General features: G+C 42.4%; 3 protein-coding genes across 5 annotated transcripts; 1 reads left to right on the top strand and 2 right to left on the bottom strand.

Moving 5' to 3' along the window:
* Positions 1-37,334: 37,334 nt before the first annotated feature.
* On the bottom strand, positions 37,335-41,334 carry LOC118560198. Its single transcript, XM_036131024.1, has 5 exons — positions 39,987-41,334; positions 39,114-39,221; positions 38,717-38,803; positions 37,915-38,059; positions 37,335-37,691 (listed from the first exon to the last, which is right to left on the bottom strand). The coding sequence occupies exons 1-5, from the start codon at positions 40,036-40,038 to the stop codon at positions 37,436-37,438; spliced, it is 648 nt and encodes a 215-aa protein (XP_035986917.1). The 5' UTR covers positions 40,039-41,334; the 3' UTR covers positions 37,335-37,435.
* Positions 41,335-44,760: 3,426 nt separating this feature from the next.
* Positions 44,761-52,574, top strand: LOC118560197. The gene is made up of 13 exons (XM_036131023.1): positions 44,761-46,890; positions 46,971-47,119; positions 47,299-47,438; positions 47,743-49,323; positions 49,416-49,632; positions 50,083-50,226; positions 50,338-50,581; positions 50,665-50,803; positions 50,886-51,082; positions 51,241-51,371; positions 51,509-51,618; positions 51,688-52,004; positions 52,156-52,574. Exon 1 carries the CDS (start codon positions 45,074-45,076, stop codon positions 46,346-46,348), a length of 1,275 nt encoding a protein of 424 aa, XP_035986916.1. The 5' UTR covers positions 44,761-45,073; the 3' UTR covers positions 46,349-46,890; positions 46,971-47,119; positions 47,299-47,438; positions 47,743-49,323; positions 49,416-49,632; positions 50,083-50,226; positions 50,338-50,581; positions 50,665-50,803; positions 50,886-51,082; positions 51,241-51,371; positions 51,509-51,618; positions 51,688-52,004; positions 52,156-52,574.
* Positions 52,575-61,503: 8,929 nt separating this feature from the next.
* ak6 (adenylate kinase 6) lies at positions 61,504-131,274 on the bottom strand. 3 transcript variants are annotated; one of them, XM_036130982.1, is made up of 6 exons: positions 131,133-131,274; positions 129,799-129,891; positions 110,724-110,782; positions 81,769-81,914; positions 62,207-62,338; positions 61,705-61,823 (listed from the first exon to the last, which is right to left on the bottom strand). In XM_036130982.1, exons 1-5 carry the CDS (start codon positions 131,161-131,163, stop codon positions 62,248-62,250), a joined length of 420 nt encoding a protein of 139 aa, XP_035986875.1. In that variant the 5' UTR covers positions 131,164-131,274; the 3' UTR covers positions 61,705-61,823; positions 62,207-62,247. The 3 variants fall into 3 exon arrangements, with proteins under 3 accessions (XP_012711781.1, XP_035986874.1, XP_035986875.1); XM_012856327.2 differs by lacking the exon at positions 62,207-62,338 and having other exon boundaries at positions 61,504-61,823; positions 131,133-131,272; XM_036130981.1 differs by lacking the exons at positions 62,207-62,338; positions 129,799-129,891 and having other exon boundaries at positions 61,504-61,823; positions 131,133-131,272.
* Between the last annotated feature and the right edge of the window lie 12,905 nt (positions 131,275-144,179).

The following is a 144,179-nucleotide window of genomic DNA, read 5'->3' as shown; positions in this document are numbered from 1 at the left end:
TTAGGAAGGTCCTACCAACTTCTGCTTAGCTAGGGTTCTTCTGCCTTTATAGACAGAGAGGGCTGCAGCTGTCAGTGAGTCTCCATGACAATGCTGCTAGCCAGAGGCTCCTAGGAGGTCCATTGACTTAACATGGCACCTTTCAACGGCCGCTGCGGGGGCTGTGAAGACTGTAGGAACCTGAAACAGTCAATGCGGGGTCTACTCTTATATTATGTCTATGGTGGTACGTGTGTCAATCGAGCAACTTGTGGAACTCAGGCAAGATCACCCCAGTCTCTTTGATGTTGCCTCCCAGAGCTACCACGACCAAAATATTAGGGAGAAAGGTTGGGGGGAGAATGCCGCCCAATTACAGCTACCTGGTACATTTTTCTCTTGACTAGCAGCATAGTTCAGGCTAACTTTTATTGTAGTGGTTGGTGGTGTGGGGGTGGACGCGCACGTGTTTGTGTGTAGGGGTGGGCGATAAGAAGAAAATCTAATATCACAATATCTTTGTGCTATATCGCGATACACGATATATATCAGTATATATTTAAATAACCTTGAATAACAAATGTTTTTAGCCACATAGTGCCTAAAGTTGCATTGGTATATCTCATATACCAACGTGTCAAATGTTTTTGTTTAAAATTTTTTTTGCAAAATAAAAATTTAAAATGTTATATTTTAGCCATTTTTAACCACAGCTGCACATAGAAGCTTTTCACAAATTACAATATTGTCACATTAGAGCTCTTTCGTGATCAACACTTGACCTTAAAAAACAGAACATCCCAGCGGCCAAAAGGAACACCAAGGAAAAATCTGACACAAAATAAACCTGAAATAAATGGTGCTCTTTTGTGCTTAAGATATATAAATCTGTATAATAAAAATGTGAAAATCCCAAAAACAAAAGCTTGTATTGTAACTATAAAATCAACTGACCAGTCGCAGCTACATATTCAGAGCATCTCAAAAATATTTCCGTTGCTCTTTAGGTGCTGGGAAACGGTTTTTTTTCTGCCATATGGAATTTAGCAAAGGAAGACGCCAGTTTCAACAGTTTTACGGCTGGTTTAATTAAAGTTTCCTTCGGTGTCGGGTGTCGACACGCGGAGTTTACAAGAGTTGCACTGGATGACTTTTTAGGTGGAACAAATTTGTGCTACTGCTACCTTTTGTGGCAATGGTGTTACGGCATGTTTTGCAAATTACCGCATTTTGTTCGACATCCTTCTTGTGAAATTCAAACTACTGCTTGAAACGCCCACTGTTGCCAGGGTTTTCGCTGTCTCATCAACGTAAGTAATCGCACGGGTACGTTGTTGTGTATGCGTGTTTGCGCCAGAGCGCTTTCCGGCTTGGAGGCTGAAAGAATAATGTGTTCACAGAATGTGGGAGAAACTAAACTCACAGTGAATTAAATACAACGGCTTAATCTTGCTGTGAAAATTTGCACGTGATGGTCACGATAACGCCATTTTCAATATTGTGCCGAGGAAAACTCGAAATACATCGAGTAATTCGATATATCACCCACACCTATTTGTGTGTAGAGAGAAAGAGAATTAGTGGCAATATACGTCATGAAATACACTTGTTTCTTTTGTAGTGAATGAGGTTAAAACCTGTGTGGCATCACTCCGGACACAATATGGGAAACTACTTAAACCCAAGCCCAGCGGCAGTGGCCAGAAACCACTGACTGACTCCAGAGCAGAAGTGGATACATTTTTGAAGGGCCATGTCATCCACAGACATATAGAATCTACACCAAGAGTAAGTTCATATAACCACCGTATAAAGGGGATATCGGTGGGGACATGATGGACATAATGTTAAAATCAAAAGAAATGCACACCTAAATTGTGCATAGTCAAAAAACACCCTGAAGTTATTAACATGATACAAAGTAACAACATACCTGACAACCTACGCCTAGTGATAATTAAGTGTGAAATTATCTGACCTGAGTAACTGATCAAATTTTTTACTCCAGTGTAATCTTTATAATAAAAATATTTCACTAAAAGAGTAAATTATTTATTTCCAATTAAGGTACATTTATGTTTTCTAATGTGTTTTAAGATTTAAAAACTTGTTAAGGTAGGCTGTATGATGGGTAAACTTCAGAATAAAATTGTGTGGCACACATCATTGTCATGTGTATGGCTTTAATGGAATCAGAAAATTGTAAACATAAGTATTCAAATTTCCAACTTTTTTAAAAAACACCCCTAACTATGAATAGGTAGATGATATGAAGGGTGTTCGGTAACTACAATTTTATATAATTTTCGTTTCTATATAAAAAGAGAAAAAAAGCTCAAAATAGTCTTTTAACTTTGGTCCTTGACCTACGCCATGTCTTCTTGCCATGACATGCTTCCTGCAGGTGAGACAAAGTAATGACAAAGAACCTCCCGTTGTCTTTTTGCATTCATTGATGGGTTGCGTGCTGGGCCTGCTGAAATGGACTGAAGTGCCCCCTCCTTTCTCCATGCTCCTTCAATCAGCTGGTAGTTTGCATCCTCATAATCTACATAGCCAGGTGGTACGTAGGCCTCAGACTTCCACTGCCAGAGAAAGTTGGGAGACTAAGACATGTGAAGACAATGTGACTACCTTGTCTGGATACAGGCAAATAGTTGTTCTGAAAACCCTGAACTGATTCACCAGAATTCCAAAAGCATTCTCCACAACACACCATGCTCTGGTAAGACGGTAGTTGGAGACCCGCTGATTGTTGTTTAGGTTCAGAAAGGGATATGGTTTCATCAGATCTGGTTAGAGGAGATACACGTCATCAGCAATGAGCATGTAGGGCATCACATTATCAGTGCCTGGCAGGGTGTCATCGGGGGGCGTGGGGGAATTCAGTGTGTCTATGTCCATAGCATCTCTAAGGTCAGAATGAGCAAACACTCTTGCTTCAAACACCCTTCCCTGTGTCCCTGTGTTTGCAAACTGTCGACCCTATCCTACCGTTTGGATCAGTGCGGTCAGGTTGGCACAAGCGGTGGAATAAACAGTGTTGGTACCAATGAACAAAAAAATGGAAGGTCAAGCAGTTTTGAGGTCCTCAATTTCCACGTCCTTTTTATTTTCAACTCAAAAAAGTAGTGATGTTACGTGATGTGCGGAGGCTTAGAGGCGTGTGTCGAGTAATGGAGGGGGCGTTTCTGTAAAGCGCGTATCAAAGCTTGCTTCATTTAGGGGAGGAGCCGAAAACGATGATGTCCGAAGCCTCGCTGCCCGGCTGTACCACGTGACTGCTTCGGGAAGTGGCTCAGATTTTGCCAGATGACCGGTTCATTCAGAACCAGTCATGGCTGCACGCTGGATCATAAAACAGTTCTGCTAACCAGATGCAGTTTAAAATGCCACCTGGTCTGTTTATAAGTTTCATTTTTATTAATTCTGCATTTTTTAACTACATGCACCGTATTTCTGTGCCTCAGCGCTTGCTCCCCCCCCTCTTTTCCCTCGGAGCAGGTGCTTTTATCACCGTTAACCATTCAAAACGTGAATCACTACGTTTAATGTCCTCACATCGGTAGCAACGTGTGCCAGTTAAAGTCAATAGGACAGTTACTAGCTGTGTTTCATGCGCTTTTGTGTTTAACAACTTAGAATCAGTGGCGCTTCGGTGGGCGTGCTGCCTCGCGCTTTAATTCAGCTGCGCACTTTTAAAGGTCATTTTAAAGAACTTGTAAGATCAGGGGCTTCATCTCAAACCTGTCAGTACCCCTGTTCCCTTTGTAGGAGCCCTTTACAGTATTTAGTTATGCATTTTCCCCACTGTTTATCCGTTGCACGCAGCGCACCAACGGGGGTAAAATCCGCCCGCCGCACTGACGAGAGCAATAGAAATTTGTCTGGTCAGTGCGGCGACTGACTGAGAAACCTGTCGCTGTGAAAGGTGATGAGAATGTTATAAACTGTTACAGTCTAGAAGTGCATTGAGCTGAAAGGAGGGAGACATGAGCAGCTGGATCATGTGTAAAGACGCAGCGTGAACCTCTGTGTGCTTCAGTGTTGCTGCTGAGGGGAAATTGTTGACCATAATCCCGCCCGCCCCCAAAATTAGCACAATCTCACTCTTAATTTTTAATCAAAGTTGAAAGGTCTGATTATTACACACCATGCCATATCACATGACACTACTATTTTGGGAATAATTACACACAGAGAGAATACATTCAAACAATATTTTATAATACACATATGTGTATACATAATTTATGTAGACAAATGATTTCGTCCTACACCTTTTGTGAAGTCATTCCCAAGAGCCATAATAGACAAAAAAATCAATGCATCACACGTGTTAAGATACAGCTGGCTGTGATTATACACCTGGCCAGTAGGTGGTTTCGTGTGCACATGAAGCTCCAAGAAATGAACCCTTTCTCGAACCAGTTGGCTCAAGTGGTTCAATGCCTCATGAGGCTTCATCTCACCATCACTACAAAAAAGTCCAAAAAAAAAAAGTGCAAGTGCATTCAAAAGTGCATGGAAGTTAAGCAGTTAAAGTTTTAAGGGTTTTTACCTAGTAGCAGCAGAACTGTAGGTTACATTCCAAACTCCACTAAATCCAACTCTCTCATGAATGAACAAGATGGCATTTTAAAGGGGCCACACCCAACTAGGTAAAACCACTAGGGGTGTACAAACAGTTATTTTAAAACCAATGTATAATTCCTCTATAAAAAACCCACAAATAATTATGTAAAAATAAACCCACCAATTAAATAGACAAAATCCTAAATCAAACATAAATACAATAAATAATTTTCCAGCAATTCTAAAACCAATAAACAACTCCCCCCTGCCTCTTCACTTTTGGTCTGGCCCGGAAGGTTTCAAATAGGTGTCTGGTCTCTGGGGAATCCTTTTGCCAGACACCTGGACACAAAAAGGAGGTTAGAAAAAAACAAACACATTACACCACTCTAAAACCTTTTAAAACATACCACAAACACTACACACTGACACTTAAATGACATTACCAAAATCACATTCATAATTCTTATTTTTACAGGCCGGAGCCCTGGTGATGTGCAAATTAGTAAAGACTTTAAAGTGCAGTGTGCTATCAAAAGTGCTATGTGCATGTTCCAGTGTTTCAGGTAAGAGCTATGTGTCTACTTCACCAGTAACAAACCGGGTCTTTGTTAGACATACACAAACTTGTAGTTGGCGTCAACAACTGCCATAAGTATGATGGAAAACCTTGACTTTTAGTTGTAAAACTATGAAGCTAGAATAATCTCAATATTTACAAATACATATGTGATTCATACATGCACAGGACAAGATCCACACAAGCACAGGACGATTCACACACACACAGGTTTTAGCTGTAACACTCTTGTTAACCTGACAATTGCTGATTGTGTTACTAGTTTGCTGTTTAGCTGTGACACTGTTAACCTGACAATTGCTGGTTGTGTTTCTAGTTTGCTGTATTACCGTGACACTTTGTTAAACCTGACAAATGTTGGTTGTGTCACTAGTTTGATATTTTTGCTTTTGCACTTTTGGTTATTTTTCAGTGTTCCTGCTGTTTCCAGCAGCAACACTTCAGTTCTTGTGGCCTTAAGTCATTTTGGGGTTTCTTTTAGTATTAGATCATGTCCTGTCCTTCGATAGTGTTTTTATTTACCCCGTTTACACTATGCCTTTTTAACCGTGCCGAGACCAGTCCGAGCTCGGTAACCGAGATAACTATCGAGTGTAAATGAAATGCAAACTGAACTGAACCAAGCCAGACACAACCAGACCGTGCTAAATGCAGCCCAGTTCCATGGGTGGGCTCGGCCTGGTTTTTCTTTGGCCCAGTTCTCTAATAACAAAGAGCGGATGAGCAGACCGCGTCATCTCCGTGCGGTCAGCTGACATTTCAGCAGAGACGGTTTGTTCATCAGGGCGATTGAGCGACGCACTACCAAAGAGAGAAAGAGAGAGGAGGGAATTTATAAGTTAAACCAATCAATCTGCGTTAAATGTTACATTGAGTACGTCGCCTCCTGTGTCCCGCCTCTTTTTGGGCGATTTCAACATGGTTGAATATCGCCCTGATCTCTCTCATAGACATTCACGTTAAGAACGTTTTTTTTTTTCAATACGCAGGCTCTGCAATGCATTCTCTATAGAATGCGCCGACACTCTCCCGGGGGGGCGCGAGTAGGCTACAGGATGGGAGTGGAAAAAAACTGGGAAAAAAAAATTTGCACTTTTTTTTATCACTAAACTACTTTCATAAAAAGTTAAAGTTTTGTATATACATAACTCCTGAATAAAAATTAAAATGTGTTTGGACTGATTTAAAAAAAAAAGTTTTGAACAAATTTGATTGTTTTGTCGATAGTGAGCGCAAATGCAGGTGATAAGCGGTTTTCATCCGGGTTTTTCGCTCATGCGCGCCGGACTGGAAGGAAGCTGACGAGTTCTCGGCATATTTTTCTTCTTTAGATAACGTATCGCAAGATCGTTTTAAGAGTAAGTTGATGGTTGATGGTATCATATTGCCAGATTTATACAGCAAAAGCCTGAAGGGACGGAGGGAGTCTGTGAAATGCTGTCCAAGGCTTGTACGGCGACATAGCTAGTAGCTTAGCTGCCTTATAAACACGGCAGGCAATACACATGAGAGAGCATGGAACCATGAACCCACTGGATGGCTAAGAATTATTTTATATCGGGACATAGACACCAGCAATCCAAGCGACCCCATGAGGGATTAAGCGGTCAGAAAATGGATGGATGGACGTTCAGACATGTTTGTTTAACATCAGAAAGCGGACACACAGCAGACACACAGCGCTTCAGCAGAGAGGACGAGCCGCCCGGTAGGTTTAAACAAACATTGTTCACTAAGGATTATTTCGGTGTTTTTGTCCTATTAATCCTTTTCACAGACTCATGCCAGAGGGTTTGCATACATTGTACATGTATGTATATAAAAAAAAAAATCGCCGTAGTTAGCAGCTGTAGTGCAGACCGCGGTGAAGTTAGCTTGACATTGGACATTCAACCTCCGCGGAGTCAGCGGGATCTAGCTCACGGTTGATCCGGTTGAAGGACTCCGATTTCGGCTAGCGTGTCTCAGCTGCTCCCTTCTCCCATACGTGGTGGGACCGTCAATAAATCTGATTTGATTTTTGTTTCTCAAGAGTGCTCCGCTGACGCCGCGGAGCTTGAATGTCCATGTCAAGCCAACTTCACCGCGGTCTAATGCAGGCCAGAAAGTAGCACTACGTACTTGGCCGAATGATTAAAAGGTCCGAAAGAAATGGGATACATTCGTAAAAGAAACACAAAAGGACTGGATTGCCGGCAGTGACAAAAGTGTTTTATGCAATTCACACTTCACAAGCGAGGATTGTGAGGGGTACTTACAATGGAGCATGGGCTCTATGTGTTGGCCAGCGTTGGATATAGTCTCCTCAGGTTCACCTTGTTCAAACTCCGTTTCTTCGTATATATATTCCTTATCTGAGTCGCCGATGCTTGAGGGGGAGTTTGAAGATGTATCAGACATTTTTTTAATTAATTTTTTTGTACGTAGAGTAAGAGTTATTAATAAAATTGAACAAATCGGTAGCAAAAGACGTAGTATTTGCAGGCTGATGCACGGTACTAGTTCTGTTTGTGACGTCGCATTCCGGAACAACCCGAATGCAGAACGTTCGTGCTCTTTCGCTTATACAGCAAGTTTTATCAAAATTACTTCCAAACGGCGCACATAATTCACATATAATATACATTTCTTTACTCTGGTGACTATTTGAATGCATCTGGCAAAAAATACGTTCAGTCCAAGAGTTAGACTAGTAATGATAATAGGCCAACTGATGATAATAATAATGATAATAATAATAACAACAACAATAAAGCATGTAACCTCATAATTATATAGCAATAGCCTTGTAATAATGATAGGCATATACTACTCATAATAATAATAATAATAATAGTAATAATAATAATAATGCCTGCAAGCTCACATTAGAAGTCTGGTGCTACTGCCAATTATAGCAATAGCCTAGTAATGATGATAGGCCTACTGATGATGATAATAATAATAATAATAATAATAATAATAACAAAAAAAAGCATGTAACCTCACAATTATATAGCAATAGCCTAGTAATGGTGATAGGTCTATACTACTCATAATAATAATAATAATAATGCCTGCAAGCTCACATTAGAAGTCTGGTGCTACTGCCAATTATAACAATAGCCTAGAAATGATAATAGGCCTACCTACCGCTACTGATGATGGTAATAATAATAATGTGGGCCTAAAAATAATAGCCTAGGGCTATCTATCTATCTATCTATCTATCTATCTATCTATCTATCTATCTATCTATCTATCTATCTATCTATCTATCTATGCAAGGTAGAGCGGGGCGGGGCGGGGCGGGGGGATGGGGGATCTGGGCATGGGGCACTGGGGCCCCAACTGCAACGAACCAGCTTTGGGGGGGCCCAGCTTGCAAAAGGTTGAGAACCCCTGCTCTATAGCTTCCGGGAGTGCTTGCACTAACGTATTTACGTCATACAGTACGTACATCTGCTGGATTACTGTCAGGTGTGAGAAGAACAATGTCCGAGTATGAATACAGTTTGATATAAAAAAAAGTGTGAGAAATGTACTGGAGCATTTAAAACCACACCTACAGCAGCAATAGAAGTAGAAATGGGAGAAATGCCATTAGGTTTAAGAAGAACAAAACTAGAAATAAATTACTGGCTGAATTTAAAAGGTAATAACTCAGATCATCCAACTTGGGAAATTTTAAATCCATGTTGGGAAAAAGAAAAGAAACAAATGAGGAGCTTTGGATGGACAATTGAAAATAAAATAAAAGAATTTAAAATGAATGATTTAGAAATTACTCAAACAACACCAATATCAATTATACCACCATGGATTTTACCAGAAGCGACAGTAGATATGACAATAATGGAAAAGAAACAAGATAAATCCTACATTGTAGATAATTATTCAGTACAGTTACATCTAAACAAATATTATCAATATATTCAAATTTATACAGATGCATTAAAAATAAATGAAAAAATAGGAATAGCATTTGTAGTTCCAGAATTCAATATAAGAATGGGAAAAAGAATTACAGACGGATTATCAATATACACAGGAGAAATGTTGGCAATATTATTAGCTTTACAATGGGTAGAAGACATAAAAAACAGTCATTTGTTCAGATTCAAGTTCTGCATTATTAATATAATAAATCGGATAGTAGGATGGACATTTTATTAGAAATATTTCATACATTATTCAGAATACAAAACATGGGCTTAATAGTTATATTTGTGTGGGTTCCAGCGCATATTGGGGTAGAAGGAAATGAGAGGGCAGATAAATTGGCAAAGAGGGCGATTTAAAATCCTTTAAGTTTTATCATTAAAACAAGTAAATCTGAGGGAAAGAGTATAATTAAAGAAAAACTTATGGAAAAATGGAAAAAAAGGTGGGATGAAGAAAAAACAGGTAGATGGTTTTATAAAATTCAAAAGACAGTAGGAGAAAGAAGAAATGGAAGACGAAATAGAAAAGAGGAGAGGCACAGCCAAGGTGTTGAGGGAATCCGTTTTGGTTGCCTTAGGATTGTGTCTCTGCTATTTGCGGATGATGTGGTCCTATTGGCTTCATCAGGGCGTGATCTACAGCTCTCACTAGAGCGGTTTGTAGCAGAGTGCTAAGCGGCTGGGATGAAAATCAGTGCCTCCAAATCCGAGACCATGGTCTTGAACCGGAAAAGGGTAGAGTGCCTCCCCCGGGCTGGGGAGGATGTGCTGCCCCTAGTGGAGGAGTTCAAGTATCTTGGGGTCTTGTTCACGAATGAGGGGAAGATGGAGCGGGAGATTGACGGGCGGATTGGTGCGGCGTCTGCTGTGAAGCGGGCGCTGCACCGATCCATTGTTGTGAAGAGAGAGCTGAGCCAAAAGGCGAAGCTCTCGATTTACCGGTCGATGTACGTTCCTAACCTCATCTATGGTCATGAGCTTTGGGTCGTGATCGAAAGAACGAGATCCCGGATACAAGCGGCCAAAAAAAGTTTTCTACGTAGTGTGTCTGGGCTCCTCTCCCTTAGAGATAGGGTGAGGAGCTCAGTCATCCGGTAGAGCCGCTGCTCCTCCACGTCGAGAGGAACCAGTTGAGGTGGCTCGGGCATCTGGTTAGGATGCCTCCTGGACGCCTCCCTGGTGAGGTGTTCCGGTCACGTCCCACTGGGAGGAGGCCCAGGGGAAGACCCAGGACACGCTGGAGGGACTATGTCTCCCGGCCTACTGAAGCTGCTACCCCCGCGACCCGACCCCAGATAAGTGGAAGACGACGGACGGACGGATGGAGAAATGCATCTAGGACTAATTATTTTAATGAAAACTAATTATTAACTTGCCTCTCGCCCATTGACAGCTGGAGATAGGCACCAGCACCCCTTGTGACCACAACAGAGATAAGCGTGTTGGAAAATGGATGGATGGATGGATCATTGTTGACTTGTAGAGCATATTTAACAAACATTAAATAGTTTGAAAATAGATAGCAGTAACATCATTTTCCATTACAATTTACATTCAAGAAAACATCACGCAGCAGAGCAGTGAGGGTTGTGTAGGTTTTGTTATGAAAATATATAATCACTTATATGATAATAGTGTATTTTAAAGTTATACATAAATTAACCTTTAACACAGTAACCTGGGATGGGAGTTGGTTGCAGAATACAATGGGTACATTCAGACTTCAGTAAGAGTGCCAGCCGCAGCACAGAACGGGAAATTTATGAGAGCCTTGTGGACTAGATAGTGTTTTCAAAAACCCTTTATCAGGGCTTCAATGTTATTTCAGGAAACTCCCAAGAAACAGGCTAAGGCAATAGATTACATTTAACGGTCGAGTGTCAGAAAGCACATGTCTGAGGCAGACTGAATGTCTCCGCTAAGGGGGGTTAGTCCAGCTCTCTTTGGAGCCGTCTCTGTGTTAAAAGGCTTGTTCCGAGGGTAAATGCTGAGACACATTTTACAATGCATGGAAGATACTTCGGGGTAAGATTAGGCTATCCACGTCGTTGTTAAAACTTGTAAGTTGTCTCCCATTTGAAATTCCAAATTGTAATAAATATATGTTTTACTGTTTTGCCTTTGATTATTGTCTCCTCTCTTCCTCCCAAATCATCAAACCGGATGAATGAGACGGGCCGTGGTAACGTGCACGAGCCCTGAGTTTTAGCAGTTTCCATCACCATCCTAGTCAGTGTTGTGCTTCCAATCCTGTATTGGAAACTTAATGAAGGTCTCACCTGTTAAAGTAAAAAAGTGGTTTAAATAGCTGGGTGGATTTAGATCAGAGATCACCAACCTTTTTGAAACTGAGAGCTACTTCATTGGTGTTGTCATATGAAGGGCTACCAGTACTGACCTTTGAACTAGAAGAGTCCAAAGTAACCTTAACTTTATGTAAAATAAACCAATTTTTCATGCTTTGTTATAGATATTGTATTTTTTAAATCTATATAAATCCAAGTGCGAGTAAACGGGAAGAGTCATGGAATACAATTAAGTTTTAGATGCTGGTCACTCGTGGATTGGGCTTCCACTGCCTTTGATTATTGTCTCCTCTCTTCTTGCCAAATCATCGAACTGGATGAACGAGACTGGCCGTTGTAACATGAAGGAGCCCTGAGTTTTAGCACATGGTGCGCGTGACCTGGATTTGGCTGTAAGTAGAGGGACATTTTTAATTTGGCCACGTAGGAGGACTTGTCTGCAGAACCACAGGTCGACCCGAAAAAAGGTAAGGAGATCTTTATTGTCCATTGGCGAAATGTTAGATGTTTAGGCTAAATTAAGTGGTGCTGCGTATAAAGATACTCTCTTCTCAAAATATTAGAGGTTGAACAGAACGACTAGGATGAAAATAGAAGTTATGTTGAAACCGAGAAAGGATTGAATGGGATTTATGTTTAAGTCTACGTCAAAAAACGCAAAATAAAATAGAAATGATAAAATAGAAATAAAATAAAATAAAAAAGATAAAATACAAAGAAAAATAAAAAGTCTCGAGGTTTGGTCACCTCAACTCCAGACTGACTGGTTCTGGTGATTTTTAAGACTGAGATGGAACGCTTTCTCTGGAAAAGGAGACTTCCTACAGAAGCGCAGGGATAGAGACGGTCAAGATACGTTAACATCCTTAACACTAGTAGTCCCAGAGAATTTCAGTTTTCTTGCAAGCCCCCTTCCCCTCTTCAAGTTTGTGTATTCACTCTACCTCGTTAACTGTCCCTATTGTAATGCAAATAACCTGTGATGGGTCCTAGAGAACCGGTCATAACCATGCTTTCCAACAAGGCAAGGCAGAGCCTATTTATATTGTCCATTCACCAACAGACTCATTTATATTGTAAAGCTCACTATTTGAAAGAAAGAACAACTTAGAGAATAATTGTATTTTGTCTTGTCTCGCCTTTTTATGTCATTCAACATTTCAGCTGACAAACAGTATCACTTCAGTATTGGAGTAACATTTATTTCACCCAAGGAAAAGCACTATATATAAAGCTACAATTGTCTCATTTAGCAGTTTCCACAAACCCAAGGTGAGTCCTTCCTGCATTTGCGACAGGTATACTTTGTGCAGTGCACACAACGTTCAATGCTGTTGTTCCTGTTGCAGAGATTCCGCACCTGGCACTGTGTTGTTTTACCATGAGAATGTCTCTTCATCTCACGAGGCTGTCTGATCTTTTCTTCTTGTATTTCCTTTTCCTGCATAATCCTGTAACGAAGTTCATCTGCAAGTCGCAGAATGAACTTTCGTCGACTGTCTTTAGACCCTGTGCATTCCTTGTATAAAACATGCATGTTTCTTGCAGCCATGTCAAGTAGGTTGTAAAAAACAGCTACGGGCCATCTCCATGTTCCTGCACGCACTGAGTAAGTCCATAATTTCTGGTCCATAATGTCCACACCGCATTTCAAGTGGTTAGAGTCAATAACAGTGTTTGGTTTCTGTTTTTGAGTCTCCCCAATCTCCACTTTCTGATGCATGGTGCTCAGCAGAAAAACAGATTTCTTTTTTGTTGCATACACTGTCAGTAAGGCACTTCCAGATGTGAACAGCTGTGTAGAGTACAGCTGGCGTCCTGAAGTTTATTTTGCTGTTGCTGGTAGCTCCCGCCGAATTCTGCTCATGGTGCCAAGCAAAGTTGTGTTCCGCTGAAGGAGCCTGTTCGCCAGAGACAGAGACGTGAAGAAATTGTCCATAGTTACAGTCCTGCCCTGGTCCATAAATGGCTCCATCAGTTTCACAACGACGTTCTCAGACAGCCTTTCTCCTGTGGGGCGGTAGGGATCTTTTCCCAAATAGAGGATGGCATTACACATGTATTTTGTGCCCAGACCCACTGCAATCCAAAACTTAATTCCAAATTTATCGGGCTTGGATGCAATGTATTGCAGAAAGGGACAACAAACCTTTGATGGAAATAACTGCTCATCAACAGTAATATGTTGCCCTGGATTGTAGGACAACACACAGTGCTTTGATGTGTGAATTCCCAAAGTCTTTGGACCACAAATCCCGCATGGCGCAACATTCCCCTGTGCTGCCTTCATAAACAGAATTGCAATGAAAGCCATCAGCTCATACACACTCATTTTCCAGCCCTGTTCTGTTCTGCGACCCTGCTGGACTGTGCACAGGAAGCTTTGGAGGCGACTTGTAGTTTTCCGTCTTGAAAACTCAGTTGGCCCTCAGTTAGTGGTAGAATCGGTCCCCGGTTACACACCCAGGAACAACACATTTTTAGACAACACTCAACAACCACATACGTCACTTAATACTCCACCCATATCCCTCACCCCTTTGAAGTCATGTGAACCCTTTCTCGCTCAAGCAGCTCGCGAGAACTGGTCTCAGTCTGTTGAAGGGCTTCCCTCCCCGCTTAGTCCCCACCCGATTTCTCAAATGACGAAAGCGGGTGCTGAGGAGCACACGTTGAGGACTCAGGAACTTGGAGAAGGATCGCCCCCTCGGGGCAGTCCTTCTGCATCTTCAGAGGACACACAGCAAGCAGCAGACTTAATTCAGGTTGGTCATAATAAAACAGGAATTAGAACACCAGCAGCTTATTACTAAAATGGCGCTTAAAGGTGTTTGGCAGAAGGACGACTCTGCAGATTTGTTAGATGTGCCACTTGTGGAGCTCTCCCTGCATGGAGAAACCGGTGCTGAAGACTTTATGGTAGATAATAATGGGTCATATTATTCTACTGAAGAAGCTGAATTTGCAGAGGCAGAGAGCATCAAGGACACGTGGTGTGAGGAGAAATTCAAAGGACAGATTTCACAGTATTCATTCAATGACAACATGTTCTCAAGGTCCCACTAGAGTGCAGATGCCTTTATTACAAAATAATTTGGGGACAGAGAAGTATGTCCCTTACTCACTTGGTGATGTGCAAGCCCTAGTGGATAAATTGCCTAGTATTACAGCTGGTGGCAGACTCTGGTTGGCTGAGCTCGACGATTTAACTAAAGGCACAAAACTGGCTTTGGGTGATTTTAGAACCATTCTAGGATGTTGTGTTCCTGCTTCAACTGCAGACAACATTGAATATGAGGCTCAAACGTCCTGTCTCAGGGATGAAACTTCGTTTTTAGTAATTACTTCTTTGGGAAATGCAATTAGAGAACATTTTCCCTTAACCCCCGCAACAACATGCAATTTTAAAGACAAAAAAACACTCATTCCTGTCAGTCAAAATTAAATGTAGCAGACGGTGCTATCCCACGCAACACGGTAAAAAAGGCAAGGTGATACTCATGGTATATACATTGTATAATAAACATTCTTACAATTTGAACAGTGCGTGTGTATTAGTTAATAACCTACCTGCTGACAGGTGTCGACAGAAAAGCTGCAACTTCGACCTGAAGGCCTTTACGTGGTCAAACAGCTGAGTGATGCTCTCCTTTCCTTAAAGCTGAACATTCAGGATGTTGAGTAGTTCAGTGATGTCCACCATAAATGCCACATCAGTTATCCACATATCATCTAAGGGACTTGAGTGTCACTGCTCTTGTTTCTGTAAATATTTTTCTGTTATCAAATAACCTGCAGCTCAGCCACCTCACCTCTTCATGGTAAAGAACATCTGTTTATTCTGTATCAGCCTCCTCCAGAAGGACCCTAAATTGTCTGTGCGAGGGTGCTTTTGAGCAGATGCAGTTTATAATTGCAGTAACATTGCGCACAACGTTCCCCAAGCCAATTTATCTGGCACATAGTTGTTCATGGTGTAGGATGCAGTGGTATTGAAGCAATTTACCTCCACATTCAGCATCCTTCTTGGAAACAAGTGTGGCGAGGCCAGCTTTTCTCCCAACAATAGCAAGTGCTCGGTCAGTTATCTTGACCATTTTCTCCCTGCTCAGCCCATTTGTCTCCAGAACTCGTTCAACAGCTTCAAACAAATCCTGACTTTTTTTTGTGTCACACAGTGTCTCAAGTCCAGCCAGCTCCTGCTTAGTTTAAATGTTTTCACTTACTTGCTGAATAAAACCAGAAGCTGTGTGGAATCTAAAATATCAGGGCTTTCATCACACGCCAACGAGTAGGCAACAAATTCACAAGCTTGAGCCTTGAGTTTTTTTTTAATGTCCCAAGACATACCCTCAATGCGACGTGTCAGAGTGTTTCTTAAGAGACTAATTTGGGAGAAAGCTGTTACGGAAGATGTGCACATCAACGGCACAGCCGTAGACAGACACTCCACAACAAATTCACCTGTTGAAAATGATGTTCCAGTCTGGGCAATTAGAGCTGACATCTCCTAGCTGGCCTGTGTAGTGCTGTCCTGTGCAGCTGAAAGCCTTGTAAGAGTGCTTTGTTGAGAACCAAGTTTTGCCAGTAGGTCTTTGGTCATGTTTTTTCGTTCATCTCCTTTGTAATGTGAAAAAGCTGAATGCTTCGTTTTGTAGTGGCAACTTGGATATCGGTAAAAAAATATTGTTCCTCCTGAGATTCTTTGAAATGTCTTTTGTCTGTGTGCCATTTACGATGTCACTCCTTGTTTACTATGTTTGCTTTCTGCTGGAACAGCAGCCAGCAAATCTTTTTGTTCTAGGCACACAAAATGGGAGAAAGTTTACTCTCCGCTCGAACAGTAAAGGCTCATGGGACATGTCATAAATTGATAAAATAGAATTACTTATATTGTTGCAAAACAACATGTTTAAATCTCATCTAAATATTTGTTATAGTTTTTGTCAAGTGTTGTTTAGCTTAATGTGTAATATTTGAAAGATAAGATTTGCAACATGAGTGAAACGTACACGCTTTTTAGGTAACTATAAACACTGAAACAACATATCAAGCGTACGCATTGTGTACCAAATTAGTGGCGGAAAAGAAGTAGCGGGTGGACTTCCTTTGGATTTAATTTTTCATTACCAAACTGAAAGCATCGGCGAGCCAATTTTGGGCGCCTCTGCTCTAAACCCATATTGCCTTTCATTTATGATTTCAATCTTCTGTATATTCAATTCAATTCAATTCAATTTTATTTATATAGCGCCAAATCATGAAACATGTCATCTCAAGGCACTTTACAAAGTCAAGTTCAATCATATTATACAGATTGGGTCAGATTATACAGATTGGTCAAAAATGTCCTATATAAGGAAACCAGTTGATTGCATCAAAGTCCCGACAAGCAGCATTCACTCCTGGGGAACCGTAGAGCCACAGGAAGAGTCGTCTGCATTGTACATGGCTTTGCTGCAATCCCTCATACTGAGCAAGCATGAAGCGACAGTGGGAAGAAAAACCACCCATTAACGGGAAGGAAAAACCTCCGGCAGAACCGGGCTCAGTATGAACGGTCATCTGCCTCGACCGACTGGGGTTACAGAAGACAGAACAGAGACACAACAAGACAGACAAACAAGCACAGAAGCACACATTGATCTAGTAATCTGTTCTACATTAGATGGTAGTAGCGGGTGAGCCGTCTTCTCTGGATGATGTCACAGTTAACAGAACGCCAGACCAGGTGTACCTACTATGAAGATAAAAGAGAGAGAGCAAAAAGTTAAAAGCTGAAATGACGACAGTCATTTCAATGTAATACAATGCAAAACTGGAGAACAGTAGACTGAAGAACAGTAGAAATCAGTAGAGTGAGAAAATTAGACCCTGATGTCCTCCAGCAGCCTAGGCCTATCACAGCACAACTATAGAGATAGCTTAGGGTATGAGCCACTCTAACTATAAGCTTTGTCAAAAAGGAAAGTTTTAACATTAGTCTTAAAAATAGATAGGGTGTCTGCCTCACGGCATATATATTTTTCTAATCTGTTATGGAATAACTTATTAAAAATTTTGGAGATTTGTGGAAGAAGAGATGGCTTGCCTGCAGTTTGTGAAAAGGTTCTTGTCAACATTTTTATAAACAGGATTTACTTTATCCATTTTAATATTTTTTGTAACAATCTCATTGAAATGATAAATTACTTATGTTAGTGGTTTTGAAATGCTATGTATAACTGCTTTGGTTAGTGTCTGTTAAGGTTCTGGTTCTGGACCCGGCAATTCGATTGACACCAGAGCAAGAAATTAAGAGTAAGAGAAGTTCAAAGATTTTATTAAAGATTGGTGTAGCCAGTGCGGGAACCTTCTGACACTGGAACTGGAATCACTTGTTTGGGTCCAAGTGGCACAGAATCCACAAGGGGTTTTATGACATGGTCCAGAAGTGTTTCTGCTGGGAAGAATTAATCTCAATTGGCAGGGTGCAGGAGCATGGATCCAGAGACAGTCCAAGTTCATATACTTGCAGACAGACACAAGCAAAGGTTCCAGTGGGGAAATACAACAGGCTGAGTCCAGTCCAGGGTCCAGAAATCCAAAGACAGTCCAACAGGCAAAGGTAAAGGAGGGCTTGGCAGAGACACTGGAGAACCACTGGAGAGTCCGACAAGGGCGAGGCAAACAGGCAGAAATTGAAAAATACGAACAAGGTCACTCACTGAAAGGCTGGCTAGAAATCCTGTATGGTCTACTCACACAAGGGGTTTTGAGAATCTGGCACCAGAACTCAGGAGAAGGCAGGCTTAAGTAGCAACACACACAGGTGAAACCAAGCCAGTAATCAGGGCAGTAACAGGTGCAAGCAATCAGGCGATTCAGCTGGAACATTCCAGAAAGCTGAAAATGACTACAGCAGCCAACAATAGGAAAAGAATCACAGTGTTAGCTGTGAACATGATAGTACCTCTACCCTCCTCTCCACCAACCCCTCTGGGTTGATCAGGATGCGATCGGATGAGTCTTGTCGAAAATGAATCGCCCAGGGATCCAAGATCTCTCCTCAGGACAATAACCTTCCCAGTCAACCACATACTGGAAGCCATGACCTCTGCGCCTGGATCTCATAATGCAACTGACAGTATAAACAGGTTCTCCATCCAGAAGCCAGGTGGGTGGAGGGGTGCCAGAGGCATGCTCAAAACGTGACTGGACAAATGGCTTTACTCTGGAGACGTGAAATGTAGGGTGAATCTTCATATTACGAGGTAGCTGGAGATGGACAGAAACTGGATTAATGACTTTAGCGATCGGAAATGGACCAATAAACCTGGGAGCAAGCTTGTTGCAGTCAACTCTTAGAGGCAGATCCTTTGTAGAAAGCCAGACCTTCTGTCCAGGGAGATGCTGGGATCCTGTGGTGATTAGCAGACCTGACGTAACACTGAGAAATTTTAGACATTACACGTCTTGCCTTTCTCCAAGCTCGTTGACATGTTAGAGCAGCTGCATGTGTTCAAGGAACCCTAGCTTCTTTCCCCTGAATAGAAAAGACAGTCGGTTGATAACCAAACACCAGGTAGAAAGGGGACAACCCAATGGTACTGGAAAGCAATAAGTTCATGGCATGTTCTACCCACGGAATTTTCGGGGGTCCTGTCCACAAATGGCTTGAAGCTTAGTCTCAACCTCCTGGTTCTTTCTCTTTGATTTGCCATCAGTCTCGGAGTGAAAATCAGAAGACAAACTGATATTGATTCCTAACATAGAACAGAGTTCTTGCCAAAATTTGGAAATGAACCGAGGACCCCGATCTGACACAATGTCGACTGGGATGCCATAAAGGCGAAAAACCTCATGGACCAGAATCTCCCCTAATTCCTTGGATGAAGACAATTTATGAAAAGGGAGTAGATGAACCATCTTAGAGAACTGGTCAACTATAGTGAGAATTACTGTGTTCTCTGCAGATGCAGGCAGACCAGTGATGAAATCCATCAAAACGTGAGACCACGAGCATGAAGGAAAAGGCAGAGGATGCAGAAATCCTGAGGGAAGTCTTCTTGAGTGCCTCGAAGAATTACAGACAGTGCAGGTCGAAACATAATCCTTTATATCTTTAGCCATGGAACTCTACCAGTCCTGGGTAGAAACAACATTGGACGTCTTTTTCACTCTGGGGTGACAGGTCAGCAGAGAATTATGACAGATTAAGTACCTGAGTGACCAAGTGATCAGGCACAAACAACTCGTTAGGATACACCTCAGGGACAGGAAAGTTCTGGTGAGCATCCCAAACTTTCTGTTCCACCTCAGTTCTGGACACAGTCATGCAAACACTCTCAGGGAGAATGAATCCTCCAGTACCACCAAACTCCTCTTGTTTCTGGGTCTCCTCAATCCTGGACAGGGCATTCGGTTTAATATTCCTGGACCCGGGTCTGTAAGATAGAGAGAAACCGAATCTGGTAAAGAACATGGCCCACCTAGCTTGTCTTGGGTTTAATCTTCTGACAGTCTTGAGGTATTCTAGATTCTTATGATCTGTCCAAACAATAAAAGGATCTGTAATCCCCTTCCAACCAATGACGCCATTCTTCTAAAGCAAGCTTAACTGCCAGAAGTTCACGATCTCAACATCATAATTCTGTTCTGTAGCCAATAGGGACTTAGAAAAGAAAGCGCACGGGTGAACCTTTTTGTCCTCACCTCTGGCTGAGTATAGCCTCCACTCCAATGTTGGATGCATTGACCTCCACAATGAACTGTTTATTCGGATAAGGAGAGTTGAGAAAAGGAGCCGACGTGACCAGACTTGAGTCGCCTAAAAGACTGATCGGCAGCCTCAGCCAAACTTGGACTTGATGGAGGTAAGTGAATGGAGTGGAGCAGCAATCTGACTGTAATTAAGGTTCAAACGTCAGTAAAAATTGCCGAACTCCAGGAACCTGTGTAGCTGCTTGAGATCTGAAGGAGTGGGCCAGTTTAGGACAGCAGACACCACCTTTGCAGGATCCATGGAGATTTTGTTGGGAGAAATTACATAACCAAGAAAAATGGTGGAGGACTGATGAAATTCACACTTTTCTGCTTTGATGAATAAGATGTTCTAGAGAAGGTGAATGAGGACCGAACAAACATGTTGGTGAGTCTTGAGACCATTTGAGAAAATCAGAATATCATCCAGGTAGACATAAACAAAATAACCAATTATGTCACGTAGTAAATCGTTAACCAGGGCTTTGAAAACGGCAGGAGCATTGGTTAGTCCAAAGGGCATAACTAAATAATCATAATGTCCTGCTGGGGTGTTAAATGTCGTTTTCCACTCGTCTCACTCACGAATGCACACCAGATAAGCATTTCTTAGATCCAGTTTGGTGAAAATACTGGAACCCTGGATGGCATCGAATGCAGAATCCATCAGGGGTAGAGGATAACGATTCTTGATGGTGATTGAGTTTAAACCTTAATGAATAATCGATGCATGGACAGAGGGATCCATCCTTCTTGCTGAAAAAAAAGAAACCTGCCCCTGCAGGAGATGAGGAAGGTCAGATGATGCCTGCTCTTCTTCACATATTTATTCATGGCATCATGCACTGGAGCAGTCAATGGATAGAGATGTCCTCTGGGTGGCAAAATTCCTTGAAGTAAGTCAATTGGGCAATCATAAGGTGATGACGTTTGGTGTGGCCTTATACTTGTTAAACACCTCTTTAAGGTCCAAATACACTTCATCAACCTTGTAAAGATCTGGATAGTTCCCCTCCTCCATTGTCCTTGTGCTCGAAGGTACCCTCTGCCTTATTTAAACAAGTAGCCAAACATTCTTTGGACCAACCTCGAATCCCCTTAGATTTCCAATCGTTATGTGAATTGTGCCTCGTTGACAGAGTGGCTTCTAGGACGACAGGCAGATCAGGGGACTTGATTAGAGTTAAATTTAATTAATTTTTATTTATATAGCGCAAATTCATGAAACATAACATCTCAAGGCACTTTACAAAATCAATCAGATTATACAGATTGGTCAAAAAAAATTCCTATATAAGGGAACCAGATGATTGCATCAAAGTCCTGACAAGCAGCATTCACTCCCGAAGAAGTGTAGACCCAAAGGAGAGTTGTCTGCATTGTCCATGGCTTTGCAGCAATCCCTCATACTGAGCAAGCATGAAGTGACAGCGGAAAGAAAAACTCCCCATTAATGGGAAGGAAAAACCTTCAGCAGAACCGGGCTCAGTATGAACGATCATCTGCCTCGGCCGACTGGGGGTTAGAGAAGACAGAGCAGAGACACAACAAGACAGACAAAAAAGCACAGAAGCACACATTGATCCAGTAATCTGTTCTACATTAGATGGTAATAGCGGGTGATCTGTCTTCCCTGGATGATGTCACAGCTGACAGAACTCCAGACCAAATGTACCTACTATGAAGAAGAAAAAAAGAGAGAACAAAAAAGTTTAAAGCTGAAATGATGACAAGCAATGCAAAATTGAAGAACAGTAGAACTCAGAGTGAGAAAAATAGACCCTCATGTCCTCCAGTAGCCTAAGCCTATAGCAGCATAACTATTGAGGTAGCTCATGAGCCACTATAACTATAAGCTTTGTCAAAAAGGAAAGTTTTAAGATTGGTCTTAAAAGTAGACAGGGTGTCTGCCTTACGGACCAAAACTGGGAGTTGGTTCCACAGGACAGGAGCCTGATAGCTAAAGGATCTGCCTCCCATTCTACTTTTAGAGACCCTAGGAACCACCAGCAGACCTGCAGTCTTAGAGCGAAGTGCTCTGTTAGGAACATACGGGGTAATCAGAGCTCTGATATATGATGGAGCTTGATTATTAAGGCCTTTATACGTTAGAAGAAGAATTTTAAATTCTATTCTTGATTTAACAGGAAACCAATGAAGGGAAGCTGAAATTGGAGAAATATGATCCCTCTTGTTGATTTTCATCAGAACTCTTGTTGCAGCATTTTGGATCAGCTGAAGACTTTGAACTGCATTTTGTGGACTTCCTGATAGTAAAGAATTACAATAGTCCAGCCTTGAAGTAACAAATGCATGGACTAGTTTTTCAGCATCACTCCTGGACAGAATATTTCTAATTTTGGCGATATTCCGGAGGTGAAAAAAGGAAACTCTGGAAACCTGTTTAATATGGGATTTAAAAGACATGTCTTGGTAAAAAATAACACCAAGATTTATTACCAGAGGCCAAATTAATGCCATGCAGATTAAGTGATTGATTAAGAAGTTTATTTTTTGAGGACCCTGGTCCAAAGATTACAACTTCTGTCTTGTCAGAATTTAAATGCAGAAAATCTAAAGTCATCCAGCTTTTGATGTCGTCAAGACATGCCTGTAGTTGAAGTAATTGATTGGATTCATCAGGATTTATGGATAGATATAGCTGAGTATCATCAGTATAACAGTGGAAATTAATCCCATGCTGTCTGATAATTTTGCCAATCGGAAGCATATATGCAGTACAGAGAATTGGTCCAAGGACTGAACCTTGTGGTACTCCACATGTGACCCTAGAGTTAGATTTATTATTAACATGAACAAACTGGAATCTGTTCGACAGATAGGATTTAAACCAGCCTAATGCTTTCCCCTTAATCCCTACAGTATGCTCAAGTCTTTGTAGGAGAATATTGTGATCAACTATATCAAATGCAGCACTGAGATCTAACAGGACAAGTACAGGTCTACACAAGTCCACTATCTGATGCCATGAGAATATCATTAGTGACCTTCACCAGAGCTGTTTCAGTGCTATGATGAGCTCTGAAGCCTGAATGAAATTCCTCAAGTAAGTCATTACTTTGTAAATGTTCACATAATTGATTAGCAACTACTTTCTCAAGAATTTTAAATAGGAAAAGAAGATTAGATATAGGTCTGTAATTTATTAGCTCATCTTGATCAAGAGAAGGTTTCTTAAGTAAAGGTTTAATAACAGCTACTTTAAAAGCCTATTAAAGACCAGTCTTTTAAAGGGGGGACAGACTCTTTAAAGTTTAAAAGTCTTTAAAGTTTGATACAGCATTATCTGATAAAGATCTGCTATAATGGAACCCTCTTTTGGGCGTGGAGAACTCAGTTAGATTACACTCAAAGGTTATTAAAAATGATCAGATAGGACAGGGTTGTGAGGAAATACTGTTAATTCTTCACAATCAATCCCATATGTCAGCACAAGGTCTAAAGTACGGAACCAAGATTGCGTCGGTTTATGCACATTTTGAGCAAAATCAATTGAATCTAGGATAGTTTTAAAGGCTACACTAAGGTTATCACACTCTGTGTCAACATGAATGCTGAAATTCCCCACTATAATAACCTTGTCAGTATTTAACACCAAATCAGATAAGAAGTCTGACAACTGATCCAAAACCTGAGTGTAAGGGCCTAGTGGATGATACAAAACAACAAACAGAAGAGCTTTTATTGCTTTGCAGTTTGGATGAGGGAAACTGAGGGTTAAATGTTCAAAAGAACTGTAGTTATTAATTGGCCTGGGACTAATTAATAAATCAGACTGAAAGATGGTTGTCACTCCTCCTCCTCTTCACACAGATCTGGGAATGTGGAAATTCCTGGTACAATTGAATCTAGGATAGTTTTAAAGGCTACACTAAGGTTATCACACTCTGTGTCAACATGAATGTTGAAATTCCCCACTATAATAACCTTGCCAGTATTTAACACCAAATCAGATAAGAAGTCTGACAACTGATCCAAAAACTGAGTGTAAGGGCCTGGTGGACGATACAAAACAACAAACAGAAGAGCTTGTATTGCTTTGCAGTTTGGATGAGGGAAACTGAGGGTTAAATGTTCAAAAGAACTGTAGTTATTAATTGGCCTGGGACTAATTAATAAATCAGACTGAAAGATGGTTGTCACTCCTCCTCCTCTTCACACAGATCTGGGAATGTGGAAATTCCTGGTACAATTGAATCTAGGATAGTTTTAAAGGCTACACTAAGGTTATCACACTCTGTGTCAACATGAATGTTGAAATTCCCCACTATAATAACCTTGCCAGTATTTAACACCAAATCAGATAAGAAGTCTGACAACTGATCCAAAAACTGAGTGTAAGGGCCTGGTGGACGATACAAAACAACAAACAGAAGAGCTTGTATTGCTTTGCAGTTTGGATGAGGGAAACTGAGGGTTAAATGTTCAAAAGAACTGTAGTTATTAATTGGCCTGGGACTAATTAATAAATCAGACTGAAAGATGGTTGCCACTCTTCCCACAGATCTGGGAATTTGGAAATTTAAATAACTGGAGGGAGTTGACTCATTTATAGTAACGTAGTCCTCTTGTAGCCAGGTTTCTGTGAGACAAAATCAATCAATCTGATTATCATAAATTAATTAATTAACTAACAAAGTCTTTGGAGGGAGAGACCTTATATTTAATAGACCACATTTAATTGTTTTTTTTTTGGTTCAAAGTGAGCCTAACAAGACTCATGTGGGGCCCGTTCACCTAACGGCCCGTCTCGTTTCACCCGGTCAAGGATTTGGCACAAAGAGAAGAGGCAGTGAAATCAGAGGCAAAAGAACAGTTAAACATATATATATTACAATTTGGAATTCCAAAGTGGGACACACTTACAAGTTTTATCACAGCATCGGATACCTCAAGTTCTCTGCCTGTGTCCTAAGTGTGTCTCAAAGCTTACATGTTGTACCTTCCTTTTAAACTTACAGAGTCCAAGCGGGGGCCGGACCAACCTTTTTTTTCTAAGTTTCCTTGAGACATTGAGTCTGCTGAGAACATCTGTTTCCTAACCCTTTTACCGTTAAATGTAATCTATTTTCCTAGCTTGGTTCCTGGGAGTTAACTGAAACAATAGTAAAACCTTGGGACAAGCATTTTTAAAAGCGTTATCTGCTCACAAGACTGTCATATCTCCTCGCTGCATCCGTTCCTGGTACATGCTTACTGAAGTCTGAATTCATCCTTTGTTCTGCATACATCCTCATCTATTTAGGTTACTGGGTTAAAGTTAACATCTGTATTACTTTAAACTACACTATTATATATATGTGATTATATTTTCATAACAATTCCCCCTTTGTACTCTCAAAAAGAGAGTCCACAAAAAATGCAGGTACTGAATATAGAAGCATAAAACTAAGAATGTGAGAGACAGAAAAAACACCCCTGTGAATCTGGTAAACATACTGGGGCAAAACATTAGAAACAAAGCATGCAGAAATTAACTAAACAAAGCATGCAGAAATTAACCTTAGCAAGTCAAACAAATCAAAATCAACACAGTGAAATAAATCAGAAAAAATTAAATGAGTAACTCCGTCCGTCCGTCTTCTTCCGCTTATCCGGGGTCGGGTCGCGGGGGCAGCAGCTTCAGTAGGGAGGCCCAGACGTCCCTCTCCCCAGCCACTTGGGCCAGCTCCTCAGGAGGAATCCCAAGGCGTTCCCAGGCCAGCAGAGACATAGTCCCTCCAGCGTGTCCTGGGTCTTCCCCTGGGCCTCCTCCCGATGGGACGTGCCCGGAACACCTTACCAGGGAGGCGTCCAGGAGGCATCCTGACCAGATGCCCGAGCCACCTCAACTGGCTCCTCTCGACGTGGAGAGGCAGCGGCTCTACTCTGAATCCTCCCCGGATGACTGAGCTCCTCACCCTATATGAGTAACTCATAATCATGGTTTGGTAGTACTTTTACATTTTTATGCTGATTATGAGTAACTCATCATAGTATCACAAAATCAAACACATGCAAAACAGTATATATGCATGAAACAACACAAAATCAAACGGGATAATACCTGAAAAATCTCATTATATCACCCCATGATACTGAACCAACTCCAATCTTACATCCTTCAGAGGAGGCTCTGTCCCCATCTGTAACATCTAAGAATTGGGAGAAGACGAGGAAACTGTGCCCTTTTCAATAGTAGTGACAATAAATCGGCGAGAGTTCTCAAACAGGGGACACAGCAGCAGCCGCACGTAACCAGAATTGCCAAAAACACTGACAGAGAAAGCATCATAGAAATAATTAAGTTCTTCCATTTCCCCAGAGCCTGCGTCAGCCATTTATCCAAAGGATTGTCTATTCCTGATTGTTCATGCATCGTTTTACTCAGAGTCCTCAAACCTTCTAAAGCTTTAGTCACCAACCCATCCGGTGCTGTATTATTAGGAATGAACGTATAACACATGTCTCCAAACATGGCACAAACACCCCCTTTCTCCGCCAAAAGCGCCATCCTATTCTGAACAGCCATGAGAGAGGTAGGAGCTAATTGTTCCGCCAGAACCTCAACAGCATCTCTAGTCAGATTAGACAAACGTAACACATTGTAATGTATGTAATTAATCCTATCAACATTCTTATTAGGAGTAATCTAAAGGAATATGGATTCAAAACCTGCTGCAACCTGATCTGCCAACTTATATCTGTCGGGAACACCCCTGGGCACGCCGATCGAATCTATGTATGTAGGAGAATTACGTGCCAAATCAAAATCAGAACTACACTTAATTCTATGTAACAAGTGTTCCTGGTTTAACCCTGGTCCCATTAACAACAGTGGTGCCACCAACCTTACCGTAGCACAGACGCCCACAGAGCTGAAAGGAATCCGGACAAACAACTGTTTTCCGCCACAATAATAATACAATCCAGCTCTCGCCCATGAACCTATATCTTCCACAGGAAACACCCAATGACACCACTCAGGTGGAATTACTCCTACCCTGGACGTAACTTCCATCCTTCTCCCTGTGAAATTAAAACACACATACTGCTTAATGTGATTACCAAGAGTAAAGGGCCCAGGTATAGTGTCATTGTTTATAGGAGGAAAAAGATCATGATAGTATTCACACCCCACCGAACGGCCTTTCGTCAGTCCCAAAATACAATCATATCCTATAGGATCTTTAAAAGGAAATAAAGGTGCTGGTTCTGTTGTTAAAATTGGCCTAGCTGCTGCACATGCTACACAGCTCTCAGCCGTATATTGTCTGGCCGTCTGAGCCATCCAGGAAACCCACAAATTGCATCTCCTATCACCTGTAGAACACTTAAGAATGTTATAAGGGGTCAATTTATTATAATCTACATGAAGTCCTCCTGAAGAGTCCGTCCGTCCGTCTTCTTCCGCTTATCCGGGGTCGGGTCGCGGGGGTAGCAGCTTCAGTAGGGAGGCCCAGACGTCCCTCTCCCCGGCCACTTGGGCCAGCTCCTCAGGAGGGATCCCAAGGCGTTCCCAGGCCAGCCGGGAGACATAGTCCCTCCAGCGTGTCCTGGGTCTTCCCCTGGGCCTCCTCCCGGTGGGACGTGCCCGGAACACCTCACCAGGGGGTGAGGTGTTCCAGGCAGATCCAGGGGGCATCCTGACCAGATGCCCGAGCCACCTCAACTGGCTCCTCTCGACGTGGAGGAGCAGCAGCTCTACTCTGAGTCCTCCCCGGATGACTGAGCTCCTCACCCTATCTCTAAGGGAGATCCCAGACACACTACGGAGAAAACTCATTTCAGCCGCTTGTATCCGGGATCTCGTTCTTTCGGTCACGACCCAAAGCTCGTGACCATAGATGATAACCTGACGCCACCAGATAGATTTGCTTCGCATATCCATCCGGAAACCTTCCGTTGAAGTCATTTTGGTAAGGGGCGAAAATACTGGTTAGCTGATTGGCCTATGTTGGTGATAGACGGGCCAAATAAACCAATCAGATCAACGAAGCATATGACGTACTCGTCAACATGCTTCGTCGTCGCTCTGTTACGAGCGACGACGAAAACACAACCACAAGCCAAGCTACTCTTGCTGCTGCAGGTAAAGGCTCGTTAGCTCAGCAAAGAAATACTCTGTAATTCCGATAAAACTTGCTTGATAGCCACGCTAACGCTAGTTTCATCGGCTGAAGCCGCCATGTTCTTTAGACTGAACTGTCGCGCTTCTCGTTGCGTCACACCTCAACCCGCCTCAAAGCCAACGCTGATTGGACGTTCGTTTGGTGAACGGCTCCAAATTTTCTTTAACGGAGAGTAGCCAGACTGATCTGCGAGTGAAACCTTGAAAGCTCGCGAGATCAGGATGGTCTCACGAGGCTACATAGATGAGGGTAGGAACGTAGATCGACCGGTAAATCGAGAGCTTCGCCTTTTGGCTCAGCTCTCTCTTCACCACAACGGATCGGTACAGCGCCCGCTTCACAGCAGACGCTGCACCAATCAGCCTGTCGATCTCCCGCTCCATCTTCCCCTCATTCGTGAACAAGACCCCAAGATACTTGAACTCCTCCACTAGGGGCAGCACATCCTCCCCAACCCGGAGAAGGCACTCTACCCTTTTCCGGTTCAAGACCATGGTCTCGGATTTGGAGGCACTGATTTTCATCCCAGCCGCTTAGCACTCTGCTACAAACCGCTCTAGTGAGAGCTGTAGATCACGCCCTGATGAAGCCAATAGGACCACGTCATCCGCGAATAGCAGAGACGCAATCCTAAGGCCACCAAAACGGATCCCCTCAACACCTTGGCTGCGCCTAGAAATTCTGTCCATAAAAGTTATGAACAGAATCGGTGACAAAGGGCAACCTTGGCGGAGTCCAACTCTCACCGGAAATGAGTCCGACTTACTGCCGGCAATGCGGACCAGACTCTGACACCAGTCGTACAGAGACCTGACAGCCCTTATTAAAGGGCCCGGTACTCCATACTCCCGGAGTACCCCCACAGGATCCCTCGGGGGACACGGTCGAATGCCTTCTCCAGATCCACAAAGCACATGTAGACTGGTTGGGTCTGGTCCAATGTTCCACGGCCAGGACGAAAACCACACTGCTCTTCCTGAATCCGAGATTCGACTATCCGACGGACCCTCCTTTCCAGAACCCCTGAATAGACCTTACCAGGGAGGCTTAAGAGTGTGATTCCTCTGTAGTTGGAACACACCCTCCGGTCCCCCTTTTTAAATAGGGGGACCACCACCCCAGTCTGCCAATCCAGGGGAACTGCCCCCGATGTCCATGTAATGTTGCAGAGCCGCGTTAACCAACACAGCCCCACAACATCCAGAGCCCCCTGAAGAGGATAAGTCTTTCCCCCTTTCTGGTGAACGAATCTGTTCACCAGAAGTAGTCGCATTAGGTAGAGAAATTTTAATCAAACCAACGGGACCGTCATCCCGTGAACCTGCTCCAAGGACGAGATAAAATCCTGATGGACTAGAACTACAAGGTTTGGGCTTAGTAACTCCACTACTATATTCAGAATAAACCCCAGTGTATGCCCCAAAATAAGGATTAATGTTCAACCCAGAAATGGTCAGGATAATGGGAATAGCACCTTGTTCCACCTGATGAGGACCTCTAGTAATGGTTAATGCTTCTTGTAATAATTTATCAAACCCACCATGGCGAACCGAAACAGCCTTATTTCCGGTATGCCACCTCATATAAGCCCAGTGGTAACACCAACAAAAAGGAGGTTCTGGAATACCCTTCGGCGACACACAAGCATAAACATCAGAGTCCTGCCAGATTGATGGGTCGCCCCCACAATTTACCACTGAGCATAAATCGAATTCAAATACAACCCTTGTTCCTAAAGTGTAATGCAGTCCAATACCACGATGTTGAGTCAGACAATCATCTTTATCCTGAATGGCCCGCTCCTGACGCCTGATAGGATCAGCAGCACCTGCTTCTTGAATAACAATGCTGAAAACAAACATGCCCAACATAAGAATCAAAACCCATAAACCCAAAGTCAGCTTCCGCTGAATCAATCCAGTAGCCAATTTCTGCTCCATGTTTAACTTCATACAAAAACCGGAATATTCTATAATTTAAAAAATCAAATCTGTAGACCAGGGTACACTTACTCCCACACCTAAAAAAATGTTATGACAAAATATCAAACAAAAACAACCCTCTTTTAAGATCAAACAAATCCTAAAACTATTACCAACTTACCATGAAGGTCCTTCACCGGCAAATGTAATTACTGGTGTATGCCTCCACTACAGTCTGTAACTGAGAGAAATACTCCTTACTCTTCAGATTCTGCAAGTCACCTGCAGCTCCCGGTGGTCGATGTTGGTGCCCAGGAAAACTTCTTCTGGTCTCCAACTTGTAAGGAGTGTATCCTGTGGTGGAAATAACTGAAGACCTGATTGACATCAGAGCGAGAGGCAAGGCATCAACCCATGATAATTTTGTCTGTGCACAGATTTTAGCCAATTTATTTTTCAAGGTTTGATTCATCCTCTCAACCTTCCCTTGTGATTGAGGGTGATACACTGTGCCAAACCTGTGTGTGAGTCCTAATCTGGACTCTACTCGTTGCAGGTCCTGGTTTTTGAAGTGGGTTCCATTATCAGTCCTTATCTTTTCAGGGAACACGTACCTGGGAATGTTATGGTTAAAAAGGCATTTTATCACAGTTTTGCTGTCCTCTCTTTTAGCAGGCCAGGCCTCTCCTCACCCTGTAAAACCGTCCACACACACCAACAAATACTTGAAGCCTCAAACATGGGTCAACATGTCTGTGTAATCAAGAATAACTTCCTTCCCAGGGATTGTGATCAAAGGAAATTTTCCCTGCAAAGGTTTGAAAGTCTTCTTTGAGTTATATTGACCACACACTGTACAACTTTTTATAAAATGCTTGACCATGTTGTTATGCCAGTCAGACGTGACAAACTGCATTCCCATGAGGCAATGTGGTCAAAATGGCCCGCAACTCCCATCATGCAACACGGCCAAAAAATGGCCGCCGCCCCTAACAACGAAAGCGGAGAGATAACGTTACTAGGGGAAAGGTATTTATTCCGGTCACAGACCACAATCTTCCTTCTTCTTGGCGTTCTGCCAGTTCGAGAAGACACGTAGCTGTTATACTCCGTTGGGATTACCCCCACCCCCCTACGCCAGGTGCTCGATAACTCTTTGCTGGACCAAAGATTACTGGAGCAAAATGTTCCCTGTATTTGCCAATGCAGGAGGTCGACTTAAAAATAATTCCCTCTGATCAAAGACTGAGAGCGTTATCTCCCGGTGATCAAAAGAGGATCACGCTTTTGTTTGGCCAAACAGAGCGTCTGGAAGCTTGGAAAAGATAAGGAACTTTCTCATCCAGACCCCCCTACTGCAAACACCTGCGCTCGTCAAGACACCTTCAGGAGTGCTCCAGGACACCCGCAAGGCATCGTCATAGTAAAGAAAGATTCCCCTTTTTCTTTTCTTTTATTTCTTTTTCACCTGTAAGGTGTTTTAGGTGTGCCTGGGCAGACATAGATTTAGTTTAATTGCTGTTACTCCAAGACGGAGTTGTTTTTAACTGTTGAATATTTTCTGTTGTATACGCATGCATTTTGAAAGTGATTTTGGCTGTGTTGATTTGTGGTTCATAAGTGACTCCGCCGTGGGTCGCTTCTTCAACTCGATTTTCCCTCTTTACCCCTCTCTCCTCGTTTCCATCTTTGCTTGCTTCCCCGCTTATCAGCGGCAAAATCTCTTTGTTAGAACTTAGTTCGCGCTCTTCTCTTTAATCTCAACCCGCCCCCTCTCGGAGTGAGGTACCACCCCACATTAGCCTACGCGCTGGCTGCATCATTAGGACCTCCCCTCACGCATCACGCAAGGTTGTAGATCCTACGTCATCATAGTCGCCATCTTGGGAGGATGTCGGGTAACTGAACTGTAGTTAGCTCACCTGAACTAGCTTATGCAAAACATTAAAGAGTCCAGTGGGATTCTCAAAGCTGTTCTGTCTGTCAATGCTGCTACGTCAAATGCTGACGTCTTGAATGTGATGTTTAAACAACTGTGAGTTTAACTAAGATTTGCTACCTCTCAGTTTAATCCATTTTTGACCCTTATTTCCACATGTATCTTGCATGTTTAGTTTAGTAGCGAGTAGTGTCCCAGGTTGTTGAATCACAGAATTATTGTAACAGGGAATTGCCTATGGTTCAATAAAACAACAACTCTGGAAAAGTAATTATTTTTGTTCATTCCAATTCACAGTTGCATGGTTATTCAGAATTCAGAGCTACTCTTCTTTGGGAGTTAACATCTGATATTAACACAGAGACATTTTCATTGGATTGGTGATAAAGTGTAATGGTTTAAACTCTAATTGCAGTTATAAGTTGAGTTAATCCGTTGCTGGATGAATCTGATCAGTCAGAATCCGATCAGATAATTTGTTCCAGCACAACTGAGTTTATAACAGCTAATTAATAAATGCATTAGTAGTATAAATCCTTACAAGCTTATAGCCTAGCATTACCGCCATTTGAATCATATTTGTTATAGCTAATTTTTTAGTTTGAATGATTTATTATTTAAAATATAATACCAAATTATAATTAATAATAATTATTATATTCATTCAGCTTCTGGCATAACAATGTCCAACATAAATGGATGCCACCACTGCTTCAAGTTTTCCATAATTTGTCTGACACCGACATGTCCGACACCATGTGCTTCAGAAAAAAGCTCCTGTTTCAGTCCTGGAGGAAACACCAGTCTCCCATTTGGCCCCCTCCAACATCCTTCCTGCTCTGACGCTCCTCTGAGCTTCCACATATTCTTCTCCTCTGGGGCTGCTCTGCTCTGCAACTGTTTGGTCTTTGTCATGCTCAATTCTTCTCTCAGCTCCTCTTCCACAGTCACCATCATCATCTGAGGCACATATCCAGCGGCTGCAGCCTGATTCATAATGCAATGTCTCAATTACTGTTATCGTGTCCTCTGCACTTTATCACAGCAATTCTGGCCAGGAATAACAAGGCTTCGGCCAGTTCTCTCATCTCCATCTTGTGTTTTATTTCAATTCAATTCAATTTTATTTATATAGCGCCAAATCATGAAACATGTCATCTCAAGGCACTTTACAAAGTCAAGTTCAATCATATTATACAGATTGGGTCAGATTATACAGATTGGTCAAAAATGTCCTATATAAGGAAACCAGTTGATTGCATCAAAGTCCCGACAAGCAGCAGTCACTCCTGGGGAACCGTAGAGCCACAGGGAGAGTCGTCTGCATTGTACATGGCTTTGCTGCAATCCCTCATACTGAGCAAGCATGAAGCGACAGTGGGAAGAAAAACCACCCATTAACGGGAAGGAAAAACCTCCGGCAGAACCGGGCTCAGTATGAACGGTCATCTGCCTCGACCGACTGGGGTTACAGAAGACAGAACAGAGACACAACAAGACAGACAAACAAGCACAGAAGCACACATTGATCTAGTAATCTGTTCTACATTAGATGGTAGTAGCGGGTGAGCCGTCTTCTCTGGATGATGTCACAGTTAACAGAACGCCAGACCAGGTGTACCTACTATGAAGAAAAAGAGAGAGAGCAAAAAGTTAAAAGCTGAAATGACGACAGTCATTTCAATGTAATACAATGCAAAACTGGAGAACAGTAGACTGAAGAACAGTAGAAATCAGTAGAGTGAGAAAATTAGACCCTGATGTCCTCCAGCAGCCTAGGCCTATCACAGCACAACTATAGAGATAGCTCAGGGTATGAGCCACTCTAACTATAAGCTTTGTCAAAAAGGAAAGTTTTAACATTAGTCTTAAAAATAGATAGGGTGTCTGCCTCACGGACCAAAACTGGGAGTTGGTTCCACAGGAGAGGAGCCTGATAGCTAAAGGATCTGCCTCCCATTCTACTTTTAGAGACTCTAGGAACCAGCAGCAGACCTGCAGTCTGAGAGCGAAGTGCTCTGTTAGGAACATACGGGGTAATCAGAGCTCTGATATATGGTGGAGCTTGATTATTAAGGGCTTTATACGTTAGAAGGAGAATTTTAAATTCTATTCTTGATTTAACAGGAAGCCAATGAAGGGAAGCTAAAATTGGAGAAATATGATCCCTCTTGTTGATTTTCATCAGAACTCTTGCCGCAGCATTTTGAATCAGCTGAAGACTTCGAACTGCATTTTGTGGACTTCCTGATAGTAAAGAATTACAATAGTCCAGCCTTGAAGTAACAAATGCATGGACTAGTTTTTCAGCATCACTCCTGGACAGAATGTTTCTAATTTTGGCGATATTCCGGAGGTGAAAAAAGGAAACTCTGGAAACCTGTTTAATATGGGATTTAAATGACATGTCTTGGTCGAAAACAACACCAAGATTTTTAACTTTATTACCAGAGGCCAAGTTAATGCCATCCAGATTAAGGGATTGATTAAGAACTTTATTTTTTGAAGACTCTGGCCCAAAGATTACAACTTCTGTCTTGTCAGAATTTAAATGCAGGAGGAGGGGGGGGGACTTTTATCAGTCCCCCCCCCCCCCCCCCCCCGCTGTCAAAAATCCTGCTCTCAATCATTGACATAACTCCACATGAACTGCTCCTGCCGGATATGCTGAACCTGTATATACATTTACCTCTTGTCGTTCTGTCAGCTTAAAAGCCTCAATTACTGCTATTAGCTCTGCTCTCTGCGCTGACTGAGGTGCTTGTAACCTTTCTGCCTTCCTTGTTACAAATCCTGTGTCTGTTTGTTCCACTACAGCATATGCCGCTTTCAGTCCTTCACTTTCATGTCTGAAACAACACCCATCTGTGAACAATTGTCTCACCTGTGGGCCTTCAATAGGACTAGCTTCCAAGTCTGGTCTCACCGTTTCCATCCTAGAGACCAATTCCTCACATTGATGGAGTTCGGTTATGCCTTCATGTGTGAATGTGATGTTGGGTGCCTCCAAGATTTTGGACAGTCTGTGTCGTCTGAGTGCAGTCATAGTGAAGCTTTGTGAATTTACATAAGCCACTTCACTATGAGTTGTCAAAATAGTTAGAGTATGTCCCATGACTAAATGTGCAGTCTTTTAAATCAATCTGGCTATTCCTGCTGCATATTGTGTGCATTGGGGTGACGTTTTTCCATGTTGTCCAACATTACTGAAATATACATTAGTTCTTTCCGCTCTCCCTCTTTTTTCTGGAACAAAATGCCGTTAGGGGAAAGTTTTGTTGCAGAAACATCAAGAAAAAATGGTATAGAGTAGTCAGGAAGAGTCAATTCAGCAGCCAATGCAAGTCTTTGTTTAGGCAGAACAAATGCTTCTTCCGCTTCCTTAGTCCAAATCAAAACATTATTCAGTTTTCTCATACCTTGCGTCTTCACGAGGTCCCTCAAAGGTTGCGTCAGATCAGTGTACCCGGGAATGTAGTTACGACTGTAACCAGTTAATCCCAGAAAAGATAGCATGTCTTTCACGCGCAGCGGTTTAGGATGTGTTAAAATGCTCTGCTTATGACTGGAGGACATGCTGGTTGTTCCTGCAGAGATAACACGGCCTAGAAAGAAACCTGTTTCCTGGCAATTTATCCTTACTGACCTTGAACCCATGTTGATAAAGGTGTCTCAAAACTAGCTCCGTGGCCTGAGGACAGATCTCGGCAGTAGGTGAAGCCAACAACACGTACTAAATAAGGGTGGTGTTTCTTGGCAGAGGACATGTCTGTAAAACATCTTTCAAAACCTGATTAAAGATGCCTGGTGATAGGGCAAATTCAGAATCTGAATCAGATATACTCTAATAATCCCAGAGGGAAATTGCTGTTTCAGTACCATCACCATAGCATAAACATCACAAACATTTCAGGGGGGAGACGGTTCACTGATGCCGTGCTGCCAAGGACACTGTTACACAGTGTCCACAAGGCGCTGCCCTTGGATCTGTTGAAGGAAGATTACAACAACATGGGGGAAGTGGAGGGAGAAAAAAAGACAGATGCTTGCAAACCCTGTGGCAGTCAGGTGTAACTTAGCTGGCAACCTCTATAAGTAAATAAGAAAACATCTCTGCATTCTTTAGCCAAAGGAAGACAGAAAAATGCGTTTGCCAAGTCGATACATGTGTATCACTGATGAGAGGGCTCCCAACTGGAAATGGCCACATATGGGTTAGGTACAGAGATAGTAGGTGTTTTTAAAACAGAATTTATGGCTCCAAGATCACGTGCCATGTGATATTTACCAGTTTTTTCTTTTCCACTGGAAGAATGGGTGTGTTCCAGGCTGAGACAGAGAGTTCTAATACTCCAGCTGCCAAAAGGCCTGCAATGGTGTCCGCCATGCCTTCCTCTGCTTCAGGTTTATGTGGATACTGATTCACCCAAACAGCATACCCAGTCATCACAGCGTCTCAAGACGTCTCAAGATGTCTCAATAAGAAGAATCAAGACGTCTCAAGACATTGGTGCACATCAAGACATCTTAGGACATCTTAAGACAAAAATCTGAAGACATGCACCCATGTCTTAAGACATGCAATTGCAGGAAATGGGATGCTCTCAGACAGTATTTTGTGTCTTGAAGACATTAAGTGTCTTGAGATGTCTTAAGACATAGTTTTTTTGTCTTAAGACCTTCAAATCTTAAGATGGCTTAAGATTAATTTTAAGACAGACTGCAAGATGCCTTTGCAGCCTGTCTTAAAATTAAAACATTGTTAAGCTATCTTGTTTCAACAGGAGTTTTATGGTTATAATTTTGCGTACTTATTTTCATGTAAAATCTTATATAGTGTTATTATTTGCAAAACACGACTATGGTAAAAATGTTTTTTCTCCAGATTTCATATGATGCAGTAACTCCTGCAGGAGCAAATATACTAAAAAAGTATTAGTGAAGACTTAATGCTTAGGTTGTGGCATCTGGTTAAATGTATTACAATGCAAAAAAAAACACATTTAGCTGTAATATTGATAGTAGTACCATACTAAGCCCAGGTAGCAGGCCATACAGGCTTTCAATGGTACTGTACATTACCCAATACACTTTATAGCGCTTCACATTCACCCACTCACACACACACTGACACAGTAAAAATGGCAATAATAAGATTAATGATTTTTTTTTTTTTTTTTTGCAATTTCTGGGGGGGGGGGGGGGGGAAATCACACAACATAAAGACATGGCAATTTGTTTTAATGTATGATGCAGAAAAAATGCCAATAACTATGTGATAAAATGAACAATGTCAAACAAAGTACACACACAGTGCTCAAAACATGATTGATGACACTATGCACCCTCCATGTCCTGGACTGCCTTGGTAGCCTTAGCCTGTGTATCCTGTCCCTCCTTTAAGGCCTTAAGCCAGGCCTGCAGGTATACGTTCACAGTGTCTTTGCAGGACTCGTTCAACTCTCTCCCACTGCTAAGGACATGGGCGAAGGCAATTCTTGTACCCCTTGTCACCAGTCTGTCCACATCTGCCTCCGTACTCTCACATGTTAATGTCCTTGCCCGTCTCCGGAGTTCTACAAACATAGTGTACCTGCAATTAGAAAAACAAAAATGGAAATATATTAAGAGACCCTGAGTATGTGGGGGAACCACAAGACTTTGATAAATCTTTGTGATGACAGTACAGCAAGTCTCTTATCTGCATACAGAAGAGATATAGCAAAAGAGCATGACATGGTAAAGAAAGATGTAATGTGCAGAGCTTTGCAATTAGAACACCTATATACAAATACTACATTATTAACCTTTCGTACCTATAGTTAATGAACCATTTATTAATGGTTTTGATCTGCAGGCCTGTTACCAGCAGTTCGGTCTTGTCTTCTGTGGAGGGGTATCTTTTATGAAGAAAGAGAGCCTTGCTCTTCTCCAGTGCCCTCTTCTGTCCACCCTCATTGGCTGAAAAAAAAAACAAATAAACAACGATACAGAGGGTTTTAAACCAGGGCTTTGAACCAATTTTTTTCCCCAATCGGTTCGTTCCGAACAGAAACAGAATTATAACGTGTCCGGTTATGAGTTCCACCAATAAATTGACGTTCCCGAACCGGTTAGAACAAAAAAATACTGTTCCCGGAACGGTTAATTTCGTTCCTTTCGTTTTACAAATATAGCTATTGATATTGTGTTTGGAATGAGCGTTTTACTTAACGATGGATCGTAATTTACCTCTTATTTAAGATGTGTAGCTCTAGTGGAGACACCGCTCTCTCTCCATTCAGTCAGCGAATGTGTGATGTGATGTCACACAGGAAGTGAACCTCAGCCGTCATGGTAACGTACGCAGAATAAATAATTACTTTTTTTTTTTAGTTAATTAGGCAACAAAAACTTTGAGGAACGAAATAAACCGGTATTAACCGGGTACCATTATTTTTAAATAAGTGTTCCAGTTCCAGAACATAAAAAATAATAACGTTTCCGGTTTCGTTTCTGTTCCCTGTAAAATACAAAAAGTTCCTGGTTTTCGTTTTTGTTCCTTGAACCGGTTCAAAGCCCTGTTTTAAACACCATATACTCTAGAAGTCATACATTATTTTCCTTTTATTCTCTTACCTATCATCCTGTTCCTTGCATTGAGGTGGTAGGGGCATGTACATGCCAGACAGGGACAGCATGCCCCATCCTCTCGTCCGGCTGACCCTGATGCGATAAGTCGAAGACAAGAGTCTATACAGGAGCTATGACAGCTCTCCATTCCATTTTCTATATTAACATGCATTTCATAGTATTGCTTAAACCTCAACATATTTTTCAACCTCCTCCTCCAAGAATGACATGCCCAAATTTAAAAGGCTGCAGTTTCAAAAATACAGGGGCAGGCTGAATACTTTTTGTCATCTGTGACATAAAAACTGTTTGCTAAAGAGGTCAGAATCAAGATATGTGGGTCTGAAAATATTCATTTGAAAACACAATTTATTTTTATTACTCACTCAACGCTTTCACTCACCTCGAACAAATCTCCCTTTGTTGGTGCCAAATCTTGATAGGTTTGACACCAGGATTTGTCCCCTTGTCTCCCGCTGTCCTCTCCTCTCGTCCCCTCTGCTCCTGTCTTCTACTAAATTACAAAGAATTTCAGCTGGCATGGTCCATGCTTTACTTTTTTAAATGGTATTAAAGTATGCTCTGATTCATATAGACTGTTCTGGTTCAGAATCAGACATGCAAACATGTTTTTCCTACTTTTCAGTAGGAAAAACAAGCATTTACATCTCTTATGAAAAAGTAGCGAGTAAGCAAGTGATCTCTAGTGGTTCAGATGCAACATTTGACACATACATATTAAATGGTCTGTCCTGTCACTACAATATTCAATTCAATTCAATTAATTTTATTTATATAGGGCCAATTCAGGAAACATGTTATTAAGGCACTTTCGGGAGTAAAATTCAATCAGATTATACAGATTGGTAAAAAATGTCATATCTAAATGATGAGTATTGTATTTAAATAGCATTGCATAAAATGATTTGTTGAGCTCAGCCTGATGAAAACATTAACACGTTTTATTAACATAAAACTCAGTTAGCAATCACACACGCAGCTCAATGTTGTCCCTGTGTGATGTTCAGGGACAGGTCAGGACAATCTGAGGACAGCTCTGAGGTTGAAGTTTAATGTAATAATGCAGGTGAGCTACCTACATTCGTATGGACAATGTCAGCTGATCAGCTGTAGCCGCTACTCTCTGTCCTAAGGTTATTTGTAATGTTAGCTAACATGAAGTGCAGCCTACTGCTGACTCATAACTTAAAATTGTGTGTCGTTTTTTACAAACTGTGTACACAGTGACAGTTAGTTAGTTACAGATATCACAAACCTTGATTTTCTTCTTCACTGCTTGACTCGTTCCCATATCTTGGCAGCGGCATTTCCGTGATGTTCCTCGCCTCCCAGTCCCCGTGAATGCAACGGTTGACGCACGAGCTCCGGTGCGTTCGGTCCTGACTCAGTCCGTTTGCAACAGTGTAACAACGGTCAGTTAACTGACGGCGCGTGCCAACTCAGAGCGCTACATTAAAGCACACATCAGTGACAGTTGGCCGAGCGAGCAGCTGACGTTTTCTTGAATAAAATGCTGAGACTTCGCTCCAGAAACGAGGTCCGTCGTCCTCTAAGAGTCAGAGAAGACGCAGAAGGTAAGTTGCATCTATCTACAATTTTTGGTAAGGCAGGCGGCTTATACTGGATGTTTTAAGACTAGCAAGTGTTAGCATCTTGCCTTACAACAGACAGTAGCGTGATGGACTTGGGGGTCCAACACACACACCGCCACATTATTTTACTGCGGTAATGCCATCTGTGATTCAGAAGCCCCTCTGTGAAAAATGTAAAAGCTTCTTAAAAAGTACTTAACACCGTTTCTGCCAATATTTTGCACAGTCAGGAGGAAAATAACAGAGGTGACATTAAACGAGATGAGCGGAAAAAGACAGATTTAGCTTCTAAACAGGGGTGTCCACAGTAGGTCCTTTGATTGCGGGTGACCTGCATGTTTTAGATGTTTCCCTGCTTAAGCACATCTAAATCAGATGATTTTAGATTAACAAAACCCTGTTAATCAGCCACCAATGACAACATGGCGGTGCTGAAGCAGGAAAACATCTAAAACATGCAGGACACCAGCCCTGGAGGACTGGAGGTGGACACACCTGTTCTAAATGGTACTCTAACGGTAGACAACACAACACAGTTTTTCTAATCTTCAACTATTATAATTACTCTATTGCCAGAGATTTAAAAAAATCCTTAGCAGAAGTTTTTAGTGTTTTTGAAATATATAAATCAATTTTTACTTACATTTTGACCCGAGTAAATTACTTAATTACTTTGGAACCCCCCTCCCTTTAACTGAATAAAGAATTAAATGTAGAAGCAGAAAATCAGCCTGAATGGATTTTATGCTGAACATAAAAAAATGTGTAATAGTGTTATTCAGTGGGCAAAATATTCTGTGGATCATAGCATGTAAATTTTGATTATTATTGTTATATGGTGTGTGCGCACGTATAACATAACTATGATTAGCCAATCAATCAAGCAACAGTGTCACTGTAGCTGACGCAAAAAAAGGGTGTTTTATTTTGGTATTTATTTTGTGTGTTTACTAAGACTACAAGATTTGTCATGTGACTGACATCTATTGGTGAATTTGAGTACTGCGCCAAGAGCGGAACTGGTACGGAGCACATGTTCAAATAACAGACTTGCTGCATACAGACAGAAGACAAAGACGGCTAGCTGGACATTTTTTGATTCAAAACACGGATATATGGTTGGAAAACTTCTCCTAAGTGTTTGGTCAGAAGGCGCACATGGTATGTTTATGTATTTTATTCTGTAAGGTTTGTTTTGTTGTAAATGCTATTAAGCTAACACCTGTGTTTATAATGTTCATTCATTATAGTTTTTCACTGTGTTTGCTGGCAAAAAAGAAGATTTGCTGTGTGGCTAAGAAAAATAAAAGCTGGTCAAACATCAGTTGGAGCGTGGCTTTAATCTGAACCAGATGAAAAACCTTTGGGAGCGGTTACAGTGAAAAACGTAGCCAGCAGGAGTCAGCGGTTCCTGGAGCTCTCCACCCCGTGCTTCGATGACGGCAGCCCGCAAGAACTACAGCATTTCACTCTAGGTGAAATGAAGAAGACCGTGGCAACATTTTGGAACTTTGCAGTTATGCATTAAATGCCAAAGCATCAACCTGAGGATCAGATCAGACTGTATATTTGAGTTTGAGTTAAGAAAAAAAAAAAGAAAAAAAAAAGGTTTGAGTTAAGAAGAAAATTAAGAAAAAGTTATAAGTTAACTGTGTACTCTAGATATTTTAAGTTTTGTTAAGGGTGTTTGTTGCCTTTCTAAAGTGTGACATTTTAACCAACATCGAGGTTTAAGTTTCCTTTCATGTTTTAAAATATTTAATCCAGATTGTTGTTGGAAATGGAACAGAGTACATCAAACACTCGTGTCTTAGAGCAAATCCTTTTAGCTCTAGAAGTTGAAAAGGCACAATTAAAGGAGAGATTAGAAACAGAACTTGAAGAAGCAGACAGACAAGAAGTTGAGATACGCATTGGGGAAATTCAAGCAGACCTTGAAATACATAAAATAGGACTAGTTCAGCCAACATCTCAAGGCAAAACAGAAGTGAGACGCTCAGAGCGTCAAAGATACTTGACAGAAAAGATGCAGGTGTTTAAGCGAAGTGAAATATTAAGCAAAGAAAGGAAGTTTATGTCAACATATGTGAACTTTAAAGCAGAGATTCAACTCACTAGGTGAAAACTCAAAAAATAATGCTCCAAAGAAGAACTTGTAGAAATGATTAAGTCAGTGGAAAAATGGGAGTCAAACCTGCAAGAAAATTATGAGACTTTACGTGCACTGACTACACCATCTCAGGATATGAGAAGGAAAATGGATAGCTGCAATTCAGTTTCAACTGAAATGATTCTGCTTTTGAAAAGGCGTTATGCAGATATTGATAAGGAGTTTGATGAAGTAGCTGTGAAAGAATCACTCCTTCACTTACTTAAAAGAGAAGATGCAAAGTCCATCTATGGCTCAACTGTATCTAGAGCTGAAAAAAGTAGCCAACGCAGTTATAGTCAACAAGGAAGTGACTTATCTGCGAGGAAAGCTGAAGCAGCTGCGCGTTTGGCATCTAAACAAGCCGAAATAAGCAGAGAAATGGAAATATCTGCTCAGAGAAAGGAGATATTAGCTCAACAAGAGAGGTTAAAAATGTTGGAAAATCAAAGAGACCTTGAGGCCATAGAGGTTGAATATAAAGTGTATGCTGAAGAGGAATCAAAATTAAATGCTGAAATAGAAAATAGCAAAGTAAAGAGTACTTTGTCAGTCAGTCAGCTTCCCGAACAGCATGACAGTCTTCCATGCACGCAGGTACAGAAGAGTATAGTACTGCCTTCCTCTCAAGGTCAACCAAGCCAGGCCTCACAAAGTGTTTTAGTACCTCAGTTTGATACCAAAACAGTGCCAAGAGAATCTGAGGTCTCTCTTGTTCAAGCATTAAAGGAATCCCTTGCTGTGACTAGACTTCCAACACCAGAGCCATTTACATTTACTGGAGATCCTCTCAGATTTGTGGAGTGGAGCACCTGCTTTAAGACACTAATTGAAAACAGTTGTTCAGATTCGGCTCAAAGGCTGTTTTATTTGAAAAAATACATTGGTGGAGAAACACTTAGTATCTTGGAAGGAACATTCTACAGAAGCGATGAGGAAGCCTACAATCAGGCTTGGGATGCACTGAACAAACACTATGGCCATCCATTCGTGGTTCAAAGAGCCTTTCGGGGAAAACTGAACAGTTGGCCAAAGATTGGATCGAAGGAGTCACTTAAATTAAGAGAGTTTAGTGATTTCCTTATTTCATGTAAAAATGCTATGCCCATGTGCAAGGCCTCAAAGTTTTAGATGATTGTGAGGAAAATCAGAAGATACTAATGAAACTTCCTGATTGGACAACGACACGCTGGAACCGGCATGTCACAAAGATGTTGGATGAAGGAAAGGAATATCCAGGCTTTGCAGAGTTTGCAGACTTTGTGGCAGAAGAAGCGTGTATAGCCTGCAATCCAGTTTCTTCTCTGTTTGCCCTGAAAAACACTTTTGAAAAACCTGAAAAAGAACAAAAAAGTATGAAAGCCAGAGCTCTGGTAACATCAACAAATGTGTCTAAGAATGCACAATCCACAATTGCAACTGATGGCAACAAAAATTCAAAACTTAGCCTTTCATCATCTCAGAACAAAAAGCAAATTGAATGCATTTGCTGCAAACAAAATCATTTCATCTACAAGTGTGGAAAGTTTTCCTGAATGACTCTTGAAGAAAAGAAAAAGTTCATAAATAACAATATGTGCTTTGCTTGCCTTAGAGTTGGTCATATTTCTAAAAACTGCAGACAAAGAGTAACATGTAATGTGTGCAGAAGAAACCACCCTTCTCTTCATGAAGATCGTTCAGTGCACAAACCAGAAGTCCCACCACATGAAGAAAATGAGAGTGTCTCATTAAGTGTGAGGATGGGGAACAGTGATCGCACTTCAATGATTGTTCCAGTTTGGCTTTCATGTGCAAAAACAGAGAAACCAGAGATGTTAGTTTACGCTTTGCTAGACACGCAGAGCAGCAACACTTTTATTGACCAGGACATGTGTGAAAAAATGCAAGCAACCACAGAACCAGTTAAGTTAAAACTGACAACAATGACTGACAGAGGTTCAATCATGCAGAGTGAACGGGTTGATGGACTAAGAGGATACCATTCTCAAGAGTTTATTGAGTTGCCACCTACATATACTCGAGAATACATTCCTTTAGAGAAAAGCAGTATTCCAAACCGAGAAACAGCAAAGAAGTGGCCCCACCTACTCAGCATAGAAAATGAAATGCCAGATCTTTTGGAATGTCCTGTAGCTCTTCTCATTGGTTATGACTGCGCTAGAGCTCTAAAACTCAGGAATGTCATACCAGGAAAAGATTATGACCCCTATGCAATTAAAACAGACTTAGGTTGGAGTATCGTGGGATGTTCTAATCCCTCGACAAGTCCCATGAATGTAACTGGGATTTGCAATCACATCATAGTGAAAGAGCTACCATTGATCATACCTGCCTCAGTGATTAAAGCTCTTGAAACTGATTTTCTGGACACAAATTCTAAAGAAGGGAACATATCTCAAGAGGATATTCAGTTTCTAGAAATGTTGAAGGTTGACATTCACTATAATCAAAAGGGTCATTTGGAGATGCTTCTACCCTTCAGAGAACGTCCAAAACTTCCAAATAACAAACAGCTTGCGACAGTTCGACTAGGACATTTGAAAAGAAAAATGGATAAAAATCCAAAATACAAAGAGGATTACATAAAGTTCATGGAGAATGTCTTTAAAGATGGTGATGCAGAGGAAGCAGTTGACCTCCAAAGGGATGGTAACATGGTACATTCCGCACCACAGCGTGTATCATCCTAAAAAACCAGAAAAAATTAGAGTTGTTTTTGACTGCTCTGCTAAACATGAAGGCACCTCTTTAAATGATCACTTACTCACAGGCCCAGATATGATAAATGATTTAGCAGGAATATTGTGCAGATTTCGTGAGCACAAAATTGCAATTATGTGCGATGTGGAAAAAATGTTTCACCGCTTTCACGTAAGCCCAGAGGATCGAGATTTCCTAAGGTTCCTGTGGTGGAAAGATGGAAATACCAACACTGAACCCAAGGAATATCGCATGCGAGTGCACATCTTTGGTGCAGTGTCGTCTCCTGGATGTGCTAACTATGGCATGAAATACCTTGCAAGTGAGCACGAAAAAGAATATCCCTTAGCCTCCAGCTTTATTAACAAAAACTTCTATGTAGATGATGGGCTAATCAGTATTGATTCAGTCAACAAAGCAAAGCAGTTGGTCACTGAAGCGCAAGAAGTGTGTGCTAAAGCAAAATTGCGCTTACACAAATTTGTGTCCAACAACAAAGAAGTCCTGAGCGTTATTCCAGAAACAGAACGAGCCAGCAACCCAAATGATGTAAGTCTGAACTCCTCAGAGAAGCACTTACAAAGTGTTTTGGGAGTTAAATGGAACATTGAAGATGACATGTTTTCCTTCAATGTCACTCTCAAAGAAAGGCCTGCCACACGTCGAGGAATCCTAGCAACAGTCGCAAGTGTGTATGATCCGTTAGGTTTTCTTTCCCCTTACACTTTAACTGGAAAACAAATACTCCAGGAGATGTGCAAACGTGGTGTTGAATGGGACGAACCTATTCCATGTGCACAGAAGACAAAATGGGAAGCTTGGCTCAGAGAATGGGACAATCTCCAAAATGTTCAGATACCAGGATGTTTTGTTCCAGAAAACCTTGGTAAAGTCAGAAAGACTGAAATGCATCATTTTTCAGATGCTAGTAACAGTGGCTATGGACAGTGTTCATACATCAGGATTGTTACTAATGAACAAGTGCACTGTACGCTAGTCATGGGTAAAGCAAGAGTGGCTCCAACAAGAATAATTACAATCCCACGCCTTGAGCTCACTGCAGCATGTGTTTCTGCTACTGTAAGTAACTTCCTCAAGGAAGAGCTGGAGCTAAAAATTGATGGAGTTTTTCTGGACAGATTCAAAAGTGACGCTTGGATACATAAAAAATGACGCTCGACGCTTTCATGTATTTGTGGCGAATAGAGTACAGAAAGTAAGAGACGTTACGGATCCAGAACGATGACTTTATGTGGAAACTGATCAAAACCCAGCAGATACAATAAAATACAATGAGTCGGCACTAAAGGTTACATAAATGTAGATAAGTAATCTTTAAGATGTTAGGTCAGATAATTTATGTACCAGGTTTTTGAGAGAAAATTACAAGATTTAATTTTGTCCAATGCATGCTGAATGTAAATCTTTTGTAATTTTGGTGGCAGTGTAGCTGACGCAGAAAAAGGGAGTTTTATTTTGTTATTTGTTTATTTTGTGTGTTTACTAAGACTACAAGATTTGTCATGTGACTGACATCTATTGGTGAATTTGAGTACTGCGCCAAGAGCGGAACTGGTACGGAGCACATGTTCAAATAAGAGACTTGCTGCATACAGACAGAAGACAAAGACGGCTAGCTGGACATTTTTTGGATTCAAAACACGGACATATGGTTGGAAAACTTCTCCTAAGTGTTTGGTCAGAAGGAGCACACGGTATGTTTATTCTGTAAGGTTTGTTTTGTTGTAAATGCTATTAAGCTAACACCTGTGTTTATAATGTTCATTCATTATAGTTTTTCACTGTGTTTGCTGGCAAAAAAGAAGATTTGCTGTGTGGCTAAGAAAAATAAAAGCTGGTCAAACATCAGTTGGAGCGTGGCTTTAATCTGAACCAGACGAAAAACCTTTGGGAGCGGTTACTGTCAATGTAGGCTAATTTCATGTAAGTGAAATATTTAATTTTATTTGGTTTTCACTACTTATTAATTGTTTCTTTTAACAAGCTATTTAATTGTCTTGTGCTGCAGTGCATGAATTTATTAGGTTATTTTTCATCAGTCATCACCATTAATATTAGAAATTTTATTGATCACAGACTATTTTGCTTTTGTGCCTCTTAAGTTCACAATGAGTAGGACTCTGATGAAGGCAGTGAGCAGCATGACAACGAGCAAGACATGCCTCAGTCAGAAGAGGACATGAAAATAGACGCTGGGGAAGCTCCTGAGCCAGAGGACTTTGAAGATGCCGAAAATGAAATGGTAAGCTTATACCAGAACTAGATGTTACTTTATGTCTTTTCTGTCACCAACAGTCCAGTTGATATACTGTAATAATGCATTGGCATTTTCTGTATAAAGCACAGTAAATAGCAATGCATTACCACAATGTATCAATGTGTAAGACTGTACTTACAAACTTACTAGATGTTAAGAAAATAAAACAACAATACATAATTTCCACATTCATAACTGCTGGAACATTTATTACGGTATATTCAAATTATTAAGGTTTTTAAAGGGATATGTATATTTTTATGTGTTTGTTCAAACCTTGCATCTACAGGTGGATCCTTATCCATTCAGTTCTTTCACTGAGGCAGCCTTGAGCCTTTTCTTTGAAACATCTGGTATTTCAGAGAGTACCTTTTCTAGCTTACTAGAAATCCTGTCACATGACAGTTTCAGGAAAGAGGATGTACCACCAAATGTCAGTGTTTTCAAGGTAGGTAAAGCAAATTTTGGATACCGTGGCTCTGTAGCATCAACTTTCAATGTGCACTCACATAGGGTCATGTTAGCAAAGTTGCAAGTAAAGAAATAGGCCTTGGTATAAGATTCTGTGCTTATTTCATTTGACTGTTTTATCCCAATTCAGAGGATCAGGAAAAAGTTACCCAAGGTGCCCATTAGTGTACATGGTGATGATTCCCATTTCTACCATTTTGATATGGAGAAGACAGTGGACAACATCTTAAAACAGAATACACACATGGCCAAAATGACATTTGTGCCAGTGACAGACTGCCACAGGGATGCCTTCAATTCAAGGCTCTTTCATGAGAGCAAGCTTTTTTGCATACAGTCTGTAAAGACCAATGCGGGCAAGGTAAACTCTGACTTTTTTTTTTAAAGCACTCACCAAAAAAGATGCAGGTTATCATTTCATGTAGGTTTAATCACCTTTTTCAGGTATCTGCTCTCAACATCATCAAAGTCAACACAGACCGGAGAGGTCAACTTGCACGAGTGGAGTCAATTGCTTTTGATAGCTCTAAAAAGGACTTGGTCCTCAGGTGCAGACTGCTGTTCCGTGGTCTGGAAATGAGAAATCATCAGCAATATCACCATATAACACCAGTCAGAGACCAAATCTTTGTCTCCGATGCAGTTGAGTCCATTAGTTTAGATGCTGTGGTGAGAAAAATGCCAAATATTGAACAGTACACTGGTCACTACTTGAACAGCCTTCACTCTGCCACAGCTTTTGCAGAGCCAAGCAGCAGGTTCATCAGAGATGCATCAGCTCTCCCTGCTCATTGCAGTCAGGGACAGCAACACAGAGACCTCCCCACAGGTACAGTAGGATTTCTCATCGTCACTGGACATGAGAAATATGGATAAACATGTTAATTTAAAAGAGTGAAACTTCCAAAAGTTAAACATGAACATGTATGAATTAGCCTAATTCTTATTTTCTTCAAGGAGTTCCAGTGCTCCCATTGTACATCCATTTATATTTTGATGGGTTTGGGCTGTACAGGCGGAAGTACCATTCCACCAATGGGATGTACTTTTCCCTGGGTAATTTGCCCCGTTCTGATGGGGCAAAAAGGGTAAATATGGCCATCATAGGTCTTGGAGAACCAGGTAGCACAGTCACTACATTGAGATGCAAACATTTATTGTTTGAATTGTGTCATATAGGATTCTATTAAGTTTATTTTCTTTCCAAACCGGGAACATCATTTCAGCAGTCTATGGATGCCATTACGTCATACATAAAGAAACTGCAGGAAGGTTATTACGCAGACTGTCCTTTCTATGGGGGTGAGGTGTTTGTCTGTGGAGGAATTGGTGAAATCAATGCATACATGCCCCAGGCAAACCACTGTGCCAACTGTTTGTCGTCAACTGCAAACAAGAGGTTAGATTATTATTTTTACAAGCTATTAAGTTTTGTTGTGTATTGTGCAATATCTTGATCTTCCTAATCTTTTTTACTTTGACGTCTCTTAGATGTAGGATTTGTACAGTCGACAAGGCCGACCTCTCCAACCCACAGGCTGCCAGTGAAGCACCCCGCAGGACAAAGGCCAACACAGTTAACATTATAACAACCATGTCTGAAATGGGTGTTGTAGAGAGGAAACAACATGAAACAGAGACTGGGATCCTGTATAGCCTGAACAATCAGCTGTTCTCCAATGACATTGTCATTGAACCACACATTCAGGTAAATGTTTTGTATCTGTAGCAACAATGACACTCTGTGCAGCCATATCTGGACTGAACATTTCCTGCTCTGCCTTGCGTTAAAAGGAATTAAAATAGAAAGTGGGTATGAAACAATACAACAGGTGCTGGTGAAGATTCTCAGTCATCCAGGTCATGGTCATTCCAAAAAAGTAAAATACAAAACAACTGGACTTTTTTCCGAAGTTTGAAGACGTTTTGCTTCCTATCCAGGAAGCTTTCTCAACTCAAAAAGTCTGGAGTAATGTGGAGTCGCAAGCTTTGTTGGGTAGCAGTATAAAGCTTGTGACTCCACATTACTTCAGACTTTTTGAATTGAGAAAGCTTCCTGGATAGGAAGCAAAACGTCTTCAAACTTCGAAAAAAAGTCCAGTTGTTTTGTTTTTTACTTTTTTTGATATACAACAGGTGGGTTTGTAATTTGTTTCAGACAAGGATAGATCACTTCCATCTTGATGCTCTCGGTGTTGCAAGACTGCAAATAAGTCTGATTTGGGGCAACATGAAGGTACAAGTCCAAAAGTTTGTTAGTGATCTGATTGTTACCATCGACAGACCTCACTGGCTCAAACAGGTAACTATAGTTATTCAGGGAATGTTCTTTTTTTAAAATGGATCTATCCTTTATAACTTTTTTTTTGCTACGAAGCGATGAAATTCATCACACAACACATTGTTCTTTCAGATCCCAGATCTTCATCACTTGGCATGTGCCACTGGATGCGAGGTGCTACATCTTATTCAGATTTGGCCCTTGGCCCCTTTGGCCCCTTTGGCCCTGGTCCAGACGCAACAATTGCCGCCTTGTCACCAAAGCCAACAACTTGCTCAGTGGCTACTTGTCTTCAATCCGATCAGCAAGTCTGACTGATGAGGAGGCAAACCAACTCCAGGTCCAAATTAGTGACCATCACAGACTATTTGAGAGGGTAATTTTCATTTAATTATGTTCTGCCTTCAATACTACCATACGTTTATAGATTGAAAAACTTTTTGTTTACATCTTTTTAAGATTTGGAAGGCAGATGTGGCAAACCAGGCCAACATTCATTGTGGCTATCACATTGGGGAGCAAATTGATATGCTGGGCCACCCTATGATTGGTGACTGCAACCGCTTTGAGTGATACCACCAGAGGATCAAGGACTTGAGTAGGTAAATTTTCCATACATTTCATATACTAGGTCCTGAGGGTGTTTGAAGCTCAGTTTTGATATTTTTGTTGTACTTCAGTTATCGCTCACAAAAATGGTGTCAATATTGAAAAATCAATGGTGAAGAGGATTGCTGTGTTGGATACCCTTTGCACACTGTCAACTCCAAATGATGAAACAGCAGAAAATACATCTGTCCCCGGGCTTCCAGGCTACGCCCCGGTTTACAGGCCATCAGGATCAGCCACAGTGATATCTGCAGCTGACATGGGCTTGGTAGGGACATGGGCTTGGCAGGGAAATCTATGTTACAAAAATTATTAAAATTAAAATTATTAAAATTTATTTATTAAAATATTCTTGGATGTTCCATCAACGATGACTAAAAAAAGGTAAAAACATTATTTTATTTATTGTAATTAATTTCTTAACAGGGTTGCACATTGGAAACCAAATGCCAGAGCTATCCCACCTGAAAGTGTCAAAAATGATGCGCCAGCCAGACCTCATGGAGAGAATGGGGGATAGAGTCCTGACACAGGAAGAGATCTTCCTTGGCCCAAAGGTGTGACTCCTGTAGTTAATCTCAATCCAGTACAGGAAAATACATATTAATAAATATTAATTATACATTGTAAGGTACTGTAAGCACTGTCTTCTCGTATGGGAACATCATTAACATAATTTACTTTTATTCCCAAGGTTTGGATAATGGGAAAACATGTGATCAATGTCATTAACAACCCTCTCTCTGGGCAACCAGAGAGATGCATTAAACACCAAACTGCCACACTGTCCCCACAAAAATATAAGTACGTTATCAATGTTTATCATTTGTGTAATAGCAGTAGTAATGTACTGAATTCAGAATATTTTTTCAGCCAAATTCACAAAAGGATGGCGCAGAGCAGCAATAGTACCAGCAACACAACATACTGCATAGCATTTCCCAGAAGCTGTGCATCATTTTGTGTATTATACTCTTGGATATTTATCTAAATAAATGGAATACACCTTTTATAATATACCTTTTTAATGAATGCAAGTGTTTTAAAAATATTTAATCTCATTCACAGATTTGATGTAATGACTCTCAGAGTTGGCTCATTTGTGGAGATAGCCCCCTTCAACCGAACCCATGTGAATGACAGTGACAGGCAACCAGTGAAAATCACAACCATATGGGCTACAATCTCTGGTAAAGTAGTTACATCTTGAATATAATGTGTAAACAGGATTATAGAGAAACCAGGCAATGTAAACCTGATAGCATAATGCATAACACTAGGTTAAGTTACAGTTTTACTAGAGATCATTTTTGTATCCCATAGCACAATGTTTCTCCCCAGATATTCCACTGGTCCTGTTTGAGGGTACCACTTTCTTGCTGCAACGCACAGAAGACCCACTGACAGGCTGCAAACAGTATCAAGAAGGCGGAATTTTTTTTTTCCAACATCACCCATCACTGACACCCTCCTGTTCCTCCACCACAAATGCTTCTGGGAGCCAATTGAAAACCTTGGGATCGGGACAAAGTCTGCTGCCACCAATGGACAGTATTGTCAATTAGTTGAAAAAAAAAATCATTCACAATCCAAGGAACAAATTGTTTCTTAGAAATGCATATCTACACTCTTATACAGAGTAACCTTACCACACACACACACACACACACACACACACACACACACACACACATGCAGATAACTTGATGTCAAACCTAACCTTCTTAACATGTACAGTATGTGCAATAATTGCAATACATTGAACTGTATTTCCCTATGTTTTATTATTAAATACTCAGTGTGTCATATAGGGTTTGTCATTCTTTTATATAAACAAATAATTTGTAAACTATTATCAAGGAATAGTGGATTGTGATATTTTACTAAATTTTAGTTCTAAGACGTCTTCAGATATCTCAAGACATCTTCGTATTTCCAAGACATCTTGAGACATCTCAAGTCATCTCAAGACATCTTAAGACCATGTCTATAGACACGTCTTATAGACACGTCTTGACTTACCAAGACATCTCAGCAAATGTGTCTTGAGATGCGGCGATGGCTGGGTATGAGGAGAGTGAGTCGCAACCTGAAATGAAACAGGAGCACATGAAACTAATCCCACGTCCGTGGGACTGGTTGCCCGGAGTTGTGATGGAAGAGCCTCCAACATCTCTGCTGCTTTATGATGGTCAGTACGTTCCATGCCATGGTGTCGACTTAAAAGCTCATGTTTCAAAAGAACCTTGTCAGTTACATCACAGACAATTTGATAAGTATTAGTAGAGTTTGAAAACAACAAACCTGCAACGCTGGTAGGTGCCCAGTCAGGGGCCTGGAGGGAACGTTTAATCATACCTCCTAACTCTTTTGCCTGATGCTCAGCATGGAGAGAAAGAGAGATATGAGGAAATGCTTCATCTGACATCATATATCATTGCTGTTGTTCAGGAGTTAGCATCACTGCAACTGCCACACCCTCAGGGGCCACATATATGTTCTTAGATGTGACTGTCCATGTGTTACCTTCAAGTTCTGCTGCAAAAGATTATTGATACCAGTCTGTGTGGTTCCTGTCGTAGAACAGGGTGACGTGAGGCGGATCAGGTGGTGTCAGCTAGGAACTTAGGCTTTGAATCCAAGGCTGGAACACCGAGAGAACACCAGTTTCAGCAGGTTCTGTTAAGAGTCCCCAATAGATGTCAGCAAACTCTACCCCCACGGGTTGAACCAGATATTGTCCATCCTGGAAAGTGTGACCACATGCTAGGGAAGAACTGTCTGGAAAGGTAACAGCCAAACCTTGAGGTCCACAAAGCACTGCGGCTCCCAGTTTAACCAACAAGTCTCTTCCTAATAAATTGACAGGTGTAGAAGGAGACCATACGAATGAATAATGTATTTTCTGGTTACCCACTTTTACCGGAAGTGGTAAAGTCAATGGCAGATGCTGTTCCTTCCCTGAGAAACCCATTAGTGACACAGTCTTAGTCGACAGCACAGAGGCAGATGGCTGGTTGATAATAGTGGAATATGTAGCCCCAGTGTCGACTAAAAAGTTAATGTAGTCCTCTCCAACTTTCGCTGACAGCATGGGGTCTGCAGTGCTCACGCTGCTGGAGTTATTCTCAGGAGTGTGTCAAAATTGTCCATGTGAAAAGTTATCCCCCTGCTGGGGGTACTGACCTTGTGGAGGTGGGGCCATATTAGGGTTTAGCGACACTATGTTAGGCTGACCTGCCGGTGGAGCTACACAGTCTCTTTCCCAGTGTCCAGCATGTCCACAGTTGAAGCAAATGTCAACAGGTGTTCTCAAAGGTCTGCTATATCCACCTTGTCCTCTCAGACCACGGCCCCAACCTGCCCATCCAAGCTGATCTCCAAATCGCCACCTGAATCCACGTGCAGGACCAGCAACCCTGGAATTATATGGAGGATAAAAGAAAGAAGGGGGGATGCCTCCCCCTTATATTGGATTAAACTGAGGTGTCACCGTCGGGAATGGAGCCCCAGGAGATGCAACTGCTGAGACCATCACATGTTCAGTTTTTTCTGTTTTTCGTTTACTCATCTGCCATTTTGCGTCCAATAACTGCAATCTGATTAATTGATCATGAATGTCCTCTTTCTCTTGTTTTTTCTTTCTCTCCTCATGCTAAGCAACATGCAAATGATGCACTAAATGTTTTTCCCAGTGAGCATACTCACAACCAGGCACATCTCAGAATTTTGTTTCATCAGCTGTGACACTAAAGAAGGTACCCTTTTTAGGACTGCTTCTCTAAATAATTCACCCAAATTAGATTCAATTAAATTAAACTCAATTTTATTTATATAGCCAATTCATGAAACATGTCATCTCGAGGCACTTTACAAAGTCAAAATCAATCATATTATACAGATTGGTCAAAAATTTCCTATATAAGGGAACCAGTTGATTGCTTCAAAGTCCCGACAAGCAGCGTTCACTCCTGGAGAAGCGTAGAGCTACAGGGAGAGTCGTCTGCATTGTCCTTTGCAGCAATCCCTCATACTGAGCAAGCATGAAGCGACAGTGGAAAGAAAAACCACTCATTAGCTGGAAGGAAAAACCTCCTGCAGAACCGGGCTCAGTATGAACGGTCATCTGCCTCGACCGACTGGAGGTTACAGAAGACAGCTCTATCCCCTTTTGGATTTACACCTGTGTGTTTGATCCATTTCTCTTCAGCTTGAGTTATGTAGTCTTTTGGATGCTGTTGTGGGTCCCAATGAAACTTGGGAACCGCTGCTGGGGTGGACAAGAGAAAATCGTACAAAACATTGCCTTCGGCCATACAGCCGCAATGCTTTTGAATAGTGTACGTACGGATCGATACATACAATCACTTTGCGTGTGTCCGTTACGCGGTAGTGTACGTACGCGCGCAATACAAGCTCCTACATTTCGCCCGCTTGGTCCAAGTCGGTTCAAGTCGACGTTTCGTACGGGCGTGCCGCCTTCCGTGCACCATGTGATGGCGCTCTCTTCTCGATTTGGCGAATAGGGGGGGGGTCGGTGGGGGGGAGGGGGGGCGTGTACGAAAGGAAGGATAGCTGTACGTTACAATGGCTTATTAGCCCACCCAGGATAGCGCCACCATCGTGTCGGAAAGTGCACTGCACGAACACAACTACGGACAGGAGGAGAAAAGTGGGGAAGCTTTTGCTATTGGCCAAGACCGTGGCTTATTTAATTAAGCGTGTTTAGGAGGGGCCAAGGTGTACGGAAGGAGGGATGCTGTACGGGCCCGGTTCCATTGCTTTACAATGGCTTATAAACCCACCCAGCATAGCGCCACCAACGGTTTGGAAAGTACACTGCACGAACGCAACTACAGGCAGGAAGGGAAAAGTGTGGAAGCTTTTGCTATTGGCCGAGACCATGGCTTATTTAATTATGCCCATTTAGGAGGGGCCAAGGTGTAAAGAAGGAGGGATGGTGTACAGGCCTGTCCAACTATCAATAGCACCAGTGGTGGTGGGAAATGGTACTGCAGTATATGGCCAAGAGTGGAACTCTGGGCCCGTTATGTTTCTGGAGCTATGCCACCAGCCAAGCAATATTTGATTTGTGATAATTGAGGCCTTTGCAGCTCATGGATTTGGACCAACCTTAGAAATGCTCATTTCCTGGAAGTGCTCTACAACATGCCACTAACCACATCTTCTTATCTCATTGCTAAAAGGAAGTAGCTATAGGAAGGGGATACAGGTATGAGCTTTGTCCTGTTGGTAGATGCCTCAAAGGGGCTCCTGTATGCCGAGTTGGAGCTGGAACAGACAAACCGTGGAGCTGTGTGCCATCAAAGGTTGCACATTTTCACCTTTTGACCCCTACGGTGTCCACGTAGAACCACCCAGGGAGTTCAAAATCACAGGTTCTGCTCCTCATATGGTCACCTACAAAATATGTTAAAATCAGCCTCCTGTGAAAAAAAAAACAAAAGCTGATTGCCCCGAAAAAAATCAGCCAACTTCCTAAGGGCTCAAGACAGTACAGGACTGTCTCAGAAAATTAGAATATTGTGATAAAGTTCTTTATTTTCTGTAATGCAATTAAAAAACATGAAATGTCATACATTCTGGATTCATTACAAATCAACTGGAATATCGCAAGCCTTTTATTGTTTTAATATCGCTGATTATGGCTTACAGCTTAAGAAACCCAAATATCCTATCTCAAAATATTAGAATATTGTGAAAAAGTATACTAGTAGGCTATTCAACTAATCACTTGAATCGTCTAATTAACTCGAAACACCTGCAAGGGTTTCCTGAGCCTTGAAAAACACTCAGCTTGGTTCAGTAAACTAAATCACAAGTGTGGGGAAGACTGCTGATCTGACTGCTGTCCAGAAGACCATCATTGACACCCTCCATCAGGAGGGTAAGACACAAAAAGAAATTTCTCAAAGAGCAGGCTGTTCACAGAGTGCAGTTTCAAAGCACATTCACAAAAAGTGTGTTGGAAGGGGGGAATGTGGCAGGAAACGCTACACAACCAAGAGAGGTGACCGCAGCCTTAACAGCATTGTGAAGAAGAGCCGCTTCCAGAATTTGGGGGAGCTTCAAAGACAGTGGACTGAAGCTGGAGTCCAGGTATCAAAAGCCACTGTTCACAGACATGTCCGGGAAATGGGCTACAATAGCCGTACTCCCATGGTCAAGCCACTTCTGAACTCAAGACAACGGAAGAAGCGTCTGACTTGGGCGATGGAAAAGAAGCACTGGACAGTTGCAGAGTGGTCCAAAGTCCTCTTTTCAGACGAAAGCAAGTTTTGTATGTCATTTGGTAGTCAAGGCGCCAGAGTCTGGAGAAAGGCTGGAGAGGTGCAAAATCCAAGTTGCTTGAAATCCAGTGTGAAGTTCCCACAGTCAACGATTGTTTGGGGAGACATGTCAGCTGCTGGTGTTGGTCCACTGTGTTTCATCAAGTCCAGAGCTGTGTACCAAGAGATTTTAGAGCACTACATGCTTCCATCTGCTGAAAAGCTCTGTGGAGATTATGATTTCATTTTCCAGCATGATCTGGCACCTGCCCACAGTGCCAAAACCACCAGTAACTGGTGTACTGACCGTGGCATTACTGTCCTTGTTTGGCCTGCCAATTCCCCTGACCTGAACCCCATAGAGAATTTGTGGGGTATTGTGAAGAAGAAGCTGAAAGACACCAGACCCAACAATGCAAATGAGCTAAAGGCCGCTATTGAAGCATCCTGGGCATCCATAACACCTCAGCAATGCCACAGGCTGATTGCCTCCATGCCACGCCGCATTGATGCAGTAATCTGTGCAAAAGGATTCCCAACCAAGTACTGAGTGCATTAATGGACATTTTCAAATGTTTGATTTTGTTTTGCTGTTATAATTTTTTTTCCCTTGGTCTGAGGAAATATTCTAATATTTTGAGATAGGATTTTTGAGTTTTCTTCAGCTGTATGCCATTATCAGCGATATTAAAACAATAAAAGGCTTGCTATATTTCAGTTGATTTGTAATGAATCCAGAATGTATGACATTTCATGTTTTTTAATTGCATTACAGAAAATAAAGAACTTTATCACAATATTCTAATTTTCTGAGACAGTCCTGTATTTGAGTCTCAAAAGCTGAGGCAGAAAGGTTTATTTATGCACAGCGATACCAAAATTCAGATATGAGTTCTAGCTCACCCCTCAACCGCCGTCTGTGATTTTTGTGCCTCTGGGTGCTTGCGTCTAAGAATGGCGACCGTTTGAAATATGAAAAAGAGATGCACAAAACACACTGCTTCTAAGAAGCAGTGTGTTCGGCATAGGCGCAACGTAGCCTCACAAACTTGGTACCAAACGAAAGAGTAAATTGAGACGATCGAAACAAGCCCACTTGAGCCCATCTAGCTCTTTTTTTTGTCCGCCAGCAGCTGGTTTTTGACATTAATGAGGCCTTAATCAGGGCCTCCTAAAAAGAAGTGTTTTTTGCCACTGTTTGGAATGGCAGCGGTGCAGCCTCACAAACTTGGTACCAAATGAAAGAGTAAATGGAGACGATCGAAACAAGCCCACTGGAGCCCATCTAGCTTTCTTTTGTCTCCCTGCAGCTGTTTTTTTCAACTTAATGAGGCCTTAACTGGAGCCGCCTAGAAAGCAGTGTTTTGTGCCACTGTTCAGCATAGGAGCAACGTAGCCTAACAAACTTGGTACAAAATGAAAGAGTAAATTGAGACGAGAACAAGCCCACTCGAGCCCATCTAGCTCTTTCTTTTGTCTCCCAGCCGCTGTTTTTTTCACCTTGATGAGGAGGCCTCAATGGGGCCCCCTAGAAAGCAGTGTTCTGTGCCACTGTTCAGCATAGGAGCAATGTAGCCGTGGGCTGTACGGCCCTCCCCCGCCAACGTACGGGCCGCGACCCTACCCCCGGGCTCCACACTGTGGATGGAGCCCGCGCTGCAAGCTTTCTTTGGGGGGACGCCGCGCAGTAGCGGCGGCGGGCAGGGGTCCGCGCTGCACCCGGCCGGCCTGCCGCCGCGCTTACCTAGACATTGGGGCCATACGGGGCTGTACGGAATGGAGGGTCGCGTTACGCCCGCCCGCTCTGAAAATTTTGGTTTTGGCCCTAGGGGGGTTAAGTGTTTTCGATTTAATTGAGAGGAAAGTTTGCAACATGCACTTTACATGACAAATGTGCATTTATTGTTTTAATATGTGGATAGGTGCACAAGTTTAACTGTATTTTAAGAATGCTAAACAGTTAAAATGTGTTGCTGTTATTTAGGCTGTATGCCAACATAAAGGACACTTTTGAAGTGCACAAAAAATAATCTATTTTTGCTAACTTTTTTCATTTGTATTGTGGTGTTGCTCTGAGCACCATTGCTCTTCTTCCTAGGAAACCTTGCACACTTCCCCAGTCAGAGCAATGTTGAACTGGTGAAGCAGAGACTGTTTGAATATGCAGCACTTCTTCAGAACTTGGACCAGGAGTTTGAAAAACGGTTTGAGGACTTTTGGAAAAGTGGAATTGACATACAGCTTTTTCCCATCCCTTCAACATAAGTTTAGACTCAGTTCCTGATGACATTCAGATGGAGCTAATTGAGCATTAGTGCGATTCTGAGCTAAAGAACAAATTCATGTCATAACTCAAAGATTTCTACACATCTCAGCAGAAAAGTACCCAGGCATTCGGAAACAGGCATGGGTTATGTTCAGCTTGTTTGGCAGCACTTACATCTGTAAACAGACCTTTAGTATAATGAACCTTAACAAGTCCACTCCTAAAAACACTCATCCACACCTAACAAACATCCTCACCCTTTTGTCAGCTGCAGCCTGATATTGAGAGACTGATAAAAGCCAAAGACAAGCTCCATGTTTTTCACCAGTATCATATTATTTTTGCTGTTGAAGTGTTTTGGTGCTGTTGGACACTGTCTGTTGGTATTTGTTTTAAATACCAAATATGTTTGTTATATTTCATGTTTTCTGATGTTCCTCCAAAAGAAGGAAGGTTAGTAGTTCTATGCAAATAAAAGGACTTAACTTTAAGAAGCATTTGCATTTAGTTTATTATATTACTATATTTGGCCCAGGGTCCTCAAATAGATTTTAATCTTGGTCCTCTCACTGTCTGTAGCCCAAAACAAGATGTGTATCAAGCCATGCCTCTATCACTACACTTGTAGCACTTGGCACCCATTTCCCCTTTTTACCCCTTGGTTGACGTGAGCTTGTTTGCAAAGGATAAAAACACAGCAAAACAGCATCATCTTTCGGAGGAACATGTCAAGTTCACCTGGCGGTGGAATTTTATGGGCAGGGAGGGGGCAGATATTCACATGCACGTACGCGCCTGCATGGCCGGCCCAGTTATGTAAATGAGATATTGGAGAACACAGAGATAGTGTGTGACGGTTAACCATAGTCCATCTAATAAGATACATTTAGTTCTTCACAAAACTATTTTTTAGTTCTACCTAAAATAATGACATTTCTTTTATTGTTTCTATAATCTCTTCTCAAACAGTTGACATACTGGCAATGATTTTATTTTTATTTTGTTTTAATTTTATGAATAGGTTGTTTTTAACAAAACATTGTGCATACACATTGTATACAAAATAAACAATGTGTACAACATAAAGTTAAGTTACATTTTCAGGGTTAATATATTCATATATATATATTTCATTACATCACAGCTAGTGATTTCATTGCTTCCTCTGATTTAAAACTTTGCCATTACACTGTTACACTATATCAGATCTTATTTGCTGTAGACAACAAAGGCAGCATGGCTAAAAAACTCTTATCCACATGGATAACCAACAAGTCATGAAATGTGAGAAAGAGTAAATGGTGCTACTTACAAGTGCACACTCTCTTCTCTTTGGCCATTTTCGGTAATTCCGTAAGGTGGGCTGTGCTTATCTGTCATGTCATGCAAAGGATAGTGGGATTCCTTAGAGCCTTAGCACCGGTAAGGGACATCAAAAGGCTCCTATGCCAAAGAAGCTATGAGAGGAAACATAGAGGTTCCTTTTCCTACATCCTTCCTTATTGACTGCACTATTTGGACAGCACTTATGGAGACCACTGAGAGACTTCTGCTTTGGCTAGAGTGCTTACCCACAAGAGTTTTTCAAATGCTGCCTTAGACACACCCCTAAAGGGGATGATGTGTCCTAAGGTGACATCAGTAGAAAAAATGTGTCACCATGGTGACGTCATCTGTTTTGCTGCATGTGTTATTCTTGGGGTGTTTTGAGCTGGCTAAGGGTTGGCACACACCTTTAGCAAAATGTTTCCCAATTTAAACAACAAAACCATAAAATTACCCATGAAATAAAGATCAGCAGGCTTTTAAAATGCACATTAACATTCGTGAGTAGCTTTGTTTGAATCTGTGCATGTAGAGGGCAAAGCATTAGGCAGAACCTGATATGCGAACATTCAGGGGCAGCTGTGATTTATAAAGAGAAATTGCTCGCTGGTGTGCATGCCAGGTTTAATAAATGTGGATTTTTTTTGGTATACGCTATAATTGGCTTTTGGGCATATGCAAATTTTTTGTATAAATCCTATGCAATGTTTTATAAATGCGACCCCAGGACTGCATTTTAATTGTTTTAAAGCTGAACATCTTAAAAATGAAATTGATGTCCTTACAAAACAAGAGCAGATAAAAATGAGCTGTTGCTTACAGTTTGTTTACTATGGGTGAACATACATCTTAGTATTTGAACAGTCTACAAAATGAATGCTTATTTATTTTGCATACATTTATATTTAATCATCCAAAAAACTGTGTATTCCAGGTTTTAGTTATGGTCCTTCATCCACTGCTCAGTCCACTGAATTAGTTGCTCAAGGTTTTTCTCAAGGTCCTCCGGGGTGTTGCTTGGTAGCTGGTGGACAATCTCCTTAGAATAAGCTTCCATAGCCTCTTCATAAATTGTCTGGAAGATCTCACACTGCACATTGTCCTGTAGTTTCTTTCCTCTATAACCCCTGTAAATAAAAGAAAAGATGATAATATTAAGTGGATAAATTCCTTTTTAACATACAGAAGTAGATTGCCACCAATCTCCCAGTTTTAATAAAAATTCAGTACAGTTCTTCCACAGGTATCACACACTGCAATTACACTGTGGGGAGTGATATAACCTATAAGCAACACAGAGATATTTGCTCCAGAAAAAGATGGGGTTCTCTGTCCCACTCTATGAACCCAGTGTATGATTGTGAAGTGAAAAAAGGGATGCTGCAGGTTATACTTTCATTAGTTGATAAATGGATTAGTAACATGAACATTGAAAACACCTTGCAACTTGGCTGTCAAAGTCAACCTGTAAATGCATGTTCCTTTTAACGCATTTTTTAAAATCACATGCCTCCGTATATTGTGGCGCTTGTCTGCGCTGTAGTAAGTAAGTCAGACAGTGCCACTTTGTAATGCCTCTTGTCCACCTCTCCTACTCAGCATGCTCAGTGCAGCTGTGGTTGGCAGAGCCCCTCGGTAGCAGCTGAGAGAGAAACAGAAAGAACCTTTGGAGTTTTTTTTATTTTATTTCTGTAGACAAGAAAAGCATAATTTCACATGCAGTTATTAACTATGAAGTAACACTAAAAAATGAAAAACATGAAAAGTGATAAATCATCCCCAGGAAAACAGAACTTGTCCTTATTCACTATGTCTTGTTGTGTCTCTGCTCTGTCTTCTGTAACCCCCAGTTGGTCGAGGCAGATGACCGTTCATACTGAGCCCGGTTCTGCTGGAGGTTTTTCCTTCCCGTTAATGGGAAGTTTTTCTTTCCCCTGTCGCTTCATGCTTGCTTAGTATGAGGGATTGCTGCAAAGCCATGGACAACACAGACGACTCTCCCTGTGGCTCTACGCTTCTTCAATCAACTGGTTCCCTTATATAGGAATTGTTTTTGACCAATCTGTATAATTTGACCCAATCTGTATAATCTGATTGATTTTGACTTTGTAAAGTGCCTTGAGATGACATGTTTCATGAATTGGCACTATATAAATAAAATTTAATTGAATTGAATCATCATATGGGTCTTTTTAGGGATTTGCATCAAATACATGTCAAAACTATATAAAAAAACAAGTCTTATTGGAACAGCATGTTATAGAGTCCTAGTTCTGTTTCCTTGTAAACCGATGTATGGCAGCCTTGCTTCTATCAGGCAGTTTTGGCAACTAACAAAGCTCACCACCATCAGGGTGTGAATGTGTGTTTGAATGGGTGAATGACTGTAGTATAAAGTGCTCTGGGGTCGTCGGACTTGATAAAAGCGCTGTACAAGTACAAGCCATTTAGCATTCTACAGCACTGTGTGACAGTAGCTCCATATTTTTATTAAGTCTTCTTCCTTTACAGGGTATATACAGAAATTCTTAAGTTGAATTTTATACCTTTTTATAGTTACAATATTTTTAATACCAAGAAAATTTTGAGCTGAAACAGTAGTGACAACCTTTTGAATTTAAAGGTAGAGTCGTCAATTTTTCCGGAAATGCAACTAAGAAACTTAAGTCCATTTTTGAATAACTGCGCATGCACAAGACTATCCTACCTACTCTTCTGCTCCGTAGGGGGATCAAGTAAAAAAAAAATCTCCCAAATCCACTCTAGTCTTATTTCCTTCTATTAAAGCCTTCCTTTTCTTCTCAAACTTGTACATGGTTTGCTTCTTGCAACTCTCAGCCATTTTTAAAGCATTAAGTGAGAGTAGTGGAGCTACAATGCAAGGCTAACACCAAAGCTAAACACTAGGCAGCCACCGAGTGAGAACTAAGAAGAACCGTGCATGCACTTTGGTGTTATGTGAGCGAGTCAGAATGATTGGCATGTGGGACAACCAATAGATAAGAACTCAAGGGACTTGGGACACTCGGCGCACAGGCAGGATCATACATGAAGGCACTTGATTGGTTCTTTCCATTTGGACTGAATGACAGGATTGATCAGAGTTTTTAAAGTCCTGCAGCAGTCCTTTTTCTGAATACATAATATATTGACTACTGTTAGGATGGAAGGACCATTTCACCCATTAGAAAAAAAAAAGTATTTCTGAACAGGATTACCAACTATAGCTTTAAGTTAGGGTTAACTAAATTGATTACTGTATTTTTCTTATCCCCATATTAAGTGCAATTATGTTTACAATGCTTACAAATCATATACATATTACAATTACTGAAGTCCTTGGCTCCCCAGCGTTACCCAATGCAACCGATTTGTACATGAATGAGGTGGAGAGCAGAGCACTCAGTGCTTACAAGGGAATACCACCAACTCACTGTTTAAATACTTGGATGACATGGGTCAAAATCCAAACCGAAGATGGCACTCACCAATCACATCTACTCAGTGGACAGCAACATAAGGTTTACCAGAGAGGATGCCAAGTACAACAAAAGTTGCCTTTCTGAAAAGTCCGATACACACTCAGGAAGATGAGAGTTTCGAAACGGAGGTTTACCAGAAATGTGACACACTAATGTGTAATCACATTAAATGTTTGTGTTGGTTTAAGAGGAAAAAAAACAAACAGGAAATGTCACGTTAGGAATAACTATTTAAGTTGTAATTACACCCCCATGCCACAGGGGGCGCATTGCTCCGTGAGACAGTCTAGTGAGGTAAGATGCCTTTCTTCTCCAATATGGCAGAAGCGAGGCTTTGGGAAACATTCATATTCGTCTGTCTCATCATTTACCTGTGTTTTACAGGTCAGTACTAAGTTAAAAAACCAGGTGAATGGAGTTGTAATACACTTTTAAGATGCATAGCTAAATGGGAATGTATAAAGCACTCAAGTAACCCTGTATTTTGTTTCCTTTTAAACTATATAAAAAAAGATTGGGAAGAGAAGAAACTGGAGTAAGGGCTATGCTGCAGGCGCCATTTTGATTCGGTTTTATATTTATTTAAAGCTATTTACTCTGTTATACCAGCCCCACTTGGTATCCTGACATGTGTTCTATTGTTAATCTGCCATTGCTAGTGAGTAATGTGTGTGACGGGTTGTAAAGATACATGTTAAGAATGTTAAGTTAGGCCTGCCATCCATCCTTGGCGTTCCGATCCTCGGCTGCTGAACCTGGCTCTTGGGACGTGGAATGCCACCTCTCTGGTGGGGAAGGAGCCTGAGCTTGTGCGCGAGGTTGAGAGGTTCCGACTAGAGATAGTCGGACTCACCTCGACGCACCGCTCTGGCTCTGGAACCTGTCTCCTTGAGAGGGGCTGGACATTCTTCCACTCTGGAGTTGCCCATGGTGAGAGGCGCCGAGCTGGGGTGGGCATACTTGTTGCCCCCCATCTCAGTGACTGCACGTTGGGGTTTTCCCCGGTGAACGAGAGGGTGGCCTCCCTCCGCATCCGTGTGGGGGGACGGGTTCTTGGAAGGGGTACTGGAGAGTGCCCCTCCTGGGGACTCCCTCGTTTTGCTGGGGGACTTCAACGCTCACGTGGGCAATGACAGTGGGACCTGGAGGGGCGTGGTTGGGAGGAATGGCCCACCTGATCTGAACTCGAGTGGTGTTTTGTTGTTGGACTTCTGTGCTCGTCATGGATTGTCCATCACAAACACCATGTTCAAGCATAAGGGTGTCCATATGTGCTCTTGGCACCAGGACACCCTAGGTCGCAGTTCAATGATCGACTTTGTTGCCGTTTCATCTGATCTGCGGCTGTATGTCTTAGACACTCGGGTGAAGAGAGGGGCGGAGCTCTCCACCGACCACTACCTGGTGGTGAGTTGGCTCCGATGGCGGGGGAGGAAGCCGGTCCGACCGGGCAGGCCCAAACGTATTGTGAGGGTTTGCTGGGAACGTCTGGCAGAGTCCTCCAGACACCAGCGGTGAGGGAAGCCGTCAAGCTGAAGAAGGAGTCCTACCGGGCTTTTTTGGCCTGTGGGACTCCGGAAGCAGCTGATGTGTACCGGCAGTCGAAGCGGCAGGCGACTTGGCTGGTCGCCGAGGCAAAAACTCGGGCGTGGGAAGAGTTCGGAGAGGCCATGGAGAAAGACTTCCGTACAGCTTCGAAGCGATTCTGGTCCACTATCCGGCGTCTCAGGAGGGGGAAGCAGTGCAGTACCAACACTGTTTACAGTGGGGGTGGTGTGCTGCTGACCTCGACTCGGGACGTCGTGTTTCGGTGGGCGGAATACTTCGAAGACCTCCTTAATCCCACCAACACGTCTTCCATTGAGGAAGCAGAGCCTGAGGACTCAGGGTCAGGTTCTCCCATCTCTGGTGCTGAGGTTGCCGAGGTTGTTAAAAAGCTCCTCGTGGCAAGGCCCCGGGGGGTGGATGAGATTCGCCCTGAGTACCTTAAGGCTCTGGATGTTGTGGGGCTGTGTTGGTTAACGTTTCTCTGCAACATTGCGTGGACATCGGGGGCAGTTCCCCTGGATTGGCAGACTGGGGTGGTGGTTCCCCTATTTAAAAAGGGGGACCGGAGGGTGTGTTCCAACTACAGAGGGATCACACTCTTAAGCCTCCCTGGTAAGGTCTATTCAGGGGTTCTGGAAAGGAGGGTCCGTCGGATAGTCGAATCTCGTATTCAGGAGGAGCAGTGTGGCTTTCCATGCTATCTCTAAACTGTTTAATCAGACAGTTGCACATTAACCACTGGTGTCTTTTTGGGAATGATGCAGCTACTGTTTGGGAATGGTGCAGCTACAAGGATAAAGAGAGTATATCTTGGCTGAACTTGGAATGAAGGGAGTCAGTTGCGGGCACTGCCTCCTCATGCTGTAATTAGGCGCCTGCCTCCCATTCAAATGCATGGAGGCACCTATTACTATTCACAGGAAGGGGGGTAGAAGAGGGGGAGAGACATTCAGCAAAGGACCACGGGTCGGATTCGAACCCGGGTCGACCGCTTCGAGGACTAAGGCCTCTGTATATGGGTCGCGCTAACCGCTGCGCCACATGCGCGCCCACGTGTCTCTCTATTAATTAGGCGCCTGCCTTACATGTGCAAATGCATGGGCAGGGCCTATTACTATTCACCTCTAAACGGACTCTTTATCAGGCGCCTGCCTTGCATGTGCAATGAGGAGGCAGTGCTGTGCGAAGTTTTATATTATAATCCCCACAGTGTATATATCAAAATATGTGTGCTGATCCCATGAAGTATCTTTTTGTACCACCCGCCATTTTGAGTTACCATGGCAACGTTATAAATGAAGTATTTTCTCCCTATTTGAGGCACATCCCAGTACATGATTTTGACCAAACTGACAGAGTACAATCACCCGGTGATAGTGAACACAACCATGCTAGCGGCTAACGGTTAGCATGTTGCTAACCGGAAGTAGCTATAAGAAGCTTGTACAAACTCCTGCTTGACAGATTTGGTGAATTTTAGGATTTTCTCCCTTTTTAGGCACTTCTCAGTACAGGATTTCAACCAAACTAACAGGGTAACACCACCTGGTGATACTGAACACAACCATGCTAGCGGCTAACCGTTAGCATGTTGCTAACCAGAAGTAGCTTTAGGAAGGTCCTATCAATTTCTCCTTAGCCAGGGTTGTTCTGCCTTTACAGACAGAGAGAGGGCTGCAGCTGTCAGTGAGTCTCCATGACAACGCTGCTAGCAAGAGGCTCCTAGGAGGTCCATTGACTTAACATGGCACCTTTCGACGGCCGCTGCGGGGGCTGTGAAGACCGTAGGAACCTGAAATTCGCAGTGTTACTTCCTGTTGCTATTTCTGACGGTACGGTACGCACCAAGTGGCAGGCGCCTTGCTAAATTTCTTCAGAAATTTTTCTAGTTCTTTATTATTCTTCCTTCACGATTAATGCGGCCCGAACCATGGCGTGCACCCCCACAATATAGGCATCAAAACCTGTGGCTCGATCTCGAGATGTGTGCTACTACTTTTATTGGGGTTTCGAGTTACCATGGCAACAAAATTAGCGAAAAACCACCCCCAAAAAACCCCATAGGAATGAATGGAGTCGGGTAGAAAGAAAGCCTCAAAAAAGCCTCCAAATGACCATTTTCAACGCTGTACTGTGTCGTCATGCTTTCACCTACGAACACCGTTTAACTTCCAGTTTGTAGATATATCTTTGAACTACTCAGAAGTGAAAACGGGATGTGGATATCTGTTATCGTCTCCTCACAAGTACTCCTCAAAGCTCATGTCCAAAAATCTGCAAAATCATCGTTTACAATGAAAGTCAATGACGGAATTCTCCAACCGCTAGAGTGGCCCACTCTAGCTTTTTTAAAGATTTCAAAACTCCGAACAACTTGACCTTACTCGCTCAATTTTCACTCTACGTAGACAAATTATACATCAAAACGTAGGTATTTTTGTCAGGATTCGGGAAATGTAACCCTCATTGGTGTGGCCTTTATAGATTTTTCGCAAATCACCTCAGAGTGACACAAACCCGAAACCTCCCCCATTCATTTCCTATGGAGCGGTTTTGAAAAATGACGTCTGAAAATCCAAAACATCACATGTTTTCGCATCGTCACTACTCCTAAACCGTTTTATTTACAGGCATGAGACTTTCACACATGAATGTCCCAACCCTTCTGGCACTCAAGAAAAATGAATTTTGTGGATAACTGTTACTGTTTTTCCACAGGAACAATTTGTTCGGGAGTAGCGAATGTGCAAAATCCTGAAATCGCTTTGGAGCTGCATTTTCCCACATCATCCACTTTTTTACATCGTCGATGTGCCTACACCGATTTTTGTAAAAATATGAAAATGAGCTACATGGTCATGAAAAGCCTGCTGATACTCACAGTGAAAGAATTATTTTGATATCTCTTATACTTTTTTAGCCAGAGCGATTTGTTCGGGACCATTTTCAGAGGATTTCTGAAATTTCATAAAAATGTCCTTTAGATCATCATTTTTTACGCCTTTATTAAACTTTTTCCAGCAAAAACCGATAGCAAGTATTCTTCCCCTATCCGTTACGAAATAAACATAGAAAAAATTACGTCTCCACCATTTACGGTTCCGGAGAAATCGTGCGTTGTTCGAGGCAAAGTTCTCCATTATAATCCAATAGGCAGACTTGGACACCAAGTGTCTGCACTTTTTTAGACTGGCCCGCTGCAGCTGTGTCAGTGAGTTTCCATGACGACGGAACTCTGAGGGCCAGTGGGAGACGTTCCATTGAGATAGAATGGCAACTTTCGACGCCAGCTGCAGCGGCTGTGATTAATGTAGAAATCTGAAATTCGCACAGTCACTTCCTCTTAACATTTTAAAATTTTCATGTGACTTTCAGCCATGTGTCACTTTTCTGTACCATTTGGGATTTCACATGCTTTCCTATTGGGCCTTTGCTTCCAAGAGGACCTGTCATGATAACCAGACACGACCCAATTGGCCAATACAGCACCACCCACCTGTGGGAAATGGTGCTACACGTCATTTTGGTCAAATGTTGAGTTCTGGGCCCAGATGTGGTGAGGCTGAGTTGCTAAAGGAGGCCAATCTGACCCATGAACTTTGGTCACGTTTGGTGACATTAAGTATTGGCACCCCTATTTGAGGCACTTCCCAGTACAGGATTTGGACCAAACTGACAGAGTATATTCACCCGGTGATCCTGAACACAACCATGTTAGCGGCTAACGGTTAGCATGTTGCTAACCGAAAGTAGCTCTAGGAAGCTTGTACAAACTTCTGCTTGACAGATTTGGTGAATTTTAGGATTTTCTCCCTTTTTAGGCACTTCTCAGTACAGGATTTCAACCAAACTAACAGAGTAAAATCACCCATTGAAACTGAAAACAACCATGCTAGCGGCTAACCGTTAGCATGTTGCTAACCAGAAGTAGGTTTGGGAAGGTCCTATCAACTTCTGCTTAGCCAGGGTTTTTTTGCTTTTACAAACAGAGAGAGGGCTGCAGCTGTCAGTGAGTCTCCATGACAACGTTACTAGCAAGAGGCTCCTAGGAGGTCCATTGACTTAACATGGCACCTTTCGACGGCCGCCGCAGAGGCTGTGAAGGCCATAGGAAGCTGAAATTCACAGTGTTGCTTCCTATTGCTATTTCTGACGGTACGGTACGCACCAAGTGGCAGGCGCCTTGCTAAATTTCTTCAGAAATTTTTCTAGTTAGGCGCCTGCCTTGCATGTGCAATGAGGAGGCAGTGCTGTGCTTCGCACAGCACTGCCTCCCAATGCAAATGCATGGGCAGGGCCTATTACTATTCACCTCTAAAGGCGTCTCTTTATTAATATTCTTTTTTATTCTTCCGTCACGATTAATGCGGCCCGAACCATAGCGTGCACCCCCACAATATAGTTATCAAAACGTGCGGTTTGGTCGGGAATAGTGTGCTACTACTTTTATTGGGATTTCGAGTTACCATGGCAACAAAATTAGTGAAAAACCAACCCCCAAGAAACCCATAATAATCAATGGAGTCGGGTAGAAAGAAAGCCTCAAAAAACACTCAAAATGACCATTTTCAAAGCTGTACTGTGTCGCCATGCTTTCACCTACGAACACCGTTTAACTTCCAGTTTGTAGATATATCTGTGACCTACTCAGAAGTGAAAACGGGATGTGGATATCTTTTATCGTCTCTTCACAGTTACTCCTCAAAGCTCATGTCCGAAAATCAGCGAAATCATCGTTTACAATGAAAGTCAATGACGGAATTCTCCAACTGCTAGAGTGGCCCACTCTAGCTTTTTTAAAGATTTCAAAACTCCGAACAACTTGACCTTTCTCGCTCAATTTTCACTCTACGTAGACAAATTATACATCAAAACGTAGGTATTTTTGTCAGGATTCGGGAAATGTAACCCTCATTGGTGTGGCATTTATAGATTTTTCGCAAATCACCTCAGAGCGATACAAACCCGAAACCTCCCCCATTCATTTCCTATGGAGCGGTTTTGAAAAATGACGTCTGAAAATCCAAAACATCACATGTTTTCGCATCGTCGCTACTCCTAAACCGTTTTATGTACAGACATGAGACTTTCACACATGAATGTCCCAACCCTTCTGGCACTCACAAAAAAGGAATTTTGTGGATAACTGTTACGGTTTTCCCGCACGAACAATTTGTTCGGGAGTAGCGAATGTGCAAAATCCTGAAATCGCTTTGGAGCTGCATTTTCCCACATCATCCACTTTTTTACATCGTCGCTGTGCCTACACCGATTTTATTAAAAATATGAAAATGAGCTACATGGTCATCAAAAGCCTGCTGATACTCACAGTGAAAGAATTATTTTGATATCTCTTATGCTTTTTTAGCCAGAGCGATTTGTTCGGGATCATTTTCAGAGGATTTCTGAAATTTCATAAAAATGTCCTTTAGATCATAATTTTTTACGCCTTTATTAAACTTTTTCCAGCAAAAACCGATAGCAAGTCTTCTTCCCCTATCCTTTACGAAATAAACACAGAAAAAATTACGTCTCTACCATTTACGGTTCCGGAGAAATCGTGCGTTGTTCGAGGCAAAGTTCTCCATTATAATCCAATAGGCAGACTTGGACACCAAGTGTCTGCACTTTTTTAGACTGGCCCGCTGCAGCTGTGTCAGTGAGTTTCCATGACGACGGAACTCTGAGGGCCAGTGGGAGACGTTCCATTGAGATAGAATGGCAACTTTCGACGCCAGCTGCAGCGGCTGTGATTAATGTAGAAATCTGAAATTCGCACAGTCACTTCCTCTTAACATTTTCAAATTTTCATGTGACTTTCAGCCATGTGTCAGTTTACTGTCCCATTTTGGATTTTACATGCTTTCCTATTGGGTCTTTGCTTCCAACAGGACCTGGCATGATGCCTAGACACGACCCACTTGGCCAATACAGCACCACCCACATGTGGGAAATGGCACTACACACTATTTTGGTCAAATGTTGAGTTCTGGGCCCAGATGTGGTGAGGCTGAGTTGCTAAAGGAGGCCAATCTGACCAATGAACTTTGGTCACGTTTGGTGACATTAAGTATTGGCACCCCTATTTGAGGCACTTCCCAGTACAGGATTTGGACCAAACTGACAGAGTACAATCACCCGGTGATACTGAACACAACCATGTTAGCGGCTAACTGTTAGCATGTTGCTAACCGGAAGTAGCTCTAGAAAGGTCTCACCATCTTCTGCTTCACAGAGTCTGTTCTTACTTTAGAGAGAAAGCTCCACAAGATATTTGGGTAACGTGGCATAAAGCATCTCCAAGCTATCAGGTGTCAAACATCCAATGCTTTTCAATGGGGGACCAAACCCCTTATGGTCCCAATACTGCATGCCCATATATGGCACTACAGTATAGCTCAGATGGAAAGTGCAGGCTTTGCATGCAAAAGGTCGTGGGATCGAAACCCGGCGTGGCAGACTAAGATTTTTGTATTATAATCCCCACAGTGTGTATATCAAAACATATGTGCTGATCCCATGAAGTATTTTTTTGTACCACCCGCCATTTTCAGTTACCATGGCAACGTTATAAACGACGTTTTTTCTCCCTATTTAAGGCTCATCCCAGTACAGGATTTGGACCAAACTAACAGAGTACACTCACCCAGTCATACCAAACACAACCATGTTAGCGGCTAACGGTTAGCATGTTGCTAACTGGAAGTAGCTCTAGGAAGCCTGTACAAACTTCTGCTTGACAGATTTGGTGAATTTTAGCATTTTCTCCCTTTTTAGGCACTTCTCAGTACAGGATTTCAACCAAACTAACAGAGTAACATCACCCGGTGATACTGAACACAGCCATGCTAGCGGCTAACCGTTAGCATGTTGCTAACGGAAATAGCTTTAGGAAGGTCCTACCAACTGCTGCTTAGCCAGAGTTCTTCTGCCTTTACAGACAGAGAGAGGGCTGCAGCTGTCAGTGAGTCTCCATGACAACGCTGCTAGCAAGAGGCTCCTAGGAGGTCCATTGACTTAACATGGCACCTTTCAACGGCCGTTGCGGGGGCTGTGAAGACCGTAGGAAGCTGAAATTCGCAGTGTGGCTTCCTGTTGCTATTTCTGACGGTACGGTACGCACCAAGTGGCAGGCGCCTTGCTAAATTTCTTCAGAAATTTTTCTAGTTATTCTTTGTTTTTCTTCCTTCACGATTAATAGGGCCCGAACCCTAGCGTGCACCCCCACAATATCGGCATCAAAACCTGTGGCTCGTTCTCGAGATGTGTGCTACTACTTTTATTGGGATTTCGAGTTACCATGGCAACAAAATTAGAGAAACAACAAACACCAAAAAACCCATGATAATCAATGGAGTCAGGTAGAAAGAAAGCCTCAAAAAAGCCTCAAAATGACCATTTTCAAAGCTGTACTGTGTCGCCATGCTTTCACCTATGAACACCGTTTAACTTCCAGTTTGTAGATATATCTGTGACCTACTCAGAAGTAAAAACGGGATGTGGATATCTTTTATCGTCTCTTCACAGTTTCTCCTCAAAGCTCATGTCCAAAAATCAGCGAAATCATCGTTTACAATGAAAGTCAATGACGGAATTCTCCAACCGCTAGAGTGGCCCACTCTAGCTTTTTTAAAGATTTCAAAACTCCGAACAACTTGACCTTACTCGCACAATTTTCACTCTACGTAGACAAATTATACATCAAAACGTAGGTATTTTTGTCAGGATTCGGGAAATGTAACCCTCATTGGTGTGGCATTTATAGATTTTTCGCAAATCACCTCAGACCGACACAAACCCGAAACCTCCCCCATTCATTTCCTATGGAGCGGTTTTGAAAATTGACGTCTAAAAATCCAAAACATCACATGTTTTCGCATCGTCGCTACTTCTAAACCGTTTTATATACAGACATGAGACTTTCACACATGAATGTCCCAACCGTTCTGGCACTCACAAAAAAGGAATTTTGTGGATAACTGTTACGGTTTTTCCGCAGGAACAATTTGTTCGGGAGTAGCGAATGTGCAAAATCCTAAAAACGCTTTGGAGCTGCATTTTCCCACATCAACCACTTTTTTACATCGTCGCTGTGTCTACACCGATTTTTGTACAAACATAAAAATGAGCTTCATGGTCCTCAAAAGCCTGCTGATACTCATGGTGAAAGAATTATTTTGATATCTCTTATACTTTTTGAGCTACAGTGATTTGTTCGGAACCGTTTTAAGAGGATTTCTGAAAATCCATAAAAATCCGATTTAGATCATAATTTTTTACGCCTTTATTAAGTTTTTTCCAGCAAAAAACGATAGCTTTTCTTCTTCCCCTATCCGTTACGAACTAAACGCAGAAACAATTACGTCTCTACCATTTATAGATCAGGAGATATGAAGCGTTGTTCGGGGCAAAGTTCTCCATTATAATCCAATGGGACTTATTGTGAGCAAAGTCTCTGCACTTCAGGAGACTTGCCCGCTGCAGGTGTGTCAGTGAGTTTCCATGACGACGGAACTCTGAGGGCCAGAGGGAGAAGCTCCATTGAGATACAATGGCAACTTTCGACGCCCGCTGCAGCAGCTGTGATTAATGTAGGAATCTGAAATTTGCACAGTCACTTCCTCTTAACATTTTAAAATTTTCATGTGACTTTCAGTCATGTGTCACTTTTCTGTCCCATTTTGGATGTCACATGCTTTCCTATTGGGCCTTTGCTTCCAACAGGACCTGGCATGATAACCAGGCGCAACCCAATTGGCCAATACAGCACCACCCACATGTGGGAAATGGCACTACACACCGTTTTGGTCAAATGTTGAGTTCTGGGCCCAGATGTGGTGAGGTTGAGTTGCTAAAGGAGGCCAATCTGACCCATGAAGATTGGTCACGTTTGGTGACATTAAGTATTGGCACCCCTATTTGAGGCACTTCCCAGTCCAGGATTTGGACCAAACTGACAAAGTACAATCACCCGGTGGTACTGAACACAACCTTGTTAGCGGCTAACGGTTAGCATGTTGCTAACCGGAAGTAGCTCTAGGAAGGTCTCACCAACTTCTGCTTCACAGAGTCTGTTCTTCATTTAGAGAGAAAGCTCCACAAAAAATTTGGGCTACGTCGCATAAAGCATCTCCAAGCTATGAGGTGTCAAACATCCAATGCTTTTCAATGGAGGACCAAACCCCTTATGGTCTCAATACTGCGTGCCCATATATGGCGCTACTCTATAGCTCAGATGGAAAGTGCAGGCTTTGCATGCAGGAGGTCGTGGGATCGAAACCCGCCGTGGGAGACTAAGATTTTTGTGTTATAATCCCCACAGTGTGTATATTAAAACATGTATGCTGATCCCATGAAGTATTTTTTTGTACCACCCTCCATTTTGAGTTACCATGCGTCATTTTAAGTTACCATGGCAACGTTATAAACAACGTATTTTCTCCCTATTTGAGGCACTTCCCAGTACAGGATTTGGACCAAACTGACAGAGTACAATCACCCGGTCATACTGAACACAACCATGTTAGCGGCTAACCGTTAGCATGTTGCTAACCAGAAGTAGCTTTAGGAAGGTCCTACCAACTTCTGCTTAGCCAGGGTTGTTCTGCCTTTACAGACAGATAGGGCTGCAGCTGTCAGTGAGTCTCCATGACAACGCTGCTAACAAGGGGCTCCTAGGAGGTCCATTGACTTAACATGGCACCTTTCAACGGCCGTTGCGGGGGCTGTGAAGACCGTAGGAAGCTGAAATTCGCAGTGTGGCTTCCTGTTGCTATTTCTGACGGTACGGTACGCACCAAGTGGCAGGCGCCTTGCTAAATTTCTTCAGAAATTTTTCTAGTTATTCTTTATTTTTCTTACTTCACGATTAATGCGGCCCGAACATTAGCGAGCACCCCCACAATATAAGCATCAAAACCTGTGGCTCGATCTCGAGATGTGTGCTACTACTTTTATTGGGATTTCGAGTTACCATGGCAACATAATTAGCGAAAAACCACCCCCAAATAACCCTATAGGAATGAATGGAGTCGGGGAGAAAGAAAGCCTAAAAAAAGCTTCCAAATGACCATTTTCAACGCTGTACTGTGTCGTCATGCTTTCACCTACGAACACCGTTTAACTTCCAGTTTGTAGATATATCTGTGAACTACTCAGAAGTGAAAACGGGATGTGGATATCTTTTATCGTCTCTTCACAGTTACTCCTCAAAACTCATGTCCATAAATCAGCGAAATCATTGTTCACAATGAAAGTCAATGACGGAATTCTCCATGAAATTCGCAGTGTTACTTCCTGTTAGTATTTTTGACGGTACGGTACGCACCAAAAGGCAGGCGCCTTGCTAATTTTTTTCAGAAATTTCCTGGTTGGAAAATACATTTGACTGTATTAATAAATTGGCAGAAGCGAGGCTTTGGGAAACATTCATATTCGTCTGTCTTATCATTTCCCTGTGTTTTACAGGAACATTTAATCTGTTCTACACACTCAGATCTTGGGTCTTTTACAGAAACACACAATATCCGCATTTTGATTCACATCACCCACTGGAACACAAACTGTCTGTTGTTAGAACTTTGAGTAATCGGGGCAACAACATTCCCTGTGCCACAGAGGAGTAACAAAAAAGAACAAGCACTTCAGGAAATCACTGCAAACGTGTGGTTACTCATAATGGTCATTTGTCAAGTTGGCCAACAAAGCTGGCAGAAAAAACAACACTACGTTGAACTCAAATTAGAAAACAGAGACACAAAATCATACTCATTCTATATGTGTCAGGAGTATATGAAAAACTGAGGTGAATTTTCTCAGAATACAACATACCTGTAAATTTAAAACCTAACAACACTCTCAGACAAATACAGGTCAACCCCAAAGACAAAACACCCATATCACAGCTAAGTGGCGTGTGTATGCGGTTCAAAGCAGCAAGGACTGCACAGACTCCTACATCAAAGAAACTAAACAACTACAGAAACGCATGACACAACACCTAAGGACTTACAGCTCTAGGCAAGACTCAGCAGTCCACTTGCACTTCAAGAACAAATGACACACTTTTGACGAAAATGGTGTCCAGATTTTGGACAGGAAGAACACATGGTTTGAAGGTGCAAAGCCATGTTATTTGACTTTTTAAAATGTATATATCATTAGCTAACTGGTGTTGCATACAAGTTTTTTGATAGATTATCATGTCCTTGTGTATTAGTTGTTATTTTGATGTTTTAAGCTTTGTCTTTGCCCAATTTGTTAGTAAATAAAGCCTTTTGTGTTATATTAAAACGTAGAAGTACATACTGCGCATGCAAGATAAAATCTGGAAATGAAAACGCAAAAATATCCCAACTGATTTGGAATATTGGATCCTGGAGCCAGTGATGAAAAGACTTTAAAGCTCAAGGAAAAGTTGGTTCGGCTTGTTCTCATAACAATTTGTGTATTTTAATCTTTCCCACCATCTAAATTTTCCCCTGGGATGTTATGGCGGAAATCGCACAGAACTACTCCCCCCTGCTCCCTCCTCCCCTGCTAACATCCGTGGAGGCGTCAAGTTGGGCAGCGAAGTGATAAAGACTTTCCATCAAGGACATTTGCCTGCCGGACGGTGTTCATGGACATACAAAAACTCCACATAAGAGGGAAAAGGGACAAAGCGAAAGGGACAAAATGACAGCTGTGATTCAAAATGGCTGACTTCCTGTAGGGTTTGGACAATCACTCCATGAAACTTTTTTGTAGCTCCGGAGAAGTTACACATATGAACTAAATTTCATAATTTTCAGACAAAGAATGGCTTGGGCTGATTGTTTTAGTGATGATAGGGGGCACTGTGGAGGAAATGGGCCACACCTACCAAATATCGGGGTGGATTCTTGTGTGGGGCTGGACTAGGATTGATCACATTGATATTGGTGCAGATGAGCTAGAAGTTTGTTAAAGTTCTACATGCATGAAAATGAAAAATTCCCGCCAAAAAAGACGCTTGACCCAAAATGGCCGACTTCCTGTTGGGTTTAGGGCATACCTCCAACAAGCTTTTTTTTCTTGAATCCGGAAGAGCTACTATGTACCGAATTTCAATCTGTAAGACTTACCGGTTTCTCTACTTGACATGAAGGGGTGCTGTGAAGCTCTTTGGCTAAGCCCATTTTATATTCCATTAAAATACAAAAATTTCACGCGGGGGATAATTTTGGGTAAAGTTTTGAGAGTTTTATGTTTAGGCCTCCAAACAGGCGCTCTCTTTCGAAGGAGAGAAATAATAATAACAATAGAATTAAAATAGGCCTTTGTAGCGCTTTCACTGCTCGGGCCAAATTATAACTTTTAATAATATACATAATTAAATAGATAGAATTGCACAACACCAAGCAACAGCCTCTAACAACCCAGGACAGTGACGGATAGGTCATTGATTTGCATCTGAATTGGAATGTGCCTCGGAGGACGGGCTTCCATGTACTTTAAAACAGCAGCGCTCCAACTACTGGTTACTCAAGTGCGAGCCACAAGAATTGACAAAGACTCCGGTTGAAACATTTTGAGAAAAACTGAGTGAAAGTCCAGTTCCCCCAATTTTGGCATCGTCATCCACTTAAAAAAACAACAACACCATTGGTGGCAGCTTCTGTCCGGGTGCTGTGCAGTCCAGGACTCAGGTGAAATGTGTTCTCTCATGGCCGGTTGTTTTCAGCATGATGGAGGATTTACCTTTTTTGTTAACTGTCCTGGTGAGAGGCAGGTCAAACGTCAAAGGGACCGATGGAATCTTTGGCTATCTTTGTTTGAATAAATTGGTGGAAGTTTGTAACTTTTTCCTCATAGTCGGGAGGGAGTTCCTGACAAGAGTTGTCCATGCCCTGATGGACAGGCCCTTCCGTCACATGAATCTTGGACAACATGATGGTCCACCTCTAAAATCTTAAATTTTCTTTTCGGTGGTGATGGTTTTGGCTTTCAGTCAGATCTGCACCGTGGAAACACCTCATTCAAATACTTCAGGCTGCTGTCCCCAACGTCTCACCATCGATTCATTGATGCCAAGCTTACGTGCAGCATCTTTATTTCCTTCTTTCACAGCCAGACCGATGGCATTAAACTGGAAAGTTGCAACATATGTGTTTCACCGTGTATTTTCCATGACGATGGTGTGTGTGCTCAAAGCACAAAATGATGGACTTAAAGAATTTAGTCAGAGCGCTTGATTTGATTTTAACAATTTAATTGGTCCTCTGTGACCCTTCCAGTAATTTTATTGATCTGTTACAAAGAGACTAAGGTAAATGTTTTGGTGGCATAAAGCTTGTTAGCCTGTAAAAATCCACAAAATAGCCGCATCACAGTTTAAGCCGCTGGGTTCAAAGCATGTGAAAAAGTTGCAGCTTGTAGTCCGATAATTACGGTAAAACCTACAACTCCTTTGAACATTTAACCCTTAGTTTCCCTCATCCAAACTGCAAAGCAATAAAACCTCTTCTGTTTGTTGATTTGTAGTGTCCACCAGGACCTTAATCTCACTTTTTAAAATCAATTCAATTTTATTTATATAGCACTAATTCATGATACATGTCATCTCAAGGCACTTTACAAAGTCAAATTCAATCCAATCATACAGATAGCTCAAAAAGTTTCCTATCTAAGAAACCCAATAGACTGCATCAAGTTTTGACAAGCAGTATTCAGTCTTCATTAAAGAGCGAAGAGCTTCAGGGGACAGTCATCTGCATTGTCAATGGTTTTGCGGTAACAACTCCCGGTTTTGGTCTGTGAGGCAGACACCCTTTTTACATTTAAAACTAGGCTCAAAACCTTTCCTTTTTGACAAAGCTTATAGTCAGAGTGGCTTAGGTTACCATGAGCTATCTCTGTAGTTATGCTCCTATAGGCTTAGGCTGCTGGAGGACATCAGGGTCTGTTTTCTCACTATGCTGAGTTCCCCTACAGTTCTCCAATTTGCATTTTTTGTTATTTCATTTTTAACTTTTTGTTCTCTGTCATTTTTTTCTTCATAGTAGGTACACCTGGTCAGGCGTTCTGTTAGCTGTGTCTTGATCCGGGGGAGACAGATCATCCGCAATTACCATATAACATAGAAAGGATTCCTGGATCAATGTGTGCTTCTGTGCCTCTACTCTTTCTTCTCTAACCCCCAGTCGGTCTAGGGAGATGATCGTTCACACTCAGCCTGGTTCTGCTGAAGGTTTTCCTCCCTGTTTAAGGGGAGTTTTCCTCTCCACTGTTGCTTCATACATGCTCAGTATAAGGGATTACAGCAAAACAATCAACAATGTAGTCTGTCCACTGTTGCTACACCTTCTTTCAGAAGGAGTGAAGCTGCTTGTCAAGACTAAACACAATCTGCTGGGTTTACATAGGCTATGCTCACACTGCAGCTTGAAGTGACCCAATTTATATTTTTTTGCCCATATGTGACCTGGATCTGATCTTTTCATGGCAGTGAAAATGAACAACACAGATCATATTTTTTCAAATGCGACCCAGGCCACTTGGATATGTGGTCCTAATTCCGATACGTATCTGATCTTTTCAAATGCGACCTGTGTCTGTATGGCCATGTAGCATTTATCCGACCTGTTTGTCACTGATACTCGACAAACACCACTATTCTGCGTCCTGCTATGCATTATAATCCAAACACTGAGCACGCTTGCTACGTGTGACGTCATCGCGTCCTCAACAGCGCACGCGGGACTCTTAAATTGTATGAATTCAGTTCACACAGGAGATCACATACAAATTGCATTTATTTGGAAATGTGAACAACCATGCAAAAAATAAATAAATAAATAAATCAGATTTCACACAAAAAAAAAAAATCGGAATTGAGCATTAAGGCATGCCTTAATGAACGTAGCCTAAGATAGCAAACTTTTGACCAATCTGTCTGGAGCAGAGGTTTTCAATAGGTGAGGCGCGCCTCCCCTGGGGGGCGCCAAAAAGTCACTAATCCACTAAACCAAGCGCGCAGTGAGACAACTCTCAACGCTCAAAACCGGTCAGGCGCACGCTTAACTCTGAAAAACTCTTCTCAACCCACTGTCGCACTCAGTTCCATCTCTGCTCACGCGCACCTGCTCATTCCACGCTCAACACCAGCTGTGCGTTCGCTCAGCTGTTTTTGCGCTCGCGACTTCAAGTCTGTCCACTCCCCCAGCCAAACACAGACAGGGTTTTTTTTCCATCCAATCAGAGTATGGCTTGCAAATACTGCCTAAAATATTTAGGCTAAAATATTTAGACTAAAATATTAGAGTTACTAAGTGAGGTGTGAAAAATGTTTTTGTCTCTTTTCTTTCCAGCTTCTGGGAGGTGATGCAAAAGTTTATTCTGATCATAATCATCATCATTGTCATTATTATTTAAAGAGCACTTTAACAAAATGTGAAATACATCAGATAAGAGATGACAGCTCAATTTTAAAACTAAGCCCTCTGTCCGTGATGTTTCAGTAAAAGTAGCATGTAAAATGGAAATATTTGGATGGATATTTTATGAATAGGCCTTTTTTATGAATGTACTTTGTTAAAATACAAGTGTACAAAATACACCTGTATTGGATCTATCAGTTTTTGAAACACAGCATTCAAGGAACACAAAAGAAAGATGCATTTACTGCAGGGACCTGTGTGTGGTAGGTTTGTGGTTGGGGGGGGGGGCGTGGTTATCTTTACCTATTCCAAGGGGAGGCTCATATTCAATGAGTTTGAAAACCCCTGGTCTGGAGGATTTGATTGAAGTTGACTTTGTAAATTGCCTTGAGCTGACGTGTTGTGAATTGACACAATATAAATAAAATTGAATTGAAATTGAATTCTTGTTCTTTAAAGGTCTTATAAATCAATTAAGCCCAGAGTGTTTCAGGAGCAATTTCTGTCTGAAGTTAAAAATAAAATCCAAAACATGCTGAAAAAACAATAATCAAAACGAATGGCTTGCTTGACTGAGTCCCTAAAATGTTTAACAATTTTGAGCTTCAGTATAATGAGGTGAATATATAAAAAAAATGCTTTACCTGTCTTCAAGTCGGGAGTACAGCTGAGTGTTGTCTGTGCGAAGTACAATAACAATGTGGAACCATCGTTCAGGAAACAGGTCACAGCCATGATAATCAATGATCACTCCACCTTCTACCATCTTTTGATCCAGCTCGTCCACCACCTGTGGGATTCCAGGAACACAGATTATGTTCAGCATCTAGACTGCCAAATTCAACACATTTTAATTTGTTTACATGGAGTTCTTTGTTTAAATGGGTCTAATCTGTAAAGCGTCACAGAGTAACAATAACAGAGCGCAGAGAAATTTTATGATTGTTTCACAGCAGTTACCTTCAACAGGTAAACATGCCCAGGGCAACACATCTCGGCTCCCCGCAGCCCCACCTCCGGTTTCCCTGTTTCTGTCTGAATATGTGCTAAGGCCGCATCTTTAAAATGAACTGCACCTGTCTGAATCACATTGAAAAGTACTACAGCTCTGTGAGTGAACATAGTCAAGGAATCGCGTCTAACACCAATTTTACCAGCAGCAGCAGCGGAGGCTGGAGCGGTGTGGGCGTGTCATGCGCATCAGTGCTCTTCACCGGTTCAATCACAGCAGCATGGGCAGCACTGTTTGTAGGCAAAACTTTCGGCCTGAATTCTCTTTTTCCTCTGCTGATGTAAACCGCGTAGTCAGGAGAGAGAGAAAGAAATTTTTTAATTCTCGCCCGTTTTCTTCTGCCGGATCCGTTGCAATTCTCTCATCCAATTCCTCTCCCTCTCAATAGGTGAGGCGCCAAAGAGTCACAGGGGAGGCGCATGAAGACAGAGAAGAAGACAGCGCTGCTGCTATGTAGCGATATTCGTGCCTTCTGTTTGAGCGCGCAGGAACCAATCCAAGTGCACAGTGAAACAACTCTTAACGCTCAAAACCGGTCTGGCACGGTCTGAAAAACTCTTCTCAACCCACTGTCCTCGCGGTGAGTTCCATCTCTGCTCGCGTGCTACTTTGCTCGCGCACACCCGCTCATTCTACGCTCAACACCAGCTGTGCGCTCGCTCCGCTGTTAAAGCCAATCACAGACAGTTTTTTTCCCCATCCAATCAGAGTATGGCTTGCAAATACTGCATTCAGATGAATTAAATCAAAATGCTGCAGCCTTTGGCAGAAATTACTAAACATCACAGAGGGATTGAAGAAAAACAAATAAAAAGTGTAATATTTTAGCCTAAAATATTTAGGCTAAAGTATTTAAACTAAAATATTAGAGTTACTAAGTGAGGTGTGAAAAATGGTTTTGTCTCTTTTCTTTCCAGATTCTGGGAGGTGATGCAAAAGTTTATTCTGATCATAATCATCATGAATGTCATCATTATTTAAAGAGCACTTTAACACGAGGAAAAACAAAGTGCCAAACATCTGAAATACATCAGATAAGAGATAACAACTAATAAAATGCTTGTTTGTTAAAATAGCACTAGGTCTAAATTGTGTATAATTAGCCTAAAAAGTAGATTGGAATATGGAATATGTTGACGTCTGTTAAATTCAGGTTATCTTTTTTTATTATTATTTCAGTTGACGTCTCCGGTTGACGTGAGTTCAGTTTGACATTGGCATCTGTTTAGTTCAGTTTGTCTGCTGTTGAAAACAGCACTTTAATGTATCTAATGCTGATTATTCATTGAATCATTTGAATTTAAATATTTAAAATACTTTCACAGCAAAAATTATATGCGATTAATTTAGATTAATTAATTACAGAGTACGTAATTAATTAGATTAATTTATTTAATCGATTGACAGCCCTAGTTTATTTACATGTCTATTGTGTGGGGAATAAACAGTCAGACCACCATTACATTTTTCATCTCGCACACCCTCTAGTGGCAGCTCTAACAAATTACACCATGTGTAAAGAGCATAACAACTGTGGCCAGTTACTTGGTGGGTGTAAGCATCAAAGAATGGTGTCTGTTTTTGAGGGTCGCAAATCTGTCAATCACTTTGTTGTGACTCAGATGCTGAAGCACATATTTTTCAATTGACATGACTGCAAGACTGAAGTCTTTACTGACCCAGCCAGGAGCACAGCTGATGCAGTGGACTAAAGGATCTTTGATGTGAGCAGCTGTTTACAAGCACTGTTAGGGTAACTTGGACGGTTACCATTAAAAAATGAAACATGTCTGAACCAAGGAGGTTGTGAACTGACAACATATCTGAACATCAAGCCTCTATTTTCCAAGCAAGAACGTTTCTGGCCACCAGAACCTTGTTTTCAAGTCAATGCTGTAGTGTTCTGCAAATTCGTTCAAGTATGATTCACTCAAGTTCTCAGATTTAAGACTGGATGCTTTTCAGTAGCCCGACATCTACACTGCACAATCTTTGCTCAAACTCACAAACCATCCTATCCACACAGGGAAAGGCTATTCTTTTTTTTTCTATGTGTCTGAGTTGTTCAATTTAGTGCATAAACCTGTAGATGCCTCTAGCACAAAATCTTCCATTTTCCTCAGTGTATGCTTTGTCTTTGCATCTGGTTCAGAGATACTGTGTGTGTGGCAAAGGACTTTAGTTTTCTCAAACAGCTCTGTAGCAAATACGTCTGTGCAACTGCCCTTAAGTGTATCACATATTGCTTGTTTGTATATCATAGTTAGATTTAGACCTGTCAGGTCTAAAGTCTCTTTCTGGAGGAGCTTGTGGACTCCTTCACTTATAGAAAGAAGTGACTGGAACATCGGCAGTGCATATACTTATTATGAGAACTTATAGAGCTTCAGTCTGAAACCAAGAGCTACGGGGAGTTAATGGTGGAAAGGCGCTCCAAAATTGCAGACAGTAGTTGCGTTTCCATCAACGTTTTTAATGTGCATTTTGAAGTATCGTATTAGAAACGGTTGATGGAAATGGCAAGATTTGAATTAACTGACTAATTTTACAAAACATTTTTACGCTCTTTGGGGTGTTTGACTTCTTCAAAAAACAAAAAACAAACAAACAATAAAGCAGGGCTAGACGATTAATTGCATTTGCAATGAAATTGCACTTTTTTTAAACTTTATTTTTTTAAGTATTTTTATACATGACAAAACATAACATAACAAGAAAAAATGTAACATAAGTGAAAAAAAACATGGACAGTGACCATTATTCAGAACAGATCAGAGGTTGCCAAGGGAGGGGGGACTGCAGTACATCACAAAAAAAAACTGACAGATTATTGGATCACAGGGTACAAAATATGTAAATTTCCATGAAGAGTCTTACAAAGGAGGAATTTTTATCCAGAAGGACCAAGTTCAGCCGTAACGCACAGCACTAAACCCCAATTACCACCCAGAGTAATAAGTTAATAAAACTCAACTTACTTTTGAATTCCTATATGCAAACCATTACAACCAATATTTTTGAGTTTTGTTTTCCTGGAGTTATGGAGAAGGTAATCGTTTCTTCAACAGTGGCTAACCAGTCACATAGTGTCGGAGGGCTCCTACCAAGACACTTTCTTGTTATTGATTTCTTTCCAGCTATGAGTAATATTTTTAGAAGGTACTTATCCTCAGTACTGAGTTCGAAATCACACTTTCAAAAGACACAATTTCCAAATTGCAGAGGTGTGCAAGTTTTGGCTATGTAACAATTAATGGATAAGACATGTCCTTTAGATGTCAGTAATTTGTTTAAAGTGGGTTTCCTTCCACATGGAAACTTTTTTTATCAGAAGCTTTTAGGAATCTCACCATAGCATTAAGTAACGGTGAAACTGTTTAATACAAAGACTTGTTTGTTGAGTGCACTTTGCAACAATTGTCCAACTCAATTAAAAGCTATTCTCTTAAAAGCTATTTTGTTGAACAACATTCTGACTAATAAAAACGGTAACATTTCTTGATTTAAATAGTCCTTGTTTACAAACATGTTTCTCTACAGGCCATTTTTGTTGCAAATTAAATTGCAACCACAATTATGGTTGAAATATATCGCAATTTAGATTTTTGGCAAGCCCTACAGTAGATGCGATAAAGAGGGGATGGAAACACATTTGGCGAATCAGTTCTGACCTCATATGGACTGATCAGCTGTCTCTGCTGCCGCCGTCTTGTCAAATATTCCTATAACAGCAGAAGGCTGGGCTGGAAGCAACAATAGGTATGTGTGTATCAAAGAAGTGACGCAAGCATTTCTAAGTCACATCCGTTAAGAAAAAAAATCGGCATAATTATAGCCTCACTCCATTACTGATCTGTGGTTCATGCTAGTTAGCAACATTTAGTTCCTGTTTATTACAGCCAACATCAACGTATGATAACGTTATGCTATGCATTTCCTGGTTAATTCGCTACCAAGCAGAAAATTGGAAACAAGTCTGATGCACATTTTTCTCTTATTTTAAAAGTTTGCTCAGTATTTGCATGAGAATTGGATGGAAACACAGCCAATGTCTCAAGAATTGCACTAACTCTTGTCATAACTGACATGCCCCATGAGTGTTGGAAAATTGCACAAACTACACTTTTGTCAATCCAAGCCTTGTCTGAGCCTCCAAGAACTTATGATGATTCACTAGAAATGTGCTAAAAAAAAGTTTGAGTACAAACCCTCCAACAAGTTAAAAAGCCTCTGGGATGACCTTGCACGTGTGACACAACACCAGGTTAAGTACATGAGTACACAGTTTCAGGATGGAGCCTTCTAAAATGTGCTTGTACACCTCCAGTGGACCCGGTTATGACAGTTGCACCATCATATATGTGTGCCTTACTCTTAAGGTCTGACAGACCAATATTTTGAATCTACTGCTACAGTTCATTTGCAATGTGCTGGGCATCAAATGATTTTATCTCTGCAAGTGCAAGGAGACGTTCCTTCACTGTCCCCTCTGACACATACCTGACACAAACAGCTAACTGCTCTGATTTTTCATCCCTTGCCTCATCTGTCATAATGGAATAAATTTTGGACTGTCATTTTAGATACAACAACACTGGTGACATCCTGGGCACAACAGTCAATCGTCTCATTCTGGGATGTTGCTAAGATGTACTGAGCATTTGATAGAGGGTTATGTTTTTGAAGAAAGGGATACATTTCCTGCAAAAACTCCATACAAGCAAGAAAAATCCCACCGTTCACGCCGTCTCTAACTTCACCACGGCCACGAATGGGGAGTCCATGTCTTCCAAACATATAAGTAACTGTGACAACTCACCTGAGATACTCTGTTCTCTTTAGTATCACAATTGTAGATGAGATCATCTGTACAACGTTTCCCTAGGGGGAGTGCTGGCCTAGTGGTTAGAGCAGCGTGCTAACCACTGCCTGCACTCTGGGTCCCTGAGCAAGACCCTTAACCCCCGAATGCTCCCCGGGCGCCGCACATGGCAGCCCACTGCTCCCCTAGGGGATGGGTTAAAAGCAGAGAAACCACATTTTGTTGCTTTGTACTTGTGACAGTGCAATGACAATAAAGTTGAATTCTATTCTATTCTATTTGCTACATATAAGGTAGCTTTTTCATGCAGGAATACTGTCCTCAAGTGGTTGTGCTATCACATGGTTGCCAAAGATGACTAAAGAGTTCATATGGTCCTAGCAAGCACTACTGAACAAACTATCATGTTTGATGTTTTTATCAAACACTCTACATGGGAAGCTGAAAGCTGTACTGTGCTCCCAAATTTCAAAATTTAAGTCACAGATTACATTTTGGGCCTATATGTGACTAAAATGGTTGTATTTTCCTCTCTTTTTAAACATTATTTATTAGTTTTCAACAGCACATTGTCCAGAGCATTCAAGTTCCACACGACCCTGTTCACTCCAACACACAAAACCCCCACATAACAGAATAAAAAATCTCACAAATACAAAACAAACAAGCAAGCATATACAATATACAACGATAAGAGAAAATACAAAAATCTATTCACTCCACAGCCAACTACAACAACACAGCAGTGATTTGGTTTTAATGAGGTACTCATTCTGAATGTTTCCATGTATTGTAAAAATGGCTGCCATGTCATGTTGAAAAATTTAGAAGTTGAACCTACTAATGTACATTTCATCTTTTTTAAATGCAAAAACCTCATGAGCTCTGCAAGCCATTGTTCATGTGTAGGAGGGGCCTCCTGCTTTCACCTCAAAAGTATAAGACGTCTCGCAGTCAGTGTAGCAAAGCTACAAATTGCAGTTAGAGCGGAGAGGCCAAATTTAACATTGTATATTTCTGAAAGTATATTGAATATAGAAGTTCAATAGGTATCCAGTTTCAACAAAGCCTAGAAAGTGTGAATAAGGGAACCCGATTCTGTCCTGCATCGGGTACACCGGGGACACCTTTGATTTTATCAAGAATTGTTTCCTCAGGTAGTTTAGGAAATAAGGGATATCTATTCCTCACAAAATGCCGCAGTTGTAAATAACGGAATCAATGTGTACGTGGAATATTTAACTGTTTCATAAGCTGTGTAAATGATGCAAATGTCCCATCAATGAAAAGGTGTTTAACTTTACTTAATTCATTTCAGATTTTAAAAGCAGAATCAGACACAGAAGGTGGGAACATGTGATTTGAACAAATAGGAGCTTTGGTTGACATAGAATGTAGCCCAAATCTTTTCCTACACTGCACTTAGATTGTCAAAGAGTTATATAGCAGAGGGTTGCATTTATAGGTACATACTTCTAAAGGGAAAGCAGAGGTCAACAAAGCAGGTAGGAAATTTGGCAGAGCCAATCCGCCCTCTGGTATAGGTCTCTGCATTAAAGCATTTTGGGAGATTTATCATTCAACATAATTGTGTCTCGAATAATTTTTTTGGGATATAACATGGAATGCACTGAAATAAATAAAGGAACTTGGGTAATATGTTCATTTTTATAGAACTGACATGACCTATTAACGATAGTGGCAAATTATTTCATCTTTGAAGGTCTGACTTAGTTTTTTTAGGAAGTGGTACAAAATTATTTTTTAAGAGAGCTTTATATTTGTGAGCAACCTTGACACCCAGGTAAGTGACATAATCTAATTTAACTTGGAAAAGTCTGCAAATCCAATCTTGAATTCAATAAAATTCTATTTATATAGCACCACTTCACTCCAACACACAAACTCCCACATAAAACAGAAAAAATAAATAAATAAAATTATAAAAAAATAATTTGCCACTATGTAGCCATGAAGTGTGTGATTTACACAAAGTAATTCGGTTTTATGTAAATGTAACCTGTAACCTGAAAAAGTACCAAATTGTTTAAAAACAGTAAGTGCATGGGGAATAGAGCACAAATGATCAAACAGCAGGAGGTCATCAGTATATAAAGATACACTGCAAAAAGGCAACTAAAATAAGTCAAATTTTCTTGAAATTAGTGTTTTTGTCCTTGATTTGAGCAATTAAACAAGATTATCTGCCATTGGAATGAGTATTTTTACTCCTAAAATAAGATAATTAGATATATTCACTTGAAATAAGATGACGGAGATGAGTTTTTCCTATTTTAAGTGCAAAAATCGTATTCCATTGGCAGATCATCTTATTTACCTGCTCAAATCAAGTGCAAATACACAAATTTTAAGAAAATTAGACTTACCTTTAGTTCTCTTCTTGCAGTGTACTTGTGCTCCTGATCAGCTCTGTAGACACCCATAACATTATCTTCTGCTCTTAGCTTGATTGCTAACGGTTCAATTCCTAATGTAAATAGAAGAGGGGGACAGTAGGGGTGGGCGATAGATTGAATATACTCAATATATATCTCAAGTTTCCCTTCACGCGATGGCTAAAATTACTTTATTGCGACCATCGAGTGTAAATTTTCATGGCAAGATTGAGCCGCTGTATTTATTTCACTGTCAGTTTAGTTTTTCCCACATGCTGTGAACGCATCACTCGCTCCTCCTCCAAACCAGAAAGTGTTCTGGCGCACACACACACAACAACAAACCCATGCGCTTACTTATGTTGATGAGACAGCGAGAGCTATGGCGACAGCGGGAGTTTCAGGTAAATAAGAAAATGGGTCTGAAGAGAAACAGCACTGGGTCAATAATATGGCAGTGGTTATGCTTTCACAAGGAGGATGTTGAACAAAATGCGGTAATTTGCAAAACATGCCGTAACACCATTGCCACAAAAGGTAGCAGTAGCACAAATTTGTTCCACCTAAAAAGTAATCCAGTGCAACTCTTGTAAACTCTGCGTGTCGACACCCCCCACACACCGAAGGAAACTTTAATTCAACCAGCCGTAAAACAGTTGAAACTGGCGTCTTCTTTTGCTAAATCCCATACATGGCGGTGGGAAGTGGGGGTTCTGGGGGTGCTGCAGCACTGCCTAGTGGCGAGAGGCAGATTTTTATAAAATGTATTAAAACTACTTTGCACAATTTATACATTTCTTATAAATATTTTGGGAAATGATTTAGACTTTTTTTAAAACTATAATATTACGTGTATTTGGATTATAATTTAATTATTTTGAAGCCTAATTAACAACTTCTCGGACGTTACGTTGTCATGGCAACTTCAAGCAAGCTTTTGGCATAGACATCATATACGTAGACGCCCCATTGTACGCTGCCGGCCGCTAGGCCGACGTGCCTACAGGGCGGCCATCTTGGGTCAGACCACAGATCAGACAGCTGCTGTCAAAATGAATAGGAGACAGCTCAGATCTCATTTTAATCATATGTTCACAGTGATCGTGACCGTTCAGACAGATTACACATATTTATTCAGAACCAAAACTATTTAAACTGAAGTCAAACTGGATGAAAAATGTACACGCACTTACATATTTTGCAGTTACATATTAATCTAATATACACACAAATTATATACACATAAATCTCTCTCTCTTTCTTCCAATATATATATCGGTGTCTGTGTATATAGCCTATACATACAGTATACATACATATTATATATATATATATATATATATATATATATATATATATATATATATATATATATATATATTAGGGCTGGGCAAGTTAACGCGTTAATTTCGCGTTAACTCATTAGACTATTAACGGCGATATTTTCTTTAACGCATGTTAACGCATGTTGCTCACATGCTTTTATTTTGTGAAGGTCTGTTGCTGCGGTGTAAGGGTTTGAATCAGAACAGTAGGTGGCGATAATGCGCCAATAACCTCGCTGTCAGCCAAGCCTCGGATTCAGAGTAAGAAAGGTGCTGGGTGGAAAAAAACAAAGCTGACATGCGGAAGGTGGTGTTTCCCGCAGGAATAGCGTACCGCGCACGTGACGTCACCGTCTCAAGCGCAACGCCCCTTTTGCCGCTTAGGTAGGACATACAGGTAGAGAACGCCCGTAGCAACCAGCTATTACACGCGCAACAGAAACAGCGATATGACCGACTTTATAGCCGTTAAACTTTCCCAAGATGATGTCCCAGGCGCACGGATTACTGGCCGCACTGTCGAAGAACACACCAACCTTCAGCTCAAACGATGGCTTGAGTGTCGAGGGCTTAAAAAACCGGAAAACGGGCCGACTTGATCGAACGGTAAGCTTTGTTTTTTTTTTTTTCCTGCGCGGCGATCATGGCGTCCGTCCAGGGATCGGTATATGTTTAATGTTTGTCTTATTTGAAATGTTTTTGAGTAAGCTATCCTGGTAGCAGGGTATCATGTTAGCGCCTGCTACCATGATAGCCTATATGCTATCATGGTAGCCTATATGTTATCATGGTAGCAGGCGCTTCAATATTAACATGTCGGCCACCAAAATACTCTTACCTGTTCACTACTTGATGTCGCTGGAATTGGGTCAGGATGTTCTTCGGTTGGGCCCTTTCCTCCAACAAAATGCTTGCTACATATGTACTTGAATTTGGTAACTTTTTCCGGGTTGAACTGTTGTGTAGGCTGACCGCACCGGTGTACCCAGCGCACACATTTCTCCTTGGCAGTCTTGAAGAAAACATCCTTCATATGCGGCCGATCAGCGTACCTCGAGTCGCTGTTGCCCGTTCCATAGCAACAATGTTTAAAAACCATGGTCTTAGATTTAGAAAAAGCAGTCATTTACCGAGTAAAACCAAGGGTAACGCACGTCTCTTTTACAGCGAAACAGCGACGGACTATGCAAGCTTGCCCTACTGCGTACCACGTGATGTGACGTTACGTTTCTAAAAATAGCTCGCTCGCGGTACGCTATTTGCTTAGGCGAGGCGGTGAGTTGGCGAACGGAACAAGTTTTGTGCGGAGCGGAGTGGGTCTGCATCGACGCCGTCGGTGAAGTCGCTTCTCGTTTCAAAGTATCCATGTATTTTTGCCTGTTTTTCCCTGCCATTCACTATATGCACGCAAGAAAGCAACAACAAAAAACCGTGTGTCAACGTCAAATAAACGCAAGTAACGCAAGCATATCGAGTTAGCAAGCATTTCAGTTTAAAGTTCTTCCAGCATCGAATATGACAGAAACAAGTTAGTTGTAACCACTGCCAAGTTAAACTTTGGTATTGAACATAAAATGGTAATGCTGCTCCCTGCTGTTACCTCAGAAATTGCCTGTTTTTGGTAGATTTTTTCCCCGTAAAGAGAATTCCCTGTCAGTGGCAATAAGCTTTAATTTATTATTATTGCTATTTTTTGTTTTACATGTTTAAGTTGAGCTTTACACTAAATATGTGTTACTGATAAGTGCTACAAATGTTACAACACTTTTGTTCATATGGCAGCAGAACATTAAAATAAAAGTGCTCTTTACACTACTTTTGAATTCATTCTTGGAGTTTGTAAATACAATGCGATTAATCAGGGCGATTAATCGCGATTAAATATTTTAATCGTTGCCCAGCCCTAATATATATATATATATATATATAAATATGTATGTATGTATGTACATATGTATGTATGTATGTATATATGTATGCATGTATGTATATGTATACACTGTATATACTGTGTATATATAGGCTATAACAGACACCGATCTACAGACAACAGCACTGATCTACATAGTAGCAAAACTATATACAGACAAGTGAGAGCAGAGGTGCCCATAACAGCATTTAAAGATTATATAATACAAACCGCAATTATTATTAAAAAAATTAAAAAATATATTATTATATTAAAAAAAATCTGGGGGGAAAAAAATCAACAAAAAACCTAATAACGCATCTTAGAATCAAATACATTACAAAATCATAGCAAAAACTGTATAATACCCCCCCCCACACACACACACACACACACACACACACACAAACAAATCATGTCTATCCAGTAATTTAGTACCATTTTGTTTGTTTTTGGTGTTTAATGTACTCTTCTCTACTTCCATCCCTGCTACCCATTAGCACATATTGTGTTTATGCCGGAAAAACTGTAACTGTAAAGCATGAGGATGATCTATCATAAAATCTTACTTAAGGAAGGTAATTCCCCAGGATCTGGTTCTGGTTTTATTTGCGCACCCATTAGCGGAGTAAAAGTCGGGCTTCCTGGGACGTAGCTCTGGAAGTTTGCTTACTTTCAATACAAAATCGAAATTATTTATTAAGTTAGACAATAATTTAATTCAATCAATTGGTCCCATGTAGCCCCTAAAGGGGTGACATTTTCAGTCAGTTGATTTATCTTGAAATCAGGTGAGAATTCATCGGATTCAGAGTGTCTGAAAACATAAAGTACATTTTCCTGAACTGACGTGTATTCTGTCTGAGCGCAGCTTGGTCTGACCTAAGATGGCCGCTCTGTCGGCACGCCTCTCAACCGAGGACGCGGCGTCTACGTATTCATGTCTGTGGCTTTTGGTCGCTGAGTAAAGAGGTATCCCGCTCGCGGCAGCAGACTAGTAAATTTACATAGTCTAATGACAGAAACGAGGAGGAAATATGGCACAGAAACGCATTTCGGATTTTTTTTTAGAAAACCACCACCACCAGTGAAGAACACTAGTACCGCAACCACGACAGCGGAGAGCAGCCGGAGTGAGGAGACTGTCCGCCCGCCTCTGATGGCAGTTGCCCCAACAATGACCGCCCCAAGAAATTACGGCCGCCATCTTGGGGCGGTCGACCAGCTACCCTAAGCTGCTGGTTTAAGCTGAACAGACGGATGCCACAGCACTGTGCGGCGTATTTTTGTTTGAATCGACGGACAAGTGTCATCAGGGATCGAGGGATAACTTTTCACAATTAAGATGAACAGATATTTTTGATTAGAATATTCTTTTTCTGTATTGTTGTCCACCAACAAAATTCAAGCTTGCTCTGGGAGCAATTTCTCTATTTTTGTTATGTTTAGAATTTAGTTTATTTAGTTCATTTTTATTTATTTGCTTATTTGTTATATTAATATTTTTGTTTAAATTAAGTTGCTTAGAAAACAATTATTTGTCAGTAATTTGCTTAATTAGTTAACTGATTTGTTTGGGTCACTTTTAGTTTTGTTCACCTTTAACTCTTGAATTTTTTGGCTTTCATGGACAAGTAGTAACTACACTTGTTAATGTTTGGTGCTAGTGTTTTGCCAAAAGAGTTATTCCCAACAAAATAGACTAATTTCAGCCATCGACACTGTGGAATCTTTCCGCTTCCTGGGAACTATCATCTCCCAGGACCTAAAGTGGGAGCTGAGCATCAACTCCCACCACCAAACCAAAAGAGCCCAGCAGAGGATGTACTTCCTGCGGCAGCTGAAGAAATTCAACCTGCCAAGGACAATGATGGTGCAGTTCTACTCCTCCATTATTGAGTCCATCCTTACCTCCTCCATCACCATCTGGTACGCTGGTGCCACCGCTAAGGACAAGGGCAGACTGCAGTGTTTCATCAGGTCTGCAGAGAAGGTGATTGGCTGCAATCTTCCATCTCTCCAGGACCTGTACGCCTCCAGGACTCTGAGGCGTGCAGGGAAGATTGTGGCTGATCCCTCGCACCCCAGTCACAGACCATTTCAGACACTTCCCTCTGGCAGGAGGCTGCGGTCCATCAGGACCAAAACCTCACGCCACAAGAACAGTTTTTTCCCATCTGGAACCAGCCTTATGAACAAGGCCAAGAGCCACCTGTGAAACTGGACACGGTCTCTCTCCCCCGTTCAGGTCTACAAGCTAATGCGTTACATTAACGCACAGTTTACTGAATGTATATAGCTTCTGTATATATATCCATTTTATTCAATTTTATTTTATTTCATTGTATTCTTATTTTGTCTGCAGCATCAACATCAAGTCAAATTCCTTGTATGTGCAAACCTACTTGGCGATTAACCTTGATTCTGAATTTATATATATATATATATATATATATATATATATATATATATATATATATATATATATATATATATATATATAGATAGATAGATATAGATATTTAGCATATGTATATAATAATGATTGAACTTTATTGATCTCACAATGGAGAAATTCACTTCTGCATCTTAACCCATCCCCTTGGGGAGCAATCGGGGGTTAAGGGTCTTGCTCAGGGACCCAGAGTGGTAGTCGGTGGGAGTTGAACTCAGAACCTCTGGGCCCATTGTGTATAAATGTGTTTGTGTAATAAAAAAATGTATGAGTGGCTGTTTTTTGCAACATACATACATTTATCAGAATATTCTTTTACCTTTAACCCCACCAAGAATATTTACATGTACTGAGCCCTTAAAAAAAAGTGAAAATTTGTTTAATATTCAGCGAGTTATAGGTGATTCAAATTGATTCTGCGTCTCCTCTATTACACTAAGCAGAGCTGTTGACCTCCCGAAGATGGCGCCCCCAAATCTCGTTAGCGCCCATAGGCGAAAGCTGTCGATATGGGGTCTACTCTTTATATTATGTTTATGGGTGCACCTGCAGGCCCAGCCCCTGCACCCGAAACCCAACCCAGCGTGATTGGATTAGACAACCCCTTCCAGCCAACATCCAGCTTCAAATGCCAGCTTTTCAAATTGGCGTAAAGCCACTGAAAAATTTAACGAGCATGAAAGATCAGAGTTGCAAGTCAATACAAGTTGGCTGCTTTGGATGACGTCTCCATTAGACCATTGGTTGCATGCACTCAAGTGTATATGACAAAAAAGTAATGAATCTCAATCTATGTATTTATTGTATTTTAATTAGGCCTATAAGCTCATTGGTCTTTTGTCCAAAAAAATAAATAAATTCACAGCACCCCCTGTTCAAAATTACTTCCAGCGGCCCTGATCCCATATGACAGAAAAAAACCTTTCTTGTTTAAAATTTCCCAGCACCTAAAGAGCAATGGAAATATTTTTGAGATGCTCTTAATATGTAGCTGCGACTGGTCAGTTGATTTTATAGTCACAATACAAGGTTTTGTTTTTGGGATTGTCACATTTTTATTATACAAATTTGTATGTCTTAAGCACAAAAGAGCACCTTTTATTTCAGGTTTATTTTGTGTCAGATTTTTCCCTGGTGTCCCTTTTGGCCGCTGGGATATTCTGCTTTTTAAGGTCCAGTGTTGACCACGAAAGAGCTCTAATGTGACAATATTGTAATTTATGAAAAGCTTCTATGTGCAGCTGTGGTTACCAAAATGGCTAAAATAAAACATTTTAAACTGATTTTTATTTTGCAATAAATTTTTTTAACAAAAAAAATTTACACATTAATTTGAGATATACCAATGCAACTTTAGGCACTATGTGGCTAAAAACATTTGTTTTTCAAGGTTATTTGAACATATTGTGATATATATTGTGTATCGTGATATGGCCCAAAGATATCATGATATTAGATTTTCTTCATATCGTCCACCCCTAGGGAACAGAGGACACCCTTGTCTCATCTAGCTGTGGAGCAGGAAGTAACAAGAGTACAACGAATCTGTTCGAACACACACCATAGGTGAGGAGTAGGGTACCTGAACCCAAGACATAAATTTAGGGCCAAACCCAAATTTATTTAAAGTGTATAACAGATAATCCCACCCCACCCGGTCAAAAACCTTTTCAGCATTGGGTGGTAAGGTGATTTCAGGAGTTGTAGTCAACTCCATGTTGAAAAACCTACGCAAGCTGAAAAAAACATGCCTACCCTACAAATGGTTTCATCAGAAGAAATAATATGAGGTAAACATCGTTCTAGCCTGAGATCCAGGGTTTTCGACATTATTTTTAAGTCCACATTTAACAGCGAAAATAGGACAATATGATGAACACTCAAGTGGATATTTATTTGGCTTCAATAATAAAGAAAAAAATGTATTTCTTCTACAGTAATTTGTTACTCCATTTGGTCCCTAAATGTAGAATTTAAAATTGGAATCGACATCCTTTAAAAAAAAAAAGTGTCAAACAGCTCAGGAATCCTTGAAGTTTCTGATTCATAGAGGTCATGCCAAAATACTTTAAAACTCAAATTTGTTTCTTGTGGATTTATTGTGACCTGTCCAGACCGGGTTCTAATTTCAGGAATTAAATGAGGTGATTTGGATTTATGGCACTTATTTGCCAAAATCTTGGATGATTTCTCCCCATGCTCATACCACATTCTTCTAGACCACAGGTGTCAAACTCAAGGCCCGCGGGCCAAATCCGGCCCGTCAAGGTAAATAATCCGGCCCTCAAGAGCCAAAAATAATAAAGTAGAGGCATATATCCTTTGAAAGTGTATAAAATGGCTAAATCTGTGCTTCCTGTAAGTGTAACTCACCCCAATATCAACGTTTTTTGCAGATAAACTGTATAAACGGCCTAAGGTTGCTACTTTTATGTTACTGTGCATTTTTTATACTTCTATGTGAACTGGAATGAAATTATGAAATGAAAAGTATCGTCTACACACGTGCAACCGGCCCTTGTAATGACTTCATGACGCCAAAGTGGCCCTATATAGAAATGAGTTTGACACCCCTGTTCTAGACCATGGGTTAAAGCAAAAATATATTCAGTTTGACTGAAATATTTTTCGAGTCAGCCCATATATTCCCGGGGCCGTGGAAATAATTCCACATTAGTTACCTCACTTGCTTATTGTGCAAAGTCAACTTTAACCAAATCTGGTAGTTTTACAATATGCAATGACCATTCCTGTCTCTGTCCCACGTTTCAGCTTCAGAGCCTTGGTGTCATCCTAGACAACCTCCCATCCTCTCCTTCACTTTCCACATCCAGAACATCACCTGGTTAACTTTCATATTTGCAGCATCAAGTTCTTCCTTCACACTTTTGCCAAACTGGTCCACAGTCCACTCACCTCTCCACTTTACAGTTTCAGCTCCCTTGTCTCCCTGTCCTCCAGAAAACCTCCATAAACTACAACTAGTACAAAAGACAGCAGTTTGCATCATTACATCATCTACTTCACACCTCAACATTAACTCCACTGGCTCCCTGTCACATTCAGTATAAATTAATCCTATGAACATACAAGGTCAAGCACAACCTGGACAATGCAGGACACATAACCAACACTATGATGTCATACATTTTAGTTTAACACAAATTGCACATTACAATAATCAGTCTCTGCTTTGCCCGTTATTGCACAACAATTAATTATCACAACTCATGAGTTTATTAAAAAGGCATTATTTAACTTTTTTGAAGTTTAATAAAACTGTTAAATCCTAGCCCAGTGACTGGAGACCTGTTCAGGATGGACGAGCCCCCCCTCCCTGACCCTGTGTGACGACGAGGAAACGTGTCACTTCCTGTTTGCGGTAAGGCGTATTGTGTCACTTCCTGTTTTCACGGTGTGAGCGACATTCTGTTGCTCCAGACTCTCTCGCTTTTATCTTTAATCTCTTTGCTGTAACATCTGTTTTTAACACATAAGCACTTTTAAAACATTCTCTGTTGCTGCACATCGCGCTTGGGAACTACTCATGTTTCACACGGTTTGCTGTTTTGGCATGGTAAAAGGGCGTTAGCCAAGCTTTAGCCTAGCCTAGCTTTAGCTTTACAATGGCTTCTTCTCCTACTATTACTTCAGCTTCTCCGTCTCTGTCTAAGTCTCCCCCTATCTCCTGCTCTCTGTGTCAGATGTTTAGTTATTCCTCTGCCTCCTTCAGTGATAATGGTACTTGTAATAAATGTAGTGTTTTTGTAGCTTTGGAGGCGAAGGTGTCAGAATTGGAGACCTGGCTCCGTGCTATGAAAAAACCAGCTGATAGCCGCCAGCTAGCTCGGAGCCACATAGAGTTACTTTATGTAGTGGTCCTCCAGAAGCACCCGTGCAGTCGGGTAACCAGGCCGGCTGGGTGACGGTTCGTAAGAAGCATAGCTCTAGATTTCAACCCCAGGTCACCACCAACCCATCAGCGTTTCTAACAAGTTTGCCCCACTCAGCGACGCACCCGCTAAGAAGCCAACCCTGATTATTGGGAGCTCAATAGTCAGAAACGTGGCACTAGAGACACCAGGGACCATAGTTAAATGCCTGCCAGGGGCCAGAACGGACGACATAGAATCTTACCTGAAACTGCTGGCTAAGGATAAGCGTAAATACAGTAAGATTGTTATTCACGCTGGCGGTAATGACACCCGGTGACGCCGATCGGAGGTCACTAAAGTTGGTGTTGCTTCGGTGTGTAAGTTTGCTAAAACAATGTCAGACTCTGTAATTTTCTCTGGTCCCCTGCCTGATCTGACCAGTGATGACATGTTTAGCCGCATGTCATCATTCAACCGCTGGTTGTCTAGGTGGTGTCCTGAAAACGACATGGGCTACATTGATAACTGGCAAACTTTCTGGGGAAAACCTGGTCTGAAACTTAACAGATCAAAAACTGATCTAAACAGGAACAAATCATAAAAATCCAATAAAAATCAATACAGCTCACCTTGAACCAAAAAATAAAACACTTAAATGTGGTCTATTAAATATAAGGTCTCTCCCTCCAAAGACTTTGTTAGTTAATGAATTGATTTCTGATAATCAGATTGATTTATTTTGTCTCACAGAAACCAGGCTACAAGAGGATTATGTTAGTATAAATGAGTCAACTCCCTCCAATTATTTAAATTTCCACATTCCCAGATGTGTGGGAAGAGGAGGAGGAGTGGCAACCATCTTTCAGTCTGATGGGCTACATTGATAACTGGCAAACTTTCTGGGGAAAACCTGGTCTGAAACTTAACAGATCAAAAACTGATCTAAAAAGGAACAAATCATAAAAATCCAATAAAAATCAATACAGCTCACCTTGAACCAAAAAATAAAAACACTTAAATGTGGTCTATTAAATATAAGGTCTCTCCCTCCAAAGACTTTGTTAGTTAATGAATTGATTTCTGATAATCAGATTGATTTATTTTGTCTCACAGAAACCATGCTACAAGAGGATTATGTTAGTATAAATGAGTCAACTCCCTCCAATTATTCAAATTTCCACATTCCCAGATGTGTAAGAAGAGGAGGAGGAGTGGCAACCATCTTTCAGTCTGATTTATTAATTAGTTCCAGGCCAATTAATAACTACAGTTCTTTAGAACATTTAACCCTAAGTTTCCCTCATCCAAATTGCAAAGCAATAAAACCTCTTCTGTTTGTTGTTTTGTATCGTCCAAACACTGACAAGGTTATTATAGTGGGTGATTTGAACATTCATGTTGACACAGAATGTGATAACCTTAGTGTAGCCTTTAAAACTATCCTAGATTCAATTGGATTTGCTCAAAATGTGCATAAACCGACCATTCACAAATGGATGTGTTTGTCACGTGGTGACTTTGTCATTGCGTTCTGCATTAGACAATGTAGCTCCCTTGAAAAAGAAGGTGATTATTCACAGGAAGCTGGCTCCCTGGTTTAATTCAGAGCTGCGGTCCTTGAAGCAAAATGCTAGGAAATTGTAGAGAAAATGGCGCTCTACACACCAAGAGGAATCCTACCTAATCTGGAGGGACAGTCTATTGTTGTATAACAAGACCCTTCGCAGAGTTAGAGCAGCATATTTTTCATCATTAATTGAGGAGAAAAAAAAAAATATAGATTTCTCTTCAGTACAGTTGCCAAACTTACACAGAGTCATAGCTCTGTTGATCCATCCATTCCCTTAGCTCTTAGCAGTAATGATTTTATGGAATTCTTCATAAATAAAACTGATTCCATTAAATAAAAGAATTGCCATCCTCTCAAACATGATTACCTCGTCCTCAGTCCCAGCGTTGGAGGAATATTTAGAACCTGTGCAGTGTCTGAACTGTTTAGAAGCAGTAGAGCTTTCTGAGCTATCTAAAATTTTAGCTTAATCTAAACCTTCTACCTGCATGTTAGACCCAATCCCAACCAAGTTGTTTAAGAGGATATTCCCTTTGATCAGTGGTCCTATTTTAGACATGATTAATCTATCCTTAGTAAATGGATATGTACCACAGGCATTTAAAGTAGCTGTTATTAAACCTTTACTTAAGAAAACATCTCGTGATCAAGATGAGTTAGTAAATTACAGATCTATATCTAATCTTCTTTTCTTATCTAAAATTCTTGAGAAAGCAGTTGCTAATCAACTTTGTGAACATTTACAAAGTAATGACCTACTTGAGGAGTTTCAGTCAGGCTTCAGAGCTCATCATAGCACTGAAACAGCTTTGGTGAAGGTCACCAATGATATTCTCATGGCCTCAGATAATGGACTTGTGTCTATACTTGTCCTGTTAGATCTCAGTGCTGCATTTGACACAGCTGATCACAATATTCTCCTACAAAGACTTAAACATACTGTAGGGATTAAGGGGAAAGCATTAGGCTGGTTTAAATCTCATCTGTCGGACAGATTCCAGTTTGTTCATGTTAATAATAAATCTTCCTCAAACTCTAAGGTCACCTGTGGAGTACCACAGGGTTCAGTCCTTGGGCCAATTCTCTTTACTATATACTGTATATGCTTCCGATTGGCAAAATTATCAGACAGCTTGGGATTCATTTCCACTGTTATGCTGATGACACTCAGCTATATTTATCCATGAATCCTGATGAATCCAATCAGTTACTTCGACTGCAGTCATGTCTTGATGACATCAAAAGCTGGATGACTTTAAATTTCCTGCAGTTAAATTATGACAAGACAGAAGTTGTAATCTTTGGACAAGAGTACTCAAAAAATAAACTTAATCAATCACTTAATCTGCATGGCATTAACTTGGCCTCTGGTAATAAAGTTAAAAATCTTGGTGTTGTTTTCGACCAAGACATGTCATTTAAATCCCATATTAAACAGGTTTCCAGAGTTTCCTTTTTTCACCTCAGGAATATCACCAAAATTAGAAACATTCTGTCCAGGGGTGATGCTGAAAAACTAGTCCATATATTTGTTACTTCAAGGCTGGGCTATTGTAATTCTTTACTATCAGGAAGTCCACAAAATGCAGTACAAAGTCTTCAGCTGACCCTGTCATGGTTGAGTTTTGGTTTGGCTTTGTTTTTCTGTTACTTTCATTTTTTCATCTCTTTTGGGTTAGGTTTGACTTTATTTATTGTTAGTTTTCAGTCATCAGTTATTTTCTGTCAATTTTCACTTCACCCCCTCAGCAGTCAGTCACACCTGATAATCATTTACCAGTTAATTAGTCAGACCCTTGTTTCACCTGTTAGTGCTCTATTTAAACCTCCCTCTGTCTTCAGTTCAGCACTGGGCCGTCATCATTCCACACCTCTCCATGCCAGTCCCCGTTTTGCCTTGGAAGCTTTGTTTTGCTCCTGTTGTTAAGGTTAGTCCTGCCAGTCTCTCTAAAGACTGTTCGTTCACTGTTTGTTCCTGGAGAGGTTCTGCTCTGTGTCCTGGTGTCTCCAGAGAACTGCTAACTGGACTAGCCATCCTGGAAAGGTTCTGCTCTGTGTCCTGGTGTCTCCAGAGAACTGCTAACTGGACTAGCCATCCTGGAAAGGCTCTGCTCTGTGCCCTGGTGTCTCTCAAGTTCTGCTAACCTGACTAGCCGCCCTGGAGAAGCTCAGCTCTGTGCCCTGGTGTCTCTAAGTTCTGCTAACCTGACTAGCCGCCCTGGAGAAGCTCAGCTCTGTGCCCTGATGTCTCTCAAGTTCTGCTAACCTGACTAGCCGCCCTGGTGAAGCTCAGCTCTGTGCCCTGGTGTCTCCAATGAACTGCTAACCTGAGTGCTATGAGGCCTGCTAGCCGAGCAGCACCTAGCAAGTGTGGACTCTGTCTCCGGGCCGTCAGCTCCTGCCATCATCTACATCCCTGACTTTCTGCAGTCCTGAACCTCCGGTCTTCATCACTCACCACCCAGCATACTTCTTTCAATAAAGACTCAAACTTTTAGTTCCGTGTGTGCGTCCTGAGTTCATCGGTAAACAAAACCCTGACAGTACGGCCCAGTCAAAAGGTGAACTCAGGCGCCATGCGGGACTTACCTGCAGGAGTTGACGACCCGGACATCCTCGCATACGTGGAGATGTGCGAACGCCAGATGAGGGAGAGGTACGCCAAGATGGCTTCTGCCCGGGACCCTGCGCCACCGATCCGGGTCGACTCCACTTCCCCCGTGGTTCACGTGGGTGTTGTTGCGGCTATCCCGGAGCCCAGGGAGAGAGGCCGCCCAGCCTCTCGACGTCTCGGTCATCACCTCCATGACTCGCAGCTGGCCCCTCGAGTGAGGCTCATCGTTCCACCTAGCAGAGCCCCACGCATCAAGGAGAGCCAGCTGTGGGAGTTCTATTACGGTGACCGAGACGACCTTCTGCCCTGCTGGCCAGCTGCCACCCCCGAGATTGCCCCGGATTCCTCATCTGTCCCCTCCCGGCGAAGACAGCAAAACCACCGGCGCGGAGGGTCCGTCAAGGCTCAAGAGGAGGTCCAGGAGGATCAGCCTCCAACCTCGGCGTCCGCTGAAGCCTGTAGCCCGGCGCCGCTCTCTGAAGCCTGTAGCCCGGCGCCGCTCTCTGAAGCCTGTGGCCCGGCGCCGCTCTCTGAAGCCTGTAGCGCGCCGCCGCCCTCCGAAGCCTGTTGCCCGTCACTGCCCGAGGTAGCCGAGGAGTTGGTTCCGCCTCCACCTGAAGGCTCCGCTCTGCCGGCCGCCAAGAAAATAGATCCGCCGGCCGACGAGGATGAGCCCAAGGGCTCCGAGGGAGCCGCTTTGCCTCAGCCCGAGGCCTCCGAGGGAGCCGCTTTGCCTCAGCCCGAGGCCTCCGAGGGAGCCGCCTTGCCTCAGCCCGAGGCCTCCGAGGGAGCCGCCTTGCCTCAGCCCGAGGCCTCCGAGGGAGCCGCCTTGCCTCAGCCCGAGGCCTCCGAGGGAGCCGCTTTGCCTCAGCCCGAGGCCTCCGAGGGAGCCGCTTTGCCTCAGCCCGAGGCCTCCGAGGGAGCCGCTTTGCCTCAGCCCGAGGCCTCCGAGGGAGCCGCTTTGCCTCAGCCCGAGGCCTCCGAGGGAGCCGCTTTGCCTCAGCCCGAGGCCTCCGAGGGAGCCGCTTTGCCTCCGCCCAAGTCCCGTGAGGAGGTCCAGGAGGACCTGCCTCCGCCCAAGTCCCGTGAGGAGGTCCAGGAGGACCTGCCTCCGCCCAAGCCTCGTGAGGAGGTCCAGGAGGACCTGCCTCCGCCCAAGCCTCGTGAGGAGGTCCAGGAGGACCCGCCTCTGGCCTCGGTATCCGCCGAGACCTGTAGCTTGGCACCGCCTCCAACTGATCTGTTCGGCCAGAGCCGCAGATTGCGGACTCCGAGCCGCTCGACTCTGCCTCGTCGGGGCCGTCCACCACGCCACCCGCCTCTGACTTTTCTGTTCGGCCGGAGCCGCAGACTGCGGACTTCGAGCCGCTCGACTCTGCCTCGTCGGGGCCGTCCACCACGGCGCCCGCCTCTGACTTCTCTGTTTGGCCGGAGCCGCAGACTGCGGACTTCGAGCCGCTCGACTCTGCCTCGTCGGGGCCGTCCACCACGGCGCCCGTCTCTGACTTTCCTGTTCGGCCGGAGCCGCCGACCGCGGTCTCCGGGCCGCTTGACTTTGCCTCGTCGGGGCCGCCCTCCTCGAGGGTTTAGTCGGGCGATGCTGCTCCGCCGCCTGCCTCGTCCAGGACGACCTCCACGAAGACTTTCCTTTTTTGCTTAGCAGCCGTTTTTTTCCTGAGCCCTTAAGGCCAGTGCCTTGTTATTTTTTGGGCTCGATTTCAGTTTTGATTTACTTAGGATTTTTGGGGTTTTAGAGTTATTTAGGGGGTTCTTTGTTTTTCTTAGAGTACTTGAGTTTCTATTTTGTTTTTCCACCTCTGTTCTGGTGTTCCAGGTTTGCCTTTAGTCTTCCGGTTTTTGCTTTGGTTATTTGTTTGCTTTAGAATCCTAGTTTTTTGCCTTGTTCTCTCAGTTTTTGTTTTTGTTCTAGCTTTAGTTGTCTAGTGTTACATTAGTTTACCCGTTCCTGCCCTAGTTTCTTTGTTTTGGTTTTGCATTAGTTTTATAGTTTTTCTTGAATGTCTTGATCTTTTTCCTAGTTTTTTTGTTTTATTTTGATTTTCTAGTTTTTTGCTTCGGTTTTTCTTTTGTTATCCCTACCCTAGTTCTTCTGGTTTTGTTCTATAGGTTAGTTCATGCCTGGTTTTCTAGTTTTGGTTTAGATCTGTAGTTTCCCAGCGTTCTTTAGGTCCCAGCGCTTCTTAGTTTTGTTTTGGCCCCCTAGCTCTTAGTCCACTGGCGTGTTTGACGCTCTCCATTCTCCGGAATTTAGACGCACTTAGTTCCTGGTATTTTTGTTTCCTGGCGTGTTAGGACGCCCTCTGACCCCTGTAGATTTTGTGTTTTTACGGCGTGTTAGAACGCCCTTTGTCTCCTGCCGTTTTAGGACGCCCTCCGCTCTTGTTTCCTGGCGTATTAGGATGCCCTTTGTTCCTGTTTCCCTGGTGTTTAGATTCCTGGCGTTTAGACTTAGTGTTCCCGGCGTGTTAGGACGCCCCCAGACTCCTGGTGTTTAGGTTTCTTAGTTCCCTGGTGTTTAGATTTCTAGCGTTTAGATTTAGTGTTCCCGGCATGTTTAGACGCGGTCTGTTCTTGGTTCCCCGGCGTGTTTAGACGCCCTCTGTTTTCGGTTCCCCGGCGTATTAGGACGCCCTCTGTTTTCGGTTCCCCGGCGTGTTAGGACGCCTTCTGTTCTCGGTTCCCCGGCGTGTTAGGACGCCCTCTGTTCTCGGTTCCCCGGCGTGTTAGGGCGCCCTCCGTTCTTGTTCCTAGGCGTTTTAGATGTTCCTGCTTCCTTCACGTCCCGACGTTCTCTTCCCCAAGCCCCGGCATTTCCCCTCACGCCCCGGCGGGTTTCCCTTTGGCGCTGTCGTGCGCCCGTTCCTTCCCTTTGGCGCTGTCGTGCGCCCGTTCCTTCCCTTTGGCGCTGTCGTGCGCCCGTTTCTTGCCTCTGGCGCTGTCGTGCGCCCGTTTCTTGCCTCTGGCGTTGTCGTACACCTGTTCTTCCCTCTGGCGTTGTCGTACGCCTGTTCTTCCCTCTGGCGTTGTCGTACGCCTGTTCTTCCCTCTGGCGTTGTCGTACGCCTGTTCTTCCCTCTGGCGTTGTCGTACGCCTGTTCTTCCCTCTGGCGTTGTCGTACGCCTGTTCTTCCCTCTGGCGTTGTCGTACGCCTGTTCTTCCCTCTGGCGTTGTCGTACGCCTGTTCTTCCCTCTGGCGTTGTCGTACGCCTGTTCTTCCCTCTGGCGTTGTCGTACGCCTGTTCTTCCCTCTGGCGTTGTCGTACGCCTGTTCTTCCCTCTGGCGTTGTCGTACGCCTGTTCTTCCCTCTGGCGTTGTCGTACGCCTGTTCTGCCCGTTTTTGCCTTGTGGCGATGTTCGCCTGTCATGCCCGTTTTTGCCTTGTGGCGATGTTCGCCTGTCATGCCCGTTTTTGCCTTGTGGCGATGTTCGCCTGCCAACATCTGTTAGATGCCCTTTGTTTGGTTTACCAGGGGTTGTTAAAAACCCCCTTTTAGTTCGCCCTAGTGGGTAGTTTTGGTTTGATTTTAGCCCGCCATCCTGCCTTCCCTCCACCCCCCCTGGTTCGATCAGCTTGGTTATGACTCTTGCCCGCCATCCTGCCTTCCCTCCACCCACCCTGGTTCGGTCACTTTGTAGTTTGTTTTGTTTGATTTTAGGCCGTCCGGAGTCCGGCCTTGAGGGGGGGGGGGGGGGGTAATGTCATGGTTGAGTTTTGGTTTGGCTTTGTTTTTCTGTTACTTTCATTTTTTCATCTCTTTTGGGTTAGGTTTGACTTTATTTATTGTTAGTTTTCAGTCATCAGTTATTTTCTGTCAATTTTCACTTCACCTCCTCAGCAGTCAGTCACACCTGATAATCATTTACCAGTTAATTAGTCAGACCCTTGTTTCACCTGTTAGTGCTCTATTTAAACCTCCCTCTGTCTTCAGTTCAGCACTGGGCCGTCATCATTCCACACCTCTCCATGCCAGTCCCCGTTTTGCCTTGGAAGCTTTGTTTTGCTCCTGTTGTTAAGGTTAGTCCTGCCAGTCACTCTAAAGACTGTTCGTTCACTGTTTGTTCCTGGAGAGGTTCTGCTCTGTGTCCTGGTGTCTCCAGAGAACTGCTAACTGGACTAGCCATCCTGGAAAGGTTCTGCTCTGTGTCCTGGTGTCTCCAGAGAACTGCTAACTGGACTAGCCATCCTGGAAAGGCTCTGCTCTGTGCCCTGGTGTCTCTCAAGTTCTGCTAACCTGACTAGCCGCCCTGGAGAAGCTCAGCTCTACGCTTCTCCAGGAGTGAATGCTGCTTGTCGGGACTTTGAAGAAATCAACTGGTTCCCTTATATAGGAAAATTTTTGACCAATCTGTATAATATGATTGATTTTGACTTTGTAAAGTGCCTCGAGATGACATGTTTCATGAATTGTCGCTATATAAATAAAACTGAATAGAATTGAATTTCCCCATTAGATACGGCTTGACGTCACACCTGTAGGGAAAAGCCGGTTTAGAAAATCGATGAAGGATGGGATGTAACATTTTTTAAAAAGTTTAATAAAGCTGCTTAAAGTTTATCAGAAAAACACAACTTGCTTTTAAATATGAAAATTTTTAATTAGCAAAATGTTATTAATGTATTTCGTAAAGTTAAATATTGTTAAAAGTCATCTTGGCTGCAGTACTGTCTGGTAGGTGGTTTGGGGTTGGAGTAAAATGAGTCCATAGGTCCACAGACAGGACACTTTTTCAGCTGGTTCTAGTGCGACTTGCTTCTACAGTGTAGCTTCACATCACGCTCCACTCCGTGTCAAAATAAAAAACTTCATAACAGCTCTCTGAGAATCCGAGAATCACCTCTGGCCTCACCCAGTTTGAACCCACTCTCCAGTCCATGTTGTAGCTGCAGTTTATTTTTGGCTTCTTTAATTCAGAAAAGCGCAGGTGAAATTATTTATTTTATTTTTTTTACTTTTTCCAAATCGGACCCAGTCAAATGCAGGACACCGTTTCACATTCCGACGCTTCTCCAAAAACAAAGCGCGTCATGCCAAATTAGCCTGAGCTAGCGCTTTACTCTTCGAGTTTTAAATAAAACGTAACAGCGAATAACGAGGAGGTCCCTGGTCGTTCGCCGCGCGTTTATCAGCTACGTTGCGGGAAGCCAGTGAAGAAACGCTGAAAGGTGACATTTCCACAGGTGGAAATAATTAATTCATTAACTGCAGGAGCAGTGACAGACACGCTTACCGATGGAAGTTGTTGTCAGATGGTCAATCCGCTCCACTTCCTGACTTGCTGGTTTGCATAAACCCAAAGAAAATCTTTGACCACCACTACTTTCATTCATGCATCTGTGGCCAGTTTGAGACGCTCTTCCAAAAGTTATGATTGCACACCGATGAAACTCAGTCTGGTAGATGTCCACTTTGCAAAGACCCGCCCTACTCTCTTTCTGATTAGCTAATGTCCTGGCTCTGCCAGGTTTCATTGGTTGAGAGCAGCTTCAGTTTAAAACCTTGAATAAAAAGTGTAGACGGAAAAATTTGCGCTCATTTTCCAAATGATGGAAATCCGTTGCAGCGACGGAGAACTTTAACCCCTGTTCTAGACTTAAGAACCATATGTTCAGATTGTTGACTGAAAATTTAATTCCAAAAAAAAAGTAAAAAACAAAGCAACTGGACTTGTTTTCCGTAGTTGAAGACGTTTCACTTCCTCTCCCAGAAGCTTTCTCAATTCAAAAAGTCTGGAGTTCAGTGCAGTGAGGAATGTTTTGATCTTTATATTGGAGAAACCAAACAACCTCTCCACAGATGCATGGCTCAATACAGGAGAGCTACCTCCTCAAGACAAGACTCTGCTGTCCACTTACACCTTGAGGACAAAGGACACTCTTGAGGACCAAAATGTTCACATTTTGGACAAAGAAGAGAGATGGTTTGAAAGGGGTGTGAAGGAAGCCATCTAGGTTAAGAGAGAAAGACCAACCTTAAACAGAGGAGGAGGCCTTAGGAGGAGGAGGCCTTAGGTTCCAACTCTCAAAAACTTACAACACATAGGATTAATTCCGGCCAGTCGTTACCTTAACTCTCACCCTTCGGTGAGAGTTAAGGTAACAATCTGCTGTCTTAATGGCTTTAACGACCGCCCATTACCAAGGGGTGGACCTGTTTCGATTGAATTTGCATGTTATCTAAGCCATTGCAAGGCCTTTGTTGGGCAATGGTATAAAGCTTGTTACTCCACATTACTCCAGACTTTTAGACTTGAGAAAGCTTCTGGGAGAGGAAGCGACGTCTTCAACTACGGAAAACAAGTCCAGTTGCTTTGTTTTATACTTTTTTTGGAATGACCATGACCTGGATGACTGAGAATCTTCACCAGCATATGAAAATTAAATTGAATTCAGTTTGCAAAGATAATCTTTGTTTATACAAATCTGGAGATGGGGTTATGGAATGGTGTTTATCAAGCTGTGACATTAGATCCATCAGTTCAGTTAAACGTTTTACCTTTTGATTCTTAGTATGTCAGGAGTGCGATATAATGTGACTTTCAAGCTTTCCCAAACTACTAATGGCCATACCAGCTATACTGTTTGTTTTTTTTTTGTTTTTTTTTTCAGAAATGTGTTGTACAAAATCTGACAGGAGAGGATTAAGTCATCAACAATACACAACATGTTTATGTGGAAAACAGTTCTAAAATAAGCGGGCTATGATCAGCTATAACTATACCATCATATCATATCTAAGTCCTAATATTAGAAAGTGATTTTTTATCTACAAATAATCTATACATGAATTTGTTTGATGAACAGTAGAAAAAAAGGAATATTGTCGGGTGAATGTGTATAAATATCGCCACACATCTACAGCACCTTAATTTTGTAAAAATGATCGTAAAACTAAAGAAGACTTCGAGAGTCAAAAGTTTTTGGTCAAAGAAAGATCTAATACTGAGTCCATGACAGTATTCATATCTCCTCCGAGTATCAATTGATGAGTATCAATATTGGACAAGGGAGTGGATCAAATTGTTGAAGAATTTAGGGTTGTCAAATTTAGGGGCGTATATGTTTGCTAAAATAACAGAAGTATTAAAAAGAGACCTATTCACAATTATATAACGGCCATTTGGGATGGATGGATGGATGCATACATACAGTTTACAAATTAAGTATTACCCACAGATTTTTCAATATTTTTTTCCCACGCTAGACAGTCCAGTTTGCCAGACCATAGTGAGTAAAACTCATTGACTAGGGAAGTGAATAGTATTTCTAGAAAACAGTGTGCAATGGTACTTTTAAATAAGTAACATTCCAAACTTTTAAACAACATACAGCTTGATGTTGAAAGGCAACATGCTATTTTATAAGTTTGTTGTAGTTGTGTATTTTAAAAATTCTATTTGAGGTGTCGCCGTTTTCATTGTATTTATAACAATATACAAAGAAGTGTGCAGCTTTGGTCACTAGCTAAGATGTGTACAATTCATTTTTAAATTGGACAGAAATTGTTAATTTGCTTGTGTCCCGATTTGCATAAAACCAAGATGCCAATTCCCACCCAGGAAAACTGGATTTTAAAAGGGTAAAATAGAATTTCACTCACCCGGTCCTCGTCCAAAATAGGGCACTGGTACTCTTCGTCATAACCATCATAATAGTGGCCTGGGGAAAGATTTCAACATTTCTTCACTCATAATAATTGTTAAAAGATGGTGTTGACAACTGGTGTTTTTTTCAAAGCACCCATGCTAGACATTTTCAATTGGCCTTGTTTTAATGTGAATTATATCAATTCAGTGTATTTATATGGAACAAATTAACTAATGTTGTTTCAAGGCATGTCTCAAAACATTCAGTTCAATCATACAAACAGATTTCAAGTCAAGTACATACAAATTAATTTTAGTTATCAAACTGATTTTTCAAGTTCAGTTTACAATTCAAATTGGTTAGAAAGTTTTATATCCAAGGAAACCCAGCAGATTATATCACATCATTGACTTTAAGCTGTTGTAAGTTATTCAATCTTTATTAAATAGCTTTCAGTCTGTTAGGTATTGTCCAGTGAATATTAGCTCTATCAGTTGATTATTAGGATAACAGTTGAAAGGATGATTCCAGCAGTGGCATTCGTCTAACAGCAAACTTTATACACATATGGAATAAACAGATGACAACTTCTCTTCGAGCATAAGAATTTATAAACAGAAACAAATGCACATCCAAGGAGCACCATTATAGAATGTTGTTTATCTGAATTAACACTATATTTCAATCAAGAAATCGCTTACACTAGGCTAGTGAAACTTAAACTACTAAGCAAAATTAAGATTAAAGAGACCAAGGAACTATGTAACCCAGAAAAAAAAGTTGTACCATTTAATTTAAAAGCAGCAATCTAGAGCACTTTGATAAAATAATCAAGCAAAGTTACAGGCCAGTAGGAATGGTTACCTTTCACATTTAAACCAATAGGGTACTGATATCTAGGAATCGATACCGGTACTTATCGGTACCCATTTTCAGTACTTTTATGTTTATGTGGTAAATGTTAGTTTATTAATACAATCTCAAACATTTTTTATTTAACATTTATTTCTTAATATATAGATTTGTTTGGCTCTAGAAATGAACCTTATTAAATAATGTATGAATTTTAATACACTGCCTGAATACACAGAGCATAAAAGGAGAGTTATCAGAGGCACAGAGTGAAAGAGGTGAACACGGGCTTGAAGCTGTGTGTGAGAGAGAATTCTTTTAGTGCAAATGTTTCAGAGTAGAAGAAAAAAACTATATTAATATATTTTATTCAGCTTTGTAAATCAGGGTGGGATACATTTGCAATGAGGGAACAGAGAGGCTCTCCCCTTTGCATTTTTTGCTCTGACTACAGGTGAGTTTCATGATGAGGCAGCAGCTGCTATAACTCAGACTCTCAGGTATTTTGGTCCACTGTTCATTAGCAAAGTGCTTTAATTTGTTTGAGACATTTCGGTTTATTTTCTTGATTACCCTTTTCAACAATAGTTATAACACTGTCTTGTTTCACTACATTTTAATTTAGACATTTTTCTTGTATTATGATTATTTCTATAACAATTTTTTTCAGTTTTTAGTTATTTGAGTGAATGGAAGGATATTAAATTTGAGGATGACTGTACATAAATGGTTTCAAATTTGAAAGGCAAATGTACTTTGCCACAAAATAGTAGGTAAATAAGTTGGCTAACAAAGGACCATATGTGAATGCCCATCATTGACACTGATTTTGTACCTTCCACAGACTAACATTACTTCTTCGCTGTAAGCAGCAGGTCCTGTGACACATGACAGAGAAACTTAAAAACGCTAATGTTAACGTTCATTTGTTGAGTTAGATCTTATAATGATACCAGCTAGTGTAGTCACTAAAAGCTAATGTTAGCTTGAGTCAGTCACCGTTACCTTAAAGCCTCTTAAACCGGTCCCTTCAACATCTGCCTAAGTCCAAACAAATAAATCGCTGAGTCTTAACTGTTGTCTGCTCGCGAGTCAGTTCGCGACTCCTGCTCTGATCAGCAAAGTCCAATAAGGTAGCAGCATTCGCACTAATAGTTCAACGTTGTAGCTCTAGTAGGAACATGTCTTCTTAAAATCAAGGCTCCCTTCATCGGCGTGCATGCATTCTCAGCTCACTATCAGAGTCGTGCTTCGTGCCGCTCCCATGTAGTCGTAATGAAACTCTTTGTGGGATGCTACCCCCCTTTTTTTAATCAGATCTACACGATTCACGCAGGTGATCAATTTGGGATTTAAAGCAGCGAATTTTGCCAAAAAGTGAGTGATTTTCATGTCTGAAGAAGGACTCGTGAATCTTGGGTTCACTACAAAGCCATGTTAGAGAACCAAAGGTCATCTTAAAGAAGCCATGACAACAAATTAAATGTTTGAGGTTTTGGGCAGTGTTGTATAATAACAAAGTAAATATACTTCACTACTGTACTTAAGTATATTTTGGAGTACTTTATACTTTACTCCAGTATAAAAAATTTTGAGAACTTTCACTTTACTATATTTTTGAACCTAATTGCATACTTCTACTCTGATACATTTTCAATGTTTGGTTTAGTTACTTGTTACAAAAAAAAGCAAGAGAGAGAGAGGTACACAAGTGTTTTGACTGCAACAAAGATGGAACTTGCCTGGGCTTGTTCATCACCACCAATAGGATAATAAGCTGGTTCAGTAGTAAAGCAGGTTAAGTTAGCCTTGTGGTATAGGTAAAGCATCTAATAGCAGAGCCGGGAGTCCTAATTTTCTTAATTTAGTAAAGTTAGGGCCTAAACTTAGTTAAAAAACCTAATTTAGTTAATTTTCTTAACTAAATGATACCTGCAGGCACGCACGCTGACATTGGGGGAAAAACGGGTCAATTGTCCCAGGCCCAGGACAGATGGGGGCCCAAAACCTAACACTATATATATATATATATATATATATATATATATATATATATATATATATATATATATATATATATATATATATATATATATATATATATATATATATATATATATGGTGGTGTTGTCGCTGCAGTATTGATTGCAGCTTATTTCTGATCTTCCAATCATGGTCTGGGTGATGACCTATGCTGCCATTTTCATCAACACCACTGCAACCTTTGACCCCCAACCCCTGGCTGCCTGCCCAGACCGGAATCTCTGTGTAGAATGCCTCCTTTTTTATTTTTGCTTGCCGCTCCATTGCTAAGATTTTAATACAATTTTTATATCATATGACATTAATCCTGAGCCACTTTGTGTTCCCCTAGGGCCCCATTAGTTGTACTGAATATGACGTTGCAGTCTCCACGGTTAACTTTTTGTGGATACCTCAACATTCAATTCAATTTTTCAATTCAATTTTATTTATATAGCGCCAAATCATGAAACATGTCATCTCAAGGCACTTTACAAAGTCAAGTTCAATCATATTATACAGATTGGGTCAGATTATACAGATTGGTCAAAAATGTCCTATATAAGGAAACCAGTTGATTGCATCAAAGTCCCGACAAGCAGCAGTCACTCCTGGGGAACCGTAGAGCCACAGGGAGAGTCGTCTGCATTGTACATGGCTTTGCTGCAATCCCTCATACTGAGCAAGCATGAAGCGACAGTGGGAAGAAAAACCACCCATTAACGGGAAGGAAAAACCTCCGGCAGAACCGGGCTCAGTATGAACGGTCATCTGCCTCGACCGACTGGGGTTACAGAAGACAGAACAGAGACACAACAAGACAGACAAGCACAGAAGCACACATTGATCTAGTAATCTGTTCTACATTAGATGGTAGTAGCGGGTGAGCCGTCTTCTCTGGATGATGTCACAGTTAACAGAACGCCAGACCAGGTGTACCTACTATGAAGAAAAAGAGAGAGAGCAAAAAGTTAAAAGCTGAAATGACGACAGTCATTTCAATGTAATACAATGCAAAACTGGAGAACAGTAGACTGAAGAAAAGTAGAAATCAGTAGAGTGAGAAAATTAGACCCTGATGTCCTCCAGCAGCCTAGGCCTATCACAGCACAACTATAGAGATAGCTCAGGGTATGAGCCACTCTAACTATAAGCTTTGTCAAAAAGGAAAGTTTTAACATTAGTCTTAAAAATAGATAGGGTGTCTGCCTCACGGACCAAAACTGGGAGTTGGTTCCACAGGAGAGGAGCCTGATAGCTAAAGGATCTGCCTCCCATTCTACTTTTAGAGACTCTAGGAACCAGCAGCAGACCTGCAGTCTGAGAGCGAAGTGCTCTGTTAGGAACATACGGGGTAATCAGAGCTCTGATATATGGTGGAGCTTGATTATTAAGGGCTTTATACGTTAGAAGGAGAATTTTAAATTCTATTCTTGATTTAACAGGAAGCCAATGAAGGGAAGCTAAAATTGGAGAAATATGATCCCTCTTGTTGATTTTCATCAGAACTCTTGCCGCAGCATTTTGAATCAGCTGAAGACTTCGAACTGCATTTTGTGGACTTCCTGATAGTAAAGAATTACAATAGTCCAGCCTTGAAGTAACAAATGCATGGACTAGTTTTTCAGCATCACTCCTGGACAGAATGTTTCTAATTTTGGCGATATTCCGGAGGTGAAAAAAGGAAACTCTGGAAACCTGTTTAATATGGGATTTAAATGACATGTCTTGGTCGAAAACAACACCAAGATTTTTAACTTTATTACCAGAGGCCAAGTTAATGCCATCCAGATTAAGGGATTGATTAAGAACTTTATTTTTTGAAGACTCTGGCCCAAAGATTACAACTTCTGTCTTGTCAGAATTTAAATGCAGGAAATTTAAAGTCATCCAGCTTTTGATGTCATCAAGACATGACTGCAGTCGAAGTAACTGATTGGATTCATCAGGATTTATGGATAAATATAGCTGAGTGTCATCAGCATAACAGTGGAAATTAATCCCATGCTGTCTGATAATTTTGCCAATCGGAAGCATATATATAGTAAATAGAATTGGTCCAAGGACTGAACCCTGTGGTACTCCACAAGTGACCCTAGAGTTTGAGGAAGATTTATTATTAACATGAACAAACTGGAATCTGTCCGACAGATAAGATTTAAACCAGCCTAATGCTTTTCCCTTAATCCCTACAGTATGCTCAAGTCTTTGTAGGAGAATATTGTGATCAACTGTATCAAATGCAGCACTGAGATCTAACAGGACAAGTATAGACACAAGTCTATTATCTGAGGCCATGAGAATATCATTAGTGACCTTCACCAGAGCTGTTTCAGTGCTATGATGAGCTCTGAAGCCTGACTGAAACTCCTCAAGTAGGTCATTACTTTGTAAATGTTCACATAGTTGATTAGCAACTACTTTCTCAAGAATTTTAGATAAGAAAAGAAGATTAGATATAGGTCTGTAATTTACTAACTCATCTTGATCAAGAGATGGTTTCTTAAGTAAAGGTTTAATAACAGCTACTTTAAAAGCCTGTGGTACATATCCATTTACCAAGGATACATTAATCATGTCTAAAATAGGACCACTGATCAGAGGGAATACCTCCTTAAACAACTTGGTTGGGATTGGGTCTAACATACAGGTAGAAGGTTTAGATGAAGCTAAAATTTTAGATAGCTCAGAAAGCTCTACTGCTTTTAAACAGTTCAGACACTGCACATGGCCCCCTGTGCTTCAGATGTTTGCCAGTAAAGTCAGCCCATGAGAATGTATGATCTGCATTCTGTCCGCCTGAATCCCATTTTCCACCTTACGTTCACCCCCAAACACCGAAAACTCTGGTGACTCAGTATAAGAGAATCTGGTCATCAGCCTTGAATGACGACGATGTTAACCTTGACATATATCAGTCAGATGGAGGCTCATACGTCCCCATCATCCGGCAACTGTGGGAATGCCTGGATGGTGAGTGTTTGACTACCTTGCACTTATTGAATGGGAAAATTATTGGAATTGGTCCCCCTTTGTCGCTGGTTCGCCCACCTTTGCCCGACATGTATATAGACAAAGGGTGCCGAACATCACCTGTAGCTGCAAAGGATGTGGTCGAAAACAGCTGCCAGATAGACCCTGATCCGGAGCTGCAGGAGGTTCTAGATGAAATCAGGGATGGCCTTCAACCAGCTCTGTCGCCACATACTTCACCTCCTGCCCCAGGGATAGACCCGACTCCATCACCACCTCATCTAGAGTCCATGAACACTGCGCAGATGCCCTGCGATGCCATTCCAGGACCCTGGTTGGGAAATAACCCCACATATTGGAGCAGAATATGTGGTTGTTGACGCTCGGACACTTCCGGGTCCCTCCCCACCATCAGTACCCTCTGATGATGTCCTGGACCTCAGCTACCTTGATGAGGATGGACTGTTCTAATGGATCATGACAGGACATTGCTATGGAATCTGGCCGACCTCAAGAAGGGGGTGTCAAGTTACCACAGGGTGTTGTGTGGTAGTAATTTGGAGATTAAATTTATTATGAGGAATAGATAACAAAAAAGATCTGAAATTGTATGGTTGATTAATTGTTTTTGTTTTACTTTTATTAAAGGCTCGAGCACTGATGTATTAAACTAAATGAAATAATTTAAGTATGATTGTTCTTAATAAAGTAAATGTGTTAGACTGAAAAGGTGAAGTAAATGTGTTAGACAGGCTGGAAAGGAGAAGCATGCTTGAACATGTTCAGTGAAGGCTGTTAAAGAAGGGCTGTAAATGACTTGAATGGAAACCGAACGAGGAACAGCCTGTTGACTGCAGCTGGCTGCACCCTATTCCATCATCAACAGGGACTCTGGTTGGAGGTAACAGTCTTCCAACTCACACAATGGTTTCAAAAACACATAAAAAGAAGATAGTTTAGGTGCTCAGTTCTCATCACGGAAGACACGTTACACGGAGCAAAATAAAGGAGATTCAAGAAAGATTCAAGAAGGAAAAATCAAGAAAGAAGATTCAAAAAAAGACAAAAGTAAGAAGATCGACTGGTCAAAGAAGGACTACGGAACCCCTTGTCTCTGAGAAACAGCGAGGCTGAGCCCAATGCTCCTCCTCCGTGTCTCTTTTACAATTCGGGGCCAGTGATCCACTGATTCTGCTGGAAGTGCCACTGTGGGTTTGAACTGGTTCATGAAAACAATCTGAATGTTCCATAGATGGCAGTCTCACCCACCGGATGCAAGAGCTGAAGCTGGAACAACTTATCGAGCCAAGAGATGAATCTCAGCCAATCTTGTCAGGACGGACACTAAAGCTGTAAGCCATTGTGAGAAGGAGGTCATCGGCACATTTGAGCGTTGACATTAAGAGGAAAGTTCTTCATTTGATCAACCCCTTCACCCAAAAAACATCGTCACCTTGGGATTCCATCTGCGGTATGGGTCAATCTGGTCCCCTTAATTCAAATGCCTATCTGAACATTTTAGTAATCAGCCTTAGAGTTAGGAAGTAAGTTAAATTTTAATTTGTGATTTCTGTATTTGCTTGATTAACTGTTCCCTGCTAAAATGTACTGATTAAAGAAGCATATAAAATTCTATTAGAAGTCATGTCGGTCTTTTGTCCACAAAATGAAAAGAACAATCATAGGGTCGCTTTGGTGGTTTCTTCAAATCTTAAGCTTTTAACCACAGGCATGGAATATCTCATTCTTCGGCTGGGGGTGAAGGAAGTAGGGTGCCTCGTATCCGCAGCTCTTGTTCACGGTCGATGATTAAAACACTCCTGCTCCACCTAAACCTTTCTTTTAAGCGCGTTATTATTACTGGACAAACGATCCCGGTCTTCCTCCAAGTCATAATGTCGAGTAATTTGAGACGAAGTAGCTGCATCAGTCGCTTTTCAGCTAGTTACCCCGTGACAGGAAGTGAGCGGCCAGAAATCTCGCACAAAAAAACGTCAACTCGCTGGCTCTGTATTTCCGTTGAAAATAAAGTGGATAGACTAAATGTTTTTTTTTTTTTTTTTTTCCAAAATAGACTTGATCGGAACAGAAGCTCTCAGGAAAAAAAAATCCTCTAAGCTCATTGTCAGGGACCAAGCAGTAAGGCACAAGGACAAAGGTATATAAAAAATTAATTTTCCAAATGTAGAGAAAGGGCCCAACAAAAATGAGATCAACCAAAACAAACGTAACTAAGTCTCACAAACAAAAACTGACCTGCTCACAATGAACACACTGGGGAATTTATACACAAAGGCTAGCCTACAACAAACGAGAAGGGGAGGTGCAAATTGGAAAGACATCACTTATTCCTGAAATTTATGGCCATTAGAATTAATTTAGTCAAAGGTATCATAGCAGTGTGACTTTACCGAGGTGAACCTCCGCAATGGAAAAGTTGGATCAGTGTTAATAAATAGCAACAAGGATGACCTGGTATCCGTGGAGGCTGATGCTGTTCAAGCCAAAGCAAGTCCAACGTTCACTCTGCTGGATCCTGACTACATTAATCAGCACTACCGAGACGGCCGGAGCGCTCTGATGCTGCGGCTCCAGGGGAAGTCCTTCAGTCATGCAGCAGCGACTTATGGAAGGTAGGCTAATGAATCGTCTAATCACAACGAGGCAACAGCTAGGATGTTTTGAATCAGATTGCTGGTCAGTTAATTTTACAAAGATAGCAGTGCTAAATGTTTAGGATTTAACTGGTGTTATAACAGGATATCAAAACATTCTGCCCACTTCATAATGTTTAGGCTTGAAATTTAAAATTTTAATGGATAGTTTAAGTTGTCACTATAAACTATTCATATGTTTATATAAATATGACACCAAGGACTGTAACATAAATAAAAAGTAACCGTTTCTTTAACTTTGTTAAAAGGTGCAGTTTGCTGTGGCCAAAGGTCTGACTGGATTTTCCTGCACAGATGAGAAGTGCCGTCCCCAAAAGGCTGAATGATGGATGTGTCCTGCACCACAAAGAATTAAATGGCCTACAAATATGCTATAAGTGAAATGTTTAAACTTAACAATGTTTTACCGTTTTAAAACTTAAATGTAATTACATTTAGTGTAAACAAATTGAATAAAGTCAATAAATAAATAAAATATCTTCTTGCCAGTTTATGTACATAAGATACACTTTAGTTCTTTACATGTGCTTAGTCAACATCCACTTGATCAGAATATGAATAAATGCAAATTACATAAGCAACTGAAATAGATTGCAAACTTTTATAATACACATTTTGGCTGGACACAATTTTTGTATAAGTAAACATTTAAATAGTCTGGAAAAAGATCCTGATTAGTTATATTTTACTGTAAAGCAGAGGAATTATAATACCCAACAATGTGTTTTGAATTTCTGCTTTTAGATATTCTTTATTTAGCACCTTGAGGTTTTACATTTTGGAATTACTTTTCATTTTTAATAACTTTTAAGTATTGTATGTCCATATTTCCAGACTATTTAAATGTTTACTTATACAAAAATTGTGTCCAGCCAAAATGTGTATTATAAAAGTTTGCAATCTATTTCAGTTGCTTATGTAATTTGCATTTATTCATATTCTGATCAAGTGGATGTTGACTAAGCACATGTAAAGAACTAAAGTGTATCTTATGTACATAAACTGGCAAGAAGATATTTTATTTATTTATTGACTTTATTCAATTTGTTTACACTAAATGTAATTACATTTAAGTTTTAAAACGGTAAAACATTGTTAAGTTTAAACATTTCACTTATAGCATATTTGTAGGCCATTTAATTCTTTGTGGTGCAGGACACATCCATCATTCAGCCTTTTGGGGACGGCACTTCTCATCTGTGCAGGAAAATCCAGTCAGACCTTTGGCCACAGCAAACTGCACCTTTTAACAAAGTTAAAGAAACGGTTACTTTTTATTTATGTTACAGTCCTTGGTGTCATATTTATATAAACATATGAATAGTTTATAGTGACAACTTAAACTATCCATTAAAATTTTAAATTTCAAGCCTAAACATTATGAAGTGGGCAGAATGTTTTGATATCCTGTTATAACACCAGTTAAATCCTAAACATTTAGCACTGCTATCTTTGTAAAATTAACTGACCAGCAATCTGATTCAAAACATCCTAGCTGTTGCCTCGTTGTGATTAGACGATTCATTAGCCTACCTTCCATAAGTCGCTGCTGCATGACTGAAGGACTTCCCCTGGAGCCGCAGCATCAGAGCGCTCCGGCCGTCTCGGTAGTGCTGATTAATGTAGTCAGGATCCAGCAGAGTGAACGTTGGACTTGCTTTGGCTTGAACAGCATCAGCCTCCACGGATACCAGGTCATCCTTGTTGCTATTTATTAACACTGATCCAACTTTTCCATTGCGGAGGTTCACCTCGGTAAAGTCACACTGCAGAGCCGTCTGCACCAAGTGACGACAAAACAGGTTAAAATGTCCTCGTTCGTTATATAAGGCCACTTCTTCGTGTCATCCACTCAGTCATGAATAGTTTGCACTCGCAGCACTAACCCGTTTCCAAAGGAAGTACAGGAACGCTAGTATCATGTGCTTCACGGAGACGTGGTTAGATGGATCTGTCCCGGACTGAGTGGTCTCTCAGGACAGCTTTAAACTCATCCGCGCGTACAGAACTTTGGCGGAGAGCGGAAAAAGGAGAGGAGTGGGGCTGGCGGTGTTTGTGAATGAGAGGTGGTGTAACGCGGCTCATGTTCACGTGAAGCAGCAGATATGCTGCTCAGATGTTGAAATTTTTGCAGTGAGTTTAAAACCTTATTACTTGCCGCGAGAGTGCGGCTACGTGATCGTGCTCTGTGTTTATATACCTCCCTCCACGGACGCCACCGCCGCATGTGAACGGATCCACATCCCGGTAAACAATCTGCAAACACAGCACCCCCACGCTCTCCTGCTGATAACAGGGGATTTCAACCATGCCTCCCTTCGTTCCACCCTCCCCAACAAGGGACAATAAAATGCTGGACCTTTTTTATGCCAATGTTAAGGACACCTACACTTCCGCCCCCCTCCCCCCACTCGGACGCTCGGATCACAACCTCGTCTACCTGCTCCCCCATTACATTCCACTGGTGAGGAGGACAACAGCGCAAAAGAAGTCAGTGAAAGTTTGGTCAGACGAGGCCAGTGAGAGACTGAGGGATTCAGTCTCTCACTGAGTCTGACTGAATTGCTACATGAAGTTCTGTGTGGAGAGCATTGTGCCTACACGACGGCTACGATGCTTTCCAAACCACCCCCCCTGGGTGACCCCTGAGCTCAAAGTCCTCCTGAATCAAAAGAAAAGGGCTTTCTACACAGGGGACAGAGAGGAGCAGCGTAGAGCTCAGCGGGAGCTCCAGTGGAGGATCAGGGCAGCAAAGAAGGATTACGGGAAGAAGATGGAGGAGCAGCTGGCGCAGAACAACGTCAGAGATGTGTGGAGAGGTTTGAAGAACATCTCCGGCTTCGGGCAGAGGACCAGCAGGGCTGCAGACGGTGACACCAAGTTTGCAGATGAGTTGAACAGGTTATTCACCCGTTTTGACTCCCCTCATACTGGCCCCCTTCCTGTCCCCAACTCTCCACACATGTCCAAACCCCAGCACTCCAGAGATCTACCCTCCCCCCCACCACTACCCTCACCAACCCCTGACCCATCCACACCTTCGGTCCTGCCTTCCTCCCCCCTCACAGTCACACAAATGCAGGTGAGAGGGCAGCTGACGAGGCTGAAACAGAGGAAAGCCTCAGGACCAGACGGCATCCCCCCCCCAGGCTGCTGAGGACCTGTGCAGATGAGCTCTGTGAGGTCCTCAGCTACATCTACAACCTGAGCCTCAGCCTAGGGTTGGTCCCCACCCTGTGGAAGACCTCCTGTGTGGTCCGGTTCCCAAAACGCCGCACGCCAGGGAACCGGCCCACTTCAGACCAGTCACCCTGACATCCCACCTGATGAAGACCATGAAGAGCCTCATCTTTGCACACCTGCGCACCGTGGTGAGCCCCACTCTGGACCCGCTGCAGTTTGCCTACCAGCCCAACATCGGAGTAGAGGATGCCATCATCTACCTGCTGCAGCGGGCGCTCACCCACCTGGAGACCACCGGGAGCGCTGTTAGAGTCATGTTCTTTTACTTCTCCAGCACCAACACCATCAGACCGGTGCTGCTGAGAGGGAAGCTGGAGGATGCTGGGGTGGACAAACATCTAGCTGACTGGACAATCGACTACCTTATTGACAGCCCTCAGTCAGAGGTGGCACTCTGCAGCACCGGGGGCCCCCAGGGCATCGTTCTGTCTGCATTTCTTTTCACCCTCTACACCTCGGACTTTACTTACAACACGGACAGCTGCCACCTTCAGAAGTTCTCTGATGACTCGGCCATTGTGGGCTGTGTGTCTGAGGGGAACGAGCTGGAGTACCGGTCGGTCATCATGAACTTTGTGGACTGGTGTGAGAAGAACCATCTGTGTTTAAACACCAGTAAGACCAAGGAGATGGTGATCGACATCAGGAGAAGACCCCCACCTCACTTACCTGTGAACATCCAGGGGCAGGACGTAGAAACTGTGGAGAGTTTCAAATACCTGGATGTTCACGTCAACAATAAGCCAGAGGAAAAAATATGGTCGATAAAAGTTCAATAGAGAGTTTTCCTTCCTTCCTTCCTTTCAGCCTATCATATTAGTTGATGCTACAGTCACTACTTCCTCTCGACCAATCGTAATCGCGGACCCAGGCACTCCGTCACAAAGCGCCACTCTCTCAAACCACAACACAGAGCATGTGAATATAATCGCAGCAAGTAGCGGCGGAGGAAACGGTCCCAAAACGGGGTTTTACTAGTTCGCCAGTCTGAGAGAAATAAACCACAGTGATTTGTAAAACTTGCAAGGAACCGGTAAAAACAAAGTCTGGTAACGCAACCAATTTGTTTCATCACGTAAGCCGCTCACACCCGCAACAGTGCGAGCTGTGTCAGCCCCGCGCTGCTGCACGTCTTCGTAGGAATCTTCTGGAAGTTCTTCCAAAACAAAGCAGGTATAGCAGCTAAACTGGGCTCCCTTCTTTGTGATAAAATGAAAAAGCGTCCAAGCAGCATAAGGATATCACGCATGCAGTAACATGCTTCATAGTGATGGATATGTCTGCAGTTGAAAAACCTGGCTTCAAACAATTACTCCCCACTCTTGTTCCGCAATATAAAGTTCCGGGACGCAGGTTTTTCTCTAACAGCGCTCCCTAAATTGTGCAATTAATACAGGGAATCAGTGCAAAATGAGCTGCAATCCGTGTCCTTACACGCCACAATCTCGGACCTCAGCCCTGCGTCAGCCTCAATTATGAAACCTGAGAAGTAACTAGTGTACTATTCCCACCTAAATAGGCTATTTATTTATTTGGTATATTTATTTTGGTCATTTTACTGGTCACTTTAGTTTACTCTTTGTCATTATTTAATAACATAACTCAGGTCTCTTAAGTTATTTTTCTTTAAAAAATTCTGTTATGGTTAAAAAAGTTGGTTAAATAAAGATTTAATTGGAATTCTGTGTTTGTGTTCTTTATTAAAATTAAATAATTTAGCAATATCATAATATGTCCAGGCAGAGCTGCACAAAAAATATGGTTTAAAATTTTTTCAATAATTATCGATATCGATCAAGATGCATTTTTTTTATTGCTTTTTTTCTATATCGTCCATTCCTAGCACAGAGTGCGTACAGAACGAAATTTCGTTTGCATACAGCTTGAAATTTAGATTACAGGATAGGATAAAGTTACAGGATAAAGTGCAGCAGTGATTTAACAGTACAACAATTGAAATGTAAACAATGCAGGACAAAGAGACAGTGTACAATCCCAGTGTACAGGTGAGTATTTCTTAAAAACCGTGCAGAACTGATTTGTGCAAGAATGCATTTTAGAGACAGAGTTCGGCAGCATCTGTAATGCTAGATAAGGATGCAATGATGCAAATGTGCAAATATGCGAATCTTTTGCAGAAACTGCTGGACCTGCAGCAGATGCTGCGGAACCTCTTCCCAGAGGGCAGCAGGGAGAACAGTCCATGGTGGGGTTGTGAGGGGTCTCTGATGATGTTACGGGCTCGGGACACGCAGCACTGAGATGAAATGTCCTTAATGGAGGGAAGAGGAGCCCCAATGATCTCTTCTGTTGTCCTCACCACTCTCCTCACGTTCTTACAGTCGGAGGCACTGCAGCCTCCACACCACACAGAGAGAAAGCTGGTCAGAATGCTCTCTATTGGGCGACTGTGGCATGATGGGTTGAGTAGTTGTCTGGCAACCAGAAGGTTGTGGGTTCGATTCCAGCTTCCCTTGCCACATGTCGATGTGCCCTTGGGCAAGGCACTTAACCTTGCCTGGTAGTTGCCTACCAAGCTGCGTCTCTGTGTATAAATGTGTGCGCGTTAGTGAGAGCGACTGGGTGAATGTGGCTATAGTGTACAGCGCTTTGGGTGGTCAGTATGACTGGAAAAGTGGTATATAAGTTCAGTCCATTTACCATTTATCTATGGTGCTTCTGTAGAAGGTCGTGAGGATGGGCGGGGGCAGGTGGGCTCTCCTCATCCTCCGCTGGAAGTGCCCTCTTCACCAGTTGGTGTTCACAGACCAGCTGAGGTTGTCCGTGATGCCCCCAGGGCATTGGCACCAGCAATTTGGTGTATTCCATAGCTGATGTTGATGAGCAGTGGAGCGTGGTTAGGTTCTTCCTGAAGTCGACGATGATCTCCCTCGTCTTCTCCACGTTCAGGATCAGGATCAGGCTCTCCCACCAGCTCTCTGTGGTCCCGGTCGTTGTCGTCTCTGATCAGGCCCACCACAGTTGTGTCGTCAGCAATGTGATTGGTGGTGAACCTGGGGACGCAGTCATTAGTCATCAGGCTCGGGACGCAGCCCTACGGGGAGCCCGTGCTGAGGGTGATGACATCAGAGGTGTTCTGTCTGACCCGGACTGACTGAGGTCTGTTGGTGAGGGAGTCTAGCAGCCAGTTGCGAAGAGGTGTGCTGAAGCCCAAATGTTCCAGTTTTCCCACCAGGTGCTGTGGTGATGATGGTGTTAAACGCTGAACTGAAGTCCAGGAACAGCATCCGCACGTGCGTGTTCTTCTCCTCCAAGTGTGCCAGGCTCAGGTGAAGAGCAGAGGAGATGGCGTCCTCAGTGGAGCGGTTTCGCCGGTAGGCAAACTGGAACGGGTCGAGTGTTGGGGGGAGGCTGGAGACGATGTGTTCTTTTACCAACCTTTCAAAGCACTTCATCATGATGGGAGTCAGTGCAACAGGCCAGTAGTCGTTGAAACCGGTGACTTGAGGTTTCTTTGGCACCGGAATGATGGAGGCAGACTTAAAGCATGCTGGCACTGTGGCTTGGTCCAGCGAGATGTTAAAAAAGTCTGTGAGAACACCAGCCAGCTGACCTGCACACTCCTTGAGCACCCGCTCAGGTATGTTGTCCGGGCATGGGGCCCTCTGCGGGTTGATCTCCTTAGAGTCTTCCACATGTCGGCTGTGTCAAGGCAGAGCACCTCCTCTTCCTGATGGGGAGCAGCTTTCACTGCTGGAGTGCTGTTTAGTGCCTCAAACCTCCCAAGGAAGTTGTTTAGTCCATTAAGAAAGTCAGCATCAACTTCACCCACCGGAGGGGGGGGCGTGTTGTATTCAGTGATCGCCCGTATGCCTTTCCACATGCTCCTGGTGTTGCTGGCGTCATGGAAAAGCTCCTGGGTTTTCTGACTGTGTTTCCGCTTCGCCAACCTGATGGCACGGTTCAAGTTGGCTCTCGCTGTCCTCAGAGCCTCCTTGTCACCAGACTTGAAGGCTGAGTTCCGAGCTTTTAGCGCTTGACGGACCTCCACAGTAATCTAGGGTCGTTGGTTGGCTCGGGTGATGATGGTCTTAGTGGTGCTGACGTCCTCGATGCATTTGTTTATGTAGGCTGACACAGTCATGGCGTACTCATCAATGTCAATCTTGTCCTCATAGGTTGCTGCAGCTTTGAACATGTTCCAGTCAGAGCACTCAAAACAGTCCTGGAGTGCCTCCATTGCTCCATCAGTCCACACTCTCACCTGCCTTACTGTAGGTTTAGCTCTGATCAGCAGGGTCCTGTATGCAGGAAATAGCATAACAGAGATGTGGTCTGAAGAGCTGAGGTGGGGGCGGGAGGCTGCTCTGAATGCACCTTTTATGTTTGTGTAAACCAGGTCTAGAGTGTTCTCTCCCCAAGTTGCAAAATCCACATTGGTAGAAATGAGGGAGAACAGTTTCAGTTTCAACAGTTCATATTTGCCTGGTTAAAATCCCCACCAATAATGAAAACCCCCTCTGTGTGTGCAGATTCCATCTCAGAGATAGTCCGATAGAGGACACTCATAGCCTCTTTTGTGTTTGCGCTGGGAGGCACGTAAACCACTGTGATAACAACAACAGTAAACTCTCAAGGCAGATAAAAAGGTCTGCAGCTAATAATCATAAGCTCGATGTCCGGAGAGCAAAAACTTGTGATTATTCTAGCATTTTTACACCAGTTATTATTGATGTAAACGCAGAGTCCACCTCCTCGGGTCTTACCGCTGAGCTCTTTGTTTCTGTCGGCACGGAAAGTAGCTAGCCCCTCCAGGCTAACGGTGTTGTCCGGGATTGACGAGGTAAGCCATGTCTCCGTCAGGATGAGAGCGAAGCAGTCCCTGAACTCCCTCTTTGCAGAGAGCTCGAGTTGTAAATGGTCTATTTTGTTGTCCAGTGAGCGGATGTTGGACAGCAAGATGGATGGGAGCAGCGATCTGAATGGGTTAGCCTTTAGCTTAGCTGCTAAACCTCCACGGCAGCCGCGTTTCTTCGGCCGGCTGCACCACTTCCACTTTGCTCACCACCGGCGTGAGCTGCTCGTCGATTACGCCGCCTCACAGGCCTCCGGGACTGGTACCCGTAGTACTCCGAAACTGCGTAAACAATCGAGCGTAGAAGTGGTTTAAAAATTTTGTATTTTAAGGTCGTCACAAAAATCTAAAGAAAAATGCCTCAACGGTGCCACCTAGAAATTTTCAAAGGACCCTCTGCTATTCGCTTACTTCATCGTAGAGACATGAAATTTGGTACAGTTGTAGAGCTCAACAAGACGCTCAGAATTTACAATTAATGTCATAGTGCAAGTATCACAGGAAGTTGGACATTTTAGATTGAAGTTCTGATTTTGACCCCATTTTTGATGTTTACAGCATTGGTATTTGATCGAACTCCTCCGAGGGATTTTTAGCGAGTGGCTTGAAACTCAGTCAGTCTGATCATAAGGCATGGCCAATTAAGTTATCAAAACGGTAAGTTTTTGAGCATGCTGAAGGGGCGTTAGCAAAGGTCAAAGTTCACCTATTCGCCAGAAAAAATAAAAGTGTTATATCTCCAACACAGAAACACACAGAGGCACCAAACTTTCCATGATTGATCATCATCAGGTCTTCTACAATATCCAATGGTCAAATGATGACATAAGTAAGGCCGCGCCCCCTGACAACAGGAAGTGTCATGTTTTGCTGTAAACGGTCGCTATGTTACCCCTCTGAGCTAATCAACATGAAACTGTGTCCAGAGACAGAAGAGATATTGGTGTGTTGTGGATTCCAGCCCCAAGTGGATTCGATTGAGCAATGCATTGTAAACTGCATTGTACATGGCTTTGCAGCAATCCCTCATACTGAGCAAGCATGATGTGACAGCAGAAAGAAAAACTCCCCATTAACGGGAAGGAAAAATCTCCAGCAGAACCGGGCTCAGTATGAACGGTCATCTGCCTTGACCGACTGGGGGTTACAAAAGACAGAGAAGAGACACAACAAGACAGACAAAAAAGCACAGAAGCACACATTGATCCAGTAATCTGTTCTACATTAGATGGTAGTAGCGGGTGATTTGTCTTCCCTGGATGATGCTAAAGTAACACTTTAGCAATATTCCAATTGCTAAAGTGTTACTTTTACATTATTACTTTTGGGTGTGTATCCACCAATTTAACTGTTAAACTTTCATAAAAGCTGTCTTAATGCAAGAAATGAAACCCTTAACCACATGAAATAACAATTAACTTTAAATAACTAAAAAGGTTTTGTTAACTTTTCACATGAAGCTGGATTAACAGCTAGTATGATACCTTTGCTTAAGTTAGTATACTAATGTTTAAACCAGGGGTGTCAAATATACGGCCCACGTGCCGTATCCGGCCTGCCGAATGCTTTATTCCGGCCCGGTGGCCAAATGCATTATCATTATTCAACGGCTGCATCTCCTCGCTGCATTGACCAATCTGCACCAAATTTTTTGTGAGTCGTGGGGGAGCGCTGCCCAACGCGTTCCTGTGTATCGCCTGGTGGATGGGCGGGAAAAATGCGTGACAGCTTCTGCGGTGGCTGACAGCCGGCGGTGCGCGAACCCCAGCGGTGGCCAATAGGCCAGAGATGCACTTGGCTGCGAGGGCCGATCGACGCCGCTTGCGGCTTTAATTTTCTCTTTTTCTTTGATCCACTGTACAGATGAAGATTCACTGTATATAACTGATGCACCTTTCCTAATTTTGCACCTTCTCTAATGAGCCGATGTGGCAAGTGAATTTCTCCAATGTGAGATCAAAAAAAGCCTATCTTATCTTATCTCTTGAGGCTGTGGCACTGACCTGCCACTTTGATCGCTCTGCAATTTTTGACAATGTTGCCGCAACAGTTTATCATTTCAGTCAACCTAGTGTTATTTGGCCGAGGGAAGCGCTGAAACAGAAGTGCCGCACAAAAAAACGGAAGTTGGACCCATAGTTACTTCCGCGTTCGAAAATAAGGTGGATACAGTCTGGAACAAATAAAACGTAAAATGTATGCGTAAAGACATGCATGGCTATCATTATTGCACTGAAAGCACAGAAATGTGCTTCAATGTAAACTCAAAAAGATATTATTTTGGAACCAGGTGTACTGGATCATAAGCTATGGCTTCTTTTGGAAATATATTTTTAGAACATAATGCCCAGCAGAATAATGCTTTCCTTAAGTGCCTTATTGAGCAGTGCTCAAAATAAGGTAAATGGAAACAAAGTTTTCATTTTGCAGATCAACCTATGGATACAGGTCTCTCCCTCTTGCATAATATTGGTAACAATGCAATTCTTCTCTGTTGTGGATTTTACCTTCATGCGCCAGTTCACCTATGTTGACATACAACAACCCTGTCCGTGTAGCCAACTCCTTTCCCAAAGTTGTCTTTCCTACACCAGGTGTTCCTGTTGGATATACAAACAAAAACATCTCCAATATATTAAAAATATTATTCAGAGCAAACATACTTAAGTATAGTATAAAATATATCACTCCATACAAGTACACATAAAAAAATAATTTTGTTATTTAAGTTTCACAAAGTAAAACCATACTATACAGCTTCATTACATAGAGTGAATATACACATGCATACATAAATATACATATACACATACATATATACACACACACACATATATTCTGCGCAACATTCGCACATTTTGCATCATTGCATCTCCATTTAGCATTACAAATGCTACCAAACTCTTAGTTTCTAAATGCATTCTTGCACAAATGCCCTTTGCACAATCAATTCTGTACATACAAATGGTTTTAAAATTACTAACCTGTACACTGTGACTTACTCCTGCATTGTTTACATTTCAATTGTTTACTTTTACATCACTGCTGCACCTTATACTGTAATTTTAATTTACTGTAATTTACAAGCTGCATTCTTGTACAAATTCCCTTTGCATAATCAATTCTGCACATACAAATGGTTATGAAAATACTCACCTGTACACTGTGACTTTTCTCCTGCATTGTTTACATTTCAATTGTTTACTTTAAATCACTGCTGCACCTTATACAGTAATTTAAATTTACTGCAATTTACAAGCTGTATGCAACGAAATTTCGTTCAAAATGACAAATAAAGTTGTCTAAGTCTAAGTCACACACACATATATATATACACATAACCATATTTATTTAGTTTATTGTTTGAGCTTTCACGGTTGCCGTAGAACCATTGTGGCGAGAGCACGGCGCGGCGGGACTGGGCAATAGATTTTACACAGTTATTATGTGCCTGGCCATAAAACCGAAGACTGCTCTGTCTGGTCCTAACCCTAACGTATTAGGGTTTCTCTAAATATATAATAGCCATTGCTTGGTTTTTTTGTTGCTTAGTGGCCATTCACTAACCAACATTCCCATATGTTACGGATGAGAAATGTTAAATCTTAATAATCCTAGTCTCATACATTTTAGAAAGGGTTCACGCAATGGAACCACGTCTTTTTCAGTTAACATTTCATGACATATTTGCTTTTCCACTTTGCGATGTATCCATCCAATGTGAGTAGACCACTATTTACACTTATTCAATCATATACCGAATTACTTTCATCCAGCGTGGTTACATCACAAACATGTTTCCTTGTTAATAATTTACACATTAAATTTAGTGGCACCCTACCTGTTAGCAGTATATTTGGTCGTTTAGTCATTCTTGTCGAGCGTCAGTTTCTGAAACGTGTTATGGGTTCGCCCCCTACTCCTTGTTTAGTACCATCAATAGCTTCTTCCGGCATGTGCCGCGACCGTCTTTTTCTTCTTCGTCTCATTTTTTCTTCTTCTTGCTTTTAATGGCGGTTGGGAAACAACGATGTGGTGGATTACTGCCGCGAACCAGTAAGGAGTGTGGATCAGGACAGACACGCAAAAAACGATATCTTTTTAACCAAACCTGTAACCATTAAATAACGACACATAATCTTTTAACTTGAATTATAAGTACTAAAATATTTATAAGATTATACAGTTCTCTTTCCTGTTCAAGATTACAATTCTGTTGTTTGTCTCTGACATTTCCTACAGATATTTTTGTCTCTCTGCTGAGTTCTACTGTTCTTCAATTTTGCATTGCTTGTCGTCATTTGAGCTTTTAACTTTTTGTTCTCTCTCTTTTTTCTTCATAGTAGCCGTACGTTCACCTCGTCTGGTGTTCTATTAGCTGTGACATCATCCAGGGAAGACAGATCACCCGCTATTACCATCTAATGTAGAGCAGATTACTGGATCAATGTGTGCTTCTGTGTGTAGCGAACGCAGTTACATAAGCATTTTTTTGTGTTTTTTTTTTTGTGAATATGAATATGTTTTACTTTTAATATCTATTTCATATTTGTGTATTTTTGATTAATACGTACATACTTCGGGGAAATATTGTAATAATGTCAGATGGAGACGTCACTGATTGGGTCATCACTTTCTCGCGTAATGTCTTTGATGTAAAATTCTGAGTTTTGTTTATACTCAGTCGGCGTGTGCAAGAGTAAAGGCAAGAGACTGAAATATAGAAGAAATGGACTTGTAAGGACTTCTAGCAACTCCTAACCTTCTGGTTGGAGGGGCATACGGTATGGACAATTGAGAGAATTTATGTTTGTTTAATAAGTTTCAGCTGATAATTCATATAAGGGAACATGACGGTTTCACTGATGAATATTTTCCACCGTGTATTTTGCAGTGTTCACGGTGGTCTTGAGCGTATGACGAAAAATCCTGTAATAAAACATTTGGAACCATCAGTTGGATAATAGGCAAGGCAAGGCAAGGCAGGGCAAATTTATTTATATAGCACAATTCAGTACAAGACCATACAAAGTGCTTTACATGATTAAGATATAGCAAAATAATAAAATGTAGATAGAAAATAGAATAAAAGCAAGTAGGGATAGATGGTGGGAACAAAAAAGAACATTAAAAACAGTAAAACTGTTTAACTAGAACAGTCAAAGGCAATTTTAAACAGATGTGTTTTTAATCTTGATTTAAAAGAACTCAGGCTTTCCGCACTTTTACAGTTTTCTGGAAGTTTGTTCCAGATAAGCGGAGCAAAGGAACTAAATGCTGCTTCTCCATGTTTGGTTCTGGTTCTAGGTATGCAGAGTAGGCTGGAGCCAGAAGACCTTAATGGTCTGGAGGGTTGATACACTGATAACAAGTCTGTGATGTATTTAGGTGCTAAGCCATTCAGGGATTTATAGACTAACAGAAGTATTTTAAAGTCTATTCTCTGAGATACAGGGAGCCAGTGTAAGGACTTTAGAACTGGGGTGATGTGCTCTACTTTCTTAGTCTTAGTGAGGACGCGGGCAGCAGCGTTCTGGATCAGCTGCAGCTGTCTGATCCACTTTTTAGGAAGACCTATGAAAACACCGTTGCAGTAATCAATTCGACTAAAAATAAACGCATGGATTAGTTTTTCCAGATCCTGCTGAGACATCAGTCCTTTAATCCTGGAAATGTTCCTCAGGTGATAGAAAGCCAACCTTGTAACTGTCTTTAGATGCTTTTGGAGGTTCAGGTCTGAGTCCATCACTACTCCCAGATTTCGGGCCTGATTAGTGGTTTTTAGCTGAAGCGACTGAAGCTGTGTGCTAACCTTTGATCTTTCCTCTATTGGTCCGAATATTATTACTTCAGTTTTGTTTTTATTCAGTTGAAGAAAATTTTGGCACATTCACGTATTGATTTCTTCAAGGCATTTACTCAGTGCTTGAATGGGTTCATAGTCACCTGGTGACATGGTGATGTAGAGCTGTGTGTCGTCTGCATAGTTATGGTAGCTGATGTTGTTGTTTTTTATGATCTGGGCTAAAGGGAGCATGTAGATATTGAATAGGAGGGGACCCAGGATGGACCCTTGGGGAACCCCACATGTGATTTTTGTCATGTCTGATGTAAAATTACCTACTGATACAAAAATTTCCCTGTCCTTTAAGTAGGATTTAAACCAGCTGAGAGCTGTACCAGAGAGGCCGACCCAGTTCTCCAGGCGTTCTAACAGAATGAAGTGATCGACAGTATCAAATGCTGCACTGAGATCCAATAGAACCAGCACGGTGGTTCTTCCACAGTCTGTATTTATATGGATGTCATTAAACACCTTGATAAGGGCGGTCTCTGTACTGTGGTGAGCACGAAAACCTGACTGGAAAACATCAAAGCGGCTGGTCGTAGTTAAGAAGGTGTTTAATTGTTGAAATACAGCTTTTTCAATGATCTTACTGATAAAGGGGAGGTTTGAGATGGGCCTGTAGTTCTGGAGTAGAAGTTTGTCTAAATTGTTGTTTTTCAGCAGTGGTTTGATAATTGCTGTTTTTAGGGACTGGGGGAAAACACCTGACAGAAGGGACGCGTTTATTATCTGAGTCAAATCAGACGCTATGACAGGTAAAACTTTTTTAAAGAAAGCTGTGGGGAGAACATCAAGGCAGCTTGAGGAGGAACTTAACTGCTGAATGATCTGCTCTAAGCTTTTGGAGTTTATTTGGCTGAATTGGGACATTTGGTCAAAATCAATTCTGGTAGGAGACAACTTTGGTACTGAACTTAGTATGGATGTACAAACAGACCCTCTAATCTTTTGGATTTTTTCAGTAAAGAAGTTAGCAAATTCGTTGCAGGCCCTGGTGGAGTGGAGTTCGGAAGCCACTGACACAGGAGGATTTGTTAACCTGTCGACTGTGGCAAATAAGACACAAGCATTATTAATGTTTTTCTTGATGATCTTTGAGAAGAAAGATTCTCTTGCATTTTTCAGTTGCAAGTTATATCTGTAAAGTCTCTCTTTATAGATGTCATAGTGAACCTGGAGTCTGTTCTTTCATGTTTTTTCCAGCCATTTGTTTAGCATCAGAATTCTGGTAAAAATCTCGTCTCCACAGTCTAGTGTGAGGCCCGCTAAGAAAAACCTTGACATTAAGGCCATGAACTAGGTTCAACAAACGAATGTAATCCTCTTTCAATACTTCTGATTTTCTTATCCGGGTGACGTCGCCCAGGGCTTCAGCTTTTCCAAGGTCGGGCGTTCTTTCAAGATCCTCAGAAGGTTGTCTGATATTTCAGACACCAGGCCAAAGTTCGAAGGGTTATAAATCAACACCTCTGTGTTTTTCTTGTTACAGAAATGTTTAATCCCCCTTACAGATCCATTGCATAATATCAGGGTCCATGGCCCTGTGGCATGTCTTTTCTGTGATGTCTTAGAACGAAAATCGTTGACATACCTCTGATTGTTGTCATGATCCTCCTTGGTTACATTTTGGAGCGGAGCGAATCTGTTTCGTAATGGAATTCCAGCATTTCCAGCAGGTGTACTCCTATCGTTTGTTTTGAGAACAGCCCGTTGTTGCTTCATTTGTCTTGGGACATCTCTCTGTAGTTTCAGCAAGTTTTCTTTGTCTGGGTGCGGGGTTCATTGATCCTTTGGTCTTGCACCCAGAGTGATCCAGGGATTCTCGTTTTCCTCCGGGGACTGTTTGTTCGCTGAGTCGCTGGGCTGGTGGTCACCATTCAGAATCACAGGCAGGGTTGTTTCATTTCCATGCGTGGCGTTTACATCATAATTCACTTCGAGTCAACAGATTTTCAGTTCCATAACAGCTATCTTCTGTAAAAGCTTGTCAAAGTCCATTGTGGTGAAGGTAGGCATCCTTTGAATCGGGTGGTTCTTCTTCATATCCACTTCATGTTGAATTCTTTCCATAGGAGCATTTTTCCTGAGAACTGCCTCCTCTGGGCTGTTGTAAAGAGGCATCTTGTGTGGATTAGCTGAAAACTAAAATAGTCCACACGGGGAAAAAATCAAAATCAAAAATAAATCACAGAAAATAAATAAAATAAAATAACTAAATCCAACTTTCTGTAATTTTGGTTAAGAGATAAAAAGGAGATAAAAAAGGGAGGAAAATGCAAGCAAGCAGGGAGCAGAGAAAAGAGTGTCCGAGTAGGCAGAGAGAAGGAGAGGGGACTCTTTTCACATGACGTCACTCAACTTACGTTTTGAAGCGGAGCAGGGTATCTTTACATCCGGCTACATGTTTTTACATAGAAAATTCGGGAGGTGAAGACGTGTTTCACTGATAATCAGCCCGATTTCATAAGGTAAGACTGAGAGCATAATATTAAGCGTGTCGCATTGACTATCTTTATTTTCCTTTGTATTGGTAGCGATCGTTGCTGTTATATAGATGCTTTGATCGGGACAGTAACATGTAGATTTACCTTACCAAACTTTTACCTATCAGAAATCAGCGCGATTTCATTAGGTAAGACTGAAAGCACAATATTAAACGTGTCTTATTGACTATCTTTTTCTTCCCCTTTGTATTGGTAGCGATCATTGCTGTTTTATAGATGCTTTGATTGGAACAGTAACATGAAGATCAAAGCTAACATGCAGCAGCTTGTTAGCTTACTTTACCTATCATTAATCTGATGTAGATGTTATAAAATGATTACTGTAGCTTTGCTATTATAGAAATAAATCTTGTTCACCGAGTGAAAAAAGAGACATTTATCTGCTACATTGTTCCCCTTACTTTATTATGGTGATATGGTGTTACACATAATTGCAGTCACTGAATTAAAAAGATCTTATTACATTTGAATCTTTTTGTTCATTCCTAAAAAAAATTACCGTGGGTCTATTGGACAGTACTTCTGTTTCTAAATTTTCTGTGTATTATTATGAATTTTCTTCATAATATTATTTGCACTTATATTAATGCACTTTTTTCTTAGTTTTTGTGCAAAATACTGTATATTTTAAGTAGAAGCATGAAATTGTTTTATTATACTGTATTAGTAAGGACATGTGCTGCTGACCTCTTAGTCAGATCAACCTTCGAAAAAGAGATCTTAATCTCAATGGGAGTTTATCTGGTTAAATAAAGGTTTTAAAAAGTATTATAATTAATCTATTTTTTCTCCCCTTGTCCTCCTTGTGTCCATCTCTCAGCAGCATCATATCCACCAAGCATGCACAATCACAGGGAAACTGGTACTGCAGTGTCCCACAGTGTTCCTACAACAACAAAAAAAACTTTCCATATCTCAGTTTTCAGCATCAGACTTCCCGGCTGATGCTGAGACTTGAACCTGTTGGGTGACAGCAATAAGAAGAGACGAGGGGCCAAATTTTAAAATCCTTCGCGGCAGCACTTACGTCTGCAGTCAGCACTTCTCTTCCGAGGAGACCTTTGTTTCTGCAAGTGGTCTTTAACAAATTAAACTCCATCTTTATTTATTTAAGATAATTGAGTTATAAGTTTATTTAGCTTTTCCCAAGATAATTTCAGTGGGTCACCACATACATTTTTATTACAGCTGTCAAAATCAATTTGTTAATGAAAGGAAATTAATCTGAGAAATGTATTAATTTCTGCACATACAAATGGTTTTTAAAAATACTCACCTGTACACTGTGATCGCACACTGTCTCTTTCTCCTGCATTGTTTACATTTCAATTGTTTACTGTTAAATCACTGCTGCACTTTATCCTGTAATTTACTGTAATTCTCAAGCTGTATGCAAACGGAATTTCGTTCTGTACGCACTCTGTGCATACAAAATGACAAATAAAGTTGTCTAAGTCTAATTGTCACGATTTGTCTATGGATGAACCCAGAACCACACACACGGGACTTAAAATGAAAGTCTTTGTTGAAGGTTTGATGGGATGGAGGGTGATGTAACCAGCGAGGTAGAACTGCACGGGAACAGGGTGATGGTGTTGGCAGGAGCTGACGGCCCGGAGAGATTTCTTGGAACCAGGAACAGGCAGCAGGGTCCACAGCTCGGCAGAGAATTGACAGTTCAGGGGAGAACAGAAGAGAATGATAAAACGTCCTCTGTCTGCTCCATCACCTGGAAAGAGACGCAAAAAGAACAGCACAACCAACAGACATAAAGCAACAGATACAATCGAGTAACACCTTGATACCATTGCTAAATCATATGTATTATTATTTAAGCTGAAATGTGTAATGTGATACCTTAAAAAAGAAAGTGAAAGAAAATAAATAAATAAATTATTGGCTTTCTGTATATAAGTGAACATTTAATACCTGGGACCCAGCACCTGTGGGAGTTTGTGAGAGTGCACTAGTTTAGGTGAAAATTATACAGAAGGAAATAGCTCGATAGTGGTTGTGGAGAACCAAAGACCCGCCTTCCCCGAGCGCAGAGGCAGGGGTCAGGGGACCCATAACCCCGGACTCCCAAAGGGGCCCCCAAAGCAGTGCGCCTGAGAGGGGCCATCACCGGAAATCTGCAACCCCCCCCCCCAAGGAAAGAGGAGAGACGACCCCGAGGAAATCCCCCAGCCACCGCAATGCCGACGCCCCCAAGAGCCGCGGGGACGAGCCCGTGGGCTCCGCCGGCAGCCAGCCGTGCTGAAGTGGCACTGGCCATGGGCCCTGGGGGCCAGAGGCCCCAGGGGCGCCCCGCCCCTGCGGCAGGGGCCCCGGCGGCCCCCCGGGGGGCCAGGCCCCGCAAAGCCGCCCCCGGGAATGGGCCGGCGCCCACCCGAGAACCCGCCCCAAACCCGAGGACCGTCAATGCGCCAGAGGGCTAAGGCGCCCGCCAACGCAGCGGAGGAGGGCAGGACGTAGGGGGAAGGGCTCCGCACCTATCAGAGACTTGAGATGTTCTTGGGAGAGGGAGCGGACCGGACCCAAACCTGGGGGGAAAAAAATAATAATAATCTCATTCACACTATCCCTCCCTAGTGCCCCACTCACAACACACAGACACAAAAAAAGGATGCTGTACACACATTTACACATAACATTCACATCCAAAAATCCCAAGTGGGGGGGTCACCACAATTCAACTATACGACTGCCTGTGCCCAACCCCCGGCCCCGTCCCCGGACTAGACGCCCCCCGGATCAGGCCCCCCAAAGAGAGGGGGCCAACACGACCCGTACGGGCCACCCGACCAGAACCCCCCCTCACCCACTACATACCTAATAAACCCCCTCCCACCCCGACCTTACCCTAGCCACCCCTGCCCCCCATCCCTTCCTGGGGAGAGCAGAGGCGTCAGCCCCAGTCCTGGCAAGCCACTGGCTACCCGCAGCAGCCCCCCGCCAAGACCCCGGACGCAGTGGCCCGCACCTCCTCCAGGCCCCAGACTCCGTGCCGCGGTCAGAGAACGGGGGTGTGCAAAAGACCCCTGATCCTCCCTACGCCTGCTCAGATGTTGTGTTGTTCCATGTTGATCTCAGGTGTGTTTAAAACTGGGAGCACCGAAGGGGGTGAACGGCACAGCCCACTCCCCCTCCGGAAGGAAGCTGTTGCCAGCGCCCCCCTCCAAGAAACTACTGTTAACCTTTCCTGTTCTACTCCCAGACCGTAGTCGGAAAGCACAGGGGAGAGTTTCCTCCAGGGCCGAAGTTGGCTCTAACTTCGGGGCTAACCCCCTTTACTTTATATGCAGCAGTTGGTGAACAACTCACACGACGGCTCCGCTTGTCCTTTAACTGTGACAGCCTTTATTTGCCAACAAACTGTACATTCACTGTTAACTCTCTTGCTGTCGTCTTTCACCAAGGCACTCGCTCCAATCCTCTGCGCTCTCTCTCTCTCGCTCTACCACTCACACGTTACGGCTGCACATGCACACAGCTCTATCCCTTAAAGGGGCCACGCTACTCTTATAACACTACCCCCACTCTGGATGGAAATTTTAACAGAATTCCACTCCAGCACCAGGACACACATCAGCTCACATGTATATAAAGTCCTCATTTGTTTACAGTCCATTTTTTTTATGAGGATTCAGCAGTCCAGTGCAAGTAGGGCATTAGCAAAAAAGTGTAGCTTCACAGCGTAAATGCAACCATATAGCAGTCCACTTGATTAACGTGCATATACTACAGTAGAGGGAAATAAATCCTGAAAAGGTATGAATAACACCCATTAAACATATCAGGCTACGAGTTATTACAAACTCTTGAACTAGCGATAAGTTAAATGAACAACTTAACTTCTCTGTATACTCAACAAATTACTCTTAACCAACAGCAGTAGCACAAATACCCTTTTTTTTCTTGGTTTTTAGCACAGTGGATAAGGCAATTAAAGCATTACTTCTCACATTTTTTTTCTCTTCAACTTTTAACTCAACTTAGCTTAAACAGTAACAAACAGCTGTCCTCATTTAACTTAAAGGCACAACTTAAAATGAAAACTGTCCAACAATTCTTGCATTCATTGAACCACCCACTCGCCATACATGGCTGGTGGTCTCCGCTGGCGGCTCGTCCTTTGAGAACGATGGATCGGATGATGTTGTTCACCCAGGCCACCCCCACTATCCTCAGGGCCCCGAGCAGAAACAGGGTCCAGGTGAGGAGAAGCAGATGGGAGTGAACTGTCCACAGCTGGATCTGATGAGGTGCAGCTGGAAGCTTCCTCAGCCTCTGCGGTGGAGAACAGCTGGGACAGACCCAGAACAGGATCAACAGGATCTTCGTCCAAGGCTGGGGGTAATACCTCCTCTGGTGTCCAGCTCCGAGCCTGCTCCAGGGCCCAAGCGTTGTCCAGTGGGTCGCGGCTGCGATAAAGCTTCAGCTGATCATGATGAACCACTTTAACTTTAGTTCTTGGGCCTTTCTGGATACGATACACCAGATCGTCCAACTGCCCCAGGACAAAGTAGGGTCCTTCATATGATGGCAGAAACTTCCTGACCTTCTTCTGTATTTTCCGGGTGCCTTTTATGAGGTACCACACAGCATCACCGATCTTGTACTGTGTACGGTAACAATTCTTGTCATATTGCCTCTTTGCACGTTCCACAGATTCACCCAGTGCATCTCTGGTGATTTGGTGTGCCAGTTCCAGTCTTTCTCTGAGGTGCTTGACATACTCTGGGGCTGACGGGGCGGTGTCAAGGTCCGGAGGTAGGCCGGCCACCAGATCCACTGGTTCGCTCACTTCCCGGCCGAACATCATAAAATTAGGAGAGAAACCAGTAGCACTGTGCTTTGTTGCTCTGTAGGCCATGACAGCATAAGGGATCATGAGGTCCCAATCCCAGTGGCAACGCTCAGCTGTTGTGGCCAGAATCTTTTGCAGGGTGGCATTGAATCTTTCAACTTGGCCATCGGACTGAGGTCGGAATGGTGTGGTGTGTGTTTTCTCAATACCAAACAATGTGCACATTTTCTGGAACACTTCAGACTCGAAGTTTCGGCCTTGGTCACTATGCAATGTCTGTGGTGCTCCATAACGACACACCCACTCTGAGGCAAGCACTTCAGCAACAGTTACAGCCTTGTCATTGGGTAGGGGAAAAGCATCCACCCATTTGGTAAAATAGTCCTGTATCACCAGCACATACCGGTTGTTACGCTCTGTCTCGTTCAGTGGCCCCATGATATCCAAGGCAACCCGCTCCATTGGGGCTCCCACTCTAACAGTACCCATGGGGGCTTGTGGTGTCTTAAGTGGCCTAGCTTTGGATGCACAGCTGGTACAGGTGCCACACCAAACCGCAACATCTTCCCTCATCCGGTACCAGAAGTATCGGGTCTGCAGGCGGGCTACTGTGCGCTCCACACCGAAATGCCCACCAACCTGCCCCTCATGCATCTGTCTCATGACATCGGGCCGGAGAACACGAGGCAACACCACTTGTGGGTAGAACTCGGTGTCGTTCAGGCAGTAGAACCGCCTAACCAGTATTCCATCACGGATGTAGAGCCTCTTCCATTGGCTCCAAAAGGTCTTTGTGGCTGGGCTATGTGGTGAGACTGTTACCCATGGGGGGCGCTCTTTGCTGGCCTCCATCCATGCCTTGATAGGTGCAATATCTGGATCAGCTTCCTGGGCCTGTCGTAGCTCCTCCAAGGACCAGCCGCCAAACAGTTCAGTGTTATTTGTCCTAGTCAGATAGATTCTTGTAGGGGGCTTTAAGTTGTCTGTGTCAACAGAGAGAGTTTCATCCACCCCCACTAGACTCACTGCTGTGGAACCTGGTTGCCCGTCTACCCCCACTGGACTCAGCATCACCTGGTTGATGTCAGAGTCCAATTCACACTGCACAGCTTGATGACTGACGTTCACTGGCTGAGGGGAGGGGTCGGACAGATTACAGGGACATGACTGGCGGCAGGGTCTTCTGGAGAGGCTGTCTGCATTGGTGTGCAAATGACCAGGGCGATGGATGATCTCAAAATTGTACTCACCGAGTCTCTCAAACCACCTAGCGAGCTGTCCTTCAGGCTCCTTCATTTTTGTTAGCCACCGAAGGCTACTGTGGTCGGTGCGGACAATAAAGGGCCGCCCCAGGAGATATTGCCGGAAATGTGATGTGAACTCCACCACGGCTAGCAGTTCTCGCCGTGTGGTGCAATAGTGCTGTTCAGTCTTGGACAGTTTGCGGCTCCCATAGGCCAGCACACGCTCCCTGCCCTGCTGAACTTGGGAGAGGACGGCACCGATGCCAACATCGCTTGCGTCAGTGTCCAATATCATGTTGCCCTGGTCGAGTGGGAACCCCAAGACTGGTGCAGTGGTTAACAGATGCTTGAGTTTGTCGAACGCCTCCTGGCATTCCTCAGTCCACTGAAACCGGGCGTGCTTCTTTGTCAGGTTGTGGAGGGGCTCAGCTATGGAGGCAAAGTCTTTCACGAACCGTCGATAATATGATGCAAGGCCAATGAATCGGCGGACCTCCTGGATTGATGATGGAGTGTGCCACTCCTGCACCTTCTGGACCTTGCTGGGGTCAGTGGCCACACCATCCTCCGAGACAATGTGCCCCAGGTAGGCTACCTGGCGGCGGAAGAGAAAGCACTTGGCAGGCTTTAGTTTTAGGTTGGCCTGGTGAAGACGGTGGAAAACCTGGCCCAGCCGCTCCAGCATCTCGGGAACATCCCGGCCCAGCACAATGATGTCATCCAAATAGACTAGGCACGTCTCCCATTGCATGCCAGCCAAGACGCGGTCCATCAATCGCTGGAATGTTGCCGGAGCATTGCACAGTCCAAACGGCATAACATTCCACTCAAACAGTCCATTTCTGCTGCAGAAGGCCGCTGCTTTTCGTGCTCTGGGGGTCAGTTCAACCTGCCAGTAGCCAGAGGCGAGGTCTAGTGTGCTGAACCATTTGGCACTGGAGAGGGTATCCGGGGTGTCCTGGATGCGAGGCAGTGGGTACGCGTCTTTAATGGTACAGTCATTCAAGGCTCTATAATCTATACAGAGGCGGTATGTACCGTCCTTTTTACGTACCATCACTATAGGCGATGCCCAGCTGCTGTGGCTCTGGCGTGCCAGTCCTGCTCTCAAGCTCTGCTGTATCTGGTGATCAGCACTCTGTTGTTTCTCACACGCCATCCGGCGTGGTGGCTGCTTGACTGGAATGCCTGGCCGGGTCATGATGTCATGCTGCACCAAGCTGGTGCGTCCGAGGTCATCCGGACCGGTGGAGAATACAGTGTCATAAGTGCACAGTAACTGTGCTAGTTGGAGCTGTTGTTCTCTATTAAGCTCAATGGAACTCTGGGTGTAAAGCTCCTGTAAGTGCTGGGGAACAGTGCAAGAGCTGCTGGATGTCTGTTCAGGCTGAATTATGGTCTTTTTGGGTGCTAGGGCTTTAGCAGGCTGGAGAAAACCAGCAATGGCCCCCTCTTTAATGGTTACGGCTGTGTTTCCAGGATTGAAAAGGCGGAGGGGAACAGGTTTAAGGGGCTGAGCTTCCACCAGGATGCGGGCAACAAGTACTTTGTGTTTCTCTACGAAGCCTTTGGTGGGGTTCAATACCACTTCCCCTTTAACAGGTTCCCTGTAGTGAACATTTCCTCGTACCAGGTACTCTTGTCCAGCCTCCAGCACCACGGTCCGAGCCACTCTCACTGCATGCGTCTTTGGTTTGTTTCGAGAGTAGAAATAGGGCACTTCCTCTCCAAACAGCACAATGCGGTGGTTCCCAAAATCAAGGCGTGCTTGAGCTTGAATCAGGAATAGGTGGCCTAAGAGAGCCTCATCACCAGCTATGTCAGCAACCAGGAAATGTACGCTCACCTGCCGGTTGTTTATGTGTACAGGAATGTGAGCCTCACCAAGCACAGGGACGTCACCAGGCCCGACACCCAGCAAAGTCTCTACCTCTGATGGCTGCAGTGAAGGCCGGACATCTGGATGAATGGCGTTATAATGGCACAGAGGCATCACACTTCTCCGTGCCCCACTGTCCAAAACAGCACACACTTCCAGTTCATACACAAACATGTTAATGCTCATCTCTTGACCTTGGGCTTTAAGATGAAGCACAGCAGGCTCAGGGCTTCCAGGAAGGGTTGTTGAAGCTTGAGCTCTGAAGGTTCTCCTTGGTGAGGGGCAATTTCTCTTCATGTGACCCAGCCCTGAGCAATTGTGGCAGCGAATCTCCTCACTTTTGTCTTTTTGGCCCTTCCATTTATGTGGTGGATGGCTGAAGCTGGGAGACTCAAGCTTCCAGTTGGCTGCTGGCGATGCTGAACCCGCCTCGGCTCTCCCTGTCACAGCTCCCTCCCTGATTACAGCAGCACGGGGCCTCCGTTCAGCCATGCTGCGTGAACCTGACTGCATGAGGTTAGTGACATATGATGCTGCCCGCTTGGTGGTCTCATGGCGGCGGGCGATGTCATAGGCTTGGGCCAGTGTGTGTGGTCGTTGTTC

The sequence above is a fragment of the Fundulus heteroclitus genome, unplaced genomic scaffold (genome assembly GCF_011125445.2).
Source record: "Fundulus heteroclitus isolate FHET01 unplaced genomic scaffold, MU-UCD_Fhet_4.1 scaffold_40, whole genome shotgun sequence".
Taxonomy (NCBI): domain Eukaryota; kingdom Metazoa; phylum Chordata; class Actinopteri; order Cyprinodontiformes; family Fundulidae; genus Fundulus; species Fundulus heteroclitus.
This window is presented reverse-complemented; position numbering and strand designations above follow the sequence as displayed.

Coding starts and splice junctions, on each gene's coding strand:
- LOC118560198 (XM_036131024.1), bottom strand. CDS start 40,038: ATGCCGCTGCCAAGATATGGGAACGAGTCAAGCAGTGAAGAAGAAAAT. Junction 39,222..39,986: donor CAGTGAAGAAGAAAATCAAG/GTTTGTGATATC, acceptor GTAATTTAGTAG/AAGACAGGAGCAGAGGGGAC. Junction 37,692..37,914: donor AAATGGTTCATTAACTATAG/GTACGAAAGGTT, acceptor TTCTAATTGCAG/GTACACTATGTTTGTAGAAC.
- LOC118560197 (XM_036131023.1), top strand. CDS start 45,074: ATGTCTTTAAAGATGGTGATGCAGAGGAAGCAGTTGACCTCCAAAGGG.
- ak6 (XM_012856327.2), bottom strand. CDS start 131,163: ATGACTAAACGACCAAATATACTGCTAACAG. Junction 110,783..129,798: donor AGGTGAACTGGCGCATGAAG/GTAAAATCCACA, acceptor ATCTTTCCCCAG/GCCACTATTATGATGGTTAT. Junction 81,915..110,723: donor CTATTTTGGACGAGGACCGG/GTGAGTGAAATT, acceptor GGAATCCCACAG/GTGGTGGACGAGCTGGATCA.